General features: G+C 36.4%; 4 protein-coding genes and 1 long non-coding RNA gene across 5 annotated transcripts; 2 read left to right on the top strand and 3 right to left on the bottom strand.

Annotated features, from left to right (window-relative positions):
• The first annotated feature begins 7,637 nt into the window (after positions 1-7,637).
• On the top strand, positions 7,638-21,036 carry LOC123657678 (iodotyrosine deiodinase 1). The gene is made up of 4 exons (XM_045593202.1): positions 7,638-7,884; positions 19,119-19,340; positions 19,727-20,043; positions 20,782-21,036. Exons 1-4 carry the CDS (start codon positions 7,707-7,709, stop codon positions 20,962-20,964), a joined length of 900 nt encoding a protein of 299 aa, XP_045449158.1. The 5' UTR covers positions 7,638-7,706; the 3' UTR covers positions 20,965-21,036.
• Positions 21,037-28,669: 7,633 nt separating this feature from the next.
• Positions 28,670-94,172, top strand: LOC123657956. Its single transcript, XM_045593435.1, has 17 exons — positions 28,670-29,508; positions 36,275-36,488; positions 37,648-37,701; positions 38,400-38,622; positions 39,050-39,232; positions 85,008-85,133; positions 86,238-86,381; positions 86,620-86,727; positions 86,958-87,205; positions 88,046-88,265; positions 88,416-88,477; positions 88,557-89,042; positions 89,562-89,955; positions 91,793-91,895; positions 92,087-92,641; positions 92,894-93,021; positions 94,023-94,172. Exons 1-17 carry the CDS (start codon positions 28,670-28,672, stop codon positions 94,151-94,153), a joined length of 4,218 nt encoding a protein of 1,405 aa, XP_045449391.1. The 3' UTR covers positions 94,154-94,172.
• Positions 48,256-52,920, bottom strand: LOC123657538. Its single transcript, XM_045593064.1, has 2 exons — positions 52,727-52,920; positions 48,256-48,748 (listed from the first exon to the last, which is right to left on the bottom strand). Exon 2 carries the CDS (start codon positions 48,725-48,727, stop codon positions 48,302-48,304), a length of 426 nt encoding a protein of 141 aa, XP_045449020.1. The 5' UTR covers positions 48,728-48,748; positions 52,727-52,920; the 3' UTR covers positions 48,256-48,301.
• On the bottom strand, positions 81,113-82,441 carry LOC123657540. The gene is made up of 3 exons (XR_006743720.1): positions 82,341-82,441; positions 81,594-81,662; positions 81,113-81,314 (listed from the first exon to the last, which is right to left on the bottom strand). It is a non-coding gene; the product is annotated as an uncharacterized LOC123657540 (long non-coding RNA).
• A 6,584-nt stretch (positions 94,173-100,756) lies between the features above and the next one.
• Positions 100,757-131,615, bottom strand: LOC123657955 (protogenin A-like). Its single transcript, XM_045593434.1, has 21 exons — positions 131,473-131,615; positions 130,906-130,971; positions 127,286-127,469; positions 126,687-126,827; positions 124,099-124,263; positions 123,698-123,770; positions 120,994-121,206; positions 119,974-120,065; positions 118,210-118,291; positions 117,599-117,775; positions 117,129-117,249; positions 116,485-116,631; positions 115,636-115,769; positions 114,102-114,265; positions 112,887-113,002; positions 112,832-112,852; positions 111,614-111,776; positions 110,467-110,578; positions 107,804-107,885; positions 106,714-106,774; positions 100,757-101,056 (listed from the first exon to the last, which is right to left on the bottom strand). Exons 1-21 carry the CDS (start codon positions 131,613-131,615, stop codon positions 100,757-100,759), a joined length of 2,757 nt encoding a protein of 918 aa, XP_045449390.1.
• Positions 131,616-144,179: the final 12,564 nt, after the last annotated feature.

The following is a 144,179-nucleotide window of genomic DNA, read 5'->3' as shown; positions in this document are numbered from 1 at the left end:
GAAATATGGTGCGCGCGTTTTAAAACTTCCGTAGAGGAATCGTGTGAAGTCAAGATTCTTATTTCTGTGACACATTGCGATCGCGGGCCGTATCTTTAACATCCCTGCTATAGATGATATTATTATTTGTGCACTTTAGTATTATTACTTTAGAAATTTATAATATTTTTATAATGTGTATAAGTTGTTTCTATCGCGAGCTCAACTTAATTACTATTTTATGTCTATCTGTGTGAATTTGTAATTGGTTTCTGTAATTTCCTAATATGTATAAACTCTAATTGTATATTATTATAACTGTAAATTCACCTTAAATAAATAAATAAATAAAAATAAATAAATAAATAAACACAGCGCACTGTTAAACTGCTAATTGTTTTTGCTGCGCTGTTTATCACATAAATTGTTTCTATTTTTTTTCTAAATAAATAAATAAATATCACGATGGTAATCTTTTATTTGTTAGTTTGTTTAAACGCGCTAACCTCAATATCAGGTGCTATTGGTTTGAATTGAAAAAAAATAGTTTTGGGTAGTCCGTTTACTGAGAAAAGCTGATATTATACTTAGTACCATAATGTAATACTGTTTAACATTCAAAATAGCGCAAAATTAACGTGTAAAACGATATTAATTATTTATTAAACATTTATTCAATTATAATATATTGAAATAGATATAAAATGAAAATACAAAATAATTGCGAAACACGTCCATATAATTGGATTGAAAATAAATCAATATTAAAAGAAGTACGTCTATTTATAACTTTGACTAACTTAATTAATTAAAAATCTTAGGGTTTTAGGTTACAGAAGATCACATCTTAATCACACTGCTTTCAAACAATGTTATGTCCCTGTTGTAAGGTAGGGTCGGCAACGCGCTTGTGATGCTTCTGGTGTTGTAGGCTTACCATCAGATCATCCGTACGCTTGTTTGGCGGACCTAGTTGTATAAAACAGCGAATTTATTTCACTGATAGGAAATTATAATTTTTTCAAATTTCATTCAAATTAATTTAATTAATATTTCGATTGGTAAATTTATTATGTAGGTTTTATGTTAAAATATTAAGACAAATATTTTAATGGGTCTGTTTTTACAATAAATTATAATGTGTTACCACAGACATTTCATAACTCATCATCATCATCATTTCAGCCTAATACAATCCACTGCTGGACATAGGCTTCCACAAGTTCGCGCCCAAAATGGCGTGAATTCATGTGTTTTGCCCATACCCCCTGCCCGTCTTCGGCCTATGTATTTCAAAGCCAGCTATTGGATGGTTATCCTGCTATCAGTCGGCTTTTTAAGTTCCAAGGTGGTAATAGAACTGTGTTATCTCTTAGTCACCTCTTACGACATCCACGGGAAGAGAGGGGGTGGCTATATTCTTACTGCCGTAGCCACACAGCAATTTCATAACTCACGATTTATTAATTAATAATCAATTATTACAAAATAACTAGCTGACACGTTAGTAATTGTCGTTCAATGAAATTCAGAAGTTCCAGAACTGACAGAAACAACAAACAGAGCATCCCATACTTTTCACTAATGTTGCAATTTGCACATGTAAGCAAAATTGTCAGTATTCATATTGCTTCAATAAAATATCAGGCGCTCTTTATACTTCTGTGTGCGTGACGACAAAATTTATCATTAACATTAAAATAATGTTATAATCGGCTTATTTTGTTAATTCCGAACAATCTTATGTTAATTAGGGTCGAGTGTCGAACATTTGCAATGCTTTGAAACAGAAAATAAATCCTTAAATCTTTTTAACGCCTACTTGTGTGCTTCATATTTAATTACTATTTTTTCTATTGTGCTGTGTGGCTACGGCACCAAAGAATATAGCCACCCCCTCTCTTCCCGTGGGTGTCGTAAGAGGCGACTAAGGGATAACAAGGTTCCACTACCACCTTGGAACTTAAGAAGCCGACCGATGGCGGGATAACCATCTAACCGCTGGCTTTGAAATACATAGGCTGAAGACGGGCAGCAGCGTCTTAGGTGCGACAAAACCAGCCCTGCGGTCACCAATCCGCCTGCCCAGCGTGGTGACTATGGGCAACACACATGAGTTCACGCATTTTTGGCGCGAACTTGTGGAGGCCTATGTCCAGCAGTGGACTGCAATAGGCTGAAATGATAATGATGATGATGATTTTTTCTATGCTTTTTTTTATATATTATTGTAAACAAGAGCAGCAGACATTGGTCTGGTAAATTTTGATTATATAAACTTTTTCACGTACGTGATTATGTAAATACATAGGTTCATCCTATCGCAGTCTACTGCTGGACATAAGCCACCCCTAGCTCACGCCAAACATTCCGATTTTCAAAAATCCTCATTCAGTTTCTACCAGCGATTTTTCGTAGGTCGTCAGTCCAGCAAGCAGGAGGACATTCCACACTGATTTGCCCAACACGCTGTCTCATAACAACTCTCCAGCGGTCATCCATCCTGCGACACGGGTGACCCAGCCCACTTCCACATCGCACATGACTTTACTTAAATTATTTTCAATAGTAATGACGTGTTTCGAACTGATTTATGAATATTTATTTATTCCTAATTAAATAAATTATCAATTTATTTGTGACCTAAAGAGCTTCTAAGAATAATTAAGCGTATTAATGTTACACATTATTTCAACGGAATAAATTAACTTTGTTTGTATGTAAATACAACTCTCATTTATTGACCTTTTACAACTAAAACTAATCGACCTCTGCTTTTAATGAAAATAGCTATAGTTAAGAAATGATGGTTGGATATTTAAATAAGAATTAAGTATAATTTTTTTTTTCATTTAATGTACTGTTTTTGTTACATATTTACAATTCACAACTTAAGAACTAAATATTTACAGATAGTTTTGGTACAAATCATGTCCGCGTGGAATTGTGCCAAGTATGCTGGCAGCATTTCCACGTTGAATCGCTATGCCGATTCTCTGGGCAAAAAATGCACCAGCTCTCTTGTCACCAGTGGAGGCAATAAGGCGAGGAGTTATCTCAAGGTATAATTGCTTACTTGCAAATGAAAAAAGCGATTTTAATTTACGTGGATCGAGGTAGTCGAAAAAATAGTCACGTAAACAAGCATTATGAGGAGTAACTAAAAAGTGCTCGTGACATCTTGATCTAATTCTACCACAATTATTTTTATTCAGTAAATGGTTATGAGTTTATACACTTAAATAAAAAATACATTTAAATTTAGAACCTCCTTATTTGAAGTCGGTTAGAATAAGAATTGTCGAATTTTATGTACCTGGGTAACTTCTGAGCGACTGCATGTAATTGGATAATTAATTTTTTAATTAAAACTTCTTTACGAACGCTTGACTTGGGGAGTAAGCTGGTGAATGCGTGACGAAAGCGTTACGAAAAGTGTGATAGGGCGAGGCGAACGGAAATTTAAATGGAGACATAAGTTAGTGAGGATAGAAAGAGAGAGAGTTACGTTTCGTATATTACTGTAGGAGTAAAGAAGTTTTACTTCAGCCGATGTTCTGAAGTACACTTGTCTTTTTCTGGAGGCTTAACCGTAAGAAACGATAATAATATCGTTTCCGGCCTAAGTCCGTGGCACGAAAAAAATGTGGGAAGGAAATCGTGTGACAGTAACGCTGAATGTGACGTTTTACACTGCAACGTCTCTGGCGATAAAGATATTCTGACATTATTTCGTTCTTAAAGAGTGAACTCCAGTCACGTGTCAGAGTTCACACGCATACTTTTTTATTTGTGTCAATTATTGTCAGGACACAGTTTGAAGAAATAAATAAATAAATAAAACGATACACACCAGAAAAAAAAATGGCGGTACGAATCAGCTAACTAAATGATACTTCCGCAATCAACATTATGTCCTACATTACTTAATAATTTAATGAAATAGACCTATATATAGTTACCAGATGAGGTCATTTACGCTAGGTCAATCTTGTGTTGTCGCATTTAAGTCATATTGTAATATTTAATGTATTTTACTAAGTACAAAACAAAAAGTGGGGTGATATAAGCCGCCGCGCGCCGTACCGTATTTCTACGCCAGTTTCTGCGTGTAGGTATGTGTTTAGGCATCGTATCTCAGAAACGCATGGACGATTAACATGCGTTTTTTTACGAGTAAGCGTATCTTTTTTATTATTACCGACCGACCTGTACAAGTACATGTGCATGTCACACGTAGTACAATAAGACAAACAAATTTTAAGTGCCTTTTTCTATATAATAATAGTGAAGACACCGGGATTAGATAATAATAATATTTATTATTAACATAATTGTGTTTGCTCACAAACGTAAAAAAAACGACTTCAATCACATCGTAATACAACGTAAGTAGACGAAAAAACAGTCAAATAATTACGCGTTATCAAAGATTACTCAAAAAGTAGTCATCAAAACTCGATAAAATTTAAAGGCGACCATAAGATAAACATAAGCTTTCGATTAAAACAAGAACCATCAAAATCGGTATAACCAGTGAAATGTTCTGCGATATAATACAATGTAGGTCGACCAAAAAATAGTCAAGTAAATAGCTACGTATTATTGGATATATGTAACTCGAAAAGTACTTGTCAGATCTCAATTAATTTTAAATGGTTAAATGGGAACACATAACACTTACCATCTTTCTATTAAATTAAAACCCAACCCAGTCAAAAGTACTGAGGTAACATTCTCGTACCTACATAAAAAAAGAAGAACTCGGTTAAAAATGTCGATTACGATGTCATTTCAATTTTGTATCAATAGATAACTTAATCTATCTAACCCAGGTTTTTATTTTGACCTCCAGAATTACGAGGAAAACCACACACATGTTAGTTATCAACTGAGAACAGAGAGATAAACTCAGATAAACTTTGTACTAGATAAATATTACGCCTTTAACATATACACACGATTGTCTGATCTTAAGAAACTCAACTAAAAATAGCTAATTATAAATTATTTATGTATAGATTCGTGGCGGGAATCGATTCTACAACTCGGTGCAGAAAGTAGGATTACTAAAAAAACCAACTTCAATTACATCGACAAGTAATACAACGTAGGTAGACGAAAAAATAGTCAAGTAAATACGCGTTATCAAAGATTACTCAAAAAGTTGTAATCAGATCTCGATGAAATTTAAATGTGGCCACATGATAAACATCAGCTTTCGATTAACTTAAAAATTAACAAAATCGGTACCCCCCAGTATAAAAATAATGTGAATTTTCGAGAGTCTCCCTCGATTTCTCTGGGATCCCATCATCAGATCCTGGTTTCCTTATCATGGTACCACACCACGGATATCTCCTTTCCAACAAAAAAAGAATTATCAAAATCGGTTTATAAACGACGAAGTTATCCCCGAACATACATTAAAAAAAAAAAAAATATAGGTATACGGTCGAATTGAGTAACCTCCTTTTTTTGAAGTCGCTTAAAAAACTGCACCAACGGGCTAGTTGAATCTCTCCCGCCTCAATAGTAGATTCCTATCACTAATAAATTCCTTTATACATCACCAAACAAGAAATGTAATCACATCCCAAGCGTATTGTAACTAAGTAGGTGCCTATATGTACTTGGCTAGTCGCTTCAATAAAGTGTTAGCGGCTACGTATACTTCAAGCTCGGTCAAGGATCCCTTCGACCTTCAACGAAGCATTTGCAATTACAAATTGCATGTAAACCTTTCGCGCAGAATATCAAGACGCTATTGAGTTTTGCAAATTCTAGTCATGCGGTACTTAGTTCTTAAAGGGGAATTTAGTATTTTTATCTTTATTATAAAATAAACTGCAAAAAAAGGAGAGATCGGACGGGATTTCGATGATTTTTGTTTTAATCGAAAGGGAATGGGATTCCGGAGAAGTCGAGGGAAACTCTCGAAAATACGCATAACTTTTTACTGGGTGTACCGATTTTGATGATTTTTAATTTAATCGAAAGCCGATGTTTATCATGTGGTCCCATTTAAATTTAATCGAGTTCTGTTAACTACTTTTTGAGTAATCTTTGGTAACGCGTATCTACTTGACTATTTTTTCGTCTACGTTGTATTACAAGTCGATGTAATTGAAGTCGGTTCTTATTTTGTTTGTGAGCAAACACAATTATTATTATTTATATGCTCCGCTGCTTTTGGTCGTATTATAACAGCCTATAGCCCTACTCTATCTCTACTCTATCCCACACTAAGCAAATTTCTCAATTGGAGCCAATAATTTCTGAAATTAGCACGTCGAAGCCATCTCTTCAGCTTTATAATATCAATTTGCTAGTGAGTCGGTACTCATATTCGAGTTTGTGCGAGCCAAAATATTTTAATAATATTACTTGTATCATATCTAGGATTTTATCTTTGTTAGTATATAATCTATGGTAAAGAATGCATTTGACATTTCATTCAACGAATAAATAGCAATATACAACTATTAAAATAAAAATATTATAAATACACTAGTTGTGCCCGCAACTTCACCCGCGTGGAATTTAACAAAAAATTATTGTTCAATTCGCAAAGTTATAAAATAAATAAATTTCAAAATAAAAGTAGCCAATGTTACTACTCCTTACTACATCAGCTACCTGCCAGTGAAAGTCCCGTCAAAATCGGTCCAGCTTTTTCAGAACAAACAAACAGACACAGACAGACAGACATAAATTGTAATAATGTTATTTTGGTATATATACCTACTGTGTGTACATACATATGCATTTGTAAAAAGCGGCTATTTTAATATCACAAACAGACACTCCGATTTTATTTATTTTTTTACATGTATAGACGATACACAATGCTGTACATCTTCGTGTCGTGTTACATAATAAACAACAAAAAATATTCCTGATAAAACACATTAGTTGAAATGGCTAATGACCTACTATATTTAATAACTAGCTGGTACCCGCGACTTTGTCTGCGCATGATCAGTAAGTACTTCGAGTAGCTTATCTTCTCAATATCTTTCTTTATACCAAAATTCATCAAAATTGGTTCTGTGACATAAAATCAATTTGTTGCTACCAAATGTGCATTAGACAATATTCTCAACTTTTATTGTATTTATGAATCACTGTTTTTGCGTAAATATACACTAGGTAAACTACAGTTTTTGCAGCGTAGGTACGCCAGAATACCTCGCAGATGGCAGATTTTTTTCCGACTTACTTGACAATTATCGTTATATTTTGGACAATTCACACACTATCTTTAAAAATTATTTCCTATGTGTTATTCTAATAGCTATATTATTATAAGCTTACATTAAAATCCATTTGGTAGTTTTTGCGTGAAAGAGGAACAAACATCCATACAGACAAACTTTCGCGTTGATAATATTAGTAGGATAATTTATCTTTATTTTAATTAAAAGTTAAATACCAGAACAATTTTAGCGCACGCGCGATCATTACACAGTTCACATTTTTTCGTCTGGAATATTCAAGGTCGCATGCGTTTATAAAACAAATTTAAAAAAAAATGCTCACTTAAAGGAATATGATAAAATAAACTTTAATGCGTTCCAATGTGGTATTAAATAGCCAGCAGATAACACAGACTGCAAATAATTTTGTTATTACGAGCCGTAAATGAAAACGTTCAGTCGGCCGCGTGCGTGCGTGCGGAGTACTTGTGTCAATTAGAAAAAGTTATATTACGCGGTAAAACGACCATGAATATTATTTCGCTCGTAGTTTGGACGTTAGAAAGCAATTGTTTTATAGTGTACACAGTGTTAATTGTGTTTTTTATTGCCTTTACAATGTTTCATAATAATAGATTAGAAGAAAATCATAATAGAAATAGGACTGCCTCGAAAAAGAATTTAGCGAACATTAACATTGGTAGAGGTTAGTGACATTCATTACTATGTCACAATTTAGCCTGTAATAGCCCACTGCTGGGCATAGGTCTCTGTCTCCATGTAGGAGAACGGTTGGAGCCTAATCCACCACGATGTTCCACTGCGGATTGGCGGATATGTTCTCTACTATGAGTAACGATCACTACCAGGTATTTATGAAAACAGCCGATACCGACACCTCAACATGTTCTCCGAGCCACGGTGTGGAGACCAACAAGATCAGACACCCAAACCGAAAAGAAATATTTGTATAAATGCAAATATATATCCCGAGCGGGAATCGACACGCGAACCGTCCGTGCATCATCACTACACCAGATCGGATTCGCTTCAGCCTGTAATATCCCACTACTGGGCAAAGACCTCTTTCCCCATGTAGGAGAAGGATCAGAGCTTAATCCACTACGCTTCTCCAATGCGGGTTAGCGGATATATTCCCTACTACGAGTAACGATCGCTATCAGGTGTACATGATAACAACCGGGACCTACGGCTTAACGTACTCTCCGAGGCACGGTGGGGAGACCTACAAGGGCTGCAGTAACACCCAGACCATCAACCACCTGTATGGCTAATGCAAATCGGCTTACTATCTATATTTTATTTTATTAAAAATATATAATGATGTCCAAATATAACAATCGTACGCAAAAAATTACTCGAAAAATAAAATAAAATTGTAATTACCACTTGTAAGCATTTTAATAAGTATTACGTCACTAAGGTCATCAACCCGTCTACTTAGCCACATGGATTTTTATGACAAAAAACTGCACCTTTTTGGCAAAAACACCTAAACGAAACATTTCAAGGTTTATACAACAAAAAACTCACCTTTTTAAATCTAAAAATAGTATTTATTTTTAAAAATAAAATAAAATATCTATTCTCGTAAACATTAATTAAATTATTTTACGGTATTTAATGACAAAAATGCAAGCAATAATCGTATATAATTACAAAAATAAAACAGTTATTATTGAATTAAATTTAATCATAAAGAAGAAATGTGTAACAATAAAAATAAAATAATACATATTTTACACAAACGCCCAGACTGAAAATCCTATGGTCGAGGTAGGGCATAGCCAGAAATAGAAGTCTTACTTCAGTCGTGTGGTCTGAAACACATGGTTTTTTTTGTATTTCTGACTGTACGTTTAGTGCTTTAAGATATGTAGTACAAAAAGGATGAGTTGATCAAAATTGTGATCCTCGAAGTCCAATTTAAATTCCTGTGTAGGTTTCTTTATACAGTATGTAGAAGTTGAGTAGCTCTATAAACTATTGCAGTAAAATCATAATAAAGTACTTAGTTTATTTTCTAATAATATTTTGAAAATGAAAAAGGGAACTTAGAACCATAACAATATACATTAAAGGCTAAAGCGGCCTTATCGCTTATGGCGATCTCTTCGTGACAACCTTTATTGATAATAATTGTTTAGGAAAAAGTTCCGATAAGGGTGCAAAAAATAATCGCTTCAGCCTGTAATATCCCACTGCTGGGCCTCGTTCCCGATGTAGGAGAAGGATCAGAGCTTAATCTTTAAAAATAATATAGGTGCATAATTCAAAATTCGAGTGGAGTCGTGAGTAATAGTTAGTGATTCATAATTGATGTTATGTGCATTCATAATAAGCGAATGAAATTCCTTATTCGTTATGAATCTAAATAAAATTCTTATTAAATCATACTCATACAAGCTGCATAAATGCATAACATTAAGAATAATGTTTTTTCCGTTATTTGTAAACACAGGATATGGTTAATGATTGTGCTTGGTATGGTAACAATTGTTTAAAAAAAATAAATAATAATTAAACGTAACTGCTAGGGAGATATTCAAAGTCAACATTGTATGGTTTTTAATGAACTTCAGAAAAGATTCGGATGATTCGTTTTTGATTGAAAGTTGTGCGTTGGGCGGCTCGTTTTGAATTGTTTTATACCATATACCCTTTTCAACCGATCTTTTGTTAAAATACTCTTTCCAGTTGTCTAAACACTTAATTTTAATTTCACACATGAGTCACACTAACTACTTTGAATGGCAACCTGACGAGTTATAAATAGTTATATTATAATTCTAACTGCACAGGAGATACATTTAGGAATAAATAAATATAGAGACATTTATGAGAGCAATAGATGCCATAGCAACACGTTTAATATTGTTGATGTCTGTATGTATGTTTGTAACAACCTCACAAAAATTACAGCAGGAAATTGAATGCGCTGCTTTCATAATTGTAAGTTAATATCTAGTGCGAATTTATTCATGATATAACGTCTAGTTGTATATTAATTATCCTACAATAGTATTAAATGGTTACAAGTCGTATATATAAAATAGGACATAAGATAGCGTTAAATAAATACCACTACCTACAATATTTATAACCAAATTACTTTTTTTTGTTACTTTAGCAATTGAGTTCGACTAATCGAGTGTGTAGAAATTTTTATCCGTAAGTTGATAATATTTTATCACTAGTTCTATTTAAAATAAAAAGATAAAAATAGATAAACGCTTTGGATAGAAACAAAAAGTACAGATAATTGTATCAGTTCGTGTCGTATTTATAATATTGTCACAGTAGGAAATATCCTGCTCAAAATCTGGAGCAGCCCGACTGGGGAAGTACCTCGACCTTACAGAAGATCACAGCTAAATAATAATAATAATAATAATAATAATACTTTTTTATTTGCTAAAAAATAAAACTGCTTTCAAGCAGTGACGTGTTCCTGTGGTCAGTAAGGTAACCAGAGCTCCTTGGGGGGACTGGGGGTAGGGCCAGTGACGCGCTTGCGATGCTTCTGGTGTTGCAAGCGTCTATAGGCTATGGTTTTTCCATGCCATTTTCATCAGTTGAGCCGTACGCTTGTATGGCGACCTGGTTGTTTAAAAATACCTAAAAATATTTAGCTATATCAGTCGGCCGTTCATAATTCAAGCATTAGGTAAGTTGCTTACCTTAGGAACAGACGACCGAGTGTTAAATAAAATCATGGAGAGTTAAACGCCAATCCTTCTTCATTAGAAAGTTATGCCTAGCAGTGGGAAGCTTAAAGACGTTATACATCACAATGTAGTACCAATAGAAAACTCGTTTTACCCATGTTACACTTTTTAACTACCCCGATGTTGTATATAGGATTAGCTGGTTGGCAGGCATGGCGGGTTGTTTTGTTAAATCTATAATCTTACAACTAGGCAGTGGACATGAGACCATTGAAACCATAGACCATATCATCATTTCAGCCTGATACAGTCCACTCCTCGACATAGGTCTTCAAAATTTGGCGCCAAAAGTGCCGTGAACTCATGTGTTTTGTGCATTGTCACCACGCTGGGCAGGCGGGTTGATGTTCGCAGGGCTGGCTTTGTCGCACCGAAGATGCTGTTGCCCGTCTTCGGCCTTATTTCAAAGCCAGTAGCTGGATGGTTATCCCGCTATCGGTCGGCTTTTTAAGTTCCAAGGTAGTAGTGGAACTGTGTTATCCCTTAGTCGCTTCTTACAACACCCACGATAAGAGAGGGGGTGGCTATAATTATTCTTTACTGCCGTAACCACACAGCAATACCATATAAATATAGTAAATATATTTATTTCAGTCTAATATATAAAAGGTGTTTGTTATCGAACTATTTTTTGTGTATATTTAGTAGGTCTGAGAATAGGTTGTCATTTAATACTCCTAGGTGATATGTCCCTATTTATTTGACAGAACAACGTTTGACATATATATAAAAATTAGTCAACTTCTTACTCAAGTGGGTACCGTAGTAGAAGAAATCGTGTCAGACGTTTAAGTAAAGGAGGGTCGCTAATACCTAAAAAAAATACCTATTTTAAAAGTAGAAACATCTGTATTTACACTGAAATGTTACGTTCGTGACGTTGAATATGTCTGGAGACATAGTGACGCATTAGCTACACAATCTGTACTATTTTGGCACTATTTAAAGCTCCTTCGTGGTGGTGTGTATAGTCGTCTATAATACTGACGATTTACGGGTTCGATTCCCGCTCAGGGTGGATATATTTAAAAAAATAATACAACTAATTTGTCATTACAAATGATTTTAAAACAACATGATTTTAAATTGTAATACACTCGTATTCGTGCGAGTTGTTTTAATCTTATTAATAACTAAATATTTCCGCGACTTCGTCCGCGTGGAATTTAACAAAAAGTTATTGTTCGGTTCGCAGAGTTATAAAATCAATAAATTTCTAAAATAAAAGTAGCCTAAGTTACTCCTTATTACATCAGCTAACGGCCTGTGAAAGTCCCGTCAAAATAGGTTCATGTAAACACATGAAGAGATTAGCCGGAACAAACAGACAGACAGACAAAAATTGTAAAAAATGTTATTTTAGCATATGTACATATCCATGTCATATGTACCGTGTATAAATCCATATTCATTTATTAAAAAGCGGCTATTTTAATATTACAATCAGACGCTCCAAATTTATTTATTTTTATAGACTAGCTATGCCCGCGACTTCGTTCGCGTGGAATAGTGACATTGGACAGCATTTTTTGGATATAGCTCTTGGTTTATTTTGGATTATAAACACTATCGTTTTGGTATTTACATGTTCAACGTGATTCTTTAAATTGGCGTAACCTTTTATTTATGAACCGATTGACATGAAACAGACAACTAAACCGGATAAGTTGTTTCTGAGATTAGCGTGCACAAACGTAAAAACAAACAGACAAAAATTCTAACAATCATTGTTTTGGGTGCTATTTGCGTTGATAAAGGTCCCAATAATATTTTTTCTCATATTTTATGATAAAATATTGACAGAATAAAAGGTATTTTAAAATATGTTCTTGCTGACATATTTTATAAGCAATTTGTGATAATGACTTCCTTCATTGTGCACTTATGGAGCAATTCTATCGCCGTCTGTCAAAAATGTTACAATAATTTAAAAACGATTAAAATTATTATAATATAAATACTGAGATTAAATCTATATGTATGTGGTTTTTTTATTGTCATTTATGCTTTGATAAAATCGATAATTGCTGTTGCGGAAACCATGTTCCACCAACCAATTACGATAATTGTGTGTTCTAAAAAAAATTAACTTCAAATATTTGGTTTTTTGCGATAGTCCAAAATTACGAGTCGAATCTCCCTTAAATTCAAATTGGACCATATGACAAGCACCAGCAATTTACTATAAAAAGAATTATCAAAATCGGTGTAATTTCGAAGTACTCGTAATTCCCCAGTTGGGGATTATTACCTCAGTTTTTTTATACCTTGCATATTTTTTTTAATATGCAAGGTATAAAATGATGTTTATACTTTGCCCTATCAAACAGAAACTATTGAATGAATGTAAATTTAATTTGATACAATTTGAGCCCATATCAGAAGCTGTGATAAAGGACACTTTATCTCAAAATTCTGCATTATTCCCATGGGAGTAAGGACGAAAATCAAAATCGCGATAGTAAATTCAAAATGTAGTAATGTTGTAGTCCCAGAGACAGCTATCTAAATATTAAAATAATAAGTTTAATAATTTTGTATTCAGATACGAAAAAAATGTTATTTAATTTGTAATGTGAGTTTATTTTACTCGTTTTATTTACTAGTTACTACAGTTATCACTGCTGTTCCCGTTCTGAGTGATGGCGAAACTTTCATGACTCTGAAGCTCTGGGGTTCGTTATCGGTTGAGGCACGTTCTGATATTTGCACAGATATATATATTTTTGGTCAGTATTATCTTGTATAGCTTATTAGCTATTGTGTCGATATGTAAAGGGGAAATATGGCACAACTAATTGTGATTTGGAAAAAGTACATAAAAGAAAATACTTAGTAAAAACGAGCTTGCAAAACAATTTTGTACATAAAAGAAAATACTTAGTAAAAACGAGCTTGCAAAACAATTTTTATTGTATGAAAACCGGGATGTCTGGCGCGAACCTGGGGAGGCATGTGCCCAGCAGACTGCAATAGGCTGAACTGACTAACTGACTAACTGTATAAAAAAGGAACGTAAAGCTTAGAAGTAAAATACATATTATGTAACATCAACATAGGTTAATGACCAATGAAATTAATCATAATTATGTTCGAGAATCACACAAATAAGCAACCACAGACACAATAAGACAAAGAAAAAAGTATTTGGTTATTCCAATGCAAGACTATGAAATTATTTTCACACGATAAAGCGTAATTCGAATACTTGTAACATTCGAGAACTTTACGAAACAAGCGAAGAATACCTGCATTGCTTTTTATTATCAACAATATTTATATTAAGGTCCGACTTTTTTCCTACCTAAAGAAGACACCTATCCTCAGCAATATATATTATTGAACTTCTTATTATTTAATTTATTATTATTGAATGCTAGCTATGTTTCATTATTAATATTATCTTGACTTGACTTTACTTTTGAATCAAATGAATTTTATTTTTAACAAGTAGGATCTTTACTTTTAATTTTTATGTGAAATAGTTTTAATTATACTTGCTTCATGACATGACATGTGGAATGTTGTGTACCCCGGAATAGGATACATATTAGATAATAATGTAATAGTGAATCATATATAGTGTTTTATATGTGTTCTGTGGATGTACCTATAAAATAAAATAAATAAATAGATAAATAAATAATTATGTAGTGAAATTTAAGTAAATAATAAAAATAGATAAATTATAAATAGATAAATATAAATAATAACTATATATGAAAAAAAACCCTACTAACAGTAACATAGGTTAAGTGTACATTGTAAGTAGAACATAAGTGTACATATATGGTAACTAGGAAATAAGTGTAAATATAGACATAGATAAGAAAAATAATAATGTTCAGAAATCAGAAAGGAATTATGTGTACACTTCTCCATATAGTATTACTATTTATTTTATTTATTTATTTAACAATTTATGTACACTAGGATAGCAAAAGGAAATAGCTCTTATAAATAATACTGGTACAAAGGCACTACTTATCCCATGATGGAATCTCTTCCAGTAGTCCTGCTACAGGAAACTTATAAAACAGTCGCAAAATGAGCGTGTACAATCTTAACATATAGATAATAAAAATATAATATAAATACATAATTATACAATATATAAATGCACACATACATAATAATGTATACACACGTATTTAGTAAGGAAAAAAAACCGTCAGCGTCGGACCACGTCCTAGTTTTACTAGGCAGTCACAGGACTGTTGATCTGTAGTAATAAAGAAAAATCGCCTGTGGTATTATTATAGTGCATGCATGATCAACAAAAGGCACGGGCATTTTGAGCCCGTGGATTAAAATTTTTAAATTAAAAAAAAAACCGTAATGTTTATAGCAGATATAAGTACAATACACAAACCAGAACATCATCACATCATATCATCACATCAGCCTATCGCAGTTCACTACTGGACAGGCCTCCACAAGTTCGAGCCAAAAATGGCGTGATCTCATGTGTTTTGCCAGAAAAAATGATCTCACAAAGGCTTTTATAATACGTTTTCTATACAAATAAATAATAATTGGATTGTCTGTTTGTAATATTAAAATAACCGCTTTTTACTATATGCATGTGAATGTATACACGTTACATATACCAGAGTAACATTTTTTACAATTTTCTTCTGTCTCTCTGTCTATCTGTTTGTTTGTTCCAGCTAATCTTAATTAACTGAGGTAGGGCACAGCAGGAATTTCCTGCTCAAAATATGGAGCAGCCCGACTGGGGAAGTACCTCGACCTTACAGAAGACCACAGCTAAATAATACTGTTTTCAAGCAGTATTGTGTTCCTGTTGGTGAGTAAGGTGACCAGAGCTCCTGGGGGGATTGGGGATTGGGTCGGCAACGCGCTTGCGATGCTTCTGGTGTTGCAGGCGTCTATAAGCTACGGTAATCGCTTGCAATCAGGTGAGCCGTACGCTTGTTTGCCGACCTAGTGACATAAAAAAAAAAAAAATCTCTGAAACGGCTGGACCAATTTTGACGGGAATTTCACTGGCAAATATCTGATGTAGTAAGGAGTAACTTAGGCTACTTAAATATTTCTCATGTACACATTTATATCCAAACTACTTCTGTACATAGATATCTTTTAATACATATTCAAGAGATAGTCGTAGTTAGATAACTTTATTTGATAGATTTCAAAAAGACTTTCGAATAATCGTTTTACAAATTGAAATATGTATCGAATTGAAACAAAGAAAATAACCCTTGACATTCCGGCTTAGATAAATACGACTCACTTGATACAATAAAATTATTGCAAATCGAGGTTACTTATTTACATAAGTGCGCAATCGTATTAAATTCTCTTAAGTTCTGACATTAAATGACGTTATACACATGCTCATGTTAAACATTTTATCTTGCTCGCGGCTTCCTGCGCATAGAAATTTCCTTATAATCTCTGTTTCTGCTGTTCGTCTCTGGAATATGTTACCTGAGTCCATCCGTAAAGCTCCTTCACGTGACTCATTTAAGAGGCAAGTTAAAAGGTTCTTCTTAGCCAAAATTTAACCTAATTTGTTGAACACAATAACCACTATAATTGTGTTTTGATTATTAGTGTCGTCAGCTTATTAAGTATTTTGTATGTATGTATGTGTGTATGTATGTATGTGTGTATATATGTATGTATGTATTAATGTATGTATGTATGTATGAATGTATGTATGTGTGTATGTGTGTATGTGTGTGTGTGTGTGTGTGTGTGTGTGTGTGTGTGCGTGTGTGCGTACGTGCGTGCGTGCGTGCGTGCGTGCGTGCGTGCGTGCGTCTGTGCGTCTGTGTGTCTGTGTGTCTGTGTGTGTGTGTGTGTGTGTGTGTCTGTGTGTCTCTGTGTGTGTGTGTGTGTGTGTGTGTGTGTCTATGTGTGTGTGTGTGTGTATGTATGTATGTATGTATGTATGTATGTATTAGGTGTACAAATAAGTTTTAGGACACTTCGATTTTGTATCATAACAGCTATTCTAAGTTAATTCAAAGGTCCCGCTCACTTATCATAGATGGCGCTTGATATGTAGTATCGAAACGTAAAGGAGTCATAAACATAACCTATAAATTCTGTAAATTAAACACCAAGGAAAAAAGTGTTAGGAAAGCGTGTGAATCGATATGTTCTGTTCTTGGAGACAACATTGTATCTAAAAGTACATGTGAGTATTGGTATAAGCGATTCAAAGAAGGTGATTTCGACGTTAGTGACCGTGAACGCACCGGGTCTCCTGTAAAGGTGGACGATCAGGAACTGCAAGCGTTGCTGGATGAAAACTCTTGTCAGACGGAGAAACAACTTTCGAAACAGCTTGGAGTAACTCAACAAACTGTTTCTTATCGTTTAAAAGCAATGAGTAAGATTCGAAAAGGAACAAAGTGGGTACCACACTTTCTGACTCAAGAAAATAAAAACAGCCGTCTTAACATTTGTGTGAGTCTTTACAACAAGCAACATAGAAAGTCTTTCTTGTAGAAAATTGTGATCGGCGATGAAAAGTGGATTTATTTTGATAATCCGAAACGTAAATATCATTGGATTGACCCCGGCGAGCCGACAACATCCACGCCAAAGCGCAATGTTCATTGTAACAAAGTCATGCTGTGCATATGGTGGGATATGAAAAGCTTACTGTATAATGAACTTCTCAAACCTGGTCAAACAGTTACTGCCGATCGCTATTGTCATCAATTGATACGAGTGAATCAAGAAATTGAGAAGAAACGTCCATTTTCTGGTAAAGGAAAACGTCCAGTAAAACTGCTCCATGACAACGCGCGGCCTCATATGGGTAAACCGGTCAAAGATACGTTACTAGCGCTTGGATGGGAAGCTGTACCACACCTGGCCTATTCACCAGACTTAGCCCCATCCGATTATCATTTATTTCGGAAAATGCAGAACGATTTGTCTGACGTGCGATTCAAAACATTTGAAGAAGTAGAAAAATGGGTCGCTAAATTTCTCATCTCGCAAGACGAAAGTTTCTTTGCGAAAGGCATCCGCGAGTTACCTGAGAGATGGCTGAAGGTCATGCAAGCGCGATGGAGATTACTTCGATAAATAACTGTGTTTTACTTCTTTTTTAATAAATCTTGAATTTTTTGAAAACTGTTCTAAAACTTATTTGTACACCTAATATGTATGTATGTATGTACTCGTATGTATGTATGTACTCGTATGTATGTATGTACTCGTATGTATGTATGTACTCGTATGTATGTATGCACTCGTATGTATGTATGTACTCGTATGTATGTATGTACTCGTATGTATGTATGTACTCGTATGTATGTATGTACTCGTATGTATGTCTGTACTCGTATGTATGTATGTACTCGTATGTATGTATGTACTCGTATGTGTGTATGTACTCGTATGTATGTATGTATGTATGTATGTATGTATGTATGTATGTATGTATGTATGTATGTATGTGTGTGTGTGTGTGTGTGTGTGTGTGTGTGTGTGTGTGTGTGCAAGTTTGTGTCTGTTTATGTATATTTACAGCCGAACTGGCTCCACACGTATCGACTCGTCGTTCCTGTGGGCCTAGCCAGTGAGGTCGAGAGGGTGGCGCAGAGCTTATGCAACTCTGCGTTTTTCTGAAGAGTGTCCTAGGCGACACAGTGTCTGTCTGACACTGTCTAAATCGTCTACAACAGACGGACTAAGGAACCGAAGGACCAATTAATGAATGTTATATATGTACTCGTATATGTATTACGATTCAACCTGTAACATAAAACTGCTAGGCGTAGTCCTCTTTCTCCATATAGGAGAAGGGTCGGAGCTTAATCCACTGCATGCTTGTTATTTTGCAGGTTAGCGGATATATTTCCTATTGTGAGTAACGATTGCTCTTTGTTTATGATAACAACCGGGAGAATAGTTTAACGTACTCTCCGAGCCATAGAGGGTAGACCCACTAGAACAGACATCCAAACCGAAAAGAAATGTTTGTACGAAAAACCCGCAAAACTTTAGTGTTTAGATGCCTACACTGCACACGTACCACTACACTAGACGTCGATATATCTATAGAAAACACAAAATTTTAAGTACTGTGTTAATCAAATAAAATATTAGTTCAAAGAACATCATAGTAATAATAAAAAAGAAATATTGAAAAAGTAATGAAAAAGATACTAAATACTACTAAAGTCAATCACATTTGCAGAACGAGAACATCCAGATGATGATGACGATCCAGATTTCCTCCTACCAGCGATACCTGAAGACACTCCTCACATTCCCTACAAACCTCTCAAGAGGTCGATAGCTGATGTCCTACAAAGATCTCTCGACTATTACGAGCTAATGGCAAAGAGAAGAACTGTTAGAAAATTCAGTACTGAACCGATACCTCAGGAGGTTCTAGATAACATCGTAAAGACAGCAGGTAGATAAGTTTAAATTAACCGTAAATAAACCTGATATACCTCTAAAATCTCTTGTTGCAAAACTAAAAACCTTGTGTCTAAAGTACTGTTTCTATTTGACAGACTTTTTTTATATAGCTTAAAAAGTCTAAATCGCAAAATATCGTAAAACAGCCCACCACTTTTATAAATTCCTTTAATACCTTTTTGTTATCTTACGCAAAAATTAAATTTACATACAAAGAACTTTAATAAAGTTGGATAAATTATTAAACGACCAAGCTTAAACTTTTTTATTAATAACACTCTTTAATGACAGTAGTATTGCCAATTGTAAGCTTATTTGGGGACTCTTATGACCTTGTATTGTACTCTATAACAAAATATAATTGAAAATATGAGTTAGGTACGGCACCATCAGGAGCCCACACAGAACCTTGGACATTCGTAGTCGTCCAGGATCCAAGCACAAAGGAAGCGATCAGAGGCATCGTAGAAGAAGAGGAAGAACAAAATTACGCTCGAAGAATGTCTAGACAATGGGTGACAGACTTAAAACCCTTCGCTACCAACTACAAAAAGCCTTATCTGTCGGACGCACCAGCTCTTATCCTGGTCTTCAGACAGACGTACTCCTGGCGAGCTGATGGAAAAAAGAGGATGCATTATTACAATGAAATCAGCGTTGCTATAGCCGCTGGGTTCCTCTTAGCTGCTATTCAGGTAGATTTAATTGTTTCATTTTAGAATAATATTTTGTTAAAATTATTTGATTGTTCATCAAATTGAACATTGTATATTCCCACATGGTTAAGCAATAACGTCTTCGTCTTTGTTTACTGATTTGTCCTCTTGCCCAAACGTTATGATTTCAGAACTTGATCTTCCCATTAAAATTGACGATGTAACAAAACATTTTAAAAAACCATACCATAAATTTCAAAACTATCTTGTTTAAACAAACAGTTTGTTTTCTAAATCACAATAACATCAAGATTATCTTCCAATTTTGTATCAGTCTTGTGCGTTGTGGCGCCAAATCCCGCATCTTCGGATTTGTTTATTAGATTTTATTTGTTCATTAGTTACTAGCGACCCGCCCCAGCTTCGCATCCAAAACTATCACTGTTCCTCTCCTATATTATGCATGTACTATACATATAAACCTTCCTCTGGAATCAATCTATTTACTAAAGAAAACCGTATCAAAGTCCGTTGCATACTTTTAAAGATCTAAGTATACAGACAGGGGGAACCGACTTTGTTTTATTCATTTATAGAATGAATGAATTAGTTGTGTCAAATAATTAACTTAGGATAGATATATTAGATATATTATTATTTTTATAGATATATTCTTCTATTGGGAAAGCCCAATTGAAGAACTTCGTTAGAAAGCTAAATTTTGTTCTTGTACAATATCAAGCTAATTAATTTAATAAATTGCCTTTTAATTTCCAGTACTGTGGCCTCGTAGCCCTAACCTCTACGCCTCTGAATTGCAACTCTCGCTTGAGAGATCTCTTATCAAGACCAGCTAATGAACGTTTAGAACTACTGCTACCAGTCGGAAGACCCCATGAAGACACCACCGTGCCAGACATTAAGAGAAAGAGCTTAGAAGAAATTTTAATAAACGTCTAAATCGAATTTTTTGTCTAGGCAACTGAATTTTGCTCAATTTATAAATACGTCTAGATTTTTTTTTAATTTTTTTGTTCTCGTTTATGTTTAACCTTTTAATGATTTATGGCAACTTAGTTTTCCTTTCATGGCACGGTATTGGTACATGTTCAGAAACTTCGACCTTACTTGGGATATACGCGGTATTTTTGTAAAAATAAAACAAATGAACGTATTTAAAAAATTTAATAAAATAACCACAAAAACACAAAAAACGCAAACAAAATATATTTAAAAAAAAACAATTTTACAAGAATTTTTATTGTAACCAAATAACCGATCATAATTCACAAAATTTCATCCCGAACTATTACAATTAAACTATAATTTTGAATAGTCGCAAACGGAAAATTCCATAGTCGACTATAATAGAAATAGAGTTAACGACAGCGGCGACGTCTACGTCTTCGGCGACGACAACTCCGTCGACGACGACGTCGGCTGCAGCTGCGTCGGCGACGACGACCGCAGCTACGTCGGCGGCGGCGACGACGACGTCGGCTACGACGCTAAAACATTTAAATAATATAAATTAAATGAGGGTTTTTCTTTTTATTTAAAACGACGGCTACGGCGATGAAAATAATAAACAGTTTTATATTTAACTAGCGACCCATCCCGGCTTCGCACGGGTGCAATGCTGATACTAAATATACTACAGAATGTTTTTATAGTGTGAAGCTAGCTTATGACATGGTTATTAACATAATAACTACAACATATGCGTCGTTAGATTACACGTTGTTACAGAGTGCATTGAAGAAATAAAGGTTCACTGCTCGTTCCCCGTACGTGATAGCGTGATAATATGTAGCCTATATGTTGAGCCGACTTCTTAATAATATTCGTGCCAAATTTGAAGTAAACCCATGCAGTACTTTTTGAGTTTATCCCGGACATACAAACAGACAAATTGACAAAAATTCTAAAAACTATATTTTTAGCTTCGGTATTTATTGTAGATCACACCCCAAGTATTCTTTTTAAAAAATATTCAATGTACAGTTTTGACTTTCCTACCATGACTATTCTTTCGTCTACCTATATATTGTATTACATGTCGATGTAATCCAAGTCTACTTTTTTTTTCTTTTGCGAGCAAAAACAATTATCTTAAAATGAAAAGACCTTAGACTAAAAACTGTCACGCAGTTGGTTAAGAAATTGTTTTTTTTATATATTACTAGGTCGGCAAACAAGCGTACGGCTCACCTGATGGTAAGAGATTACCGTAGCTTATAGACAGCTGCAACACCAAAAGCATTGCAACCGTGTTGCCGACCCAATCCCCAAATCCCCCCAGGAGCTCTGGTCACCTTACTCACCAACAGGAACACTTGAAAGCAGTATTATTTAGCTGTGATCTTCTTAAAGTCGAGGTACTACCCCAGTCGGGCTGGTCCATAATTTGAGCAGGAAATTCCTGCTGTGCCCTACCCTCAGTAAAATTGTAAAGTTTTTTTTTTATTACAATGCTTGCGTTTGACCACTATTTCACCTGATGATTAGTGAAAATGCGGTCTAAGATGGGGCACGCTTACCTAGAAGTAACCTATTCACTCGCGACTTAAAGATCCCCGAATATAATTTTCTGGAAACACAGACGCCGGTAGAGAGTTGCATTCTTTGGTTGTACGGATCAAGAATGTACTAGCGAATCGCTTAGTGCGTATAAGAGGAATGTCAACCATATAAGGGTGGCGTAACGCAGAGCGTCTGGTTGTACGATGATGGAAGGGGGAGGGGGGAATCATTTATATTCATCAATATTTGGTTCAAATGAAGAATTTATTGTTTTATTGTTATTACTAGTTAGTGTTTTCTCTGTAATTATCGAAGCTATAAGCTATAAACGCAGACGAAACCTTAAAACTCACCCGGCAGGAGCGCTTGCGCCGTCGCCGCCGCCGGCGCCCGCACGCGTCCGCCGGCTCGCCCGAGCGCGAGCGGGACAGCGAGCGCGGCTTGTGGGCGACCTTCTCGCCGCGCCTGCTCAAATTGGGCATAGGCCATGTAGCATTACATGCATTACAGCCTATACAGTCCACTGCTGGACATAGACCTCCACAAGTTTACACCAAAAATAACGTCAACTCATGTGTTTTTCCCATAGTCACCACGCTGGGCAGGCGGGTTGGTGACCGCAGTACTGGCTTTGTCGCACCGAAGACGCTGCTGCCCGTCTTCGGCCTGTGTATTTCAAAGCCAGCAGTTGGATGGTTATCCCGCCACCGGTCGGCTTTTTAAGTTCCAAGGTTGTAGCGGAACTGTTTTATCCCTTAGTCTATGTAGGAGTCCATGTAGGCCATGTAGAAGGAACAACCGCTCTGGTGCAGTGGTGCGAGTATTCGCCTAAAACACCGACCGTTTTCGAGTTCGATTCCCACTCGGGATTGATATTTGTATTTGTACAAATATTTCTTTCGGATTTGGATTTCTGTCCTTGTAGGAGTTGTAGGTCTCTGCACCGTGCCTCGGAGAACACGTTAAGCCATCGGTCCCGGTTATCATAAATACCTGATAGCGATCGTTACTCATATATATATATAGAAGGGAACATATTCGCCGACACGCAATGGATAAGCTCCAACCCTTGTCCTACATGGAAAAAGAGGCCTATGCCCAGTAATATCCCACACATTACGGGCTGTATCGAATATAATATGAAAATTCCTAAAAATTTGTGTACTTCTTGTGCTCAGAGCGCCATAACTGCATAAGTATGACAGTCAATTTTTTTCATCAAACACACAAACTTCGAGACTTAGGTACGCATAAAATTGAAATGTTAACTTTTTTACACACTACATACTATTTTCTTACTTAAGTGCTATTTTTAACTGCAAACATAAATTAAATGGCCGAAAATGAAGTGAAACTTTTAATGAAACTTATTACATAAATAGATATTTTAATAGATAAATGTCAAATAAACAACCTCTTAAATCACCTAAAAAAATCGTTAAAAGAGAATTTACTTACCTTTTATTTACCCTATCGTCTGGATTAGCATGTTGCCTGAAATTATAATAATTAATAATTTAACTTATCACTTTAATAATAAATTCTCATTATTATACGTAACTATCAATGAGTAAGAATCATGTTGATGGAGATTTAGACAACGACTGGATATTTAATTCTTAAAAGAATTTTCACCTCCAGTTATATTCAAATGCATGTATGTATCTATTCTACTGCAGATTTTCGAGAGTTTCCCTCGATTTCTCTGGGATCCCATCATCAGATCCTGGTTTCCTTATGATGGTACCAAACTAGGGATATCTCCTTTCCAACAAAAAAAGAATTATCAAAATCGGTACATAAACGACGGAGCTGTCCCCGAACATACATACACCACAAATACACCATAAAAATCACCAAATTAAAAAGTCCAAGACGGCAATTATCAATTGTCAAATTACAAAGTACAAGAATGTAATCATCAAAAGCGGTCATCCAATTAAATTATTTCCCAGACGCTTCTATTGAGCTGTGAGACCAATTTAATATTTCATTCAAACCAAGTCAAATTTAATGTAAATTACTTCAACATAATTTCAAGTTTGTATATATTTCAAAAAATATAGTTATAGGTATAAAAGATTCTTTTCCCAACCGTTACCTTGACTGAAATTATGGAAAATGGTATTAGTTTTACAAAGATTATCCTCTAATACAATTATACAAGTGATTATAAATATCAGTTTACAAATACGGGCAAAAGAGGCAAAATGGACATATTATTTTCTACTTAGTATAAAATTTGAGCATATTTTTTTACAGTTTATTTAAAAAACTTCTTTAAACACGCTTAACATGGTGAGTAAGCGTGAATGAGCTGGTGAATGCGTGACAGGAGCGTTACGAAAAGTGTGATCTGGTGAGGTGAACGGAGTTGAAAGGGTGAAATAAAAAGAGAGAGTTACGTTTCGAATATTACTGTAGGAGCTAAAGAAATTTTACTTCAGTCGTGTGGTCTAAAGCACGCTTTTTTTCATTCTAAACGTGAATACATACAAGCTGTCCGCCGACTTGTCCTTCGGCTCCGGATTCTTCTTCCTCGTGGCCGAGCTGTTGTTATGCCGGTACTCCGTGTGGCGGCGAGCGGCTGCGGCCCGACGACGCCTGCCATTTTATTACACCAATGTTGCAAGAATTCATTTTGCGTTTAAAATTTTAATGTCTATTGCTGTTTTGATCCTTTCAAAACAGTATTTTGGAGCGTTTTCAGTTATAAAAATAAAATAAATAATTTCGATTAACCAGTCTTTGGGATTAGTGGCTTACAATAGTGCCAAAGTAGCAAAAATTATTTCGCCAATATCACGAAGAATGCGAAAAGACATGAAGAAGATTACTCGGCGCGGTCAAAATTACAAAACTGAATTGAATTTTAAAGATCGTAGAAATAGCAGGGATCTTACAGTTCACCTTTATTTCTATTATTTCATTATCCATTGTATAATATTAATCAGAATTTGTAAATAATAGCCGATAGGACTATTATATTGTTTGATTTTGTAATCTAGAATCAATCAAAATATTTATTTTCCGTTTAAAATCTTATTCATAATCTTAATATATATAAATCTCGTGTCACAATGTTTGTCCGCGATGAACTCTTAAACTACTTAACCGATTTTAATCAAATTTGCACACCGTGTGCAGTTTGATCCAATTTGAAAGATAGGGTATATTTTGTTTTGATATATGTAATTATTATATTTAAGAAAAAAAAATAAGGCGATACGAAGTTTTCCAGGTCAGCTAGTAAGGCTATAGGTAACGGACTAATACATTTAAATGTAAAACTGTGTGAATTGTAAATATTAAAAAAGGTACAAACTTCTGCTTAAAATCCACGTAAGTCTTGAGCCTAGCGGTGTAGCGCGGCGCGTCGGTCTCGCTCCGCTTGCGCATGAACACCACCAGGTCGTCGTTCAGCTTCTTCTTCTCCTCGTCCGACTCCATGCCGCTGCAGCCGTTCACCATTACCTTAAGATGAGCTTACGTTAAATATCTATAGATTATTTTGTGGGGGTAGCCCGATTGGGGAAGCACCTCAACCTTACGTAAGGCCTTAGCTCAATAAATAACACAACTTTCGTATAGTGTCATGTTCCTGTGGTGAGTGAGGTAGCCAGATCTCTTGGGGAGGTCAAGGTGTCACTGCGTCCGCTTAATTAATCGCGTTTTAATTTTTGTTTGTGATAAAAAAGGAACTGCTATGTGAAAGAAAAAAAATGTATATATCTAATCGATAAGATCGAAAAATACGGAAACAATTAGAACAAAAGTACGTAACTTAAGCTAAAAAGCATCACGCTCCGTATCACGTGAACGGATCAAAAGAAAGTCAAGAGCTTTTAAAATGTTAAGCTACTTATAATCTAAACTACAAATATTAAGTCGTAGCGAAGCCAATTTTGTGGACTAAATTATTACAAATTTTTAATAAAGCATTAACAATAATTGATGCGATTGAAGCATGTGTGTCTGCGCTTTTATCATTTTTTAGAACCTAGACATTGTCACAGGCTTAAAATATGGTGATAGATTATGAAAAACAAGGTAAGTTAGCGTTGGACTACGTCCTAGTTTTTGTAGTCAATCTTAGGGCTGCTGATCTGCAGTGCCATTGCAAAAAGCAAGCGGGTAGGTAAAATTGCACAATGAACAAAAAACCAAAAGGGCAACTAAGATCCGGATGCTTTGTGAATCAAAATAAAAAAAATACCAAAGAGTTCGCCCTGTAATCTCAAGGAGAAAAGTGTAGAATTAAAAATAGTGTTTCACATAGTCACTACTACTCAAAATCGCAAAGGTAATCGTAAACCTGAAAAACTTAGCGTTTGAGCTAGGGCAAGGCAGGAAATATCCTCCTGAAATCTGAAGCATCCCGAGTGGGGAAGTACCTTGACCTTACAGAAGACCACAGCTAAATAATACTACTTTCAAGCAGTGATGTGTTCCTGTGGTGATTAAGGTGCCCAGAGCACTTGGGTGTTAGGGGTAGGGTCGGCAACGCGCTTGCGATGCTTCTGATGTTGCAGGCGTCTGTAGGCTACGGTAATCGCCTACTATTAGGTGCACCGTAAGCTTATTTGTCTACCTAGTTGCATATTTTAAAAAATAGAGTTTAAAATCACATGAGGCTTATAGTTTAAGATAATATGATTAACAGGGCAAACTATAGTTATATTAAAAAACTAACAATACTGGAAATATACTAGTCTACATAAAACTGTGCAAACTATATTTAAAGTTTATATAAAAGTCACGCCTGTAAGTGCTGTTCAATATTTCTTCTAATCTGTTTTACACTAACGAAACAAAATATAAATGAAAATAATTTTATTACCTTCTAAAGCATCTTAGAATAGTCTTTTCACAAAGTAATTATCAATTAACGAATAACAGTGAATGTGAAGATAACCATTAATTTGGAATTAAGGTTCTGCCAAGAAGAACCGGATAAAATCATTATTTAGACTTTTAATTAAACTTTAATACGTAATAATAGAAAACATAAATAAACACTTACGATTTTTTATTATCAGGGCGCCAGTACATTGTTATATTTCTGTAAAAATTTTGAAAAATAAATTACAAAATCACAACCAAACACATGATATAATCGAAAATTCTTTGTTTCATTTTTTGAAGTGATATATTCTTTTTGTTCTTTATAATACTTTTTTTTTTCAGTATAAAATATTTATGACAGCCAGTATTTGTACGACTGAAATATAACAAAAAGGTTTTACAATAATTGTAATAATTATGTTCAAGTACGAGTTATATAAATATCATTATATTATTAAATAATAATTATATATTTAATACCTGCTTAAACAAAATCAAAATTTAAATTTGATATTGATGTGATTTTTTGAAAATAATTGAATCTGTGTGAACATTTTGATTAAGAAAAAAAATACAGTCTGAAATAATATAAGCCTTGACGGTAACTTAAGAAATTGTCTTTTAAACGCGTACAGAGTGGTAACATAAAACGTTCATTTATTACCATTAAAATATAGGTTAATGGGATCTCAGACCCAAGCATTAAGAAAGTAGGTATTAATAATACGATTCCATTTATACTAACCCGACCTTTTCATGGTATGAATAAGGATTAATATTCCATGTCAAGAAGTAGCGTAAGTTGAGTTAAAAATACGCCCTCGGAAACATTCGTGAGCTTCCGCACCAGTACGCGGCCGCCCGCCCTCCGAGATGCGTACGCGCTTGGGCGGAAAGAACCGGCATTCATTAAAACAACAATACTGTCTCAATATTAAACAATCTATTTGCAAGTATTAAGTATCATTTCATTAAAATAGTATAATTTTGTGCTGTCTATTTTGTTTCGATTAACACGATTTAGTTATTTGTGTAATGCAAGTGTCCGAGCGTGCCTAGGAATGTATTAGTGCCTATTATCGAGTGAACGTGCGAAAATTTCAAATAACAATTTCATGCCAAGCATACATTTGTAACAGAAGTGATACAAAAATAATAGGAATTAAGACGTTTCTGCGTCCACAAAACGAACAAAATATGCATTCCGTTATGAGCCCTTTCATCTCAGATACGACTGAGACACGTGTGTTTATTTTCATTTTAAAATAGAGACCAGTCACCATCCGCAATTCTTACGATGGCATCAGTGAAAGAAAGTAATGACCCCACTGATAAGCAAACAGAAGATGATCGAGCGAACAAAACCGATCGAAAAGAATCAAAGGATCTATCAGAACTTCCACCGATTGGTACATCTCTGCATAAGAGACGAAGAGGAGAACCTCCTGCTACTTTGTCAGTAAAAACAGGACAATCACCGTCCGACCCTGAGGGATCTTCCCCTTGCACTGCTGGACCTACACCAGAAGAAACTTGGGGCATCCCAGATGGATATACAGCGGATGCTGAAGCGCTGTGTGATAGTATGCTCCAAAGACTTAAAGACCGAGAGGATCCGCTTTCAAAACGAGGCAAGGATTTGGCGTCACGTACGAAGGATACATTAGAAAGTTTGGATCAACTCGACAAATTGCTAGAAATTCTGGACCAGTTCGTTACATTGAAAGAACATAACTCAAGACTTTTGCGGAGACTTCGAGACGTAAATCACCTTAAGCGTCTACACAACGCTCATAAAAAAATTGACCAGGAAAATGAGTTACTAAAAAATGAAACGAAAGAAATTGAACTAATCAATGAAGCATTAGATGCTGAGCTCGAATGTGAATATGGGCAGGTTATCTTCGATTCAATGATGGCTGGTGGTAGAAGTATGAAAAGAACTGGGTCCAGGTGGAAAGGTCATTCTAGATTCGGAGGGTCGTTATTAAGGAAACAGAGGTCAAGATCAGCAGGTGGGGAGGAAAGTGATGCGTCCCCGGGAACGCCTCTAAGAAGGAGATCTGATGGAATATTCGCAAAAGAAGTCGATAAGTCAAAAGTTTCAAACTGGACAAGAGTAAAAGCAGCTTTCAAGTAAGGTTCTTATTTAAAATATTTTAAGCATTAATTTGTTTCTAATGTAAATCAACGTGAGCTACTAATTTATAAAGATACCAACATTGTTTGTTTGGATTTAATGAAATTCTTGAACATCAACCCGTAGAAGAAGAATCTTAGCAGGATATTCAATTCAAATTAATGTATACATTAATTGAGTTCAGTTAATTTCATACGACCTTCACTTTTATGCCGTGCGGTGTCGGCCGAGTAGAATAGCACCACCCCCTTTCTTCCCGCGGGAGTCGTAAAAGGCGACCGAGGGATAAACCTGGCTCAAAATCATCAGGGTCCTGGAGAAGGAAAACTTCATTTGGAACCCGGGATGGGGTCTCCGTCAAGCATTCGTGGTATGGCTCTAAAATGCGAAAGACTCCTGCAGCCGAACTGGCTCCACACGTATCGACTCGTCGTTCCTGTGGGCCTAGCCAGTGAGGTCGAGAGGGTGGTGCAGAGCTTAGGCAACTCTGTGTTTTCCTGAAAAGTTTCATAGGCGACACAGTGTCTGTCTCACACTGTCTAAATCGTCTGCAATAGACGGACTAAGGCCAATGATGATGACTTTGCTGTAGGGTTTCCAATAACAAATTCTCTTTTTGAACATTTTTTAAACCTGATATTATCTTCTCATATGTATCATATTTTTTTTCTTTTAATATATGTATGTATTTTTTTTTTACTGATCTGGTGAAATAAAATTTCATTGTGAACTACTTAGAGTCACATTGTCAGAGGTGCTTGGTCAGTCTTCTTGTTGTCAGTAAACATAATTGCTCCAATTTTATTGTAACGTTTGAGGATTTGGTAATGGAATTTTACTTTAGTGAACCGTAATTTAAAATTTTAAAATACGATATATTTTATCTTAACATACATATTAGTAAGTTTATATAAGTTAAGTTGATAAGGAAAGAGATTATATTATCAATTTTGATTCAGAATTATTTCGGCAAAGATTGTGTATTGCGAGAATTGAAGAGAATAACACAGATAAAATATGAACGATGAAAATCAAAGGTTTATTGATATAAAGACTTTTTTTTTAATGTCACTAGTTCGGCAAACAAGCGTACGGCTCACCGGATGGTAAGCGATTACCGTAGCTTATAGACAGCTGCAACACCAGAAGCATCGCAAGCGCGTTGCCGACCCAATCCCCAATCCCCCCAGGAGCTAGCAGGACTAGTTTTGTCATTTCCAAGGTATAATTAAAATCTATGAAATAGATCGTGACTTATCGTTACATAGTATAGAACAGTCGCTTCCCGATGTCTGTAAGCCTAGATATTTAAAACTACGCAACGAATTTTAATGCTGTTTTCTTTAGTAAATAGAGTGATTCTAGAGAAAGGTTTATATGTATCATACATGCATAATATAGTAGAGGAACACTGATAGTTTTTGCAAGCTTGCGAAGCCGGGGTGGTTCACTAGTTTATTCATAAAAACACTTATTTCTTATTAAATCAATTGAGTTTCAATTTTATCGTAAAGTTTTACGTACCTACATAAAAAAAATGGTATTTTTTCACCTATTTTAATAACGATAGATAACATTACGATCGAATTGAAAGTAAATGCAACCTAATCCAAAGTATAACCTCAGTTATTTCGAATTAATGTATATTTTTAATTCCAAATATTGCAAAATGGCGAAAATTCGTAAAAAACTAATTAATATTCAAACATTCAACAATAAAATCAATAATCTAACAAAATAGTGAATAATTTTTCTACCATGAGTGAAGATCGTTATCAGGCGTCTATGATATAAAATGGTACTAACAGCTTGATGTGAAATGACAGCTCTGCGGATACTCTGGGGAAATCCACAAGAACATACACCCAGATCAGAGTCAAGACGGAAACGCACCCATGATCGCCGCTGTTATAACGACTCACCATTATACCAGAATAGTAGGGTCAAAAAAAACGAAAAATACTTTTTGAACTTTTTTTATTCTTTAGCAAATAGATATAATAATAATATTAATAATTATAATGTAGTCTTTTTCTACTTTGAAGGAGAACGGGTAAAACTTAATCCCGCCAAACTAGACACGACTTTTACTATGCCAAAAAACCATATGTTATCTGTTAAAAGCCTACGTTAAAAGTTTTCTAGAGCAAAATTCAAAATTGGTAAAATGTTTTGATTGTTATTACCCATGCTTATATATTTATTTGCATTGTACAGAATTGCTTTTGCTAATCTCTAATCTATACAAATAAATAAAATTGGAGTGTCAGTTTGTAATATTAAAATAATCGCTTTTAACAAAATGAATATATAATGGTTACATATACAAAATAACATTTTTTTACAATTTTTGTCTGTGTGTCTGTCTGTTTGTTCCGGCTAATTTCTATAACGGCTGGACCGATTTTGACGGGACTATCAATGGCAGATAGCTGATGTAATAAGGAGTAACTTAGGCTACTTTTATTTTAGAAATATATTTATTTAACTGCGAGCTGAACAATAACTTTATTGTTAAATTCCACGCAGACGAAGTCACGGGTACAGCTAGTCTATACAAATAATGTCAAATAAAGTACAACCAAAGCCACTGGCTGTAAATGTTAATAATAAATGTTATAAATGAAACATACGTATTCTTTACAATCCTTTTGGTAAGCTCATTTGATATGGATAAGCCAGGAAGATTTTCTCAGAGCTGCATCATATCATTCTCGTAAACGATTTAAAATTCTTGATGTACGTTAAGAGAGTTTATAAATTCGTTTTGTAATTCGCAAGCATAAAGTTAAATTAATACCCAAAGCAGCAGCTTATATCTATATATATTATAGCCTAATAACACCGGGAAACAAGAAAACTGTTATGCACCTTTTGCCAGACCCATTTAAGGCTATGTATTTTAATGAATCAAATACAAAATCATCGTATCGACATACGTAACTCTAGGTCAAAGGTACAGAGCGCTTTTTTTGTGGACCTGTGTAGTTAAAAAAGTAGTTAGGGGTCATTAAATTATTACGTAACACCGAAGGGGATTGGGGGATCTATGTTTTTCTTATTTTTGATGACAAGGGGATGTAGATGGTGGTTACGTCAGTAATATTTATTTATTATTTCTGAATACATTAAAAATATATACCAATGTTTATATGAGTATAGGGGGAGAGGGTAGGATTTTGCTGACATTCAACTGTTGACTTTCTGTTGTTGACTTTCTGACAAGAGGGGGGTTAAAAATTACTAAAATTCTGCTTACGTAATACTTGAATGACCCCTTATACCGTGAAGACGCTTCTCATCGATTGCTAATCTACAATATTTGTTGAAATAGTCATATAATAATTATTTAACCAACCATGCCAAATGACGCGCGTTGGCTCAACAGTCATAGCACTGGTTTGCGGCAGCTGCGCGGGCGTTTACATTAAAGAGGATTACGGGTTTAAGGGAAAACAAAAACAAACCTGTTGTGGCTGTTGCGCTGGCGGTTGCGGGTTCGATCCCCGCACATGACAAACATTTGTATTGGCCATACAGATTTTTGCCGTGGTCTGGGTATTAGTACAATCCTTGTGGGTCTTCCCACCGTCCCTTTGTCCCGGTTGTTATCATGTACACCTGATGACGATCGTTACTCATATATCCGCCAACCCGCATTGGAGCACATGGGGAAGAGGCCTATGCCCAGCAGTAGGATATAACAGGCTGAAACGACAGCTTCTACCCCTGGATAATTGTAAGATAAAAGTGAAGAAAAGGAAAAAGTAATAATAAATAGTAGTAATCTCTATATATATAAAAGCGAAAGGTCACTCACTCATCACGAAATCTCCGAAACTATAACACCTACAAACTTGAAATTTGGCAGGTAGGCTCCTTATAAGACGTAGGCATCCGCTAAGAACGGATTTTACGAAACTCGACCCCTAAGGGGGTAAAACGGGGGTTGGAAGTTTGTATGAAAGTCCTAAGTTTTTTGAAGTAAGAGACTTGAAATTTAAAATGTAAGCTCTATAGATGGTTAGAAGGTGTCAAAATAATGTTGCTTTAGAGATCAACTCCCTTTTGGGGTTAAAACGGGGTTAGGTAGGTTGACTCGCTCATCATGAAATCTCCGAAACTAAACTTGAAATTTGGCAGGTAGGTTCCTTATAGAGCGTAGACATTCGCTAACAACGGATTTTACGAAACTCGACCCCTAAAGGGATAAAACGGGGGTTGGAAGTTTGTATGAAAGTCCTATGTTTTTGAAGTAAGAGACTTGAAATTTAAAATGTAAGCTCTATAGATGGTTAGAAGGTGTCAAAATAATGTTGCTTTAGAGATCAACTCCCTTTTGGGGTTAAAACGGGGTTAGGTAGGTTGACTCGCTCATCATGAAATCTCCGAAACTAAACTTGAAATTTGGCAGGTAGGTTCCTTATAGAGCGTAGACATTCGCTAACAACGGATTTTACGAAACTCGACCCCTAAAGGGATAAAACGGGGGTTGGAAGTTTGTATGAAAGTCCTATGTTTTTGAAGTAAGAGACTTGAAATTTAAAATGTAAGCTCTATAGATGGTTAGAAGGTGTCAAAATAATGTTGCTTTAGAGATCAACTCCCTTTTGGGGTTAAAATGGGGTTAGGTAGGTTGACTCGCTCATCACGAAATCTCCGAAACTATAACACCTACAAACTTGAAATTTGGCAGGTAGGCTCCTTACAGGTCATAGACATCCATTAAGAACAGATTTTACGAAACTCGACCCCTAAGGGGATAAAACGGGGGTTGGAAGTTTGTATGAAAGTCCCATGTTTTTGAAGTAAGAAACTTTAAATTTAAAACGTATGCTCTTTAGATGGTGAGAAGGTGTCCAAATAATGTATCTTTAGAAATCCCTTTCTTTTTGGGGTTAAAATGGTAGGTTGACTTACTCATCACAAAATCTCCGAAATTATAACAGTTACAAACTTAAAATAGGCAAGTAGGTTCCTTATAGGACGTAGACATTCGCTAAGAACGAATTTTATGCAACTCGACCCCTAAGGGGATGAAACGGGGGTTGGAAGTTTCTATGAAAGTCCTATGTTTTTGAAGTAAGAAACTTGAAATTTAAAATGTGTGCTCTATAGATGGTGAGGAGGTGTCCAAATAATGCATCGTAATCTATAAATATAAAAGAGAAAGATCACTGACTCACTCATCACGAGAACTCAAAAACAGCTGGATGGTCCATTCATCCAGGATGGACAAAGATGAAATTTGGCAGGGAGGTAGATTATAATTAGTAGACGTCCACCAAGAACGGATTTTGCGATATTCCACCGCTTAGGGGTTTAATTGGGGTTGATAGTTTGTATGAAACATATACAGCGGGGTCGGTTTAAAGCAAAATAACCGCGTTGCAACCCTATGTGTCCAAGAAACATTTATGTATATTGATCACTTATAACTTTTAACTGAGGTAGGGCACAGCAGGAATTTCCTGCTCAAAATATGGAGCAGCCCAACTGGGGTAGTACCTCGACCTTACAGAAGATCACAGCATAATAATACTGTTTTCAAGCAGTATTGTGTTCCTGTTGGTGAGTAAGGTGACCAAAGCTCCTGGGGGGATTGGGGATTGGGTCGGCAACGCGCTTGCGATGCTTCTGGTGTTGCAGGTGTCTATAAGCTACGGTAATCGCTTATCATCAGGTGAGCCGTACGCAGTAGTACAAAAAAATATACTTTTTTACAATATCTAACCTTTACGTTACTAGAATACTTTTTATTTACCCCTGTCGTCACGGAGTCACGAAGGAGCGTGCGTTACGCTATTCTGTGGCATATAGTTACATAGAACCATATTAAAAACTAAATTACATGCAGTATATTTAAACATATTTACACTACAATACTATATTATTACTACATTATTTCGTACCACAATTCTGACGAATTCAACAAACCATTTTGTTAAACGCGACGCGCTTCACGCGCACGTAGTCGCGGGCAACAGTTAGTGTATTATAAAACAAAGTCCCCAAAAATGTATGTGATCGATTCCCTCAAAATCTACGGAACGGATTTTCATGCGGTTTCATCAATGGAGAGAGGGCTTCAAGAGGAAGGCTTATAGAACGGCTAAGCCGATTATGATGAGAGTTTCACTGGAAGTTTGCCGGGAAAAACAACGCGGGCGAAGCCGCGGGCACAGCTAGTCTATAATATAAAAATGAGTCGCTGAATGTGTTGCTAAGCGCAAAACTCGAGAACGGTTGGACCGATTTCGCTAATTCTTTTTTTAAAATGTTCCTTTACGAGGATGGTTGTTACGGAGAGAAAAATTCTAAAAAAAAAATTTAAATTTCCTGAAAAAGTCTAAAAACAACACTTTTCTATACTCCCATACAAAAGATTTGTGATAATACTTAAAAGTCAATTTGAACTTTATTACCATACGATAAAGTTTGTGTTAGGCGATACGAAGTTCGCCGGGTCAGCTAGTTATATATATAAGTAAATTAAGTTAGCATAACTTTAAATTTTGGTCGGTGGACTCACGTAGGATTAAAAATACTAAGCTTAGTTTAATTAGTCTCTAAGTTGCATATGTAGGTGCCAAGGTATCGAGAGTAACAAACAAATAATTGGAATAACAAGAGCATGCGCATTATAAGCCCGTGGATATATATTGTTATAAAAAAATAAAAAAAAAAAAAAAAAAAAAAAAAACAGGCTGAAACGTAATCTTCTATCCATCCAATAAGTATCTCAAAGATAATTTTTTTCAGGTGGGAAAAAGCACAATGGCCACCAACTACGATAGGCGGAGCAGCGGCTGTCGCAGCAGGTGCCATGGTGGGAGCCGTGGCCCTCGCCGGCTCCAGCCCGGGGACCCTCCCTAACCCGGAACCAAGGGACTCGGCTAGCTTGACTCCTGGCAGCGCGATATCACTGACACCGAACTCTTCGTGTGAAGAATTAAGGATGGAACCAGGTTTTTATGAGATTTCTTTTTTAGTTTTGCTATTAAATTATCAAATGTTTGTGCCCCCGAATGCTTCAGAACTTACTTAAACCCCAGTTGCTATGAAAGTCTTTAGACATCCGTTACTCATAGTAGGGAAGTTGTAAGCTAGCCTGGCGGCGAGGTAAGTGTATCAAGTTTCAGCCCTTTGCCGATATGAAGGAAAGACCTTTGAATAGCAGTGAAACGCTTACAAACTGAGTCAGCACTTAGTTTTCATAGTGAGCGTAAAAGCTAAAGTAAAATAATTGTGTTTGCTACAAACGTAAAAAAAAATCAATTACATAAGTAATACAACGTAGGCAGACGAAAAAATAGCCAAGTAAATACGCGTTATCAAAGATTACTCAAAAAGTTGTAATTAGATCTCGATGAAATTTAAATTTGACCACATTTAAAATCATCGAAATCGGTACACCCAGTAAAAAGTTATGCGGTATAAATACAACGTAGGTCGACGAAAAAATAGTCAAGTAAAAACGCATTATTAGATATAACTCGATAAGTGGTTGTTAGATCTCAAATAAATTTAAATGGGACCAAATGACACGCACCACCTTTCGATTATTATTATTTTGTTGAAATCGGAAAAAAAAATACATTCGAAATGAGAACCTCCTCCTTTTTTGGAAGTCGGTTAAAAAACCAGAAAATAAATATAAGGCACTAATGCCACTCAAAATCAAGTTAATAAATCATTCTTATCAATATGTCAATAAAGATAGTTTTATAGAGATACTCATAGCCAGAGTTAGTGCTTAAAAGATCAATGTAGACCGTATAATAAAGTATTCTATTTTTGTAACAAGAATGTGTATGCGTGTGCGCATGGTATCGTGTTCACGATGTTGCACATGTAAAATATGTGTCTCCCATATAAAAGTATTTTGGAAGACGCATCCAAGCAGCTTTGTTTCCATTTTCTTTTTTCTAATAAATCTTTTCATTTATACATATTATTGGGAAGAACCAACAATCACATGAATTATAGAAATATTGTGACCTTTTAAAGTTTTTAATAGGGAATTTGATACGCCTTAGTTTTTAGGAGATCATGCAAATTAGAACTATTACTAGATGAAGTATTTTATAAATAGACTGTAGAGTGAGGTGTTTACAGTTTCAGATATACGCCGAAGAAGCTGTATTCGGAATGAGGACCATGACAATTATTTACAAGCACCGACTCAGGTAAGAATTAGTTTCTAACTCTCGATGTTAATGCGTTGGTACACTGCTTGCAGAACTTCTATGATTGATTGGCTGTTTTGTTAATGGATTGCTATGTGGTTACGGCAATAAAGAATATAGTCACCCCCTCTCTTCGTGTGGGTGTCGTAAGAGGCGACTAAGGGATGACACAGTTCTACTACCACTTTGGAATTCAAAAAGCGGACCGATGGCGGGATAAGCATCCAACTGGTTTCCGTTGGCTTTAAAATACAAAGGCTGAAAACGGGCAGCAGCGTCTTTGGTGCGACAAAGTCAGCCCTGCGGTCACCAACCCGCCTGCCCAGCGTGGTGACTATGGGCAACACACGTGAGTTCACGCCAAATTTGACGTGAACTTGTGGAAGCCTATGTCCAGCAGTGAACTACGATAGGCTGAAGTGTGAGTGTGTGTCTGTGTGTGTGTGTGTGTGTGTTGTTAATGGTCCTGGCTTAGATCCACATTCAAGACAAACTGTTTGTATAGTAAGAGATTGTGGATCACCAACTCAGAATTTTAGACAAATTTGGTCTTGCTAGCATGTTAACTACTACGTCAACCCCCCCAGTCCAGTAAGCTCTAGCCAATAATCAACAGTTTTTTACATTAGCAAATAAAATAATATATAGCTAATTTGTAACAAGGTTACGGTTATTTTAAGTAAACTCCGTTAAATCAGGATGACAGTTCAACTTCTCCTTCGCCTAATAAACTACACAAAAGTCCATGGATCAAAATGCGTGATATCATCCAACCTCGTCGTGAATCGCTGAAGAAGAAGACCAGAGCACTAAAAGGTTCTCCAGATGTGGTTCCTTCTAGAAGAAGGTCTTTGAGCGACGGTGGTGACAGTGACGCTCCGCCTGCTCTTACCTTGACTATACCTTCATCTGAAGAACTAGGTAATATTTATATTGTATGTTAATATTTAAACTACCATATTTGCTTATTTTAGCGTTTTCCTGTATTTGTATAATTTCGCCATATGTAGGTATTTGTTCTTTTGTCTGATTACGATACCCGTTTTAAAGGAAATGGCATTAGGGTATTAGTTTTACAAATTAGCAACAAAGTCGGTGAACTTATGCTTGTTCTATATCTCTCTGAGAAAACACGTTGATTTTATCACTTGTAGCAAATAGTCTTTTATCGTATCGAAGAACATAATGACCTTCCAACGTTATTCTATCTCTAAGAAAAAAATGGCGCCACTAGTTAAGGATTCCATACAAAATGAAAATATGCATTAAATGAAAAATATGGCTAAAAATGACTTATTTAAAAAGCGTAATGGAGCTCAATTACAAATAAGAATATCTTTTAATTTAGAATCAGAAGGCTCCCACCCAGCACTTCGGAAGCAGCGATCATTGGAACTCGGGGCACGACCACCTCAACATCGACCGCCACGTGATTCTAAGTGGACCAGAGTTAAGAGAGCGTTCCTCACCTCCGCCTCAGCTTCGGTGCCATCAAGTCCTAACCGTCACTCGGCTTTCTTTACGGATGGGGGTAAGTAGAATGTCCTTTTTTTCAAAAAAATTTGGAAGAGTTTGTCATATTATATGAGTTAACCTGAGTTACTTTCATTAAAAAATAGTACAGGTTTTATAGAAATACGACGTCTAGAGGTCGTAGAGGTGTAGAGATAGTATAACCATATAAAAAATTATAACTACGTAATTTTTTTCTTACACGTAAAAACAACACAGACGAAACCATGCGATTTAGCTAGTTCTAATACAAGTAGTTGAAAACAAAGTACTACTTTGAATCCAATATTATTATACAAACAAATGTTAACTGTATTTCATATTACGGAGAGAACTATAATATTCATTGATTACTAATATCGGAGCCAAGGTCCTCGATGACGCGGAGTTTAGCAATCGTTTACTGATATTCGGAGGCACTTAAACCGCGTATGAGTAATGTTGCGAGAATACAAACTCACAAACAAACGGCAAGAGTATGTTATGATAATATTAAGAAATTGCATTGAAGACTAGAATTCGATAAATTCAAAATGGAATTCCGTAAATCATTCGGATTTAATTATGGATTTTCCTTCCTTCTCTGAATATTAAGCTACTGGTAAAGAGCAAATTCATCAAGCCTATAAGGTGTCCAAACCTTAGAGGAGTGTTAGATATGACACACTTTCCTCTTCAATGTTGGCGTAAAATACCCTACCAAAAGCAACGACACATTATGAGTTGGGAGAATCGCAAATATAAACACACAGACGTGTGACCAATGGAGAGTCACGACCACTGTCTATCTATTTAGACTATATTTGTTTTGATTTTGCTATTCTAAATCAACTTTTCACTATACAATGCCTATAAAATTTTATCAAATTATTTACCACATAATAAAAATATGTAGTTAAGTTTTTATTATTATTATTTATTATTTAAAACTTAAATTGGGTAAAGAGGACAGATGAAGCTTGTGAAAGCTTGTAATTGGGTTGTTTTCGTAAAACACGTAACAGTCGACTATATACGTCGGCGAACGTTACAATGCAAATAAAATGTTTGGCATGCGGCGTTTCCGTTTTTCAAGTATTATTCAGTGAAGCAATAAAATAACTGTTTACCTTACAGTACAATAATATGTCTTGAAATTCCAAGATCTATGGAGAAATAGTTTTTGGGAAAATTGAGCAATAAAAATAAGATAAGGAAAATAATAACACTCTATGGCTTATGCGGTATAACTGAGGTAGGGCACAGCAGGAATTTCCTGCTCAAAATCTGGAGCAGCCCGACTGGGGTCGACCTTACAGAACCTCGACCTTACAGAAGATCACAGCTAAATAATACTGTTTTCAAGCAGTATTGTGTTCCTCTTAGTGAGTAAGGTGACCAGAGCTCCTGGGAGGATTGGGGATTGGGTCGGCAACGCGCTTGCGATGCTTCTGGTGTTACAGCCGTCTATAAGCTACGGTAATCTCTTACCATCAGGTGAGCCGTACCCTTGTTTGCCGACCTAGTGATATAAAAAAATTATAATATTATTATTATTAGTACTTACTTTTATAATTGTTTTTGAAAATAGTTTTTATCCATTAAACAGATAAGTGAAGATCGTGTCTAGTTCGGATTTTAGAACAAACGTCATTGCGTTGCACTTTTGTGCTCCATACTTCTGACGCTGACTCTTTGATTCGAGCCATTAGAATAGTAGTTTAATTCAATTAAGATATGATATGGACGTTAAATTTGTGTGATTTACTTGAAACTTATCCTCACAGCGATGATATTAGAAACTTAAATATACATGGTGATACAAATATACACTTACCATTATATTTTAATTTAAGTATTACTTCTAATCTAAATTAAATAACAAGCACCTGGGTGACCGAGCTTAGCTCGGTATTTTTAGTAAATCGTAGTTTTTTAGAAATAATATTTAAATACGGATTACATATTTTTAAAATATGAATAATATTTTTTTATCGACAATAATAAAAAAATATAAACAAATATAAAAAATCAAAAATAAAAATAATTAAAAAAATAATAAAGATAAAATATGAAAAATATTTTTCGATTTTAGCCATATAATAACAAAAAATAAAAACTGGCTATTTAAATAAAAAATAGCGAGTGCAATTAGAAAAAAGAAGGAAAAAATAATAATCGATCTGAAAATTTGAAGATTTGAACCGTAGCCTTTACGGTCGGTCGCGATCGGGCGATTTCCCACCTGAGCTATTACAACTTTATTAACAAGTGCGAAATTTACCTTCGTATTCTAACGATATTGTAGCCATTTTTTTACTGTCTAAAAACTGGGACAAAACGACATTTTCTAAAAAATTAATTCTAGCTAGATTTATTTATCTCCCCCGAAATCCCCTGCATACTAAATTTCATGAAAATCGTTGGAGCCGTTTCCGAGATTCAGATTCTATATATATACAAGAATTGCTCGTTTAATATTATAAGATTTTGATTCTACAAAATGTAAAGTTACCTTTAAAAAATAAATTGTAACCAATTAAAATAGCCATTCCAATTAATAGTAATAATAATAACTATAAATTTTCAGTGGGCCGTGTTAAATATCTATATGTATGTCCGGAAAAGCTCTTGTGAGTTTTCGTGGCAGACTTATGTATGTGTTAAGTATGTGTTTTTTTTTTTTGTATTTTTGAACAAATAAAAAAATGTGAATAATTTTGAATATAATATTTAAATTTATTTATTTATTTAGAAAACTAACAGCTTATGCATACGATTGTTATCATAAAGCATACAACAAAAAATATAGCTAATAACAGGTTTCCCTAAAGTTAAGAAATTGGTATTATGGAGATATCGTTGACCAAATAGAAAAAGGAAACAACAGTCACAATCAGTACATTCCGATACACAAAAAATGATTATGAGAATTTTGATGTTGAGACACAGTTAACTAAACACTTAGCAATACACATACATAAATAACATAGTAAAAGAGGCATATATAAATAACTACACATCATACATATACAGATTCATAATATATACTTATATTTTAACCGACTTCCAAAAAAGGAGGAGGTTCTCAATTCGACTGTATTTTCTTTATGTATGTTACATCAGAACTTTTGACCGTGTGGACCGATTTCGACATTTTTTTTTTAATCGAAAGGTGGTGTGTGTCAATTGGTCCCATTTAAATTTATTTGAGATCTAACAACTACTTTTCGAGTTATATCGCTTTTTTCGTCGACCTACGTTGTATGGTTACGTTATTATGTGGTACGGTAAGGTGTGGGTGTGGTACGGTATTATGGGTACGTTAGTTATGTGGTATACCACATAACTTTTTACTGGATGTACCGATTTTGATAATTCTTTTTTTGTTGGAAAGGAGATATCACTAGCTTAATACCATAATAGAAAAATGACAGGAAACCAGGATTTGATGATGGGATCTCAGAGAAATCGAGAAAAACTCTCGAAAGTCCGCATAACTTTTTACTGGGTGTACCGATTTTGATAATTTTTAATTTAATCAAAAGCTGATGTTTATCATGTGGTCAAATTTAAATTTTATCGAGATCTGATAACTACTTTTTGAGTAATCTTTGATAACGCGTAGTTACTTGACTATTTTTTCGTCGATCTACGTTGTATTACTTGTCGATGTAATTGAAGTCGGTTTTTTTTCGTTTGCGAGCAAACACAATTATTAATATAATATAACAGTAAATATAAGTAATTTATTCTTCAAGATGTTATTCTAAACTCTTAAGTGTTGTGAGTAAAGTCACGATTAATCATAACATTCATTTCCTGTTATTAAACTGTTTCCGGTTCGATGGGGATGTGACGTTTGATTTGGCGGTTGTTTTACTTGTTTTAAAATAAAATGAACACGAGTTTCAGTGGCTATTTCCACACACTCACAAACTCTTGCCTGTATTCATTTACAAAGTTTCGTCGTTTACTTTTGGGTCACAAACTATTTCAATTAAAATCATCCTCTCAATATAATTTCATTTCATTACTCTACTTAATTACTCAGATTATTCCATCCAAAAAAAGCTTAAGCTTTAGATAGATTGTGTCCGTTTGGATATCTATCCAACGTCTGAACTTGACTAGCGCAATTTTCGTCCCAAAAAAAAATAGGAGAATGGCTGCAGTATCCACTGCAAGTTGGCGATTATTAAATGCCGGCTTTAGGTATTGTATGAAGTACGATCTAGGAACCCACAAGGACATACTCTTAGACCAGAAAGAAATATTTATACAAATAAAAATATCTGCTCAAACAGCAATCGAGTCACCGAAATTTATCGAAACCTCTCCAAAATACCAAAGACACCGAAACTCGACCACCGAAGAAGATTCACACCGTTACACTCAAACGACTGCTGTTATATTTGTATGTCACAGTATTATAATATTAGATCAAGTTATTACTGCCAAAGTTATTACTACTGGGAATGCAATATGCCTAGAAAGTAAACTCAAAAGGAATCTAAATATACATCTTTTAAAATAAATTTCTCTCTTTATTTTAGGAATTACTTTTTAAATTGCATGCTAAGTCCAATGCAATTTAGACGCATCCGCAATAAAGAAACTTCGTGTCACTTGTGAAAAATATGGACAAAAGACTTTATGTACGCAGCAACAAATATTTACAACCAAGTGAGAATTTTTTTCGACAAAAGAAATCAGATTTTTCGCCGCTAGGAATATTTTGTATTGAAAAATTAAATTATCGTTTTTATTATTTTCGGTACTTAATACTTGTTTCTCAACGTTTAAACCTTCTCAGAACTTCCACAAATATTTCACGATCAAAATAAGCCAAATCGGTCCAACTATTCTCGAGTTTTAGTGAGACAAACGAACAGCAATTGATTTATATAAATTAAGCTGTGCCCGCGTCGTCATCCACGCGGAATTTAAAAAAAATATTGTTCAGTTTACAGAGTTACAAAACAAATAAATTTCTAAAATAAAAGTAGCCTAAGTTACTCCTTATTACATCAGCTATCTGCCAGTGAAAGTACCGTCAAAATCGGTCTAGCACAAATTAGCCGGAACAAACAGACAGACATAAATCGTAAAAAAAGTATTTTGCTTTCTGTACTGTGTGTAAATCCATACGCATTGAGTAAAAAGCGGTTATTTTAATATTACAAACAGACACTCCAATTTTATTTATTTAAATAGTATATAGATTTAACGTAAACGTAATCCTACAAAACTTTACCAGACCAGATGATCGCAGTCCACCTTTTAAAATGTAGCAATATTTGAATCAAATGTACTTTTTCTATCTCTTTTTGCTTTAAAAAGAGAGAAATATTTTTTGTAATATAAGACCGTAATAATTTATAAAATTTACACGTAAAGAGAGTGTTTTGCTCAAGAGCCACGCTTTTGCTAGACCTAGCTGATGTACATGGTACTAAATTCACTCAGAACATGCAATTTTTGAATCTGCAACCATCAGATTCGATACTCGTATTCTATCAACAGTACGTCTCGGCTCTATGATTAATAGTCGTAACAAATTAATTACAAGTAAAAGATTAACAAACTGACAAATAACATTTTTAAATGTTATCCGGTGGGACATTAATGTAGCTATCAAATGAGACCAATTTTACAGTCTGTGATCATCAATTTTTTCATCCCAGACAGATCTAATTTACAGAACTAACAAAGGTGAACGTCCTGACGTATTGCAGCCTATATAATTTATCTCCAACACTTGGCAAACTTCCAACTCGATGGGCATTAACTGGCGGACATATTAGCGAGAACTTTTTGGGTTTTTGGGCTTCCACGAACACATCCGTTTAGGTAATATAAGATGTGTCATAAATTTTTAACGAATATCGTTGGGTTATATTTTATTTTCTTTTGAAGACATTTTAAGAAAACAATAAAGTACACGAAGTATGTGAGGTAATAACTTATTTGGGTTTATCATTTCAAACATTGCATTACATTGTGATGAACATAAGTTACTGGAGACCACTTTGTGCGTAATTTATTAAATATTGCACTGGGCGACTTTCATGCGTTTAATATGTTGACACCTAAAATTAATTCACCTCATTTTTCCTTCTTCGTTGAAAGCTATCTCTTACCTTATAATTGTATAAATATTTCTCTTATTAATGTTGACAGCTTCGAGGATCAGACTTGAATGTAATTTTGATAGATATCTAATTGAATTTATGTATAGGCAATCTGCTACTATCTACTACTAGCTTCAATTTCCACCGTATTTTCTTTCATTCAAACTGTTTTTCTGCATGTTTACGTGGTATTTAGCTGCAACTGCTTATATTCCGGATTCTTTGATTATAAAATCTAATATTAAGAATAGTTGGTGTCAGCAAAAAACTTTATAATGTCAGTAAACTAGCTTAAAACATTACTTTCTGTAGCACTATTGAAGATTCGACAAACAATAGAATATCTGTGCCATTTCTAATAAATTAAAAAGAAGAAATAAACAGTAACACTATCAAAGAGAAGTGCCCAATACTAAAACGTTAAATCAACACTTCGTACTTAAGGAAAATCAAAGAAATTAATCATAAGCCGTCATCCATTAACGGCTGCTGCGGAACGAACATAAGATTAACCAAACAGAAAGTGTAATGTAAACAAGACGGACGTTATCTTCTCTATCGTAAACACACGGACGTTTCGTAAGCTGACCTCTTTCTGAATTAAACTAGTTGTTGGCTTCAGCTTTGGCCGCATTCGTAACAACGCAACGGTAACAATATCAGAGCGCAACCCACATGTTCACTGATCCATCCCCACTAATGACATCTTCAATCAGATGAGAAGAGTAAGTATCATTCAACACATGCCAAACAATAAACTGGCATCCGAAATTGTTTTATCAAGTTGGATATTACTGTTCTTTGACAACCATTTTCAAAAATAGATGAACCATTCCGTGTCGATTGGAATCGTAGAGCTAGCTAGGACTGTGTTCCCTTAAGTTTAACTGATTCTAAATCCCCAAACAGATATCCCTTCAATAATTTTAAGGTATTTATGATAATGTTCACATGTTTGTTTTGCTTTTTCCGCGTACAGACACGACCCAGTTACATATAAGTTATATCTACGGCGAGAAAAATAAATTAGGTTATTTCAATAAAGCTAATATTAACACTGGTGTTGTTAATATTGTTGACTGACATCACTGGTTATAGATAGACAGCAAGGCCGACCAATAAAAACAAAATTCACTTAAATTCTCAACAAAAAAATTTTAGTCGTATTAACTAGCTAATCAAATCTATTAGAAACTACGAAAGCTCAAGTCACTCAAATCAACTACTCGAGATCTCAAATGCAGTAAAATCGAATTAGCTCGCAAACAAAATAGTTCGGTTGGAAAATCTTCAATATCTTCAAAGGTACCTTTTTTAACGTGGGGAAAATCCATCATGGATACCCCCCGGCGCGGGGGCGCTATAGGGTTATGTCAGACTCCGACTGACTAAAAAACCACCACGTGTGAGCAGTCGTCCGCCTGGGTGGAGCGAGATGGGGTCGCGCTAGCATTCGCCACCTCAATCTTCAAAAGTACCTGACCTAGCTCATGAAATGAAGACATACATATAACCTATTTATTTATTTTTGATAATTTTATAAAAAACTGGGCTAAGATCTAGATTAGGTAAAACCGAATTTCGGGACCGTGGGGGGATGGGGGGGGAGGGTGGGGAACACTACCCCTGGTACCACTATCACACCTCGGAACCCCATGGTTATGGAGATATCGATGGTTAAATTTTGAGGTTAGAAGAAGAATTTAAAGCTATTATAATACCTTTGAGCTGGTACTGTTTGCATTGTGTGACAAATCGACACTATTAAACAAAATAACGCGTCAGACATAATATTCTAATAAAATTAGTAACATTGCGTGCTAGAATATAGGTTTAGAAATTCGAAAAATACCCAAAACCGAATCGGAGCACCCCACTGTCCACGTGGTCTTGGTCTGTCCTACCCCTAGAGTGTGTTTTTTGTGCCGCGGAGGCGCGGAGGGAGGGCAGCCCTCGCCCGCCGTGCGAAAGCGCGCGAACGAATGCGTAGAGGAGCGGCTGCGGAACGGAGCATGAGTGAGCGTGCTTTCGCACGCAAGGGCGGAAGGGCTGCACTTCCCGCAGCGCCGGAGCCAAGCGTTCCTCTAACTTTCGAAATTCTTCTTCTAACCTCAAAACTTTAACCATGGATATCTCCATAACCATGGGGTTCCGAGGTGTGACAGTGGTACCAGGGGTAGCGTTCCCCACCCTCTCCCCCCCATCCCCCCACGGCCCCGAAATTCGGTTTTACCTAATCTAAAGCTTTACCAAAAACTGAAAATTTAAAATAACGTACCAAAAAAGTTTCGCGTTTGTTTTAGTTTTTCACTAAAAACGTTATAAATATGGTGTCTCGCCATCATAGATTTTATTATTCTGAAGTCATCATGCTGTTAGAATCCTGACAATGCTTCAAGATGGGCACAGTCAGCGAAATAGAGCGAGAACTATTGGCGTGACTCGAATCTGTCTGATTGAAACAAACGTAGAGCTATTGAGACGTGTAAGTGGCCCAAACCTAGAAAGACACCACAGAATCTCAAGGTTGAGCTATCGTAGATAACAGAAAAACTGGTCTCTGAATGACTAGTCAATAGTTATGTTTTGAGATGAATCTAGATACTATTTGTACAAACACGAAGGGAGGAAAAGAGTATACAGATGACCAGGAGAGAGCTATAACTGAGCCTGTAAAGAACAAAAAGTACCATACTTAAGCTCCGGACGAGCACTATAACGGAACCCGTAAAGAAGAAAAAGTACCATTCAGTGGAGGTTCTGTTCACTTAATTCTGAATGTTTGGATTCTAAAACGTTATAAACCTTTCGTGTTCTCTAAACCTTCGCGTGTACAAGCGCTACAAATATTATGATGAGAAATTATTTGCAAACAAAGTGTTGCTCGTAAAGTAAATTATAAAATTTCCTCCGCAAAATAAAACTCCAATAACTCTTATTTTTATATATTTTTATTACATCAAAGCGTTCAATGACTAATCAATATTTTTCATATCGTTAGCCACATCGATAATATTAGCATTCGCGTCAACAGCGTTCAAATCATTTTGCAGATTAAACAATTTTTTCTTAAATCGTTCATCTATGCCGTTATCGTTGTTTTCATTCAACATTTTCCTTATAACTTCTTGCATTTCTTTGACGCTAGTTTTATTTTTAGTATCCCTTTCACGAGCAGTATTAGTTATATCAAGAATAGTAGCGTTATTTTCAATTATGTAATTATCGAATTCCGTATTATTTTCAAAAGCACATTTCCTTACATTTTTAACTAAATCCATTGCTTCGTCTTCTATAGTTTTAATAACTTCTATGAGGCAAGCTTCGTGCATTGTTCCGTGAGCCATTAGTTTTGATAAATCCAGTATACCATCAATCAGTTTCCCTGTGATTCCCATCATCGCTGATTTTATTACTGGTGACTGCAACAAAATAACGTAATTATTATTTTTTAAATAACTAAGAACTTCATCGAAACAAATATTCTAAAGACAAGAGTCATCTGTTCCTTGCAAACCTACATTATTCCAGATGAATTTAAACAATTCTATTATTATAATAATTATGTATGTATGTATGTATGTGTACATGACTAATGAATACGACTAAGTATTATTTATTTATAAAGCTTTATGGAATTTTCAGGAAAGCAAACATTATGAATTTTCAATTAAAGCTACAATTAAGAGCTAATTCAGTAAGGTCAATAGCTGTTTACTCAAATGCAGCCATTTATGTGGTGGCAAATGCTTTAGTAAACACAATACGAATGAGTTTAGAATTGGGCTATCGATTGATTCTAACGTTTTCATCAACCATGAAATCAAATAAGTTAATTATTACAGTTTAATTTTCCAACTTAACTAAGATACTGAACAAAATTTAACCGGATTTAATATTTGCATGCTCTAGTCCTTATTTTTCAGACTTGGTGCCTTTTTAAACAACTGTTTGGTGACATTTCGCCTGCATTTATGCCATCTCTGGTTTAGTGTTTATGCAATTTTGACGTGACAACGTCTTATAAATTGGTTTGCCGGGTGACACTTCAAGAAACTGCGTTACGCTCCGCTCACGTTATGCGCTCACAATGAGAGCGAGTGAGAGGCACGCGTCCCTTCCACTCGGGCATGGTTAGCCCGCCTAAGAGCGAGAGAGACAGACATAAAAAGTGAATGAAATTCAGTGCGAGATTCTTTGTATAAATTAATGTTTTAAATATAATTCTTTGTATAAATAAATGTTTTAAATTGTTACTATTATTTCATCCTTCTTCCTACTATACGAATGAATACATTAAAATTATTTTACCACTCAAAGTCGTTGTCACGTAAAATTTTCGCCCGTATACCGACTTTACAGGCAACCAATTTTTTTTTATATAACTAGGTCAGCAAACAAGCGTACGGCATACTACAGCTTATAGACGCCTGCAACACCAGAAGCATCGCAAGCGCGTTGCCAACCCTATCCCCAATCCTCCCAGGAGCTCTGGTCACCTTACTCACCAACAATAACACAACTCTGCTTGACAGTAGTATTTTGAGCAGGAAATTACCTATTGTGGCCTACCTCAATAAGGAGTAGTAAGTTCATACAAACGAATAAACGTACTAAAGTTTTATTAGATACTAGCTGTGCCCGCGACTTCATCCACGTGGAATAGTTATTGCTCAGTTCGCAGAGTTATAAAATAAATAAATAAAATTAAAATAAAAGTAGCCTAAGTTACTCCTTATTACATCAGCTATCTGCCAGTGAAATTCCCGTCAAAATCGGTACAGCCGTTTCAGAGATTAGCCGGAACAAACAGACAGACAGACAGACATCCAAAAATTATAAAAATGTTATTTTGATATATGTACCGTGTATACATACATATGAATTTAGTAAAAAGCAGTTATTTAAATATTACACACAGACACTTCAATTTTATTTATTTTTATAGATAAAATACATATTCAGTTCAAAGTAATTACAACAGGAACTTATAATTTTGTTCGTAAAACTTCAAAACTGTCGACATTCTAACATTCGACATGTGGAAATTCCCACGTGCCACGTGATTCCTTGCGAATATTAAAATCGTTTGCTCTTCATATTTTGTTTTCAATATATATTTACGTGTAGCAAAAATAAAATCATATAAAATTTTCAAAGAACACGTAAAAATGACCACTAAAATGATTTAAATCAGTAACATTTAACAATGAATTGATGCTTCGATATAATTTAACGCGGATCTTTCGGAAGCGCGTGAGCGGTGTGGGTGTGTTGAGATTAGGATTATATTAATACTGAACATTGCTGGCATTCTTGTGAACCGCGACGACGATCTCGTGCGGCGCCTAGCAGGAAACCGATGTAGATAAAGCGAACAACATCAACATTCCTTAATAAAACGACAAATAAATAACTTAACAATTGTATTCTCTGTGTACCAGTGATCACTAGTGACCATTGTCGAATTTTTAATTTCCAGATACCTGTTACTACTGTTAATCCATGTACTGTACGATTACAGCCATGGATTGTACCTATTGCGTTGGCGGTTGCGGGTTCGTTCCCCGCACATGACAAAAATTTGTATTGGTCATACAGGTGTTTGCCGTGGTCTGGGTGTTTGTGCAGTCCTTGTGGGTTTCCCCACCGTGCCTCAGAGAGCACGTCAAGCCGTCGGCCCCGGTTGTTATCATGTACACCTCGATGCGATCGTTACTCGTAGTAGGGAATATATCCGCCAACCCGCATTGGAGCAGCGTGGTGGATTAAGCTCTGATCCTTCTCCTACACGGGGAAAGAGGTCTATGCCCAGTAGAAGCGATGTACCTTTTAAATCTAATATATTCCATTCGTAACAAAATGAATATGTTTTTTTTGTCACCTTTGAGTACGGAGTAAGTATAAGTATAACTACAACTGCATATGATAAATAAACTTCTGCATTAAAAACTAAAGTAATCTATTAAAACTTTAAATTATAATAATAAAATTTATTAACACGTTCTTCATTGCTATAAAATTATTAATAATGTGAGTGTTCTTAAAGAAAATATTCTTTCAATTTAAAATCATTAAATTTGATTTATAGTACACGCAAGCTGACGGATACGAGTAATTTATCATTGGATATTTCAAACAGTTTTGTTATACTCTGATACCAAAGTTTTTACAACGCTCTCTGGTTAACGTCGAAACGAAGTTATGCGAAGATGAAACAACTTTTTCCGATTTTATCGCGGTTTATTAAGTTTGTTAGATGCCCGACGTTTCGGATACTTTACAGCAACCGTGGTCACGGGAGGACTTTAAAAAACTTAATAAACCGAGTTAACATCCGAAAAAGTTGTTTCATTATAAGGAGTGAAATTCCCGTAAACATTGGAAAACATTATGCGAAGATTTTTAAGTCTTGCGGTTTGAAATCAAAAACTTCGACGGGATACATTCTAATGTACGTAATTTTGTAGAATTATAATTTGTGTGCTATTTGTGTATGTTAACTGTTTGAGCCGCATCCACCGCATCTAACCGCTGGCTTTGAAACACACAGGCCGAAGAAGGGCAGCAGCGTCTTAGGTGCGACAAAGCTAGCCCTGCGGTCACCAACCCGCCTGCCCAGCGTGGTGACTATAGGCAACACACATGAGTTCACGCATTTTTGGCGCGAACTTGTGGAGGCTTATGTCCAGCAGTGGACTGCAATAGGCTGGAATGACGATGATGATGATGAATGATGAACTGTTTGATCTAAGGGTCACAGCAACAGGTCGTTACACGAGTAGCAGTATCTCTGACAAATATTCATGTAGGCCGTAGAGATGTTTGTCATGTTCTGGACATTCGGGTTGTGTGTGTACTTCATATAATTAATATTCTTAATCTATATAAATAAATAAAATTAGAGTGTATGTTTGTATTAAAATAACCACTTTTAACTAAATTCATATGTATGTATACACGGTACATATACCAAAATAACATTTTTTATAATTTTTGTCTGTCTGTCTGTCTGTTTGTTCCGGCTAATCTCTGAAACGGCTGGACCGATTTTGATGGGACCCGTGAAAACTAGCAGATAGCTGGTGTAATAAGGAATAACTTATGCCACTTTTATTTTAGAAATCTATTTATATTATAACTCTGCGAACTGAAAAATAACTTTTTTGTTAAATTCTTCAAAAAGTAATCTTAATAAAAATAAAGTTATCAAATATAATAGTAATCTAAGTAGATCATAAATTAACAAAAAAAAAAGATTAAAAGACGAATTCACTCAACGATGTCATGTCAAACTCACAAGAAAAAAGTAACGGAAGAAAAACTAAAAATCTTAAATTATGATCTACAATTTCGTGTTCAATTCATTCCTAATCTCTTTTGATTTAGTTCCGTCTCACCTTCGATATGACGCATTTGACGACCTTCGTCAGAGAGTCGTGATCGTGCCCGCAGACTTTTAGTAGACCATAAATTTCTTTCTTTTGTTCGTGAAGCTGAAAATTTCGTTTTTATTAGCCACTTCGTCCAACCGTTAACTTTGAACATGCATATTAAAACGATATAAACATCTACAGCGTTGTGTTGATTGAGAGTTATTGGTCCACGTCTGAGGAGCATGTTTTAATTTGAGATTTAATTTTATTCATTATATCATTGTGTTTTTTTAGCTGTTTTATTGCCAATCCTAGGTATATGTATTCAGTGTTCAAATTACAACGACAACTTCAAGTATTAAATATTATAGTGACTGAATCCACCTTGAAAAAACTTTTGGTTGTTTTTTAACGGTTTATAATATTTATTACTGTTTTTTTATTTTATTTTATTTAGCTGAAAGTTACCGGTTTGAGTTCCTGGTTGATCATATTTTTCAAGAAAACGACCTTCCTCACAGCCTGCTCTGGATCTTGACCGATCAGCGCGTAGCCACACACCACCATCTGATGCAACGCTTTCTCTGCTAAAGCTGACGTCACGTTGTGTCTTTCTGCTAAACACTTTTCTACCTTCAAACATATTTCGAATGGATTAAACTATAAAATATAACTCCTTAACTAGAAGATGTTTTTTGTTTCAATTTTTGCATAAATATTTGACGCATTATAGCAATCACAACATGGTACTGGCTCAAGAAAAGTCATTAAAAATGATAGTGATGAAATCGATTACCAGCTTTCTTATTTAGTGATAGGTAATTCAAAGTAAATTTTTGATACTGTTTCTGGTCGGTTCTCTTTAAGCTATAGTGAAAATATAACGGATATTTTCCACAACAACAATTATTATTTTAGTTATTACAATATTCTCACCTCATTTCCCGCATGACTCTTCATAGTATCTAAAGTCGTTTGAATTTCAAGCAGTTTCTCCTGTATGTGTTGCGTGCCATTGTGCAACAACAATTTAATCTTGACTAGAACCATGTCCACAGACCTAAATGTGAAGATCAAAAATCTCTAATCCACTGTTTAAGTTTGGCAAAATTATATTAGGAATCTAAACACGTGAGCTAAATTCAACCATTGAATACCTGATAGGTACCTGAAAACACGAACTAATGTTGCTCTACTTTTAAGTGTTTTGGTCAAATTTTAATAATTCACTCTCTCTCTTTGTCTTTCATTGTGTATTTCTTTCATAAGAACAAATGAAACTGCCGAGTCAATGTCTGTAAACGACTGCAAATGTATTTCAACCTAAGCCAAAACCACTAGTCTTTAAAATTTAAATCGGTCTAGATTATCTGAAGTATGTATACCTATATATATTCTTTTCAACGTGTGTTACATTGTGGACTATTTACCTTTCAAGATCCACCTGAAACTTCCTCTCTATACTTTGTAGAAGATCTTCGCCGAGTTTCCGAGTTATTTCTTCTTCTATTACCTTATCGACGTCATTTTTATCAACATTCAGAGCGTTCGTCTTTGTTAACTAAATAACATTAATAATTAAAACTACATTTTTACAGTTATTAAAATTAGAATTACTAGTAATTTCGATGTGCTTGTTGAAACAGAGTTTGAAAAGGGGGCGATAAATGAAATAACCGAAAATAAAATACCTCTCTTCTCTTTGCTAGGCTTTCCTTCTTTTCAATATTTGGTATAAGCCAAAAGTACATTTAAAATAAATTATAATAATATACAAATCTCTGATGCTGCTAGTCGCGAATCATCAAGTGATTTACCTGTGTTTTTTTTAAATATTTCCACGAAAAGCTTATTTAAATATTAAATTTTGTAACTAGCAACTTATTTATAAAAATAAAGAAAAATACGAAAAAAATATTTATCAACTTTACAATTTCAACTGAGAAAAAATGTTATTTTATTTCACAATATAGAAATTATTCATTTATACAACAAAAATGTTTTTCTCAGTTAAAATATCGTAACACAGAAACAAAATTTACGCTAAAGTTCGAGTCACAGCTCGTTTTAAAAACTCCATATACGTTTCAAAATCAAAAATCAAAACAACTTGTTCAAAAATGCTTCAAAAGTACTTACGAACTGTTATTTTACAAATTAAAATTTTATTGTTATTTTTAAAAGTAAAGCTACCACCGATTCGGAATGTAGATTCTGCAGAGAAGAATCGGCAAGAAACTCCGCAGTTACGCTTTAAAAAAATATATAAAAACTGAGTTTTAGTAGAAAATTAGTAATATCTTGCATGAAATACAGCGTCAATAAGTCTACACATCTTTATCATCTTTGTAATGCTGCACCGAATAATACGCTTTATCAATTAATTGCTTTTTAGTAAACAATTTAAATTTAAGTTTTTGTTGTTTAAACATTTGTACCTCATCAAACGGTGATAACACCGCGAAAAAATACCTTAAATTCAAGTAAAACTTCGTAGGCGATTACACTACCATTACCTATGCGAGATCTTTAAAATCACTCTTTACAAAACACTAATTGAAACATTTTCCATAAAGTACAGTAACTAAATCTTGCAAAAAGTTAAAGACATACAAAAAGCCTTGACATTACAATCATTTCTTAAAATAAAACTAATAAATATAATATGAAAGAACTCGCCAATAACAGTGACAAGGTATGAAATAAATTCCAGTAGTGTCGGCCTCTCATGACGATCAAAGTCGCGCGAATTTCACAATATCACGATTAAAAATAGCCGTTCGAAAATACGACGAGCGATATCAGTATCGGCTAGGAGTGTTTACGATAGAGCCGGTGTAAAAATACATTTTATAGATATTGAACTTTAAATGTATAATTTGGAAACGTAAATAAAAGAAATAAGTAAATTTTTTTTTATCAAATTATTTTTATTACGAAATCTCGTCTTTTTTAATTAATATGACAAATATTAGTTATTAAGATAAGTTGGTAAATGGATAATAAAGTATAATTTATATTTGAATTTTATTTCTGCAGCATTTTCTTGAACATCTGCAACCGAGTCGATGTTCGCTAGGTTCTTTTTCTTCGCTTGGTTTTTCCTAACGACAAAAATATTTTTTTTAATTGAAGAGTTTTGACACGAGAACCGATTGGAATCTATACAATTACTAACTGACTCGGCAAACGTTGTCTTGGCGCTAAACGCTATTTCAAAATAGGGGTTGGTGGTAGAAGGATGAAAATTTACAGTTGTATGTATTTTTTAACGCCAAATCATAATAAAATACAAAATAAATAATTTATCTAAAAATTAAAAAAAAAATTGGGTTGGACTACCCTTGACATTTAGGGCGATGAAAAATAGATGTTGTTCGATTCTCAGACCTACCTAATATGCACAAAAAATTTATGAGAATCGGTCAAGCCGTTTCGGAAGAGTTTAACTACAAACACGAGAATTTTATATATTAGATAAGCATTCATCCTGGCTGATTAATGTAATATGCCTCGAATTTATAAACGTAAATTGATTACGTATGCATCTCAAGTGGTACAGTTGCAGTACCAGAGCGGATTTACACAGGTAAAAATATGAACGTTAGAAATTTCAACTTCGTTACGTCTCCAAATTCAAAATCCGCTAAATCAATTTTGGTAGATTATGCTCTAAGATTTTGAAATTCGGAGACCCCTATGTTAAGTTTCTGCCTATAATATAATAAGCAATGAATTACTCATCTGTGGTACAGTTTACAAGGCTATTTACAAGTCGACAGCAGGAAATTTCCTGCGCAAAATTTGGAGCAGCCTGACTGGGGTAGTACCTCGACTTTGCAGAAGATCACAGCTAAATAATACTGTTTTCAAGCAGTGTTATGTTAGTTGGCGAGGAAGGCGACTAGAGCTCCTGGGGGGGATTTTATTGTCTTTTTATGTCTATAAGCTGTGGTAATCGCTTACCATCAGGTGAACCGTACGCTTTTTTTTCAACTAAGTTATATAAAGAAAAAAATTAATAACTTTACCAAACTCTCCGAGCAGCAAACAGATTGGTACAAATCATTTCGATCCAACTTTTCTAACAGAGTGTAGAACTGAAACAAAAAAAAACGCCTAGCGACAAACAGCCCACATACGAAAAGTTACATATCACAAAGATAACTAAAACTACACGCACTTTACATAACGACCCTAAACCTTTACCCTCCCGAGAAGCTCTGGTTACATTTCTCATCACAGAAACACAACACTACTTGAAATTACTATTATTTAGCTGTAATCTTCTGTAAGTTTGAGGTACTTAATAAATATTTTTGGCGTCTTCTAACCTTTCGTCTTTTACAGAAAAAAAAATACGTAAAAAAATATTAAGAAAAAGATTTCTTAATATCTTACTAAACCAGTCTACCTTAAGTTTAACTTCGTAGAGCAGATCCATCGTTTTGCACAACAATAACTCCGTAACTTCCTTTGTTTTGTTGAACAATCTAAACAATCGATCCATCATTTAACACTAGACATGCATAAATAACAAATAAACATAAATCATGGAACTAGTCTTCGGATGTGGATGTGTGTGTTGTAAATAGATACAGTCTTTTAATGTGGATGTGTGTGTTGTAAATGCACACATACAAAAATACGTGAACAGTTAAACAAAATAAAAGATACCATTTTCTGCTTACTCGTACCTATATTAAAATTGAATAAGAAACGGAGCGCATAAACGCGTTTAACTTTACTTTGTGACACACACACGCAACCGCTCTCTATGCAGGCTTAACACTTCAATGAAGCGTAGACGAGGTTAGAAGAAATAATCTACAAAATTTTGTTTGTTTTTTTTTATATAAACGCTTAACACTCAACGGCCCCCAGTAGGATTATCTCCTGTGTCGGGGGTCCGGAAACACACACAATATACAAGCACAACGCCCAGACCACGACAAACATCTATATGGCCGATACAAATGTCTGTAGTGAGCAGGAATCGAACCCGCGACCGCCAGCGCCAGCCAGTGCTGTGACCGCTGCGCCAACGCGTCGTTTGTACACCTAATGGCACTACAGTACAGTGACGTAGCGAGCTTAAATCGCGCTCGGAACACTACCTTTTGACCCCCCCGAAAACCATATACTATGTCCAACAACTTCTGTTTGGCGCACCATTTGGCGCCCTTTTGTAAGTAGCGCCCGGGGCATGATACCCCCCTCCCCTTTAAGCCACTGCTACTTCACTTTGACTTCGTGTGAGGATATGAGAAAAATTTCAAAAAAATATTATAATTTGTACATTTCAAATAATTGGTACCTTCAATATAACTGCTTTCAATTAAAAATGTAAACCAACTTGAACAAAGTACTATACGTTTTGGTTCGAACTAATAAGGCGACTTACTTGACTCCCATCCTGTACATTTCACAAAGACCACACAGCGCTAAGTTCTGGTTTTGAGATCTGTTCGCATTATTACAAAGTTCGTTCGGGTCGCCCAGCGGGAAATACTGAAATATTTTATACTAAAAGATATATGAAATAACATTAAAAAACCTGTAGTTTTTGTAGTGTTTGTGTTTCTGTAGTTTTTTTGTTATATTTTACTTTTTAGTGTCTATAATAAGTTATTTTATAAACTACAGTAGGACTTCTCTGGATAAGATCAGGTAGACTACAGTAAGTATCGTAAAAATTACATTGTCGAAGTCAACAAAAATGGTCATAAAATGAAAACTACCAGATCAAACTAAATCTAACTTTATATATTATAATATGTCAAATAATTAATTTAATTCGATATGTTTTTGTAATGAAAAACTCTCATGTAAGCTGTATGTGCCTATAATTGAGGTATCACTCAATTGTTTGTACCCTGTGCTGATGATTATAGTGAATTTATTAGTGTTTACCTTGTTGGCGCATTATAATAAATAAATAAATAAATAAATAAATAAATAAAATAAGCAATTATTTCGCATCGAACAAAAAAGAATCACGCAAATCAGACCGAAAAATTTCCAAGTGCACATATAAACAAAATACCGCGAAAACGGCAACAAAAATGCTCATAGAATAATTAGTACTGGTTAATTCTATAAACTATATTAAAAAAAAATTTAAAAAAAACAAAATGCAGAATAGTCTTGTGTCAGTAGAATCGCGTCTACTTTTAGAAATTTTAAGACTAGTTATTAAGGTTTCTGGGATTCTAAAGTTGCAGCGAATTACCGATGCATGTTTAAACAAAAAAAAAAAATGGAATAACAAAGGCACGGGCACTATAAGCCTGTGGATATATCACTCAAATAAAAAAATATCTATAAATTAGCTGCGCCCGCGACTTCGTCCGCGTGAAATTTAACAAAAAAGTTATTGTTCAGTTCGCAGAGTTATAAAATAAATAAAGTTCTAAATTACAAGTAAGTTACTCCCTATTACATCAGCTATATGCCAGTGAATGTTTCAGAGATTAGCCGGAACAAACAGACAGACAGACAGACAAAAATTGTAAAAAATGTTATTTTAGTATATGTACCGTGTGTACGTGTACCGTGTATCTATATGCATTCTCCTACTTACTCCAATTTTGTTTATTTGTATAGATTTATAGATATAAATATTAAACTTACCACTTTTGATTCTACGGGACTTAACCGCGATTATCATTTCGAAACTCCCGATATCTCGGCGACGTGACCAAGGCGCCCGCAACGACGCCGAAATATCGGAAGTTTCAAAATACAATTCTTAACAAATAAATAAACTTACCAACACGAAAACAGCAACAAGCGCGACAGTGATCGCTTTCGCGACACATAATATTGGACACTCATTTTCTGAAAGTGATTGAATATAATGAATATGTTCGTAAACGCCTTTAAATTCCAAATAAAACAAGTTTAAACTTAAAACAGTATGTAGTCTACTAGACTTTGTAATTATAAATAATATTTAAGGAATTAAAATAAAAAAAAATTAATACATCTTGTTATCATGTTAATATGTAATAATTTTGAAATTGTTAGTTGATTTGCTACCATGACTCTTTGATTTTATTTAAAGTGTAGATTCCCTTACGTTAGTTAAAGGTGTATAATCAGCTTATGGCGTAATAAATATTTTAAATGCGTATAATTAAATTTTTTGAATATTGAAACACAGAGTGGTTACTGTAATCATAAATGGTTATAGATGACTAACTATTGCAATAGCGATCGCAGGCTCGATCCCCAATTAACTATTACTGAGGTAGGGCACAACAGGTATAACCTGCACAAAATATAGAATAGCCCGACTGGGGAAGTACCTCAACCTTACAGAAAATCACAGCTAAATAATATTGCTTTTATGCAGTGTTATGTTCCTATGGTGAGTAAGATGACTAGAACTCCTGAGGGGATTGGGTAGTAAGGTTGACATCGCGCTTGCAATGCTTCCAATATTGCAGACGTCTATAAGCTACGATAATCGGTTATCATCAGGAGATCCACACGCTTATTTGCCGACCTAGTTGTATAAACAAAAAATTGTATGAGCATTACAGGTGTGTTTTTCGTAGTCTGGACATTTGTAATTATTGCGGATATTTCCGGCCTTGCGACACTTTACCTACTGGATCCGTGAGTGATCTGGGCTAAAGCCTTTTTCTTTTGATATCGCAGGGTAACCCATTTACGGGTGATATCCAGGATGCCCGGGTAGGCATTCCTAGACCGTATGTCGGCTTAGCACTTGGGGGTGCACTACCGACCAAAACCCCTGCGGGAGCCTTCAGCCGCTTTAATTGGAGGGTCCCGGAACTGCAGGCAACAGGATCCCTCCAGCGACAGGCTGGCCTCGGCGAAAAGACCAGACTTCTCCTCCATGGGACTGTCCGGCTCACCTCTGAACAATCCCGACGACGCCATGTCTAGCAGGACTGGGTTCCCATCCCGGCCCGACATGGGCACAGGGGCGTTACTGGAAACGCATTAAGTAGCGCCTCCTACGCACCCCCGTTCGTCGCCTGCGGACGGAGGCCTCGTCGGCGGCCCCTTCTCTCATCCGCTCGTCGTTCTCCTTCTGGGACATTACTGTCTCGCAGAAGGAGACCATCGCCTTCCAGGACTCGTCGTCACCGAGCATTGCGGTGATAACGCAGCATCACTCGGCAGTGACAAGTCCCCTCCGAGGACTGTCGTCAGATCGCGACGTAGCGCCGCCCATCTTGGGCACACCTCGAGGGTGTGCTGGGCAGAGTCCACCGCCGCGCCACAATCGTGACATTCAGTCTTCGGCTCCCTTTGGGCCGTCCGACACAAGTATTCACCAAAGCAGCCGTGCCCCGTGAGAATCTGCATCAGACGGAAGGTGAGGGGTTTGCGCTTACGGCGCATCCACCGCTCAAGGACCGGGCGCAAGGCAGCCGTTACGCGTGTGCCATACGGCTGCTCCGCCAGGTCCCCCCCCCCACCTCCGCATTAATGCTTCTTGCCCCATCCGGCGCTCCGTAGGATCCCGTCCAACGTGAGGTTCTCACCGAGAGCCCTCCTACCCGAGACGTATGAGTAGGTCTCGGCAAGGACCTCCGCCACGAGCTCCCACGGGGGGTCGCCAGCTAGAACAGTAGCTGCAGCCCACGATACCGTACGATACCCCCGAATCACCCTCACCGCGATGATCTTCTGCGCCGACCGCAGTGCGTCTGGGCTAAAACCTAGCCGATAGATTAAGAACCGCATTTTGTAGTTAGATAGGTTGGGGCTATTTTTATTTGTAACGAAATTATATCGATAAACTGTCAAATTTTGGGCTTAGATAATTCGACGGTTCTTAATCCTTACCGTGATCTGTTAATTGTTATACATAAAATATATATCGATATGTATATTGTATGTCTGTATGTACACTAACCTCTACAAACACAATCGTCCATATCTTCCATGGTTATTACAAGACAACAGCTTACATTGTTATTATTACTTACTTTTAAATTTAACTTTATTACTCTTTCATCTACACTGTAATTTCACAGTAAGTCTGACATTTTATGACACAAATTGTCATAAAAAAGAATGAACGAATTTAATAGAAACCTCTTTGAGTTCTTTAATTTAATAAATTCAGTTCAGTTTAGCTTAGCTTAACCTGTTGCAGTCCACTGCATGACATAGGCCTCCCCAAGTTCGCGCCAGACATCCCGGTTTTCCGCAATCCTCATCCAGCCTACACTGGCAATGTTACGTTTTAGAAAGTTGGTCCAGCGGATCGGAGGACGCCCCACATTGCGTTTGCCAACACGTGGTCTAATTAATTGATAACAAATAAATAAATTTGCAGCATATCATTTTACTACCTTTGTCAATGACTACGATTTTTTGTGTCAATAAAAATTTTAAAAATTAATTTAGGAAAAAATTTTCGTGAGATAATCAGTAAATAATCGCCAGAGTCTGCCTTTTCTATCACCAGATTTCTCCAAATTATCATCACATTATCTTTATACAACCTCCTTGGTATACTCGTACTGAACAAATCTTAACAAACAAATTAACAAAAAACAAGAATAAAAAGCCGAGAAATCTCGAAGAAGTCGATGTACCTACAAGACAATTGTATTTGCTCGCAAACGAAAAAAAAATCGACTTCAATTACATCGATAAGTAATACAACGTAAGTAGACGAAAAAGTAGTCAAGTAAATACGCATTATCAAAGATTACTCCAAAAGTTGTAATCAGATCTCGATGAAATTTAAATATGACCACATGATAGACATCAGCTTTCGATTAAATTAAAAATCATCAAAATCGGTACACCCAGTAAAAAGTTATGCAGATTTTTCAATCGAAAGGTGGTGTGCGTCATTTGGTCCCACTTAAATTTATTTGAGATCTAACAACAACTTTTCGAGTTATATCTAATAATGCGTTTTTACTTGACAATTTTTTCGTCGACCTACGTTGTATTATACCGCATAACTTTTTTTTGACATCAAGAGATCATATTTCCTGCCATACCTTATCTCGTTTAGCTACTTACCTCAAACTTATGTTGAAAAAAAAAACGTGTTAGACACGTAGTTAAATGAAAAACAAAAATAAAGCTTTGGTAAAAATTTATTTACGATTTCTTTTGTCGTAGGGACAGGCTCCCATACAAGTCTTACCCTTTTCTATACATTTAGGGCAACTACCCTCCAAAGCCAGTGTTTCTCAGTCGATAGAGCCAGGGCCAGTAAAACTACCGTATACCCGGAAAACGCATAGCAATTTATTAAAAATATTCTTAAACTATATGTAATTCAGAAAACGAAACGTTAGCATGTTTAAACACAGGGCAGCGCCATCTAGTTTTACCTTATAGAACTATTCTAACAATTATAACTAAATAATATAATGATTTTCAAATTGTACATACCGCCCGCCAAGGACTAACTAGTCCTTCGTAACACACATTTATTATTACATTACATTTATACACCTCTATGAAGAATAAAAAAAACTTATAGTAAATGGTTTTCTATGAAACACTTGCCATTAATACTTATTGCTAAAATGTATTACAAATGTGGACTGTAGGTAAAATTAAAGAAAATAATACAATACCCCTCATAGGATAAAAACTAGTAAGATAAAAAAAAACACTGTTAAATAATTTCTAAATAATTAACATTCTTAACAACGAGTTTTACAAGTTTAAGATAAGAAATAAAAGTAAAATCCTTATTAATAACATTAACAAACTTAACACTTAAATTGAATACTGAACAATAACTCTTAAATTTACGTTAATATGACCACCAGTAATCTTAAACCTATTTTAAAATAACAATTTAGGTTTCATTCACATCAATAGGCAAGAGACATAGCTTAGAGGTTGGACGTTGAATCGTTGAATTTTTGTAACGAAGAGTAACTACACGAGTGATGTTATCGCTACCCGGATGAACATCTACAACTATACCGTAAAGCCACTTAGCTGGGGGTAAATTCTCATCCTTGACTAAAACCATGTCACCTTTTTTTAATTCAGGGGTTTTCGTTTTCCATTTATATCTTTGAAAAAACTGAGTTAAATACTCTTGCGACCATCGCTTCCAAAAAATCTGAACCATGCGCTGTGTTAGTTGCCAACGTCTTAAATTACTTACCAAGCTAGGTTCTAAATTATGATCAGGTGCTAATACTAAGGGTTCGCCCACTAAAAAGTGACCTGGCGTCAAAGGAACACAATCATCAGGGTCAGAACTACCATTTGACAGTGGCCTCGAATTGAGACACGCCTCAATTTGAGCCAGTACCGTTGACAGTTCTTCATATGTAAGAGTAGAGTCACCTATTACTCTACGCAGATGATACTTTACACTTTTTATTCCTGCCTCCCATAATCCACCAAAGTTTGGAGCATGCGGAGGAATAAAATGCCATTCGGTGTTATTAGTTGCCAGTGCCGATGCAATCTCAGAGGCCAGGGTAGATTTTTCATTTGCAAATAGTTTTTTCAGTTCTCGCGAAGCTCCTACAAAATTTGTTCCGTTGTCACTCCATAAATGGTTACATCGACCCCTGCGTGCTATAAAACGTTTAAACGCAGCTAAAAAGCCTTCCGTGGTTAGATCTGAAACAGCTTCGATATGAACTACTCGTGTGGCCATACAAATGAAAAGGCAAATATAGCCTTTGTAAGACCTTTGGCCTCTACCCTTGGAAACACGTATGTTTATAGGGCCTGCATAATCAACACCTGCATTTGAAAACGGTTTGCTAGGAGTGACTCGACATGAGGGCATTTGACCCATCAAAGGAGTCCGAAAAGTAGCTGCATGTCTAATGCATGGGACGCAATGGTGAATGTGACTTTTGACTATATTTTTTAATTTAGTCACCCAATAGCTACTTCTTATTTAATTACAAGTTAATTGTTGTCCACCATGCATCGTTTTATTATGGGCATCAGCTACTATAAGCCTTGCTAAATGAGATGCGCCATCTATTATAATGGGATGCTTACTTTTATATGATAAGTTCGACTTCTCCATGCGACCCCCGACTCTCATAATTCCAAAATTGTCCAGAAATGGATTGAGCATTGACAGTCTGCTCTTTTCACTTATATTTTTAGTTTTAGTAAGACTTGCCATTTCTACCGCGAATGCCTCGGATTGGTGATGTCGAATGCAACAGTCAAGTGCGTCCTGGATTTCTTTCGCTGTCAGGTAAGGCGAATTCTTTACACTCGTTTTGGGAGATTTGAGTTGAAGAAATCTTCGACAGAAAGCGATTACGCGTATATATTTTGTTAATGATGAGAATCGAGTAGACAAGTCCGTACCTGGGTCTGTCATCGCAGCTGCATGTACTTTAGTAGGTTAATTCTAGTTCAGTTTTAGTGTATATGGAAGCAGGTTTTTCATATTTAATAACATTATCAAACAACCAGCTTGGACCGCACTTCCACACTTGATTATCCAACAATGCAGCTGGTTTGATACCCCTCGACCCATAATCAGCGGGATTATCCTTAGTACTTACATAGGACCACTGTGACGAATCCAGATGCATAAGGATTTCTGAAGTCCGATTAGCAACGAAAGTTTTCCATCGACTGGGATGATCGCTTAGCCAAGCCAAAACAATTGTCGAATCTGTCCAAGCATGTAATCTAGCTTTATGGATGTTTAAGGCTTTTGCCACTTCAACCAGCAGCTTTGTGACTAAAACAGCTCCACACAACTCGAGCCTTGGTATCGAGATTTGTTTGATAGGAGCAACCTTAGTTTTTGCTGTGACGAGGTGGGATTCAACACTACCGTCTAACTTAATACATCTGATATACACTACTGCGGCATAAGCTACACTAGAGGCGTCGCTAAAGCCATGCAACTCTACAATAGCGTCATCATCCGACGTCTGAACCCATCTAGGTAAATGAAAATTTACCAACTTACTTAATTCTTGTCGATAGAGTTCCCATTCATTTACGAGTGCAACCGGTAATCGGTCGTCCCAATCAAATCCCGTTAACCACATTTTTTGAATAAATATCTTCGCGGTAACAATACATGGAGCAAGCCACCCAAGAGGATCATATAAACGACTGATTTCCGATATAATTTCTCGTTTAGTTTCAAGTGCAATTTCAGAAGATAACCTAACTGTGTATTCAAATTCATCTGTAAAACGATTCCAAGTAAGACCCAAAATTTTTATAGTATCGTCTTCTCTGATCTCCATATCCTTTCCGTTATCTTCTTGCCACAACTTTCTGTTACTAGACCATTTCTGTAAATTGAATCCTCCCTTCTTCATTAATTCATTCATTTCTTTGTATACTTTAATCGCTTCTATTTCAGTTTGACAACCTGTCATGAGATCATCCATGTAGAAGTCCGTTCTGACTCTATTAGCAGCTAAGGGAAAATTATGACCTTCATCAATGCTAAGTTGATGCATGGCCTTTACAGCTAAGTATGGTGCGCAAGATGTACCAAAGGTTACCCTCAACAATCTGTAATCCTTAATTTCTGAGTCAATCTCTTCACGCCAAACTATTCTCTGATAGTCAACATGTTTTCTAGCTATCTTTACCTGTCTGTACATTTTTATGATATCAGCAGTAAGACAGATAGGATGCATCCGCCATCGCATTATGATATGTCGCAATTCCGGCTGCAAAGTCGGGCCGACCATTAAAGTGTCATTTAAAGACACGCCATTGGCACTTCGATCTGAAGCGTTAAATACAACTCTAGTTTTGGTCGTACTTTTATCCGGTCTCAAAACTGCATGATGCGGTAACCATACTTTTTCCCCCGTTTCTTCTACCTTTTCTATTATTTCTTCCATATGACCAAGAGTAATGTATTCCTTTAATACTTCTGTATAATCCTTCTTTACTTCTAAATTTTTTGACAATCTCTTTTCCAGACTAAACAATCTCTTTACTGCAATTGTTCTTGTATCTCCATAAATATTTTCAACATTCGTCTTGGGTCGGAAAGGCAATTCGACTACATAGCGACCATTTTCGTCTCTACTTTTAGTAGCGGCAAAATGGTTTTCGCATTCTTGCTCCTCAGGAGTCAAGACTTTTCCGCGTTCCAAGTTAGGTTCTGATTCTATTTCCCAAAAACGTTTAAAGAGATCGTGATCGTCGAGTTGAATATGCATATTCACAATAACATTATGGCATTTGGGGTCACTAATGTTGCCTTCATTTACTAATCCTGACAATACCCATCCAAGGTAAGTATCCTGCGCAATCATAGAACCAGTAGGGTGTTTTAGGACCCCATTTTTCAGGATCTTACAATATACCTCGGCCCCTAATAAAATATCAATCCTATTAGGTGAATTGTATTGAGGATCTGCCAACCTAATTCGACCTATGTCTTCCCAATTAGGTAAGTGAAATTTTCTCTCTGGTGAGGTGTGAGGTACGGGGAGATACAGTAAAAGGCGCACAAGTGTTCCGGACAACGTTCTGATTTATTCTGCCTACATATAATGAAAATACATGTCTTATAAACTAAATGTTACTACACTACACCACCGGGGCAAAATAAAAAAATAAAAATTAATTACATAATTAAGTTTTTTTTTTTTTGTATAAGTATATAATGTAAATATGAAAAGTTTTAATAAGTAAAAGTAATAGTAATAAAACAATTAGTATGTATCTAAATATAGTATACAATAATTTGAAATGATTTAGAAATAAACATTAATTATTTATCTTTTACAAAAAGTTTTGTTCTATTTTTATGAATAATTTCAATTTTATTATTTCTCAAAATTTTTACATTCGGTTCCTGCTCTTCAATAACTAAATACGAAAATTTATTTTTAGCTAGTTTAATAGTAAAACCAAAAAATAACATAATACCTATTAGATTAATGAATACTAGTGACAAAGAAATTATTATTCCAATTTTTCAACCTCAGCTATTACCATTAAAAGAGTATAATGTTTGTTCTTTTGATAAGTGTACTTCGAACTCTACACGTGCAAAAACATTGTTGCAATCTTTGAAACTTGATCACTTAGGTACAAGTGAACGTAACAGTATAGAGAGTATTTGTTCAAAGTATGCTGACATATTTTATTTACCCGGTGATAAGCTTACGACTACTAACTTGTGTGAACAATCAATTAATTTGAAACGAAATGTAAATCCAGTTTATATAAAACCATATAGATTACCACATAGTTTAAAACCTGAAGTAGATAAACAAATTAAACAAATGTTAGCTGATGACATAATAGAACCATCACAAAGTGAATGGTCCAGTCCGATATTGTTAGTACCCAAAAAATCAGATGACAAAAATAATAAAAAGTGGAGATTAGTTATAGACTATCGAAAGTTAAATGAAGTAATACAGGATGATAAATTTCCATTACCAAACATAACAGAGATATTGGATTCGTTATCAGGCGCAATTTATTTCTCTCATTTAGACCTAAGTCAATCATATTATCAATGTTCATTAAAACCCGAATCTAGACCAATCACATCATTTACAACTAGTACAGGTCAGTTTCAAATGAAACGTCTACCTATGGGGCTAAAGATCAGTCCCAGCGCTTTCTCTAGAGTCATGTCAGTAGCTATGTCAGGTCTTAACTATATAAATTGTTTTATTTATTTAGACGATTGTGTTTGCTTCGGAAGAAATTTAGAATCACATAATAAAAACTTAATAGAAATTTTCGAACGCTTACGTAAAGTCAATCTCAAACTAAATCCGAGTAAATGTCAATTCTTAAAAACAGAACTATTATATTTAGGCCATACGATATCCTCTAAAGGAATTCAACCAGACCAAGACAAAATTAAGACTATTCAAAATTACCCAATACCGACGAACGTCGATGAGTTGAGACGTTTTGTGGCAATGTGTAATTACTATAGAAAGTTTATTAAAAATTTTGCTGAATTAACTAATTGTTTAAATAAACTTTGTAGGAGGAATGTCAAATATGAGTGGACTGAACAATGTGAGATATCATTTAATATTTTGAAAAATGCTTTAATAAATCCACCCATTCTACAATACCCTGATTTTTCAAAAGAATTTATATTACAAACTGATGCTTCAGGGACAGCAATAGGTGCAGTACTTTGTAATAATAACATGAGAGCTGTAGCATATGCTAGTAGACCTTTGAATAAAGCTGAATTAAATTACCCAACTATACAGAAAGAACTACTTGCCATAGTTTGGAGTGTAAAATATTTTCGACCATATTTATTTGGACGTACTTTTACTATTATGACGGATCATAAACCCCTTATATACCTATTTGGACTAAAAGACCCTTCAAGTAGACTTTTAAAATTTCGGTTAGCACTAGAAGAGTATGATTTTAAAGTAGTATACGTGAAAGGTAAAGAAAATGTAATAGCGGACGCTTTATCGCGAATAAGTATGACTTCCCAAGATTTGAAAGCTATGAATAAAAGTTTATTAGCAGTAACAACAAGAGCACAGGCTAAGAAAGTAAAAGAGGCAGAAAGAAAGAATGAAAGTGGAGATGATAGAATGATAAGCGATATTCCAAGTATTGACCCGAACAATTGGCCTGATCAACCAAGTGTTGTGGAAATACTTAGAATACCGAGTGGATCAGTTGAGTTAAGTTTAATACAAGGAAAAGAACTAAGAAAAATGAAAGAGAAAAAATATATGGATGTCGAATCTGAATGTTTCGCATTTAATAAAAATAAAAATATATTATATGTTAACCTTGATTTTAAAGCACATTATACGCGAGACGTTTTTGTGGAAAAATTGAGGAAAATATGTGAAAAGTTAGAAATTAGAGAAATATGCATTATAAAGAAAGAAGATAACGCGTTATTTATAAGGAGTCTTATAGAAGAAATAAAAAGTAAAAATAAATATAACGGTCCAAGGATTTGTATTTTGAAAGGTATAAAAAGAATAGATAGTGACGAGGAAAAACAATTTATTATGAACGACTATCATCTGCTACCCACAAGCGGACATGCTGGGATTCGCAGAATGGTAAATAACATAAAACGTAAATTCTACTGGCCAGGAATAGAAAATGATGTTAAGAGTTACGTTAGAAAGTGTGAAAAATGTCAAAAAAGTAAACATTCTAGGCATATTAAGGAACCCCTAGTTATTACAACCACAGCTAGTTCTGCTTTGGAAAAAGTTTTTCTAGACATAATAGGTCCATTAGATAGAGATTTAGAAGATAATAAATATATATTAACAATACAATGTGAATTAAGTAAATTTGTAGAGGCATATCCTCTTAGAAATAAGGAAACGGTAAGTATAGCTAAGAATTTTGTGAATAATTTCATTTTAAGGTTCGGAATCCCAAAGGTCATCACTACGGATCGTGGAACTGAATTTATATCGGATACAATGGAACAGGTTTGTAAGTTACTAAATATAGAAAAACTAAGTTCTACTGCATACCATCATCAAACTATTGGTTCTCTTGAAAATGCACATAAACATTTAGGTTCATTTTTGCGCATACAATGTGATAACCATCCAGAGACATGGAGCCAATGGCTACCATTTTGGTGTTTTACATATAATAATACAATTCACTCAAGTACAAGATATGCACCATACGAGTTAGTTTTTGGAAAATCATGTGAAATACCTAGTAGAATTTCTTCTGACATTGAACCTTTATACAATCCAGACAATTACAGTTTAGAATTAAAGTACAGGTTACAGACAGCTAATAGGGATGCGAGAGAAAATTTGTTAAAGTCTAAAGAGAAAAGAAAACAGAAATATGATAAAAAGGTAAATAAAATAAAATACAAACCAAATGATATGTTATTAGTAAAAAATGAAACAGGAGGAAAATTAGATACCTTGTATAATGGCCCGTATTTAGTTATTGAAGAGCAGGAACCGAATGTAAAAATTTTGAGAAATAATAAAATTGAAATTATTCATAAAAATAGAACAAAACTTTTTGTAAAAGATAAATAATTAATGTTTATTTCTAAATCATTTCAAATTATTGTATACTATATTTAGATACATACTAATTGTTTTATTACTATTACTTTTACTTATTAAAACTTTTCATATTTACATTATATACTTATACAAAAAAAAAAAAAACTTAATTATGTAATTAATTTTTATTTTTTTATTTTGCCCCGGTGGTGTAGTGTAGTAACATTTAGTTTATAAGACATGTATTTTCATTATATGTAGGCAGAATAAATCAGAACGTTGTCCGGAACACTTGTGCGCCTTTTACTGTATCTCCCCGTACCTCACACCTCAGGGACCTCGAGTCGGGGTCGAGTGGTTTTTGTTAGAATAATATCCTGAATTATTATAATTATTTTTAACATACATACCTGTACGAGGGGTATTATTGAGATTGTTGTTCCGTCCACGATGTGAGTAAAAATTAGTTTTATTGGTTCGTCCGCCTCTGCCTCTTTGGGAAGACCTATAGTAGGGGATTCGATTACCTCTTCTTTGCGCGTTGAATATATTGTTAGACGATGAAGGTTGTCCCAACTCCTCGTCTTCAGCAGCACGGACTGCATCCTTCAACTCGGAGTAGTCTCGAGCTGATATAATTGTGCTGAGTCGCCTATTACGTAATCCATCTGCAAATCTTTTAATCGCTAATTTTTCATTAATAGGTCTCAATATCTCACAAGCCTTCGGGTTTCCGTTGCTCTGTGCTATAGTGAGGCCTACAAATAACTCAGATAATTTATCTCCATACTCATGAATTGACATATTATTTTGAGATAAGTTATTTAATTGGCTAAGTATCGCATTTGCTGATTTTTTTGTTAATAAAGAATTTCTAATATCATGGATTAAGCTCTTTACATCACTATATTCGCTTTTTAATTTTAATTTAGCACATTTAGTTAACCTGGTTTTTAATACAAATGAAATTAATAATTTTTTCTGTGTGAAATCTACAAGATATTCATCATACATTTCAATTCCGTCAATAATTTTTTCAGTAGTTTCTTCCGTATTATCCATTACGGGAATTAAAGAAGTAGCAGTTTTTAAGTCGAACCTATCCATTTTTGTTATTTCCGATTTTTCCATTATACTATCCACACAATTAATTTTGTAACTTAAAATTTTATTATATACTAATTCAATACGTTCTAATATTCCATAAACATAATCTTTTAATTCAACTTTACATTTTTGTTCGTTAAAAATATTAATAATATCTTTATATTCACGAAATAGTTTTTCAGCTTTTACAATTTTTTTATTCACATTATCTGTATATTGTAATCTTCTAGTGGGACCTAATTTCCTTAAATCAATTTGAATTTCACTTAACTTATTTAAAATAATTTCTAATTCTTTTTCCATATAGTTTTAAACTTACAGTCAATATTACACATAGTTCTTACATATTTTACGTAAATATGGTATGAAATCTATACACAGAAATTAACAATAGAGGGGAGGGAAAGGTTTTCACTTCACATATTTTCACTTTTCATTTATATTATTATTACTTTTTAACTTTTACTTTCACTATTCACTTTTCACTATACCGTATCTCCTCCGTCAGCGTTTGTAGGGTTGAATCTGCCAGAAAACCTCTGCCGAATTCTCGTAAAAAATTCAGACTGCATTCTTTTTTCTATCCATTTCCTTTCTTTATTTCTCCAGCTTTTCCATGCCAAGTAAACCATAGTACAAATAAAAATTATTAGGGCCACGGTGATTAAAATATTACTCGTTTTTATGTTACTTTCGATTTCTGTAATTCCTCCAGTGTTACTCCCTGCAGCGGCATTCTGCGTTATTAATATTTCCTTATCTTCGTTTTTCGAGTAATTTTTCCCCATATTATTTATTAATTAGATATAGTTTTAATGAAAGTCTCACTTTATTCACTGCTCGTTATAAATTATAAATTCTTTAAAAGTTGCACCGAGGCACACTGGAATCCGCCGCGTTTGCGTTTTGCGTCGGTCACCCGACACTCGCAACCGCCACGGCATGGCAGGGTCGCCATGAGGTGTGAGGTACGGGGAGATACAGTAAAAGGCGCACAAGTGTTCCGGACAACGTTCTGATTTATTCTGCCTACATATAATGAAAATACATGTCTTATAAACTAAATGTTACTACACTACATCCCCGTCGAATTTACAATAGTAGCGGTAACCGTAGTAAGCAAAATATTTGTTCGGTACAACTTGAAGAAGAAAAAACTACTGAACCGAAACAGTTTTTTCGGGACTAAAAATTATATTTTAAATTACGAAAACAATGTAAAATACATATTCTTAAATATCTATAGTAAAAAATGTTCGTGGTTACTAGATACCGGTGCATCTTTATCGGCTATTCGTAGTAGTATATTATCGAAACATACACCGATACATAAAGACCCTATAGTCATTAACGGTATAGGTGGCAAGACATATTCAGAGGGTTATGTTTATTTAACTTTACAGGCGTTAGATGGAACTAATTATGAACACAAATTTTATTTGTTTGAGGAATTACCTTGTAAATCAGATGGAATAATTGGGTTAGATTTTCTAAACAATTTTTATTCGATTATCGATTTAGAGAAAAATATATTAATGTTAACAAATGAAAAACAAAGCCAGATACCATTATATACTTCACCTAAATTATGTACAGACTATATAACGATACCAGCACGATGCGAAACTATTCATTATATAAAGTTAAATTCAGATGTGAAAGAAGATAGTGTGATTGTACAGGAAGAATTACAAGAAAATTTATTTTTAGCTAGTTTAATAGTAAAACCAAAAAATAACATAATACCTATTAGATTAATGAATACTAGTGACAAAGAAATTATTATTCCAATTTTTCAACCTCAGCTATTACCATTAAAAGAGTATAATGTTTGTTCTTTTGATAAGTGTACTTCGAACTCTACACGTGCAAAAACATTGTTGCAATCTTTGAAACTTGATCACTTAGGTACAAGTGAACGTAACAGTATAGAGAGTATTTGTTCAAAGTATGCTGACATATTTTATTTACCCGGTGATAAGCTTACGACTACTAACTTGTGTGAACAATCAATTAATTTGAAACGAAATGTAAATCCAGTTTATATAAAACCATATAGATTACCACATAGTTTAAAACCTGAAGTAGATAAACAAATTAAACAAATGTTAGCTGATGACATAATAGAACCATCACAAAGTGAATGGTCCAGTCCGATATTGTTAGTACCCAAAAAATCAGATGACAAAAATAATAAAAAGTGGAGATTAGTTATAGACTATCGAAAGTTAAATGAAGTAATACAGGATGATAAATTTCCATTACCAAACATAACAGAGATATTGGATTCGTTATCAGGCGCAATTTATTTCTCTCATTTAGACCTAAGTCAATCATATTATCAATGTTCATTAAAACCCGAATCTAGACCAATCACATCATTTACAACTAGTACAGGTCAGTTTCAAATGAAACGTCTACCTATGGGGCTAAAGATCAGTCCCAGCGCTTTCTCTAGAGTCATGTCAGTAGCTATGTCAGGTCTTAACTATATAAATTGTTTTATTTATTTAGACGATTGTGTTTGCTTCGGAAGAAATTTAGAATCACATAATAAAAACTTAATAGAAATTTTCGAACGCTTACGTAAAGTCAATCTCAAACTAAATCCGAGTAAATGTCAATTCTTAAAAACAGAACTATTATATTTAGGCCATACGATATCCTCTAAAGGAATTCAACCAGACCAAGACAAAATTAAGACTATTCAAAATTACCCAATACCGACGAACGTCGATGAGTTGAGACGTTTTGTGGCAATGTGTAATTACTATAGAAAGTTTATTAAAAATTTTGCTGAATTAACTAATTGTTTAAATAAACTTTGTAGGAGGAATGTCAAATATGAGTGGACTGAACAATGTGAGATATCATTTAATATTTTGAAAAATGCTTTAATAAATCCACCCATTCTACAATACCCTGATTTTTCAAAAGAATTTATATTACAAACTGATGCTTCAGGGACAGCAATAGGTGCAGTACTTTGTAATAATAACATGAGAGCTGTAGCATATGCTAGTAGACCTTTGAATAAAGCTGAATTAAATTACCCAACTATACAGAAAGAACTACTTGCCATAGTTTGGAGTGTAAAATATTTTCGACCATATTTATTTGGACGTACTTTTACTATTATGACGGATCATAAACCCCTTATATACCTATTTGGACTAAAAGACCCTTCAAGTAGACTTTTAAAATTTCGGTTAGCACTAGAAGAGTATGATTTTAAAGTAGTATACGTGAAAGGTAAAGAAAATGTAATAGCGGACGCTTTATCGCGAATAAGTATGACTTCCCAAGATTTGAAAGCTATGAATAAAAGTTTATTAGCAGTAACAACAAGAGCACAGGCTAAGAAAGTAAAAGAGGCAGAAAGAAAGAATGAAAGTGGAGATGATAGAATGATAAGCGATATTCCAAGTATTGACCCGAACAATTGGCCTGATCAACCAAGTGTTGTGGAAATACTTAGAATACCGAGTGGATCAGTTGAGTTAAGTTTAATACAAGGAAAAGAACTAAGAAAAATGAAAGAGAAAAAATATATGGATGTCGAATCTGAATGTTTCGCATTTAATAAAAATAAAAATATATTATATGTTAACCTTGATTTTAAAGCACATTATACGCGAGACGTTTTTGTGGAAAAATTGAGGAAAATATGTGAAAAGTTAGAAATTAGAGAAATATGCATTATAAAGAAAGAAGATAACGCGTTATTTATAAGGAGTCTTATAGAAGAAATAAAAAGTAAAAATAAATATAACGGTCCAAGGATTTGTATTTTGAAAGGTATAAAAAGAATAGATAGTGACGAGGAAAAACAATTTATTATGAACGACTATCATCTGCTACCCACAAGCGGACATGCTGGGATTCGCAGAATGGTAAATAACATAAAACGTAAATTCTACTGGCCAGGAATAGAAAATGATGTTAAGAGTTACGTTAGAAAGTGTGAAAAATGTCAAAAAAGTAAACATTCTAGGCATATTAAGGAACCCCTAGTTATTACAACCACAGCTAGTTCTGCTTTGGAAAAAGTTTTTCTAGACATAATAGGTCCATTAGATAGAGATTTAGAAGATAATAAATATATATTAACAATACAATGTGAATTAAGTAAATTTGTAGAGGCATATCCTCTTAGAAATAAGGAAACGGTAAGTATAGCTAAGAATTTTGTGAATAATTTCATTTTAAGGTTCGGAATCCCAAAGGTCATCACTACGGATCGTGGAACTGAATTTATATCGGATACAATGGAACAGGTTTGTAAGTTACTAAATATAGAAAAACTAAGTTCTACTGCATACCATCATCAAACTATTGGTTCTCTTGAAAATGCACATAAACATTTAGGTTCATTTTTGCGCATACAATGTGATAACCATCCAGAGACATGGAGCCAATGGCTACCATTTTGGTGTTTTACATATAATAATACAATTCACTCAAGTACAAGATATGCACCATACGAGTTAGTTTTTGGAAAATCATGTGAAATACCTAGTAGAATTTCTTCTGACATTGAACCTTTATACAATCCAGACAATTACAGTTTAGAATTAAAGTACAGGTTACAGACAGCTAATAGGGATGCGAGAGAAAATTTGTTAAAGTCTAAAGAGAAAAGAAAACAGAAATATGATAAAAAGGTAAATAAAATAAAATACAAACCAAATGATATGTTATTAGTAAAAAATGAAACAGGAGGAAAATTAGATACCTTGTATAATGGCCCGTATTTAGTTATTGAAGAGCAGGAACCGAATGTAAAAATTTTGAGAAATAATAAAATTGAAATTATTCATAAAAATAGAACAAAACTTTTTGTAAAAGATAAATAATTAATGTTTATTTCTAAATCATTTCAAATTATTGTATACTATATTTAGATACATACTAATTGTTTTATTACTATTACTTTTACTTATTAAAACTTTTCATATTTACATTATATACTTATACAAAAAAAAAAAAAACTTAATTATGTAATTAATTTTTATTTTTTTATTTTGCCCCGGTGGTGTAGTGTAGTAACATTTAGTTTATAAGACATGTATTTTCATTATATGTAGGCAGAATAAATCAGAACGTTGTCCGGAACACTTGTGCGCCTTTTACTGTATCTCCCCGTACCTCACACCTCAGGGACCTCGAGTCGGGGTCGAGTGGTTTTTGTTAGAATAATATCCTGAATTATTATAATTATTTTTAACATACATACCTGTACGAGGGGTATTATTGAGATTGTTGTTCCGTCCACGATGTGAGTAAAAATTAGTTTTATTGGTTCGTCCGCCTCTGCCTCTTTGGGAAGACCTATAGTAGGGGATTCGATTACCTCTTCTTTGCGCGTTGAATATATTGTTAGACGATGAAGGTTGTCCCAACTCCTCGTCTTCAGCAGCACGGACTGCATCCTTCAACTCGGAGTAGTCTCGAGCTGATATAATTGTGCTGAGTCGCCTATTACGTAATCCATCTGCAAATCTTTTAATCGCTAATTTTTCATTAATAGGTCTCAATATCTCACAAGCCTTCGGGTTTCCGTTGCTCTGTGCTATAGTGAGGCCTACAAATAACTCAGATAATTTATCTCCATACTCATGAATTGACATATTATTTTGAGATAAGTTATTTAATTGGCTAAGTATCGCATTTGCTGATTTTTTTGTTAATAAAGAATTTCTAATATCATGGATTAAGCTCTTTACATCACTATATTCGCTTTTTAATTTTAATTTAGCACATTTAGTTAACCTGGTTTTTAATACAAATGAAATTAATAATTTTTTCTGTGTGAAATCTACAAGATATTCATCATACATTTCAATTCCGTCAATAATTTTTTCAGTAGTTTCTTCCGTATTATCCATTACGGGAATTAAAGAAGTAGCAGTTTTTAAGTCGAACCTATCCATTTTTGTTATTTCCGATTTTTCCATTATACTATCCACACAATTAATTTTGTAACTTAAAATTTTATTATATACTAATTCAATACGTTCTAATATTCCATAAACATAATCTTTTAATTCAACTTTACATTTTTGTTCGTTAAAAATATTAATAATATCTTTATATTCACGAAATAGTTTTTCAGCTTTTACAATTTTTTTATTCACATTATCTGTATATTGTAATCTTCTAGTGGGACCTAATTTCCTTAAATCAATTTGAATTTCACTTAACTTATTTAAAATAATTTCTAATTCTTTTTCCATATAGTTTTAAACTTACAGTCAATATTACACATAGTTCTTACATATTTTACGTAAATATGGTATGAAATCTATACACAGAAATTAACAATAGAGGGGAGGGAAAGGTTTTCACTTCACATATTTTCACTTTTCATTTATATTATTATTACTTTTTAACTTTTACTTTCACTATTCACTTTTCACTATACCGTATCTCCTCCGTCAGCGTTTGTAGGGTTGAATCTGCCAGAAAACCTCTGCCGAATTCTCGTAAAAAATTCAGACTGCATTCTTTTTTCTATCCATTTCCTTTCTTTATTTCTCCAGCTTTTCCATGCCAAGTAAACCATAGTACAAATAAAAATTATTAGGGCCACGGTGATTAAAATATTACTCGTTTTTATGTTACTTTCGATTTCTGTAATTCCTCCAGTGTTACTCCCTGCAGCGGCATTCTGCGTTATTAATATTTCCTTATCTTCGTTTTTCGAGTAATTTTTCCCCATATTATTTATTAATTAGATATAGTTTTAATGAAAGTCTCACTTTATTCACTGCTCGTTATAAATTATAAATTCTTTAAAAGTTGCACCGAGGCACACTGGAATCCGCCGCGTTTGCGTTTTGCGTCGGTCACCCGACACTCGCAACCGCCACGGCATGGCAGGGTCGCCATGAGGTGTGAGGTACGGGGAGATACAGTAAAAGGCGCACAAGTGTTCCGGACAACGTTCTGATTTATTCTGCCTACATATAATGAAAATACATGTCTTATAAACTAAATGTTACTACACTACACTGGCAACACTGAAGTTACCTTCCGTAATACATGAGCCTTTACCTGTAATGTAAACGTGGGGTCATGAAGGGACTGCATGTTTACCATAACCACATATTTTGAGGTTAAGTCACTCTGACCGCCACCTAAACCTGAAATGCAAATCTTTGATGCTGTTTTATTTAAACATAAGTATTGAACAGCTGCTTCCGAAATAAAAGACGCTTGCGATCCCTGGTCTAACAACGCTCTCAATATCTGAGACGAACCGTTGCTGGACTCAGCTTTTATCAAAGCTGTTGCTAATAAGGTTTGGCTCTGTATTCGATCTGTCACAAAATGACTAACAATATTATTATTGTTAGTGGCTTCATTCGTCTTTAAAGACGATTCCGGTTTTGGCTCTTCTGAGTCATCAGTCTTCGAACTGGCTCTACCGTGAAGAAGCGTGTGATGCTTCCTTCTACATATACGACACGTTATTGGTACACGACACATCTTACCTGTATGATTGGTTCCCAAACAATTATAACAAAGACCTAATGTCTTAACTATAGACTGACGGCTATCAAGATCCTGCTTGGCAAACTTACTACAGGAAAACAGTTTATGATTTTCAGCGCAATGAGGACAAATTGGTTTGGAAGCGACGTGCAAAGATTTAGGCTGATAAGTAGTTTGTTTTACTGGCTTAAATTTATTTTTTGAAGACTCTACAAATTCTAGCGCACGGAAACGTTCTTCTAAAAATTGTTTAAAATCATTAAATTTAGGTAACTCTACGGATAAGCTATTAACGTACAATTCCCACTGCTTCCTCGTTTCATCGTCCAATTTCATACTAACAATATAAATGATAATAACGTCCCAAGACTCTACCTGAATTCCTAAATTAGACAATTCATGTATACAATCTGTTGTGGTATCAAGTAAATCCTTGAGAACATTAGGCGATTCAAAAGACATAGTACGTTGAGCAAACAAACGCTTTAAAATACAATTTGACATAAACCGCTTATTACTATATCTATTTTTTAATAGTTCCCAACATTTCTGGTAATTGTCACGTGTAACTGGAATGTGCTTTATTAATTGTTCTGCTTCTCCTTTTACTTGAGTTTTTAAGTAATGTAACCTCTGAACATCATCTAAAGCAGCATTGTTATGTACTAACGACGTAAAGAGATCCTTAAATGAAGTCCATTCTGCATAGCTACCCCCAAACACTGGAATAGATATTTTCGGTAATCGAACAATAGAGTCTTTATTTCCGTGAGATGTAGAAGGTTCCCGGCTTATAGACGACGATTTCTCTATGGAGTTTAACACTGTCTTAAGCTCACTCTTGTAAGTTAAGTAAATTTCATAACCAGTATTAAATATATCATTTTTGACATAATAACTTTCGTCTAATTTCTCCTTTTTGTATGCACATATAATCTCTTCGTGCTTCTGATTGAACTTAAGCATTGTGCCTTCCAAGCTTTCCAATCTCGCACTGATATATGTTTCAGTTATTCTATCTTTAGGTGATTTTTTAAAATTGTTTCTTCCTCTTTCCATTTGGTTTATAAAATCGTCCATTAGTCTAAAGTCGGCTTCCATTTTCGTTTGAATTTATATATGTATTAAAAACTTTTACAAGTCCAACTTATTCAAAAAATTTCTAAGTCTAGTTTAAGCCGAATTATTCTAAGTGTTTTGGACTTAGCACGGTCAAAATAAAATCGGGCATAGATTCCTCGTCTTGTCGTTTTTTCGCGAATTATTCTAAGTCCTAACTAACACTTTAAAATTTTACAAGTCCACTTTTCATAATATATTTTCTAAGTTATTTTATCACTGTTAATAAGATTCAAATTATAGCGTACTCACAGTTTGTTGCACTTTACCACTTCACCAGATTGTAAATTTGCCTCCTCCAGTTAGTTCCAAATTTCTCCACCAGGTGACGCCACTGCTGCACCGACTTCTTAATTTGTAAACTTTGCACAATCACGGCGACCTTTTTAATTCGTCAACTAACACTGAACTATTTTTTTTTTTTACTCGATTAGAAGTAATATTTAGGTGTACCAATATACTTTTCAAAAAGCGTTCCGACTCGTATGGACCTTTGTTTCTCAGTCGATAGAGCCAGGGCCAGTAAAACTACCGTATACCCGGAAAACGCATAGCAATTTATTAAAAATATTCTTAAACTATATGTAATTCAGAAAACGAAACGTTAGCATGTTTAAACACAGGGCAGCGCCATCTAGTTTTACCTTATAGAACTATTCTAACAATTATAACTAAATAATATAATGATTTTCAAATTGTACAGCCAGTGAATCCTTCGAACCGGTCTTATTTATTACCGGTTCTGATATTTCTAGGTTTAGGGCTATGCTAGTATTTTTAGAGCTTGTCGCTTCGTACTTAAGCTCGTTTGTTTCAGATATTGTCCTAAACGTGATGGATCTAGAATTAAGACTTTTTGTGCCTTTTTCCTTATCTGTATCTTCTTTTTTTGTTGAAAAGTTTATATTCACTCCTGAATCAATCTGACCTATCCTGTATAACTGAAAATTAAAAAAAAATGATTATAATAAAGAAATATAATCTTGTATTTCAAATTAAAAAATAATAACCGTTCATTTCTATTATAATAGAATTAATGATTTTTTATTTCAACAAGAACAAAATATTTTAGTTTATTACTACTTATTTTCTGGAGCCAATAGCTGTTTTTTTTTTGTCCATGTCAAGATGGAGCCATTAAAGGAATTTTTAACCACGAAATTATATTATATCGAACGTTATATTATATGTTAAAAATACGTAAGACAAAACAGATATACTTGTGTTTCTCTCTGACCGGATGAACCGGATCGCATCGTTTGTTCCAAATAATGATACAAATCGATTACCTGAAAAATATTTAAACACATAAACATACGTATACATATTGTTTTCTAATGTGAATTTTACTCATTATAATGAAACAACTTTTTCGGATTTTATCGCGGTTTATTAAGTTTTTTAGAAACCTGGCATTTAAAAAACTTATCAATGTTATTATTAATAAATTAATTAAAGAGTGTTTTTGTACAACACAATGCAACTTCTCAAGTAAAGAACGCCGACACAGAATCGACAAAAGTGTAAATACATCCATTGCCTTTTACTACTTTAATTCAAATTGGTAAACATTTCCATCGTTAAAAGTACACAATGAAGTATGTGTAGTAAGTATTAATACTTTATACTATAATTATGTCTGCTCGCAAAAGAAAAAACCGACTTCAATTACGTCAACTAGTAACACAACGTAGGTAAACGAAAAAATAGTAAAAAATAGGCATTATTAGTCATAACTCAAAAAATATTCATCAAGTCTCAATAAAATTTAAATGTCAACATGTAACAAAAAACAGTTTTCGATTTAAAAAAAGGATCATGAAAATCAGTACACCCAGCAAAAAGTTTTTTTAAGGTTTTAACATACCTAAAAAAACAATAAAATTGAGAATCTCCTCCTATTTTTGAAGTAAGTTAAAAAGCTATTAACATGGGAAATAACTACTACTTAGCGTAGCAACACTTACTGTTTTGATTAAATCGTAATAGCAGTCTGAAATGAACTCAATCGATCGAGAGTAAATGTTAGTGGCAGGGCTGCATGTTCTGAAAGAAAATACATACAGGAGAAGATTTAAAATATACAATGATAAATAAAGCGTCAATGTGAAACTCTAAAACTAAGATGACGTAAGACTGAAAGGTCGCTGGTTGAAAATTTGGCTAATTTATTTTAAGCATTTCAATTGTAAATATTTATTTAACAAAATGATAAATCCGCTTGTCTCGCCAAAGATCCTAAGCTAATTTTCACTAATCTCGTTACCTAACAACAACAACGTAAATCAAAATTATACAATATCTACTAACCTGAGAACATTTTCCACGAGTTTGCAAGGACAGGACTCGCACACGCATCCTGAAATCAAGTTGTTCTGAGCGGCCAGACAGCCAGCCTGGGTCTGTTCCGGGGTCAATCCACTGAGTCCACTGTATTCGCTGTGAGCACTTTGACGGCACGAAAGCCTGCAAGTCCCCGACCATATCTGCTGGATAGCTGATGCGGTTGCTGTAAATTCTCTATTGTGGTTTGTCTGGAAAATGTTTGGGTATTAAAGAAATTCCCTCTAAATCAAATGAGAAGTAAAAGTTTTTATTTTACAAAATTTATTTTTAAATAAATTGTTCACTTTTCTCTCAGATTCTCGTCAGATTGGAAGGAACTTTTATTTAATGCGCTACTCCTGAGGTTCAAAGCATTAAAAGGCGAAAAATTTGTTCGTATACAATTATTTCTTCTTTCTAATATTAATACCAAAGAATATATCTAAGACTAGCTGATCCCGCAAACGTTGTTTTGCCATGTTATTAACCCCTTAATCCCCCCCCCTTATAACTTCGGGGTGTGAAAAATAGATGTTGCTCGATTTTCAGACCTACCCAATATGCACACAAAATTTCATGACAATCGGTCCAGCCGTTTCGGAGGAGTTTAACTACAAACACCATGACACGAGAATTTTATATATTAGAGATTGGATAAAATGCTGTTTAAAATTGAGTTCTGTTTTAACTTTATCGTTTCCCATAGATATGATAAAACAAACGTGTTTCTCAATAAATTTTAATGATACTCACGTATGCATAATAGAGCGATAGTAATATCAATACGATTATGATATTAGCAACCATTTCATTTCGGAAACTTTTAAGTTTTTACTGAACATTCTTTTTCTGAAATCAAAATCAAGTCTCAAAAAGGCTTCAAAATCACTTTAGAATCGTCACCTTATAATTACGCAATCTTAATATTTAATTTAACTTAGGTACGGAACAGCAGGAAATTTCCTGCTCAAAATATAGACCAGCCCGACTGGGGTAGACCTCGACCTTACAGAAGATCATAGCTAGATAATACTGCTTTCAATCAGTGTTTGTTCCTGTTGGTGAGTAAGGTGACCAGAGCTCCTGGGGGAGTTGGGGATAGGGTCGCAACGCGCTTGCGATGAGGATGGTGTTGCAGACTCTATAAGCTACGGTAATCGCTTACCATCAGGTGAGCCGTACGCTTGTTTACCGACCTAGTTATAAATTTGAAAAAAAAATTAACTATGCGAAGCTACCATAAATTCGGAATGTAGATTCTGCTTAACAGAATCGGCAAGACACTCCAGAGTTACAACTTAATGCGTATTTTTTAAAAATGAATTCAAAAGTTTTATTACAAAATAATTATCTTAAATCTATGTACTATACAACACTTATATACCTGTATCCTACGTTAACCAACTATTCTGGTTTGACTACAGTATGTAATGGAGTGAGTGGGCCTCAACATAGACTATCTTGGATTCAATTTCCACTCGGAACAGTTATGTTTTCGTACAAATATTTGATATTTGTTTCTGGTCTGGGTTTATCACAAGGGTTTGGATCCTCATACCGTAAATCGAAAAACAGGTAAAGCAGTCAATCCCAGTAATTATCATAAGCACGTAATATGAATTGCTACTCTTCCATAGCAAAATTTTCCACCGATTGTCAGTAGAACAGCCTTTTGGATTTGATTTGGAGCTTACCAAACAAAAAATCTCAGATAGAAAGAGAGGAGGCTTTTATTCTGAAGTGTTACATCACAGACTGATTTATATCAGAATAAAAGGTCATGAAAAAGTTTAGTGAATTGTCACAATGCTTAAAATTTTCTTACATTTAAGGCACATATCAATAAGTAAATATGAAAACATCCGTTTTCTATGAGACTTACAATTTATTTTATGCCATTTTAAAATACTGAAATTTTTAAAACTGATTTTTTATCGTTTATGTCGACGCTTTTACGTTTCTGTGTACATATAATGCAGTTCAGTTCAGTTCTTCGGCAAATTTTAAAATTATAAGATGATATGTCAAACGGGCCTTGCGTTTTTTCAGTCAAAATTTGACAATGTATTGATACTTTTAAGTCTTTGGAAAGTTTCGTTTTTTTTTAATACTTTATTATCTGTAGAATATTAAATTTACTTATTCATCAACAAGATTAATCACAATTGTCATTTATGGTCATATGTTGCATTTCTATAATTATGTCCAGTTTGTGAATTCAACAAATATCTTTGACCAATTCTTTGTAATATTCTGATCAAAGATTGTTATCATGATAAATAAAGGTGAACATAAGCCTATAAATCCAGATACAGAGGGCGTAAGTAGCGGTTGTGAGGCGAGCGGGGTGCGAGAGGAAATAGCGAGGGACTACGCGGCGCTCCAGTCGCGTCTGCGGAGAGAATTCTCAGACAGACAGGGGAAGTTGTATGCTAGTAAGTTTGTTTATGTTATTATGCTTTTAGCTTTAGTTTTTGAAGTGAAACCTCTTTAGAATCGTCGTGAATCGATGAAACGGAAATGCGCCACAAAAAAGAAAGAAATACATATTAGTATAATAGAGAAGATAGAATACATTACTGATCCAAATGCGTAAGCAGCGTGTTTTCCATGGCGCTTACAACCTTTTTTTCACGAGACCTTGATCATCGCCGACAAAACAAATCGCAACGGCTTACCTTCCTACGACTATTCAGAAATTTCACACGACAGACCATGGCAAACATCTGACCACGGCAAACATCTGTATGGCCAATACAAAAGTTTGTCATGTGCGGGGATCGAACCCGCAACAGCCACAATCCACTGCTGTAACCGTTGCGCCAACGCATCGTAAAAAATATTAACAACACAAAAATTATTGTACTTTACGAAGATAACATAGGCTCCTTTTTTAAGGTTCACCAACAATAGTTTATACAAACACAAAGGATATACGTTCATACAAATATAGTAAGAGTGTAACAACTGCTGAAAGGCAAACTCAAAATGCAAATAAAAAATAACAATGCTACAAATCATCATTCTCTGGATTAGTAGCAATGGTAAAACAGATTTACAATTCACCGCGGGATTCCCAAATATTAACTCAGTTTTAAAGGAGTAGGGCCAATTCTTATAACGTTATATATTAATATATACACATATATTTTTAAGTATTTTAGTAGTAAAACTTCTCTACACACGCAGGAATTTGGAAGTAAGCTGGTGAGTGCGTGCCGAGAGCGTAGCAAGCGAGAACGAAGCAAGAGAGAGGTGCTAGCACACATTTTCTTTCTCTCTTTCTCTCATTGCCGGTTACGTTTCGTATATCTAATATACAGTGCAGGCCTGTTGTGCAGGTCTATTGCTAAATAAGTTTTACTTCAATCGTGTGGTCTAAAGCACATTTTTTTTAAAGATTGTTCAAATCTTTGGTTGTAAAAGTGCCTTTATGAGAAGAAACTCCGTGAAGTAAAATAATTAAACACAAATCATCTGATTTATAATATGAATTCATCTGTTTTCATATTATATTAAAAAAAAACAATATGCTATAGCTTCAAGACCTGTAGCGACAGAGGAACAACTATCAGCAGACTTCAGGAAGAAGCTCACAGAATGGCAAAGACTGAAAGGTGTACGGCAGCCTCCACCCGTGCCAGCGCGACAAGATCTGAGCGACGACTTTCTTAAGAAATGGGGTAATTTTCTATCATTCCATTATTGCGTGGAATTTCATTATACATTTTGGTCTACCACTAAATATAGTAAGAAAATTTACTATATGACTATATATATTCATAGACATATACATATACCTCTTTAATTTCCATCCATGTTTGTCTTAAATTTGGCCATTATTGTTGCTTTGCCACTTTTGTTATCAATTTATTTTCGTAAAATAGGTACTTTATGACACCATTTAACACATTGATTCAGATGCATGGAAACGGATGAAAGAAACAAATTCAGTGCCTGCCTGGGAAGAAGAAGCGAAACCAGATGAAGTGCTAGTGCAAACATCCACTGGACTTTTTAAATTCCAAGGTAATTGACAAGTTTTCGCATAAGCTTTCTGGCAAGTATTAGCGTTTAAATTATTGTAATTTAATAATTCATAATACCTTTATAGTAAATATAAAAAGAATAGTTTTAAAAATATGTAACTCAAAGAGAGAAAGAAACAATAATTAATTAATCACTTTAAAAACTGCCACCAATCCCAAATTATCTTAATAACTACAAATGGTAATACTTTCTTAAAATTTCATTTGCAGGTATATCTCGCTCATTTACTCGTAAACTACACGAATGGGAGAAGTCTCGAGGCATTGCTCCTGAGGCTTCCACATCAGCGCTGCTTCGCGCTGCCAAGTCGAAGGTGAAGCTCCCAGCTACTCCGCTCACACGCACGCAGTCAGACGGCAGTGTGGCGCCCTCTGCCGGTTCGGGAAGAGTACACGCCTCTAGCCTTAGCGTCAATGATGTTGATGACATTGAATCGGAGTACGAGCGAGAACATTCTGTGAGTAACCTCTTACCACTAATAAAATCTTCTGAAGTAATTATATTTATTATGCTGTGTGGCTACGGCATTAAAGAAGATAACCACCCCCTCTTTTCCCGTGGGTGTCGTAAGAGGCGAGTGAGGGATAACGCAGTTTCACTAGCCGTCGGTACCGAGATAACCATCCGACTACTGGATTTTAAATACACAGGCCGAAGACGGGCAACAGCGTCTTCGGTGCGACAAAGCCAGCCCTACGGTCACCAGCCCGCCTACCCAGCGTAGTGACTATGGGTAAAACACATGAGTTCAAGCTATTTTAGCGTGAATTTGTGGAAACCTATGTCCAGCAGTGGACTGCAATAGGCTGAAATGATGACCGCTTCAGCCTGTAATATCTCTTTTCCTATGTAGGAGAAGGATCAGAGCTTAATCCACCACGCTTCTCCAATGCGGGTTGGCGGATATATTCCCTACTATGATATATGTAACGATCGCTATCAGGTGTACGTGATAACAACCGGGACCAAATGCTTAACGTGCTCTCTGAGGCACGATGGGGAGACCCACAAGGACTGCATAAACACCCAGACCACCTGTGGTGTGGAAATGATGATGATAATAATGAATTATATTTATAGCATATTCTTTAGTAAAATAACTTCTAACTAAGAAGTTGTAACAAGCTTAATTGGTCAAGCTTATTTCGTGATGGTGTTAGCCTATACATTCCGCAGCTGCACAAACGTGTTTTTCTTCATATGGAGAAAGGATTCGATCTATTGTGCTGAGATGATCCCACCGCGCTGTTCCTGTGTTATCAAATACCTAGTCCAACATTAATGACTCGTCTTCTAGTTGGACGGTGCAGATGAATGTGATGGAGGAAACGCTCGTGAAGCTGTCCTCGTTGAAGTAGAAGCAGAGGAGATTTGCACGGCAGCACCTCTTGTGGCCGTGTCACCTCGTCACACCCCTCAAAAACCAGTCTACACATACGGACAGGCCGAAGCGAGGCATTTGTGCGAGACCAGCTCCGCTGTTACTGGAACTGCTGTGGTTCAGCCTAATGGTGCTGGTGAGGATTTACTGCAATCGTATTACGATGCTGTTAATAATACAATAAATAGTAATAAAATAACACTTCAATTCGAAGAAAATTAATAAAACCTATACCTTATGTTGTTTTTTATTCTGAATGTGAAAATTCCCACAGTCGTTCTTTCAGATTCCCGCTGCGTGAAAACTAAAGAACAAACAACAATCAAAACAAAGATATCCCGCGAACAGGTAGCCCAGTGCGTCACTTTCTTTATTACTACAATTATTTATAATTATTTAAGATCATTGAACATGTACCATTTTTCAGTTAACAGTCCAAGAAAAGAGTTCTAGACCAAAGATGGTTAGACAACCAAGTATAGAAGAAGATGCAAAATTTATAAGAAAAACCATTGAAGAAATAGAAAGAGGTTCAAGTCGTTGCAAGGAAGAAAATGCTAAATCAAATGTTTACAAACCAGATACTTTATACGAAAGGTCAAGCCCGTCAACAAGCAAAACTTCTAGTGTAAAAAATCTAAAACAATTTGATAATCTTAAAGAAAAGAATGGTAAAGACAGCAATGAAGATAGTAAAGATGACTATAAACGCAAAGATATAGATAAGAATAATGCTAAAAAGAAATCAAAATCCCGAGCTAGGCTTGAGAGAGAACAGTCGAAGCCGTCGGAGAGTGACACAGAACCCGAAGTCGATACAGTCACCGTTGAGATACCACGAAGACGAAAACGACCACGTCGACCTTCTGAAAAACCTAGGACACCTCCTCTTCACTCTGATTCCGACGAAGAGGTAAAACCTAACAATATGTACTTACAATAAAAACAGAGTTCACATTCGCATTTTTTACGTCAATCATACTTTTTATCAAACAAATTGAACAAATCTTGAAAACTATTTATTCAATTAAATGAATGATTATTAAATCTGTAGTAATTTAAAAAAATTGACAAAATACAATAAACATAAGTCATCTCAACAGATTTACGTTCGAGGAGGTAACACAATAAAGGTTGAGTTAACAAAGTACTTTTAATAGCCTACGGTACAGTACTATAGCACTTTTAAAATAATACAGTCAGTGGCGTAGCGAAGGGGGCAAGTCCATCATGACCCAGGCGCTACTCACAAAGTGGCACCAAATGGTCCGCAAACCAAAAAATTGCTGGATATGGTTTTCGAATGGGTGGGGAGCGCTAAAACTTATTGTGCCCCGGGCGTGAGTTAAGCTCGCTACATCACTGAATACACTATATTTTGACTTTATTCAATTTCATATAGCAAAATCGCATCTAGCAATTCCTATTTCAGGTCTTTGTACTTAAACTGAAGGCGCCTGAGAATCGAGACGTTTCACCAGAAGTAATCGTAAAAACAACTAGGAAAATATTTTCACCAGTTGTAAGAAGCGGCGAATCCATTCCTAGAGCTGTTATTCCAGTAGATGTCGAAGATCTTGACGAAGTAAGACCTGTACCTTCTCCGAGCAGAAAATCTGAAGCCAAACCGCAAACAGAACAAAACAGAGGAAAACAAGAACATAAATTGAAAGGTTCCGGTGATAATTTAGACGAAGAACAAAAGTTTAGAAGTAGACCGCCCCTGCCTTTATCGCCTTCATCGCAACGGAAACCTGCACCCAAAGAAACGGCGCCATCCATTCGTATTATGATACAACGGTATAATAAAAAGATAAATGAAGAAGGTAAAATACACTCCTCCTTGCTTTAATCCTTCAAGGATATATAAAAACCATATGCCATATTCATTCATGCTCTTGGTTCATTTTTATATTCAATGCTGTATATCGATACCTCGGGGCTCAAAGGGCGTAACCGCCATTTTGGCGAAATTGACTTTTTAATGCAGTCCTACTTATTTTTTTCTCCTCTATCGATCTGTATATTTAAAGTCTTCCTATTTGCCAAAAAGTGACCTATTTTTTGTAGAAAATAAAACATATTTTTTCAGTTTTTGTGTCGTAACAGCAATCATTGTTAATAATCATAAACGTGATGGGAATAAACGACACCGTAGATGATACGAATATTCTTACGTGGTTCTTAAGCCCGAATATAACCATTTCTAAAGAATCAACTTACCAGATACACCCTTAAACATTTATGTACTCTAAAATAAAATGACACATACGTCTAACAATTATCCCTTAATTGGTCAACCATATCTATATATATTCATCCTATATATTATGTGATTGCGAGAGCTTTGCTTGTGATTTCTTGATTAAGGGTCATTAATGTTTAAGTTAAACGTTATAGTGTGATAATATTTTTAACCAAATTTAAGTTTTGGTCATTTTATTAAATGTATGTGTAATAGTAATGGTTCCACAGTCTATTATTGACTAAAATTGTTTAAATAATATGTAACGCAGGTGACGCAAAAATTATTGAATTTATCATTGTCCCTGAATCCTATTCAGAAATTTATTTTGTTTATGCACTTATTTTTCTCATTGTAAGATAGATTTTTAATAGTAGCAGTTGTTTTATTAGCCTCACAGATTATTTGTTTATAATAAATATGTTTGTCAAACATTCGTTATTCAAGGATGGTCAAATTTTAATGAGTCTGCTGTTTTAGTAGGTAGGAATACTTAAGATTACCTAATAACTTTTACCAAAAGACTCCATAAATAATATATAATTGATCTCAAGAGTTCCTTGTATTTTCTATACATTTTAAACAGAAGATTAGACATTAGCGCAAAATTTTGTAGCGATACCTAAGTACTTGCCATTTCAGTACAATTTAGTTTTAATCGTTCACTCTGCTTTACGATAATAAGATGTTTCGTTACAACTGAAATTATATAAAAATAAGAGTCTTTTTCTTACTTTGTTTAATAAACAATATTTTCAATAACAAGTGAATTTTATTTATCATTTTTTTTTATAATAAATGAGTTTTGGAATAGGTTTTAGATAGGTTAGGCTATTAAGTATAGATAAAATCAATAATTAGGTATTTGTATAATTAATTAGTTATCTGAGTCGATAAATGGTAATAAAATCTATAAAAAGGTTAATAAAGTACATAATTATATACAAAAGTTAATAAAGTTCATAAAAATTGCACTTAAATCGATTACCTAAATGAAGACAAAGCAGCTGTCTACAAACTGATAAAAATAGTGAGAAAATTGACCGTTACAACCATAGATTATACACTTATATACGGTTACAACCATCACTAATCAAATATCCATTGATTTTTCGGGTGTAAACGCCCCAATCATTCGATTTTCCGAGGCGTATAGACAAGCTATTTTTGTTACTTTTAAATTTATTTGAAATATAATTATACAAAGTTCTGCATCAAAAAAAAATAAAACTTTTGGTCCTAGAATGGTTTTTTTTTTAGTTTTTTGGCTCTCCTGTAAAATCGAGTTTTGGTGCTTATGCCCTTTGAGCCCCGAGGTATCGATATTTACTCCTTTACATCCAACTCATCATATCATAAATCATAATTAAATAAAATGGGAGTCGGATAAATGAATAAAAAATCAATTATTATTTCAGGAACCCCATCAGCAAACAGTAGTGGAGCTTCGTCCCCTGCGTGGCGATCACCTAAATCCGAGAGACGTAGACCTGCTGATATGCCTGTTGGTGTTAACATAAGGTTAAAAAATGTACATTTTTTTAAGGTTGCAATCATAAAACAGATTTAAAATATTACGAAAAGTACTGCATATTTAGCGTAGTTTTATATTTATTTTCGTACATACGAACGAAAGAGAAATTAAATTTACAAAGACTATATTACTTTTTCGCAAGCTTGAATTAAAACTAAAATCGTTATTTTTTTTTTAGAAATAACCCGTTCCTCGAGAGAGAAGTAAAAAAGTCAGCGAGCGCCTGCCAGCTATCCAGACGTGACCGGACATCAGCTGAAAAAACCCTCTTACCAACACAACAAACACAGGACGGGGTCTTGAAATCTCATAGCGCGAACGCACTGCATCCGGAACAGTCTAGGAGTTTTATATCACCATCGAAAATCGGAGACGGTCAAGAAACTCAAAATCCTACTGCAAGTACTGACACCATCGTCCCTATAAACAGGGACATCAAAAGAAAAAACGAAAAATCTGTCGAAACCCAATTTCCAGTGGCAAGACAACAGTCGGAATCCGTTATTCCCAGTTTGTCAAGATTTATGGCAGAGAATCCTAGTTATTTTGAGAGGTCGTTATCGGCCGTGGAAACCCCAGTACCGTCCAGACAAGCTGAGGAAATGGCTACGCATCTGTCAGAAAGAGCTGCTCGTATTAGAGCGGCGAGAGAAAGGTTTTTGTCTTCAACCACTCCAATGAGACGAGAAGGCACTAGCTCGGCCACTGATTTAACAATAAGGCCAGGTGACAGGTAAGCACATTTTAGATTCACTTTCAATTCTAATATAGACTAATAGTCACAAAATAGCCAAAAAGCCGTCCGTATAGATCTAACCTATCTTAAATAGGACCTCAATTAATTTATTTTGTCCTCCATAATTTTTACCAACGCTTTTAATATAAAATTTAATAATAAAATTGAATATTTAAAATATTAAATACCAATACAAATGCGAAGCGATAGAAACAAAAGAATTTACAAAGCATCTTTATTAATAATTAGGTCCAGTCGTATCAGCTGTGAAAGTGACGCGGGCGAGAACCAGGGTGTGCCAGAGTCGGCGCTAGGTCGCAGCGCGTCCACTGGCATGGTCAATGTGGACAGAGAGGCTTGGCAAAGAGTTACGGAAGGTTTGTACTGATTTTGTATGTATAGTCACATTGCTATGCTATTTTATCTTTTAATAAACTCTTTTGTAAATTCAACTATAACGATATTTATCTGTTTTTTTACCTTAGTCATGAAATTATGTGCTGACAATATTATAACAATCATGAAAATTTCTTTTCTAAATATGCGTAATCGTGAGACTTGATATTTATTATTAAGTTTGGGACATCTTTAATTGGAAATTACGCGATATAAATAATTTTCAAGGATTATATTTTTATAACATTAAGGAAAAGTACAAAAGATGTAATTGAATACAGATAAATATATGTACAATAAAGAATAAATCATATATACTAATTCACTAAGGTTGTTTGCCTCCCTTTTAAACCCACATCAAAAAAAGGCTACTCAACTCGACCGTATATAACTTTTTTTAATGTATGTTCGGGGATAACTTCGTCGTTTATGAACCGATTTTGATAATTCTTTTTTTGTCGGAAAGTAGATATCCTAAGTGTAAGGGTACTAAGAAAACCAGGATCCGATGATAGGATCCCAGAGAATTCGAGAGAAATCCTCTAAAGTCCGCATAACTTTTTACTGGGTGTAAAGCCGATGTTTATCAAGTTGTCACATTTAAATCGAGCGAGATCTGATTACAAATTTTGGAGTAAGCTTTGATAATGCGTATTTACTTGACAATTTTTTCATCTACCCACGTTGTATTACTTGTCGATGTAATTGAAGTCGGTTATTCCGTCGGAGTTTTTTCTTTTACCAGCAAACACAATTAAAAACCTCACAATTACTCCACATAAATTATATATTACATTTTATAGATAATTGCCTCAATCGGAAATAACAACTAAAAAATTTAATATTGCTTTTGTTTTTGGAATATAATAATTAAAATTATATATAAATAGATATAATTTGAGACAATACAGCAATGCTGCCATCTGACGGCTTTAATTTTGAAACAACGTAAACATTGTTGACGGTCGGTACTTTTTTCAAGGGACTCGTCGAGAAAAACCTCGCTCGCGCTTCAGCCTGGCGCGGCTTGCGGCTAAACTCAGGCGTAAAGAAGAAAGTGCCGTGTCACGTCTGTGTCGGCAGAGCCTCCTTGTACAGTTACGAAAACAATAAATACATTATTCTGCCACCATGTTGTGTCTAATTAGCCTACCTAATATATCACTTTCCATCGCTAATTTGAATGTAGTAACTATTTAAGTTCAATATTAAACATAGTAGCCATATGCGAGCCATCACTTACATTAGAAAAACTCATAATCTTTATTCATTTCGGGTCGCAAATGACATGAGAATGCAAGCGCTGTTATGCTGCGCGTCGTTATTCCATTGTGCATTGGTTTATAATTATATTTATATGTTAAAAATAACCTTTGCACTAGAACTTCATAACTAGTCTAGTTTTTTTACAACTAGATCAGGAAACAAACGTAAGGCTCATCTGATGATAAGCGATTACTGTAGCTTATAGAGCCTGCAACACCAGAAGCATTATATACAAGCCCGTTTACCAACCCTACCCCCAATTTAGCTGTGATCTTCTGTAAGGTCGAGATAAGTATTTCCCCAGTCGGGCTGCCCCAGATTTTTTGTAGGTCCTGTTGTGTCCTACCTCCGTTAAAACTGCTATATTACCTACTAGCGACCCGCCCCGGCTTCGCACGGGTGCAATGCTGATACTAAATATACCACAGAATGTCTTTATTTATAGTGTGAAGCTAGCTTATAGCATTGTTATTAACATAATAACACCATTCAAATACGCGTCGTTAGATTACACATTGTTACAGAATGCGTTGAAGAAATAAAGGTTCACTGCTCGTTCCCCGTAGGTGATAGCGTGATAATTTGTAGCCTATATGTTGACCCGACTTCTTAATAATATTCGTGCCAAATTTGAAATAAATCCATGCAGTACTTTTTGAGTTTATCCCGGATATGCATACAGACAAACAGGCAAACAAACAAAAATTCTAAAAACTATATTTTTAGCTTCGGTATCGATAGTAGATCACACCCCAAGTATTCTTTTAAAAAAATATTCAAGGTACAGTTTTGACTTTCCTACCATTTTATTATATGTATAGATTATTTATGACATAGATGAGGTAAGTCATAGACTGCTATCATTTAGTGATGTAAAACATCTTAAACTTTTTAAAGGAAGTGTTACCAGGTTAAAAAATAAAAGTCACGATAGCATTTATTTTCAAATTTAATATCGTTTTCAATCTTGACAATACCGCAGCAACTCACCGTCAACCACATTCAATATTGTTGGTAACAATAGTTACCATATCAAAATGTGAAGTTGGAACTAATAATAACTTTTTTATCAAAAACACTACACTTCAGTTATTCATTAGTTATAATTATAAGACTCAAGAGAACACTTATAAACGACGTTAGTGGGTAATTTGGTTGAGGTAGATTCAATTATAATTTACAACTAATTCGTTGAATTTTGGAAACATGAAACTTAAGAATATACGAGGATTTTAAAATAGTTTTTTTTTTTTATTTTTATAAATAGCAATTCTAAGTAAAAAGTGGGAATATTATAGTTTTCATTTTGTAGTTATTTTTTTTTTTTTTTTTTTTGAAATCATGAAATAGAAATGTACACATAATTTAAATAAATTACTTTATCTTGATGTTTCTTACTAGTTTTTAAAATATAAAATAAAGTATACAAATTATATAAAATTCTCTTTCCAATATTAAGATTCACCTATTCGTAATTCTTCCTAAATATCATGTTCCTAAAAATCAACGATGAAAATCTTACATCTTATCCTTAAAATTAACTGAAATACTCCGATTTATATTTCGTGATTTCTTTTTTTAAATAAAGATAAAAAATAAAAGTTCAATCTGTTTACAATGAAATTATTTACGGATTTGTAAAGAAACTACATTTCATTTAAAAAGTAACTTTCGTTTCACTTGAAAAGGAAATGGCAACAACTTTCAATCTGTCAAAAATGACATAAATGGTATCCCCAAAATTTAATCGAAATATTTCAGTACTTTAACTTAATTCGTACTCATTGTGAGCCGCAATATACAATTACATGTAAGTATGTTAAATACGCAACAACTTCTTAACCTAAACATCTAAATAAGCGCGACTTGTGATGAGTTTCATTTCAGTCTTGAGTCAAGCTTCTGAATGGTCATGTCATAAAAATATTTTAAATGTTTCATAAAATTTAGTTTTATGGAAAAAGCAAATTGTTACTTTAACAAGTTTGACCACTACTTTAAAGCAGTAGGGTTTGTTTTTTTTTTCTATCTTTTGACTTATCACAAGTCGCTCTTAACGCCGAACCGTTCTCGTACCAACATAAAGAAACAAATATAAAGAAAACGCAAGCTGTGATGCAAACACAAAACAAACAAAAAGTTGAGAAGAAACACCTTTCTAATAACATCGAAGAAGAAAAATATAAATTAAAAAATAATAATAATAAAATAAACACATAAATAAAGAGCTGATTGTAAAACCATTAACTGGACGCATTTGTCTAAGTACATTCAACACCGTCGCTGTAAATTAAATCTTATTGTAAAGTGAACAAAATCGATAATTGTATCATGTGCATTCGATTATTAAAAAGTATTAACAGTTATTTTGCTAGACTATTGCATTTTGTGATAATATAATTAAAATATAATATATATGAATAGCAACATCGCGACGACTGTAAAAATAAACACGGGATATTCGATGAACTAAAAAAAAAAAACTATAATTATGTATCTGTTTCGCCGCGATGTTGCCAGTTCATAGTAAAACAGTGTACAACTAAATCTGCGCGGGAATCTATTGCAGCCATATATTTATAAGTGGAATGTGTTGTATAAATTGCTATTGATATAAAATAATGGAATGAAAAAAACGATCTGTAACAAAATCTCTTTCACAGGGAACACCTAGATGGCGCTGTAACACTTTATCGGTTTTTTTTTTTACATTACTTCTGCTCACCCTTTTATTCGTATTTTAATCGTATTTATATCTATGTGTGTAATAATTAAACAAAAATTACTTAAGCTTTTAGCTTTTACAAAGATTCCTTAAATACAATTTAACTTCTTACGTAAATGTCTTATTTTACTGCAGCTATGTAGTCATTTTATTTAATTATTTACGTTAAGACTTTCATTTCTACACTATTTAAAATCAGCGCCATCCTGCTCCCACCGTACCGTAGATTATAAAACCCATGTCCTTTTGAGTCGTAACGATTAATAAAATGAGATTCGAAATAATTTTACCGAGGCACGTTCATCAGGCTTATGTTTTATTCACTCCAAGGACGGACAAGCCATTTAACTGAAAACTACATTATATTACTGGTTTTAAATTAATATCATGAAACACGTAACTGTTAATCTATAATAAATCCTTGTTTTCTTTAAATACTAGTGTTATAATTTAAATTTTTAGAGCTCGTTACTCCGGTTGAGGATAACCGTATGTGACGTAAGATGGTTTCCAACAATTTTTGATATATCATTTTTCATTGAATTCTACAATATTGTTGTAGTTTGTCAATTAATGAGAAACGGGTCCTAGTGGCCTATTCTATCTCCTGATGTTAACAGTCTGATTTAAGAGCGGATTAAACTTTTTTCCTAAATTATTTGCAGGGTAATCACAACCAGGGAAACCGGCCCTAAATATAAATTGCATTTTCAAACTGTACGCCCTTAATACGATAATAAATAAACGTTGTACGTTCAGGTATCGATTATTGCTTTAAACTAATAATTTAGTTCATGAGAAAACTGAAAACAGATCTTTATTTTACGTTGGTCAACATAACTATGGAAACAACTCTGAAAATGTTTAATAAAATTCATTTGAACTATTGTAAAATTTAAATAAAATATTTCATTGTTTACGACATGACGAACATAGAAGACTTAATTTACGTCTGTTATATATAAAAATATAAAAATTTAATACAACAGTCGAGTTGTATAACCACAATACAATATGGCTACTTTATAAAAAAATGATTTGAAATTAATTAAAAAAACACAACCTCGAGTGAACATGTGAACGTAGTACCGTAGTCATATATAACCTATACTTAATTTTAATCTATTTGTCTATTATTTATGTGTCATTGGTTCAGTGTCGCCAGTTAAAAGTTTACAAATTGTTTTCAAACACGTGAGGTATATTTTTTTTTATTAAGTGGCAACACAGATAACTTATACATTGCAATTGTTAGGTTGGTAATTGGTCCGAGATACAAATAAGATTTTTTCTCTATTATGAGGAGCATTTAACATATTGTACTAGATCTTTTTACACAGATATATTATTTAGTGTTTGACGGACATAATTCACACAACTTGTGTAGTTAAAATCACCAATTTTTTTAATTCTCATGCATCTAAAGAACTTGAAATTATTTGCAGCAGTTTGATTGTTCAAACTGAGATTTACTTTTAGTTTTCTTAGATGTATTAAGTCTGTATTTGGTAATTTTAACTTGACAAGTGACATTTCGGTGAAATAAATTAACAAATTCAAACATTGACACACATTTTAAATCTGTAACATATTTATGATGATTGCTGTTCAGTAAGCTTGATTTATCTCAGAATTCATGCAGAAGCAGCTTCAATAGTACATCGATATAATTTTATATAATATAACTCCATTGTAATTGTAGACAACAGCGAAATTCCAGCACACGCTAAAGCATTAAGAAAAAAACGTAAATATAATAATAAACCGACTTGTTTCAACGTGCCCTAATCTAATAATCGAAGCTTAAGACCCTGTGACAAAAACCTAGCGTCAAAGATAAAATTCTAGACTTTTAAGATCCTAACACTAGTCCTAAGTTAGCTCAGTGTAATTGAAGATTCAGGTACATTGTCGGCGATTCCTTTTCATTTAATTATATTTTAAACTGAGTTTACATTATATTTACAAACGCCGTTGGTGTTTAAAAAGACACAATATTATTTTTATTTTTTATTCTAAAAAAAATATTTTGGATTTTTTTATGTTTTTTTTGTAGTACTATTTTTTTGTAAAATGGAATTTTTGATGACCTTTTAAAACACGCAGCTTATTAATACCACTTACGATATATATTGTACCTAAGTGCTTCGCGTCATTTATAAATTTATAAACGTTACAAATTTGAAACAAAAGAAAAAAATTGCAATATTCCAAATATAATAACTATGTGTAGTTTCTGCTACGCCTAGTATGTCAAAAGTTATTTTGCAATTCCGTACTAAACGTGTAAAAAAGTTAATAATTTATTGACCAAATCTATTAATATTATCAAAAAAAAAATATTTTAAATAGAGGTGTAAATTTTTTTTCGGAATATTTAAAGTTATTTACGTATATAAAATCAAATAAAACTATTAGAAAGACGTACGCGTCATTGAAAAACTAATCGGTTTAACCGTGTGAGTCTTAAGGAAGATATCTTTATATTTTTAAAACTTGGAACAAACTGAAAACTGAAATATAACAGAGTACACAACTGGGTTTTTAAGAAACTTATACAGCTAGAATAAATAAAATAAACACTACCTAACCAGAATTATGCCGTGGGGACGTTGCGTCGTCGGGCATTAGAAAAAAACTTAAACGATTCAACATTAGTCGTAACATCTAAAAGAACCTTACAACGAATAAAATGAGGTAGATTCAAATTGTGATATGGAATAATGAACAACGAACTTGTTTTTTTTTTTTTACTTTTTTTTTCGAAAAAAAAAACCCGCCAAGTTCAATTGTCACCGGAGGTATATAATATAACTTTTTTTTGTAACATTTTAACGATAACGAGTTACGCATATAACTATTTCATGTACTTTACATAATATCATTAGTTCGTTGCAATATATTTTTATTTTATTATTTAATATTATATTTTAATATTTTTTTTTCGAATATTTTACACTTTATATTCTTTTATACTATCTACGTATTTTTATTTTCCGCGTCTATGTATTAAACATTGTTTGTCGTGATTAACTTGCTATAAAACTTTAACATGTATATAATATATGAAAAAAATGTGCGTTTCATAAAAAAAAAATTAGAATAACTTCACTGGTGCGATATATAATTATATATTTCGTGTGGAATGTAAATTATGAAGGTAGCCGATAGCTTCTAAGGCTTTGTCTAAGAACTGTCTATGACAAAAAAAAGAACAATAAATACGCTCGAATTATTTACACGTATCAGGTAATAGAGGGCTGTTTGGATATAATTTTGGTCTATATTTTGTACGCTCAAGTTGCACTAACGGTGATCTATTATATTAAATGAGGTGTTGTGTATACGAAGGCACTCGACCGGCACGTACGTGGCCGAGTGCGTGACGTCACGAGACAGTAATGACGTCATACTTATTGTCTCTGTGATCATAATCTCAGGCCGATGGACACGCGGAGAACACTAACGAACCTATGTACATACGATATTAACTTTAAACGGACTGCGGACTCGAGCGAGAATAACTAAACGCGGAAGCGATATCGCCTCCGAACTAAATAACCCGTAGTATTGTATTACATTTAAAATCAGCCTTCGTCTGTAAAATAAAGTCTACTAGGAACGAAACGTTATCCCCGCGACCGTATGAACTGTATAAAATCTCCCACTCAGCTGAACTAGTCGGGATCGGTGTCGCCTACACCCTTGTAGTTTCCTATAGCTCCTCAGCCGTTGGGCTGAAGCGTGGGCTGGACTTCGCCGCCGTCGACGCGGAAGGCGTTCATATTGTCATCCAGCTTTTGTCTCGGGCAGAGGTCGTCCCGAGGCCGAGAGGTGTCCAGCGCCGAGAGATCGCCGAGGTCGCCGAGGTCACCGAGGTCGCCGAGGTCGGAGAGCTCGAGGCGCTCGCTGGCGTCCAGCGCGGTCTCCACGGTCACGTCCAGCTCGGGCCGCGACATGTCGAACACGTCGTACGATTGTTCGGTCCGACGACAATTTTTCATTCTTCCGTTTGGTGTTTTTGACTGATGCATAAAAGTCTGTTAGTACTTTATTTCTCTCAGTGTGTCGTGTATTTACAGAGCTATTGGAGACCCATCAGGCATAAAATTTACCACCAATCGTTTACTGATTCTAAATCGGTAAGCTCAATCATTGTCTAACGCGTTCTTAATTAGGTATATTGATATTTTCGTACATAGAGTATGCCTACGTTTGAACATCGATCGAAAGACTTAAACTAAAATGTTGCTCCTAGAAGGTCTACGAATTCGCCTGATGGGCCACAGAGTCAAAATAACAGAACATTCGCGGTACTCACGGCGGGGTTGTCGGTGACGCGCACGTGCGCGGTACTCACGGCGGGGTTGTCGGTGACGCGCACGTGCGCGGTACTCACGGCGGGGGTGTCGGTGACGCGCACGTGCGCGGTACTCACGGCGGGGTTGTCGGTGACGCGCACGTGCGCGGTACTCACGGCGGGGTTGTCGGTGACGCGCACGTGCGCGGTACTCACGGCGGGGTTGTCGGTGACGCGCACGTGCGCGGTACTCACGGCGGGGTTGTCGGTGACGCGCACGTGCGCGGTACTCACGGCGGGGTTGTCGGTGACGCGCACGTGCGCGGTACTCACGGCGGGGTTGTCGGTGACGCGCACGTGCGCGGTACTCACGGCGGGGTTGTCGGTGACGCGCACGTGCGCGGTACTCACGGCGGGGTTGTCGGTGACGCGCACGTGCGCGGTACTCACGGCGGGGTTGTCGGTGACGCGCACGTGCGCGGTACTCACGGCGGGGTTGTCGGTGACGCGCACGTGCGCGGTACTCACGGCGGGGTTGTCGGTGACGCGCACGTGCGCGGTACTCACGGCGGGGTTGTCGGTGACGCGCACGTGCGCGGTACTCACGGCGGGGTTGTCGGTGACGCGCACGTGCGCGGTACTCACGGCGGGGTTGTCGGTGACGCGCACGTGCGCGGTACTCACGGCGGGGTTGTCGGTGACGCGCACGTGCGCGGTACTCACGGCGGGGTTGTCGGTGACGCGCACGTGCGCGGTACTCACGGCGGGGTTGTCGGTGACGCGCACGTGCGCGGTACTCACGGCGGGGTTGTCGGTGACGCGCACGTGCGCGGTACTCACGGCGGGGTTGTCGGTGACGCGCACGTGCGCGGTACTCACGGCGGGGTTGTCGGTGACGCGCACGTGCGCGGTACTCACGGCGGGGTTGTCGGTGACGCGCACGTGCGCGGTACTCACGGCGGGGTTGTCGGTGACGCGCACGTGCGCGGTACTCACGGCGGGGTTGTCGGTGACGCGCACGTGCGCGGTACTCACGGCGGGGTTGTCGGTGACGCGCACGTGCGCGGTACTCACGGCGGGGTTGTCGGTGACGCGCACGTGCGCGGTACTCACGGCGGGGTTGTCGGTGACGCGCACGTGCGCGGTACTCACGGCGGGGTTGTCGGTGACGCGCACGTGCGCGGTACTCACGGCGGGGTTGTCGGTGACGCGCACGTGCGCGGTACTCACGGCGGGGTTGTCGGTGACGCGCACGTGCGCGGTACTCACGGCGGGGTTGTCGGTGACGCGCACGTGCGCGGTACTCACGGCGGGGTTGTCGGTGACGCGCACGTGCGCGGTACTCACGGCGGGGTTGTCGGTGACGCGCACGTGCGCGGTACTCACGGCGGGGTTGTCGGTGACGCGCACGTGCGCGGTACTCACGGCGGGGTTGTCGGTGACGCGCACGTGCGCGGTACTCACGGCGGGGTTGTCGGTGACGCGCACGTGCGCGGTACTCACGGCGGGGTTGTCGGTGACGCGCACGTGCGCGGTACTCACGGCGGGGTTGTCGGTGACGCGCACGTGCGCGGTACTCACGGCGGGGTTGTCGGTGACGCGCACGTGCGCGGTACTCACGGCGGGGTTGTCGGTGACGCGCACGTGCGCGGTACTCACGGCGGGGTTGTCGGTGACGCGCACGTGCGCGGTACTCACGGCGGGGTTGTCGGTGACGCGCACGTGCGCGGTACTCACGGCGGGGTTGTCGGTGACGCGCACGTGCGCGGTACTCACGGCGGGGTTGTCGGTGACGCGCACGTGCGCGGTACTCACGGCGGGGTTGTCGGTGACGCGCACGTGCGCGGTACTCACGGCGGGGTTGTCGGTGACGCGCACGTGCGCGGTACTCACGGCGGGGTTGTCGGTGACGCGCACGTGCGCGGTACTCACGGCGGGGTTGTCGGTGACGCGCACGTGCGCGGTACTCACGGCGGGGTTGTCGGTGACGCGCACGTGCGCGGTACTCACGGCGGGGTTGTCGGTGACGCGCACGTGCGCGGTACTCACGGCGGGGTTGTCGGTGACGCGCACGTGCGCGGTACTCACGGCGGGGTTGTCGGTGACGCGCACGTGCGCGGTACTCACGGCGGGGTTGTCGGTGACGCGCACGTGCGCGGTACTCACGGCGGGGTTGTCGGTGACGCGCACGTGCGCGGTACTCACGGCGGGGTTGTCGGTGACGCGCACGTGCGCGGTACTCACGGCGGGGTTGTCGGTGACGCGCACGTGCGCGGTACTCACGGCGGGGTTGTCGGTGACGCGCACGTGCGCGGTACTCACGGCGGGGTTGTCGGTGACGCGCACGTGCGCGGTACTCACGGCGGGGTTGTCGGTGACGCGCACGTGCGCGGTACTCACGGCGGGGTTGTCGGTGACGCGCACGTGCGCGGTACTCACGGCGGGGTTGTCGGTGACGCGCACGTGCGCGGTACTCACGGCGGGGTTGTCGGTGACGCGCACGTGCGCGGTACTCACGGCGGGGTTGTCGGTGACGCGCACGTGCGCGGTACTCACGGCGGGGTTGTCGGTGACGCGCACGTGCGCGGTACTCACGGCGGGGTTGTCGGTGACGCGCACGTGCGCGGTACTCACGGCGGGGTTGTCGGTGACGCGCACGTGCGCGGTACTCACGGCGGGGTTGTCGGTGACGCGCACGTGCGCGGTACTCACGGCGGGGTTGTCGGTGACGCGCACGTGCGCGGTACTCACGGCGGGGTTGTCGGTGACGCGCACGTGCGCGGTACTCACGGCGGGGTTGTCGGTGACGCGCACGTGCGCGGTACTCACGGCGGGGTTGTCGGTGACGCGCACGTGCGCGGTACTCACGGCGGGGTTGTCGGTGACGCGCACGTGCGCGGTACTCACGGCGGGGTTGTCGGTGACGCGCACGTGCGCGGTACTCACGGCGGGGTTGTCGGTGACGCGCACGTGCGCGGTACTCACGGCGGGGTTGTCGGTGACGCGCACGTGCGCGGTACTCACGGCGGGGTTGTCGGTGACGCGCACGTGCGCGGTACTCACGGCGGGGTTGTCGGTGACGCGCACGTGCGCGGTACTCACGGCGGGGTTGTCGGTGACGCGCACGTGCGCGGTACTCACGGCGGGGTTGTCGGTGACGCGCACGTGCGCGGTACTCACGGCGGGGTTGTCGGTGACGCGCACGTGCGCGGTACTCACGGCGGGGTTGTCGGTGACGCGCACGTGCGCGGTACTCACGGCGGGGTTGTCGGTGACGCGCACGTGCGCGGTACTCACGGCGGGGTTGTCGGTGACGCGCACGTGCGCGGTACTCACGGCGGGGTTGTCGGTGACGCGCACGTGCGCGGTACTCACGGCGGGGTTGTCGGTGACGCGCACGTGCGCGGTACTCACGGCGGGGTTGTCGGTGACGCGCACGTGCGCGGTACTCACGGCGGGGTTGTCGGTGACGCGCACGTGCGCGGTACTCACGGCGGGGTTGTCGGTGACGCGCACGTGCGCGGTACTCACGGCGGGGTTGTCGGTGACGCGCACGTGCGCGGTACTCACGGCGGGGTTGTCGGTGACGCGCACGTGCGCGGTACTCACGGCGGGGTTGTCGGTGACGCGCACGTGCGCGGTACTCACGGCGGGGTTGTCGGTGACGCGCACGTGCGCGGTACTCACGGCGGGGTTGTCGGTGACGCGCACGTGCGCGGTACTCACGGCGGGGTTGTCGGTGACGCGCACGTGCGCGGTACTCACGGCGGGGTTGTCGGTGACGCGCACGTGCGCGGTACTCACGGCGGGGTTGTCGGTGACGCGCACGTGCGCGGTACTCACGGCGGGGTTGTCGGTGACGCGCACGTGCGCGGTACTCACGGCGGGGTTGTCGGTGACGCGCACGTGCGCGGTACTCACGGCGGGGTTGTCGGTGACGCGCACGTGCGCGGTACTCACGGCGGGGTTGTCGGTGACGCGCACGTGCGCGGTACTCACGGCGGGGTTGTCGGTGACGCGCACGTGCGCGGTACTCACGGCGGGGTTGTCGGTGACGCGCACGTGCGCGGTACTCACGGCGGGGTTGTCGGTGACGCGCACGTGCGCGGTACTCACGGCGGGGTTGTCGGTGACGCGCACGTGCGCGGTACTCACGGCGGGGTTGTCGGTGACGCGCACGTGCGCGGTACTCACGGCGGGGTTGTCGGTGACGCGCACGTGCGCGGTACTCACGGCGGGGTTGTCGGTGACGCGCACGTGCGCGGTACTCACGGCGGGGTTGTCGGTGACGCGCACGTGCGCGGTACTCACGGCGGGGTTGTCGGTGACGCGCACGTGCGCGGTACTCACGGCGGGGTTGTCGGTGACGCGCACGTGCGCGGTACTCACGGCGGGGTTGTCGGTGACGCGCACGTGCGCGGTACTCACGGCGGGGTTGTCGGTGACGCGCACGTGCGCGGTACTCACGGCGGGGTTGTCGGTGACGCGCACGTGCGCGGTACTCACGGCGGGGTTGTCGGTGACGCGCACGTGCGCGGTACTCACGGCGGGGTTGTCGGTGACGCGCACGTGCGCGGTACTCACGGCGGGGTTGTCGGTGACGCGCACGTGCGCGGTACTCACGGCGGGGTTGTCGGTGACGCGCACGTGCGCGGTACTCACGGCGGGGTTGTCGGTGACGCGCACGTGCGCGGTACTCACGGCGGGGTTGTCGGTGACGCGCACGTGCCCGTTGAGCAGCGGCTCGCCCGCGCCGCCGCCCGCGCGCACCTGTCACAACATCTGACACCTTAGTGGCAGTGAGGGGTGTGTATACATGTCTCAGTTCGTCGAATTCGAGGTTTGGGATTTGTTTCAACTCCATTTATAATATAAATTATAAAAAATTGTGATCATAAAAAAATTAATGTCATCAAATTTTTATAATAGCTTTTTTAGCTGCCTTCACCTAAGCACGGCATTACATGCAATCTGAACAGTGACATGAAACTGACACTACCAGGGCAAAACTATTAAGGAGCTAAAAAATCTGAGCTTCTGCGACCGACCTGGTAGACCGAGTGTCGATGGATTAAAGAGTATTTTGTCACTTGCGTACCTACATTACATTATATTACATTACATTGTGTTACAGAAACAGCAAAGTTTGTCGAAAAACTTTTCTAGAATACTTAATGGCTTATAAGAGAGCGATAACGAGTTCTACTATTACTATCTTCAAAGTTTTCACGAACTTTTAAATGTAACCTCTTTTTTTATAAACTAAGAATCAAAATCTTTAGTCAATAATAGTACCACAATAGACAGGATATTTGGTCAGCTAGCAAAAAAATATCGTAAATGACAACAATGACATCAATTCAATAATATTTTAAGACCTACCTTCATTTCAGAGCCCTCTTCTTCCTGTCCTTCAGCTGTCGCGACGGGCGTCCTCCTTGCTCTGGAATATTAATAAAAATCTTAAAACATACACACATATCTAAAATTTGATAGTGGGACTCCACAAAAGCATAATTATAATGATACTTAATCAGTCGCCAAAAAACAATTTTTCTAATATTTATAAAAATCAATTAAAATTTTAATTCTCCTATTTATATAAAGAGTAATCTAACAAGTAAATGGTTGCATCGTTCCTATATTATAAAATGAGAATATTTTTTTCCCGCCATTGCAATGCAACATTCAAATAATCATGCAATCTTTTTCAAATTTTATTTTGTTTTGGAAGAGAAGCTTCTGTTTTACCAAACTTCAAAAATGTCTGTTATACTGTCAACTGTTGCGTTTAATATCGTCGTCATATTGCATAGTTTCTATTGAGGCATCGGAAGAAATATGTTCAAAATCTGGAGCAGCCCGTCTGAGAAAGTACCTCGACTCTCGAGTTACAGAAGATCACAGCTAATTTAGCTAGATATTGCTCTAAAGCAGTGTTGTGTTCCTGTAGTAAGGTGACCAGAGCTCCTGGAAAGGGTCGGCGGAAGGGTCGGCAACGCGCTTGCCATACTTCTAGTGTTGCAGGCGTCTATAAGCTACGGTGACTGCTTGCCAACCGCTGCTAACAACGGCTCTGGTATAGTGGTGTGAGTGGTTGCCTAAAGCACCGACGGTTTTTGGGTTCGATTCCCGCTTGGGGTGGATATTTTATTTGTACAATAATTTCTTTTCGCTTTGGATGTATTTCCTTGTGGGTATCCCCACCGTGCCTCAAAGCAAGTTGTTATCATAAATATCTGATAGCGATCGTTACTCATAGTAGGGAACATATCCGCCAGATGGAGCTGCGCGGTGGATTTAGTTCCAGTTCCAATCCTTCCCTTATATGGAGAATATGCCAAACCTATGCCGAACAATGGGATATTACAGGTTAATTTCTTGCGGTCAGGGGAACCGTACACTTTGCCGAATTAGTTGGTTTGAAAAGTTAATCAAATCAAGAGAGTATAGGAGATATAGTAAATCATACCTGCGTGCTCGCTTGACCCACAGTTTCCTCAAAACGATCGCCAAAGCCCCCGCGGCCAGTAGTGCACACGCCACACCCAAACCTGATACACATAATGATATGACACAACACATAGCTATTGTTCCACTACCGTGACTTATAGTGTGAAGTTTTATAGCCTAAATTATCTAAGTTCCTCTAGGGTAATGCAGCAAGTCAGTTGTAAATATGTTGAAATTGGTTTAGTAATTTACGAGTTAATGGATGAAAAATAAATATTTCCGTTTTGTCCTTCGTGAAGTATATCCTTACTGTTTTGTATTTTAATTTATTTAACTAACGTTATTTGTATATATAGATCTATCACTTATTATGTCTGTAAATATTACATAGGTCGGCTGTTAAAAATAACTATGTAGTAGAGGCGGACAGCAAAAAATATAGGCTAGGCTTTAGATTAAGAACCGTCATTTGGAAGTTAGATAGGTTAGGATTATTTTTTTGTAACGAAATTATGTAGACAAACGGTCTAATTTGGACGTTAGATAAGTTAGGGTTATTTTTTTTTGTAACGAAATTATGTTGATAAACGGTCTAATTTGGAAGTTAGATAGGTTAGGGTTATTTTTTTTTGTAACGAAATTATGTTGATAAACGGTCTAATTTGGAAGTTAGATAAGTTAGGGTTATTTTTTTTTTTGTAACGAAATTATGTTGAGAAACGGTTAATTTGGAAGTTAGATAGGTAAAGGTTTTTTTTGTAACGAAATTATGTTAATAAACGGTCTAATTTGGAAGTTAGATAGGTTAGGGTTATTTTTATTTTGTAACGAAATTATGTTGATAAACGGTCTAATTTGGAAGTTAGATAAGTTAGGGTTATTTTTTTTTTGTAACGAAATTATGTTGAGAAACGGTTAATTTGGAAGTTAGATAGGTAAAGGTTTTTTTTGTAACGAAATTATGTTGATAAACGGTCTAATTTGGAAGTTAGATAAGTTAGGGTTATTTTTTTTTTTTTGTAACGAAATTATGTTGAGAAACGGTTAATTTGGAAGTTAGATAGGTAAAGGTTTTTTTTGTAACGAAATTATGTTGATAAACGGTCTAATTTGGAAGTTAGATAGGTTAGGGTTGTTTTTTTTTTTTTTGTAACTAAATTATGTTGATAAACGGTCTAATTTGGAAGTTAGATAGGTTAGGGTTGTTTTTTTTTTGTAACGAAATTATGTTGATAAACGGTCTAATTTGGAAGTTAGATAAGTTAGGGTTATTTTTTTTTTTTTGTAACGAAATTATGTTGAGAAACGGTTAATTTGGAAGTTAGATAGGTAAAGGTTTTTTTTGTAACGAAATTATGTTGATAAACGGTCTAATTTGGAAGTTAGATAGGTTAGGGTTGTTTTTTTTTTTGTAACTAAATTATGTTGATAAACGGTCTAATTTGGAAGTTACATAGGTTAGGGTTAATTTTTTTTGTAACGTAATTATGTTGATATACGGTCTAATTTGGAAGTTAGATAGGTTAGGGTTATTTTTTTTTTTTTTTTTTTTTTATGAAATTATGCCGATAAACAGTCAAATTTTAAGCTTAGATAATTCGATGGTTCTTAATCTGAAGCCTTACCAAAATATATTGAAAACTGAATTATTTTCAGTTCGAAAAAAAATGGTTGTCTGTAAAGTCGGTTAACGGACGATAGTCTTACGTGGTCATAAAGAAACATTGATGATCATTTGAAATGAATTATTATCACTGAATTGATTTGAACTGCTGGCTCTGACGTCACACGAAAAGAGAGAAATGTGTCACAAGCCAACTTTTGGGCCGATTGTGCCTCTCTATCTCTTGTTCCGCGCTCTCGCTTGCACCCTCAGGCTCAGGCGGAACGTGACACTTTTTCGTGGTGCGGCCGGTTTTCACCGATTTATGAGACATTATCACGTCAAAAAAAAATTAAAAATTAACACCTCACACTTAATGCCCCCCAGTAGGATTATTCTCTATTCCGGGGGTCCGGAAACACACAAATCTGTATGGCTAATACAAAAGTTTGCCACGTGCGGGGATCGAACCCGCAACCGCCAGCGCGGAAGTCTCAAACCAGTGCTGTGGCCGTTGCGCAAGATGTTTAATTATTTTTAATAAATGATACGTTAGATAAAATTTTATATGTATAGTAAAAAAAAAGTGCGTGCGTACAAAGTATACACATCAGAAGTGAAACCTCTTTGGCAAACTAATTTTTAAGTCTCGTTTATATTTTTACAAATTTAAAGCTTTAGATTTCCGTTCAAGCGCCATCGACAAAAACGTTGCCGTTTCATCAAACCGTTGCCGTTTCATCCATGAAGATGTTACCGTTGTGGCGACATCTATCACGCGAAATACGAACGACTACGAAACTACGTAATTAGAGAAAAACTAACGTATGCTACATCGCGCTATTAGAGTTTTCAAAGTAATTAAATATATATACAAGATCCCGACAACAACCGTTGGGCCAGTAGCCCGCCGGACACAACAACCGTCTGGTCGGAGGATCCTCCCTTTGCGATGGCGGACGAGGAACTCAACACCTTGTTCCTCTGCATCCCCAAACCGTCGTGCGCCTAAAGAAGTTTCAGTTCTAAAATGAATAGTGTGTGAATAGAACGTGTAAAGAAAGAGCAGGAGTAGGTACCGAGGTAGAGCTGGCGGTGGGCGGCGCGGGGCGGGCGGGGCGGGCGCGGCGCCAGCGTGCGCACGGCGCCCGCCAGCGACACGAACACCGGCCGGCGCGGGTCCGCCGCCAGCTGCGGGCACGGACACTGCACTGCCGCCCATCGGCCGCCCGACTTCACTACACCTTCGGCTCCTCGCTATCTTTGTACCGTCCCCGCCGACCTCGGTCGGTCGGTCGGTCCGGCCTATCGCGTTCCACTGCTGGACGTAAGCCTACCCGAGTTCGCGCTAGACATCGCGGTTTTCCACAATCCTCATTCAGCCACCACCGGTGATATTACGTAGATCGTCGGTCCAGCTAGGGGCATACCGGGGTTCGACCCCCACCGACCCGACCGTGAATCGGTTTCCTTCTTCCCGTTTCACTCATCATTACAGCCTATACAGTCCACTGCTGGACATAGTCCTCCACAAGTTTACGCTAAAAATAACGTGAACTCATGTGTTTTGCCCATAGTCACCACGCTGGGCAGGCGGGTTGGTGACCGCTTTGGCTTTGTGGCTTTGTCGCACCGAAGACGGTGCTGCCCGTCTTCGGCCTGTGTATTTCAAAGCCAGCAGTTGGATGATTATCCCGCCACCGGTCGGCTTTTTAAGTTCCAAGGTGGTAGCGGAACTGTGTTATCCCTTAGTCGCCTCTTACGACACCCACGGGAAGAGAGGGGGTGGCTATATTCTTTAGTACCGTAGCCACACAGTACACGCCGTCCCGTTTCACTCGTATTAGCGGTATATAAGAGACAATCGACAACCGCTCTGGTGTAATAGTACGTGTGCCGTGTCGGCGGCGCCTAAACTGCGATGGTCGCGAGTTCGATTCCCGTTCGGAGTGGATATTTGTGTTTATGCGAATATTTATTTCCGGTCTGATTGTCAGTCCTTGTGTGTCTCCCCACTATTTGTTTTTATAGAATTTCTTAACTTATTCTTTTTTTAACTAAAGAGTATAGATGATATTCTAATGAAAACTAACCTACATACATACATAGTCTACATACATTGATTTAAATGTCTAATACCTTTCAGCTATTTTACGAAGATACAAGAATGTAAGGATTTATAGACTAGAATATTTCCAATCATACGTAGCCTTTAGGCGTAATTACCTCAACGCGAGGCTCGGTGACGTTGACCACGGTCCAATCGTCCAGAGGCGTCGTGATGTTCTGCGCGTATCTCAGGGTGCGGGGGCCCGCTCCATCCCACCACACCAGCAGACCCGTGTCGGTGTACTCGTACTTCAGATCCTTTATATCTGCAGAAGATAACCTGTATACAGTTCTGTGGTAAAACTATTACTCACTTTATTACCCTATAATTGAGTTTGCTTGCAAACGAAAAAAAACCCGACTTCAATTACATCGGCAAGTAACACAACGTAGATCGACGAAAAAATAGTCAAGCAACTACGCGTTATCAAAGATTACTCAAAAAGTAGTTATCAGATCTCGATAAATTTATATGTGACCACATGATAAACATCAGCTTTCGATTAAATCAAAAATTATCAAAATCGGTACACCCAGTAAAAAGTTATTGCGGATTTTCGAAAGTTTCCCTCGATTTCTCTGGGATCCCATCATCAGATCCTGGTTTCCTTATCATGGTGCCAAACTAGGGATATCCCCTTTCCAACAAAAAAAGAATTATCAAAGTCGGTACATCCAGTAGAAAGTTATGCGGTATAATACAACGTAGGTCGACGAAAAAAGCGTCAAGTAAAAACGCATTATTAGATATAACTCGAAAAGTAGTTGTTAGATCTCAAATAAATTTAAATGGGACCAACTGACACACATTACCTTTCGATTAAAACAAAATTTGTCGAAATCGGTCAACCTGGTCAAAAGTTCTGATGTAACATACATAAAAAAAAAATACAGTCGAATTGAGAACCTCCTCCTTTTTTGGAAGTCGGTTAAAAAAACCGCCTTCAATTACATGGATAAGTAATAAAACGTATGAGTAGAGGAAAATTAGTCAATTAAATACGCGTTATCAAAGATTACTCAAAAAGTTGTCATCAGATCTCGATTAAATTAAAAGGAAACACATAACGAGCATCAGCTTTCGCTCGCTTCAGCCTGTAATATCCCACTACTGGGCATAGGCCTCTTTCCCCATGTAGGAGAAAGATCAGAGCTTAATCCACAACGCTGCTCCAATGCGGGTTGACGGATATATTCCCCACTACAAGTAACGATCGCTTTTAGGTGTACACGATAACATATCATCACATATTATGTGTTAATGTTGTAGTATCCTGGTTTTGACCAAAATATACCACATTTTACAAAACTTTGGTCAATTTAAAGTTTTTTTACCAAAGATTATATGCGATGAATCTGGTACGTTTAAAAAATTTAATCTTCTGTTTATTTGACTTTACCTATTTCCTTCGTGAGCGGTGGCACATTTAAAATGGGGCTGTAGACCGTCGGATCGTAAGCAGTCACCATCACATACGTATGCTCCGTCGGCTCGATACCGGTTATCTGAAAGGTATAAAGAATTTGAGTATTTAAAACTTGCGAATGTTTTGCTAAATTTCATTGCTAGAGCGCAAAACTTGCGGTTCAACTATTGATGCTATTTTTTTCTGTTTTCTAATACTTTGAAAGAGGTTCTTGTAGAGTAAAAAATTAAGAAAATGGCGCAGAACATTGGAAAATATCGTAAAACGTGACGGTCATTGGAACTGTATGTATTAGACGGTTACTCGCCACAGGAACACAATACTACTTGAAAGCTATGTTATTAAGCTGTGATCTTCTGTAAGGTTGAGGTACTTCTCAAATAAGACTGCTCCAGATTTGAGCAGGATATTTTCTGATATGCTCTATCTTGATAATTTCCTAGTGTTTTTAGGACGCAGTGCAATGCAGTATAGTGTAATGTGGATGTGATTTGGGTGAAGCCTGATGCGGTATGGGACACTCACCAGCTCCGAGGGTTCACGTGTCTCCTGCTACGCTCGGCGCTAACACGATGACGCACGATGTAGCGACTCACCGTATTCACACTGCACTGTGTCTATTAATGCGGTGTGGTACAGTGTGGTGCTGTGTGGTGTGGTGTGGTGTGGTGTGGTGTGGTGTGGTGTGGTGTGGTGTGGTGTGGTGTGGTGTGGTGTGGTGTGGTCTGGTGTGGTGTGGTGTGGTGTGGTGTGGTCTGGTGTGGTGTGGTCTGGTGTGGTCTGGTGTGGTTTGGTGTGGTTTAGTGTGGTGTGGTGTGCTGTGGTGTGGTGTGGTGTGGTGTGGTGTGGTGTGGTGTGGTGTGGTGTGGTGTGGTGTGGTGTGGTGTAGTATGGCGGTGTGGTGTGGTGTAGTATGGCGGTGTGGTGTGGTGTGGTGTGGTGTGGTGTGGTGTGGTGTGGTGTGGTGTGGTGTGGTCTGGTGTGGTGTGGTGTGGTGTGGTGTGGTGTAGTATGGCGGTGTGGTGTGGTGGTGTGGTGTGGTGTGGTGTGGTGTGGTGTGGTGTGGTGTGGTGTGGTGTGGTGTGGTGTGGTGTGGTGTGGTCTGGTGTGGTGTGGTGTGGTGTGGTGTAGTATGGCGGTGTGGTGTGGTGTGGTGTGGTGTGTGGGCGGCCACTCACCAGCGCCGAGGGCTCGCGCGTCTCCTGCGCCGCCCAGCGGTCGACGGGCAGGCGCAGCTGCGCGCTGTGGCTCACGGTGTAGCGCGCCGCCGCGCCGCGCCACCACACCAGCAGCGCGCTCGAGTTCACGAACTTGTACTGTAGCTCCTTCAAGCGCTGCGGACCTGCGGGCGGGCTGGGAGTGAGACCGGATCCGTGTGTCGAAAGCTCCGGAAATATCCAACCGATCTATGTGTCATCGACGAGCGACTTCCAATGGAGCATCGGAAACAGTCGTAATGTTGGACTTAAGCCACTTTGGAACGAGTGACTGAGACCCGGCCGCGACTGTTAGCAGTACGAGTATATCGTAGAGCTTGAAATAGGTTTTATTTGTGGCTCTACTAAAAAGATTTTCATTAGCAACGTCAGTCGATAGGGGTGATGAAAATTTCTTAGCCTCAGTACTTTGTAAGGAGATGAATAAGTACACTTGAAAACACTACTAAATATAAAGAGTTTTTTCTGCTACAGCATTTATTTTAATTCTGACAGCAGCTAAACGTGACACTATTATATACATGACACAAAATGCTTGGTAGAAGTCACAAAATAATATTAGTGTATTCTCTGACTTATCTAAGACGTTTGATTGTATAAACTACTGGATTCTTTTAAATAAACTTGAGTATTAGGGTGTTGATGATAAGTCTCTTAATCTCATTACTTCATATCTCACTAATAATAATCCAACATGTGTCAGTGAATGAAATAAATTCTAACAAACAAGTGCTAATAATAGGCGTGCAACAGGGATCGATTCTAGGACCTTTTCTTTTTCTAATACGCATAAATGATGTCATATTTTATATTAAGCGTATTTTTATGGTAAAGTGTTATTTACTGTTGATTAATGCATGACGAGAAGCTTGACATGCATATATAATTATATATGCTAGATTTTGCAGTTCACAAAGTCATCATAGTAGGTACAAGTACAAAAAAGGATGACAACAAATTAAAAGTTTATATTGAATAGCATGTCACATACAAACTGAACTGAACAGTACCATCAGCAGTTTATTTATTTATCAGCTTCGCTAGCGAGTTTACATAGAAAACATACATAATTCATCAACAGTCCTTAATACATGAAGACTGTGCAAAATGGTTTAAAAGCAAACACTAGATGTACGTTCGATGAAGCCTAATACTTTTGTATATATACAACCAATTAAAGTAAAATGAAGTTAAAACAATTACTAACATATAATGGAAAAAATAGTAATAATTGTACCTTCCAATATAATAACAATATGATATATATGTATACATTACTAGTACAGTAACTTAACATGCTGACGTATATTGTTCAGTTCAGAATTATTCAAAGAGTTAGATTTATCAGATCATTTCAAAAAGTAACTATGGAATTCCCGATTCCACTCCGCAGAATCTAAATTTCAAATCGGTGATTCACTTTAACGATAAATAATTCATTAAAATTGATACAATTTTAGCTTTTAAAATGAAGATTGTCGGAATAAATAAATACCTTCAGGCTGTGTGGTAACAGTGTACGGTTTCGTAAAAGCACTTCCACGGACACGCCCAGGGATTCGAACTTGAACCCGGACTTGATAGACAGTATTAGGTTGAAGGCCTTCAATAGTTGTTGTAGTTTTAGAGCTGGAACAATATGTATAGACATTATTCAATCATCAAATGTTTCTAGTCTTTTATACAATTAGGTGTCAATTCACCCAACAGTGTTGTAATGCCTGCACTGTAACCATTGAAAGTGATTTATTTCCAGTAATAATTGTCTCAGTTCTAGATAGCTTACGATATTATCCTGCAACTCCAAATAAGTTTCTTCTAGCGGTACCATTATTCGTACTGCTAAGTTAAGTCAACGACTGAATTCTTAAGCGCTCTTCTGATATAGACTGTACGCGACCTAAGTTGTCATTTATCTGTCTTTGTTTTGTTAGCAGGTTAGAGAAGAACTGCTGCAAATAATTTGATGAGATTATCAAAAGTCATCTCGAATGTAGTGTAGAAAATAGTGGTAAAGCTTTAAATTAGGAAAAACCGAAGTTCGGGATCATAGGGGAAGGGGGGGAGACATTACCCCTGGTACCACTGTCACACTTCGAAACCCCATGGTTATTATGGAGATATCCATGGTTAAAGTTTTGAGGTTAGAAGAAGAATTTCGCAGCTTTCACACGTTATTTTCACATTCCTCCTCTAATCTCAAAACTTTAACCATGGATATCTCCATAACCATGTGGTTTCGAAGTGTGGCAGTGTTAGCTTGTATAGCTTCCCCTACACCCTCCGCCCTCCACCCCCAAAAACTCCATAATTCGGTTTTAACTAGTCTAAAGCTTAGCCTTACCTCTCTTGACAATCATCGTAGCCTTCGATTCGTCGCACGCAAACCATGAAAATGTATCTCGAAGCGTCCTCACAGCGCCACTTCAGAGTGAACCAAGTCTCTCCAATCTCAGTCACTTCCAGATCTTGCGGTATCACTGTTACCTCGCTGTTGGGATGTAGCCATAAAGTTAGGTTACATTTTATTTATATTATTTAAATTTTATATTGGTTGATATCTTTTAATAATATTTTTTTTTCTTTTTGTACCTACTATTACACTTTCTTTAAAGTCAACCAACGAAACGACAGTTATAAAATTTAACTCAGATAGATCGATAGTAAATTTCTCTTCTTTATAAATATTTTTTTAAAAATTATTAGATTAAATATTGTGTAAAAAAATCTTAAACAAATCTTTAAGTATAATCAACATATTTGCTAACCATATTTGTTATATTCCTAGTCAATGGTGAAAAAAGTTTAATTTGATAAAATTTTTGCCCCCCGGGTTAACACAGAATCGTAATCTAAACTCGATAAATCGCTTTTCGTAAATCTTTTTAAAAAATGCAATATTTTCTCTAAATTTTTCTATTGAAGTGAATCAATCAAACAACTAAATGTAGACAAATAGAAACTTAGTCTTGGAGACCAGAACCTCACCCGTCGTCGTCTAAGCTCGCTGTAGTCGTAGATGACCAGGGCACCAGCGTAAGGTTTTGCTGTAACCACTCCTGGGTCCGGGAGCCTAAGAGCCTCACCAGAAGAGGTGATGAGTCAGGAGCTGAAGAAATTGTAACACTAGTTATTAAGAACTTACAAATTTTATTTTATTTTATTTACCTACTTATACTATTATATTATACGATACATAGACGAAGAGACGACTAAATTTTTTTACATAAAAAAAAAAAACAGTCGTAATCATCACATTTATAACTTTGGCAAGAGATGGATTAAATATTTTTAGTCACACTTACAAACTGTGCCATAGCTAAGGCATCTCCCATTGAGATAAAGCGTTGAAATAGTCCGTAAAACTATGCCATTGAGGATTAACAGAATTTACCGACTAACATACGTTGTACCAAATAAAAAAAAATAAAAACAAGTTGGTTAATTTAAAATATCACCTGTTAACGTATAGTTAGTGACTTTAGCAGCTAAAGTGATGTTGTGTTCTTCGTCATGGGTCCCGTTCTCATGTCGGTACTGTAGGATCCACTGCGCTACTCCTGGGGTTTGGTCTGAGAATTGCTTCCAAGATACCAGCACTTTGTCGTCTTGCAGCTTCGTCAGTTTTATTGGAACTGTGAAGATATTAACCGTATCATTATTTTATTCATAGATTTCTAGTTTAATTTTCTATTTCTAATTATTACATTTCAAAAAGAAATGAATTATTAACGTTTGGAACAAAAGGACAAAAATTGTAGTAACGGAATGTTACTGATAATCTGTCTTAATAATATGTCAATGACAGTTGACACTTGATTGAAACACTGTCTCTCTTGCACTCTCTTGGTAGCCACTGAGGTGAACGGTCGTGTCCCTATATTAATATTAAGTAATTAGTATTATAGTAAAACCCATTGTAATTAATAGATTTTAATAAATACCACCAAAGACCCAAATATTCTTTTCATTGTCACCAAGACAAACAATACATCTACCACATTGATTAGACAACTTGTGTTTGTATATACGTATCATTTTATCTTTACACTAAAATATTTTTTCTTACCCCCTTGTCCTTGACATATAACGCTCTCCGACATGTCGCTTGCTATGTACTTGCTCGTTGGCGACGAGATATATGCACGCACCTAAGAAAAAATAAATGTAAATAGCCATTCACGAGAAGTGGTTTAGGCAACTGTTCCTTTTTCACTTGTTTTTTTTTACGGCTCATCTGATGGTAATTACCGTAGCCTATAGACGCCTAGAACACCAGAGGGATCGCAAGCGTGTTGACGACCTTACCCCCAAACTCCCCCAGGTTCTAGCCACCTTACTCGCCACAAGAACACAACACTGCTTGAAAGCAGTATTATTTAGTTGTGATCTTCTGTAAGGTCGAGGTACTTCCCCAGTTAGGCTGCTCCAGATTTTGAGCAGTATAACCTAGTCCAGCCATAAGTTCTGTTACAAATGAAAATGCATTTTTTTAATGAAGTGATGTAATGTTATTAAAATTTATACCTACATATTTATTAACGTCTCAGCAAAAAATAAAAAAATATTCTATTCGAAATGGCCACCTTTAGCTTTTATACAGGCCTTTAATCTGTTTGGCCACAAATCTATGGATTTACGCACACAAGGGAAATTTCGCCACTGCTTGCTCCAAAGATTTTTTAAGAGACTCAATGACACCGTGTCGTTTAGGGCAGGCCATGTCTTCTAAAACTGACCATAATTTGAAGTCTAAAGGGTTAAGGTCTGGGCTAAAGGAGGGCCAGTCTTCAACTCTTATAAAGCCCGGAAAGTTGGTTTCAAGCCAGGCTTGGGTAGTTCGTGCCTTATGACCAGGTGCAGAGTCCTACTGGAAAGTCCACAGTATATTTTAAAAAAGTGTATTGCTGAAAGGTTTCACAGCATGATTCAAGACTGGATCTTGATACACTTTGGCTGAAGTTTTCACTCCTTTTTCACAAAAATGTAGTTTTGTGACTCCTTGATAAGACACTCCCCACCAAATCATCACTGACGCAGGATGATGACCACGTTGTACCTTTCCGACAACTTGAGCAGCTTCTTTAGAACTGTGAGCGTACACTTTATCATTTTGCTTCTTATAGTGTTCTTCAATCGTAAATTTTTTTTCATCGGTAAAGAGGATATTTCTGGCCCTTTCACCTGCGTATCGCGATAGGCGTTTTGATCGATCCACTCTCTTTAATTGTAAAGATTGATTTAGGGCATGCCCTGTATATCGGCGGTAACCATCGAGCTTCAGGTCTTGTTTTATAATACGCGACAGAGTCCTAGCGGGAATCTTCATTTGTCGCGATAAGATTTTTTTGCTTCCTAGTGGGGTTTCGACGAATTCTGGTTTAACATCATCAACCTTTGTAGTTCTAACAACACGCGGCCGCCCCGATCTTTTCTGGTCTTCGACAGACGAAGTATTGCTGTATCTGTTGATAGTACGATATACGAACATACGGCTGATACCAAGCTTTTGAAGTTTCTGGAAAATTATCGACGGCTCCATACCCACTTCGTGCTAGGCGATCACTGCAATCCTTTTTCCTTTAACATCCCATTCCATGTTGTAATTTGATAATGAACACGAAAAAATATGTGAAATGGCGCAAAATCGAAATAAGTTTTAAAAATAATATACTTGTTCCAATTTTAAAATAATTAAAAAGTTGAAAAAAAGACAAGTTTTATGTAACAGTATTTATGGCCAGGACTAGTTATTTCCAGCTGTACCCAACCTTAGTTAATGCCGAAGTTATAATCTCTAAGCAATATACAAAATACAATAAATAAAACTTACTTGAAATATGTATGGCTTCAATGGCTCTCTTACTTTGACGACCTCTTCGGTGTTACGGTGAGGTTGTCCAGTAACCGCTGTGCTGTGCTCGTCTAATGGAAAACGATGTTTTATTAACAATTTTTACTTGCTTAATCAGACTAAAATGTTTTACTCATCCAATGATTTTTGTTTACAGAATCATCGGTTCTTAAACCATTAATAAAAATGTGTTAATTTTCTTAATTTTATCCTTAATTATATATAATTATATGCTTTTAAAGTATCGGGTATGCAGACATTTTTTCCTTAATATCGGCAACGCGTCGGGCGACGACAGCTTAAATAGCTGATAACAAATACATTAGACGGTATTTGTTTGGTGACCGCTGTCATTTTGGCGACGCGTCAGCACAATAATGCACGCTATTCTGTGCTGTTGCGCTGGCTATTGCAGGTTCGATCCCTGCACATGGCAAACACTTAAATTGGCAATATCGTTGTTCGTCGTGGTCTGCTCGTTTATTCCTGTTCCTATTGTGTATGTTTCCGGACATTACAGTAAGTCCTAGAGGAACGTTGAATATGAGGCGATTATTAATATAACACGATATAACAAAATAAATCGCGTAATCGTGTAACTGGGGTCGCGTTCATCTCGAGGTATCATTTGTAATAAAAAACTAACACGATACTCCAATTCTGTTTCTACACTGAGAAAAAGGCTTATTTATAGATAGGCAGATGTCATTTGACACTACTCGTAGTTCATGAAGATCTTTCATTAAGCCTAAATTGAAATACATTCGATTTGATTTGGATAGGCATATTAGACTATTTCATATAGAAAATAGTGTTCGTTTTTTGAATCAGGCTAATCAGGCCGTTGCCCCCCCCCCCCCCCCCGCCCTTATCACAATAAACAAGTGGTGGCGCTAGGCGGCATCCCCCCCCCCTATCACAATAAACAACTGGTGGCGCTAGGCGGCATCCCCCCCCCCCATCACAATAAACAAGTGGTGGCGCTAGGCGCATAGTCACCGGTGAGCGTGGCGTCGACGGTGTAGGCGGCCACGGCGGCGGTGTCCAGGGGCACGGCGGGCGCCCAGCTCAGCGCCACGGCGGCGGCGCCGGCGGGGGCGCAGCGCACCGCGCCCGGCGCCTCCGCGCCCGCGCCGCGCACCGCCAGCCGCGCCCAGCGGGACGCGCACCGCCCGCCCCTGCCGCCAGGGCAGGCGAAGCACTGGTACACTCCTGGAGACAGCGCCACGAGGAGTGTTGTTGAATGTGTACACCTAGGTCACGAGTCCTAGGCACTGCTCTTACTCCCTCTGCCACACGATACACTCGACACCCACACGGTGAACCCACCGAATGCTTAGAAGTTTGTCTCCGCCCCGTAAACTAATAGGTATAGTCTACTAAAATTACCAATAATAGCTAGTCTACTAAAGTGCCAACATTGACCAATGAAACCCACAGTTGACCGAGTACTCTAAGAGGCTGAGCGAAAGAGATCTACCCTCATTACGACATATAAATGTTTATGTACATTCATGAGGACGACGAAGAGTTACATTATTTATGTACACGCACACATAGACACAGTGATATCTGATTTTTTTCTTCAGAGAATCTAGTGCTGTTAGCCCTATCGACATTGACAGCGTTACTAAATGTGTACTGAAACGCAGTCATGAAAGAAGAAAGGAAATCCTTTAGGAAGGCTCAGGATAGCTTAAGGGTGTTTCCTAGTAAGACCACACCTCGGCTTAGAACTAAATCGAAATAGAGGTAGGCGCTGTACGGAGCGCGACATCAAGAAACTGGCTTGCGAGCCATTATTATTAATTCTGAAGAACCAATGTTATTTATGTATCACTAGCCACTGCCCGAAGAAAACGAACCAAACATCTTAAAGGATGAAATAAGAGGGGAAATTAAACACCTGAAGAACGAAAAAGCCACGGGAAAGAATTCCATTCCCATAGAAACGATCAAAGCCTCGGGAGAGTATGGTGTCCAGATCTTCCATTCACTGTGTAACAAGGTATGGCAAACAGGTACATGGCCACAAGAATGGGCTCACAGTGTCTTCATACCACTACACAAAAAAGGCTCTACAAATACTTGCAATAACTATGGCCTCATTGCACTCATGCCACATGCAAGCAAAATTCTCGTACACATTATTAACGAGCGTCTCAAGTCCTACTTATCAAAAGAGATTGCACCTGAGCAAGCAGGCTTCGTCAAGGGCAAGGGTACCAGGGAGCAAATACTTATTGTGCACCAAATTATTGAGAAATCTTGCGAGTTCAACAAAGCGGTATATATCTGTTTCGTGGACTTCTCAAAGGCATTTGACTCGGTCAAATGGCCTGTACTTTGGAGGACTCTAATGGACAGGGGCACACCAAAACACCTTGTTCATTTGCTCCGGCATTTATACGATGGTAGTACTGAATCTGTAAGGACAGACGATAAGCTTTCGACCAACTTCCATCCATCATCGTGCATTATTACCCCGATCCTCTTCAACATCTACACTGAAATGATAATGAGATGAAGTCTTGAGAACTGGGCAGATGGAGCAGAAATCGGAGGATTGAAAATATCCAACTTACGTTATGCGGATGATACCACCCTATTTGTGACTAGTATCTGCCATATGGAAGAACTTCTCCAAAGGATGGAGTCCATAAGTCGATAATTCAGCCTTAAGATCAACCGCAGCAAGACTAGTCATAATTGTCGACCGAATTAACAACAATTCGCCAGAAGTGACACAAATAGCAAACTATGAGTTGGTGCAATCTTATGTTTATTAAGTAGCGTTAAAAACGGAGGCTATATAGATGAAATCAAACGCCGCATGGCGATATCCAGATTAGCTATAGATAAGCTGCAAAAAATTGGAGGAATCGTAACATCACCAAGACCACTATGACTCGGCTAGTTAGAGCGCTAGTATTCTCCACATTCCTCTTCGCTTCAAAGAACCTGCGAGAAAGTAAGAAGAAAATAGACGTTCTCGAGATGTGCTGCTGGAGAAAAATGTTGAGAGTGACCTGGAATCAATTCCGGACCAACAAGTTCATTCTAGAAGAACTCGGCATCAAGCAGGCTCTAACTTCGACAGGCTCGAATTCTCACCTTCATTGGTCACGGTATCAGACGTGACAATGTCTCCATCGTACGTCTAGTCGTGCAAAAAAAAGGAGAAGAAACCAGACCTCGCGGCAAATCGCCTATGAGATTAACGGACCAAGTAAAGGCTGCAGTGGACGTTCCATTGCATGTATGCTCCCGAAAAGCAGCTGTCAGGGAGGAATAGAGACGGATCGTCAAGCGCGTGACTGGGAAGTAACGACCACGACCGCTCTGACCAGAGTATAACGAAAGAGATGACCCACTGCCCGTGAATTAATGCGCGAGAAAAACTATCACGTAAAACTTGTAAATTTTTTCAGTACTAAAAGAATTCTTGACTTATTCAATCTGTGACATCACTATGCCGATATGCTAATGTGCCAACATCGTCGAGAATTCAATTATTGAAACTTTTGAATTTAAATTAGTAACAAAGTTATAAATATTTTTGTAAATTTTAATCTTATTACGTAAAATATCAATTGCTTCTCTATGGCTTTTAATTGAAATTTCTCTACGGTACATTGCAATTATAATAATATCGCAAGGATTTTAAAAAATTATAATCTTGTGTCAATAAACTGAAACTAACCTGCATCGTTGGAGGTGGCGCCACTTATCACTAACTCGATGCGCTTCTTATCAGCTGACGTTCGTAAGTTAATCTGTAATACAAAAAATATATCCCTGAAAATTAATCTCATACTTTAAGGGCCTGTTTCACAGGTTACCGTTACAGCTATCTGATATATGATCCAACAGATAAAAGTATATGGTAGTTATCTTTATCATCGAATTCAAATTTATTTATGATAATTTGTTTGTAAGTCTAACAGTTGTATTTTATTGATTGAGGTGAAACAGGTACTAATGACCTATCTTACATCCTACTGTTAGTATTTTCGTAACTTATCTGCATGATAAACTTTATTCAAAACCGATGAAACACAAAATACAAAGTAAAATATTACATGAGAAGTATTAGATCCTCACCCGTCCAGCGAACGTCAACCGCTGTCCGTCTTTGTACCACGTGACCTCAGGCTCCGGTCTCCCAACAGCGGTACAGTTGAATCGTACTGTACTCGCTCGCATGGCCTCTTTCGGCAAAGGTGGTAGAGTTATCCGCACTGGCTCCGTCAAAGTTACATTGAAGGTCTAAAAATTAATATATATATATATTGTAAATTATAATTGTTTTATATGCATATTATTATTAAATATATAAATCATATTTTGGAAATAACCTAATCTAAATTGAAAAAAAAACTGCATTTTTTTAAAGGATTAATAGCATTTTTAACCTTCAATACAAAATGCATTTGAAATATGTCTACTATATTTCAAAATAACTCGTTATTCTAACGATGTGATATCCAAAGTTATCATAGGCTATAAAACCTCACTATTAGTTATAATAGCAGAATCTTATCCAAAAACTTACTTGAAAAGAATGTTCATACATACATAGTTTTTATACAACTATAAACAATAATTTAGTAAATCATCCTCTTCATATATCTGAATGAAATTCTTTACAAATCCACTTATTTAAAACGTGATTATAAAATTCGTTTATTTTAGAGTTTAAAGAAGTAATTATATTATCGTAGACAGAGCGCGGTGGCAGCTCGTTCACCGGACAGAAAATGACGCCTTGGGCTAGACGTGGCCTAAGTTACACGAGAACGCTTTAAATATTTTATTTTTCCAAAGTATAGTTTTCTTCGTCGTTTTGAATAGTCTTTAAATTCAATTTTAACCAGCGCAATTATTTTGTCTCTTTAGTAATTCAATTGTAAACATACAACGTACATTATTAAGAAAAATACAAAATAGGAACATTATTAAGAAAAATTTAATAATGATTTTTTATTTCAATAACCAGTTCATATTTTTTATTATTATGTCGGTAAAATAGGAAAATATTATTCTTATTTCATCAATATGTAATTCGTATTTAAATATGATTTCCAAAAAACACGATTTACTAAAAATATCGAGCTAAACTCGGTCACCAAGGTACTATTAATAGTATATACAAGCTAATTTAATAATATATAATGACAGCTGCGGTTTACAAATTTTATTTTCTTTGGCTATCTGGACCCTTTTAAATAGAAGTTGTAGCTTAGAAATTAATATTAAAAATATGATTACGCTTCAGCCTGTAATATCCCTCTACTGGGCATAGGTCTCTTTCCCTATGTAGGAGAAGAATCAGAGCTTAATCCACCACGCTGCTCCAATGCGGGTTGGCGGATATATTCCCCACTATGACTAACGATCGCTATCAGGTGTACATGATAACAACCGGGACCGACGGCTTAACGTGCTCTCCGAGGCACATCTATAATATAAAAATGAGTCGCTGAATGTGTTGCTAAGCGCAAAACTCGAGAACGGTTGGACCGATTTCGCTAATTCTTTTTTTAAAATATTCCTTGAAGTACGAGGATGGTTCTTACGGAGAGAAAAATTCTAAAAAAAAATTTTTTAAATTTCCTGAAAAAGTCTAAAAACAACACTTTTCTATACTCCCATACAAAAGATTTGTGATAATACTTAAAAGTCAATTTGAACTTTAATACCATACGATAAAGTTTGTGTTAGGCGATACGAAGTTCGCCGGGTCAGCTAGTGATTAATATAAATGTGTAACTAAGCATATTAAAACAAAATTCTCTCACATTATGATTACTGTGTTTACGCGAATATATAAATAAAAATTGATATTAAAAATCTACAAAATAGAATATGTTGATACCAACAAAATGATAAAATATATAAATTCGCTATCGCTCATAACATCGGTCACAGTCAACACAATTACCGTAAATAAAATACTGAACTTCTGAATATACAGACATATTTGATTTTCATATTCAACGAAATATACTTTGTTAGTTTTTTAAAACTTTATTTGTCGCTTTGTGTTTTTCAATTTTATTTTACTTTACCATATTTAAAATAAATAAAAACCAATTACGTTCACAAATAACGTTTGTATTTACTAATTACCAAACTAAAACGAATTATTTTTTAACCGTCTCTAAAAAACTTTGCGGTTCTTGATTCGACTGTAATATTTTCAGTGTGTTGTGCATTTTAACTTTTTACTGGTTGTACCGATTTTTATGTTTCTGTTTTTAATCAGAAGTTGGTACTTTTCGTATAGTACCGTTTAAATCGAGATCAGGTAAGTATTTTTTGTTTAAATTCGATCAAAATCTGGTAAGTATTTTTTGAGTTGTGTTTAATAATATAATATTAATGAACAATATATCATGTTGAAATTTTATGTTTTATTTTCTTGTGAGTTTTCGCTACTGTTTGATCCAGTTCTCTTCTATTGTTACATTAACAAGATAACGTTGCATGTCGTGTTTGCTTTAATATGGTTGTACATTTAGAAATGTAGTATGTATATTACAATTAATATCGTCATAAAAAATGTAACAACTGCTAGCTAACCTTAATGAATAAATAAATAAATATATAATTATTAACATTTCGAGCTTCAATCATGGGTATCTAAATACCAGATTACCCAAGAGTATATATACTCGTATTAGTTTTACCTTAACTAAGTCGCTGTGTCCTTCGACCGAACACGTGTAAATCCCTTCCTGATCATATTCCAAGTCAGAAAGTTCCAAGACCTCCTCCGTTGACTCCAGCTCACTTCTTCTTCCGCCAGGCGGCGTTCGCTCCCATATCACCTAAAAATAAATAAGAATAAGAAGCTACATGAAAAACCTTCTAACAAATACTAATTATAATTAAATTGTTGAAAATCTGAGTTTACAAAATGAACTATATTTAGGTACAATTACTTTTTCTTAAGGAATTTTTTTCGGAAATATTTTAATAGGTTTTTTTGAGATATCTCCTAGTACTAATATGTAATAATTACATATGTATACAATGCAATATACAATATAATAATACAATATCTGTATGTTCATCATAATTTTTTTTTTTTTTTTTTGTAATTTAGTTGATATTAGTCTGAATTTTTGTAAAGCCAAAAAAAAAATTTTTTTATCATAATCAGAAAATGTTGGTCAAATTTACGAAAAACTCATACATAATTGCTTTCAGCTTCTGATACAAGCAATTACAGAGAAGATCACATTGCACGAAAGTTTTCCATATATCCTAGATCTTTCGATCTTACCTTTGGTCTAGGCCACCCCAACACTGGACAGAACAGGCGGACGCTACCCCCCCTGGGCACTGCGGTGTGGTTCTCGTGCTGTACGGTGAGGAACAAGGGTTCTGCCTCGATGGAGTCCTCGACTGTCACCCGACCTTCACGACTGGTGCGGGTCTTGTTCGCGTTGACGTTTGTTGCGATACATCTGTTTAACAAATAATAATATTTATAATAAACTTAAGTTAACTGAGGTAGGGCACAGCAGGAATTTCCTGCTCAAAATATGGAGCAGCCCGACTGGGGTAGTACCTCGACCTTACAGAAGATCACAGCTAAATAATACTGTTTTCAAGCAGTATTGTGTTCCTGTTGGTGAGTAAGGTGACCAGAGCTCCTGGGGGGGATTGGGGATTGGGTCGGCAACGCGCTTGCGATGCTTCTGGTGTTGCAGCCGTCTATAAGCTACGGTAATCGCTTACCATCAGGTGAGCCGTACGCTTGTTTGCCGAACTAGTGACATAAAAAAAAAACGCCTCACACTCAATGGCTTCTACTAGGATTTATTCCTGTTTCAGGGGTCAGGAAACACGCACAATACATAATCACAAACATCCAGATCACGGCAAACGTCTGTATGGCCAATACTGTCCATATCTGTGTACAATAGTCTGATTCCAGGGCCGGATTTAGAGATCTTGAGGCCTCGGGGCAACAAAGGGGTGAAAGACCCTTGGCCCCAAATCATTTTCCAAATTACAATGGATAATTTTTTTAAAACTACAACGCGAAAAAAGTATGGAAGAAAAATTTGTTTACTAGTGTTTTCTAGTCTGAATCTGAATTTTTGGCCCTCTTTTCTGGAGGTTGTAGCCCCGGTTGCTCTCCCCTAAATCCGATCCTGTCTGTATTATGCCATGTGTGTGGATAATACGCCTCACAGTTTATAATTCATAGTCAAATAAAATCCTATATCAAAGGTCCGTAAACACACGAGAAAATTCAAAGGCTTAAATAATGAGAAACGCTTATAAAATCCCTACAAATATTTGACATGAATGGGTCCCCTGCATGTCATCAGTTATACCACTGCGTTAACTCTTCGTTACTCTTGAAGTTTAAACATAGCATCAATATGATAAGAACCCTGCTAAAGAAATTTGGAGAGTTCGAAAACATTTTTAAAATTGAAAAGATTGTGAGCAAAAACGAACGGTTAACTTATCCTATATCAAATAGGAACCGAGTCTACAATATGCGTTAGATACGCCTGTTCGACGCAGGAGGCTTCCAAATAAAGCCCTGGCTACGATAATAATCGTGCTATTTTTAACTCGACCAATCACGTATCTATTGGAGATTCAATGTCACGCAGATTATTTGATTTTTGTATGTCAGTAAAATTGAAAAGGTAAGTAGGTAAAATAAGAAAAGGCACTTTTGAGACATTTGTTTAGTCATGATTTCTGAATACCGCCAGCCTATTATTTTCCTCAACAATTAGAAGCTACTGCTGATTTGGAATATAAGAGCGCGAAATTCGATTCATTGCTATTTTAAAATCTGCAAATACATTTTTGTAGCGTGTTTGTAATGTTAATGTGTGAGTGAGAGATGAGATGTGAGGGAAGATCCTGAGGTAAACCAAACCCAATGAAAGTCGATGTAACAATAAGTTTATTGAGATAATTGTAAATATATATAGGCAAAAGTACAAAAATCTTAGGTATATGCAAAATAGTAATTTCACAATAAGTGACCTAAGTTAAAGAAGGTTATTGAATCGCAAAAACAGTTACATTGCTGAGTGTGCGGTAACCCATATAACATTAATTAATAGTTTAACTAATTTCTGAGAAAAGGTACAGCAGGAAATTTTCTGCTCAAAATATGAAGCAGCCCGACTGAAGTACTAACCTTGACCTTACAGAATATCACAGCTAAATAATAGTGTTTTCAAGCAGTATTGTGTTCCTGTTTGTGAGTAAGGTGACCAGAGCTCCTGGAGGAAATAGGGAATAGGGTCGGCAACACACCTGCGATGCTTCTTATGTTGCTGATATCTATAATCTACGGTAATCGCTTATCATCATATGAGCCGTATGCTTCTTGTTTGCCGACCTAGTTGTATAAAAATTAAAAAATTAAAAAAATATATAAATTTTATCATATATCCATCATGAAGACCGGTGCTCTCTAATACCAAATTACAGCAATATTATAAATAAATAAAAAAATTAAAAAAAAAAAAACAAGAAGACAAGACCAATGAGTATTACGTGGAACATAGCGTACGAGGTAAACCTAATTGAACTCGCTTGTTCTGAACGAGATTTAGATTACTAATGTCTATTAATAGCATTTTTTAATCAATAAGGCTTCTGTTTACGAAATTTCCATTTAAAACTCATATTCATCACAGCTAGGCTTTTATTAGAATTTTACAGGTATGCCTGTAGGATGAAATTCATCCTGTGATTTTCCCTAATCGCTATAGCTTTAGGGCTTTTTGTGTAGGATTGTTGTTGTACAGACAACGTCTTTCATCTTTTCTTTATTAATCTACCTTCTTGTTAAAAGTGATTCTACAATTAATAGGTCAAAATAAAACAATGTGTTATTTTTTGTCTTGTCATCATTAAGACTAGCGACCTCTATCCATCCATATTTTTGTACATGACGTGTCCGACCCTACTCCCAATCGCCCCAAAAATTTTGGTCACTTTACTCACCACAGGAACACAACACTGCTCGAAAACAGTATTATTTAGCTGTGATCTTCAGTAATGCCTCTTTCATCGGTAGTTACCCTGTAGATAAGTTACTTATACAAGTTAACCGCAACAATTCAAATAGGTCATTAGGATATATTTAACCTTAATTATACGCTTCAGCCTGTAACATCCCACTACTGGGCATAGGCCTCTTTCCCCATGTAGGAGAAGGATCAGAGCTTAATCCACCAGCCTGCTCCAATGCGGCTTGGCGGATATATTCCCTACTATGAGTAACGATCGCTATCAGGTGTACATGATAACAACCGGGACCGACGGCTTAACGTGCTCTCCGAGGCACGGTGGGGAGACCCACAAGGACTGCACAAACACCCTGACCGCGGCAAACACCTGTATGGCCAATACAAATGTTTGTCATGTGCGGGGATCGAACCCGCAACCGCCAGCACAATAGGTAAAATCCATGGCTGTAACCGCAGCGCCAACGCGGCGTCCGTTAACCTTAATTAATAACATGTAACTTTTAGATACATAATAGCGAATATCAATATCTCCAAAATAAATTGTATTTCGATTATGAAAAAGAAAAATACATCACGAAAGCCGGGGAAATGTGTCCTTTATGAATTTAATTGAAATGAAACTAAGCCTCGTCTTCATACTACGAGCAATAGATAATTTTGTTCCGAAATTCAGAACGGCTCTCTTGAGAGAAAAGATGGAACTCAAAATACGTATTTACTTGTGATTCATTAATGAGTCGCGTTTTAATTATTCTACCTTTGTTAGAAAGTTGATATTTCAATTGTTTTTTAATTGTTTCCTATTTCAGTTGTTTAAAACTTAAAGATCCTAATCCAGAAATATCCGGTCAAAATAAATTAATACCTGGAATATTTTAATACCAACCTGTAAACCCCTGCGTCTTCTTTTTGAACATCTATGATGAGCAACTCGTTGTCTAGGAAATAATATCTGTAACAATTGAACAAACTTCAGTGTTATGTATATTTCGAAATTGTTGGAGCATTATTATACTTGTTGTTGTTTGAAAACATCAATCTCGGGATCGTCCGAACTTTGTAAAATTATTAAAGTAAGTCCAATGATATTTATGTGTTATTTAATTTTGAAAGACTTGTTACATACATTTATTAAATTGATTGAGTTAGGGGCACAGGACGAAATATCTTGCACAAGTTTGGAGCAACCCGACCAAAGTGCCCCAACTACAAAGATGAACACAAATAAATGATGCTAAATTTAAGATTACGTAAGATGGCCAGAGCTCCTGGAGAGATTCTGGATTAGGGTCGGCAACCAACTTGCAATGATCCAGGTATTGCATGCAAAGAATGCAAGCTAGAATATCCACTAACGATCAGATGGAACCGTGTACTTGTTTGCCATCTTTGAATCACAAAAACAGTTGTTTGAGAGCAAAATTTTCCTGGTTGCAATATATTACAAGCTTACCTATAATCTATTGGCACGGTGGCACCATTCTTGGTCCAGGTGATGTTGGCTGAAGGGCCGGAGCTGATGTGGCAAGGGATCGTCAGCGGTTGGCCGACCCTCGCTGTCACATTTTCCGGTTGAGCTGTAAACTGCTTATCCATATCTGAAAAGACATTTTTGGGTTATGGAAAGTTGTCTGGATTTTCTTCACACTGTTTTGTTAAATATATAACGCTACAAACTTCAGAAGATCTCATCTTAATTAAGGATCTTATTAATTAGATGAGACAAAAATACAATATTTAAACTTGATGATGATGACAACTGATATTGATATCTTCCTGACAACTAAATGAATAAAATACTTCTAATAAATCTTTAGGTTAAAATAACTATTGAAAGCCATTTTAACCTAAAGAAGACAAATTACGATACGATCCAACAAGTATTACAGACTATTCTTAATTTAAAAAAAAGTGTGTGTACTTATGTACGCGCGCAAGAAGTTAAACTTCATTGGTTAACTAACTTCACGTTGCTAACTACTTCTTCCTTGACTAGCCAACTTGAGGGTGTTAGATTTTGTGACGGTGTGCGCGCGCATCGTAAAAACGTACTCTCAATATTTTTCCCTAACAAACTCATGTGTTTTGCCCATAGTCACCACGTTGGGCAGGCGGGTTGGTGACCGCAGGGCTGGCTTTTTCGCACCGAAGACGCTGCTGCCCGTCTTCGGCCTGTGTATTTTAAAACCAGCAGTGGATGGTTAACCCGCCATCAGTCGGCTTTTTAAGCTCCAAGGTGGTAGTGAAACTGTGTTATCCCTTAGTCGCCTCTTACGACACCCACGAGAAGAGAGGGGCTATATTTTTAGATACCTTAACCACACAGCACACAAAACAAATCGATACCTCGGGGCTCAAAGGGCGTAACCGCCATTTTGGCGAAATTGACTTTTTAATGCAGTCCTACTTATTTTTTTCTCCTCTATCGATCTGTATATTTAAAGTCTTCCTATTTGCCAAAAAGTGACCTATTTTTTGTAGAAAATAAAACATATTTTTTCAGTTTTTGTGTCGTAACAGCAATCATTGTTAATAATCATAAACGTGATGGGAGTAAACGACACCGTAGATGATACGAATATTCTTACGTGGTGCTTAAGCCCGAACATAACCATTTCTAAAGAATCAACTTACCAGATACACCCTTAAACATTTATGTACTCTAAAATAAAATGACACATACGTCTAACAATTATCCCTTAATTGGTCAACCATATCTACCTATATATTATGTGATTGCGAGAGCTTTGCTTGTGATTGTGATTTCTTGATTAAGGGTCATTAATGTTTAAGTTAAACGTTATAGTGTGATAATATTTTTGACCAAATTTAATATTTCTAGTTTTGTAAGTGCAGGTACCTAAGTTTTGGTCATTTTATTAAATGTATGTGTAATTTTAATGGTTCCACAGTCTATTATTGACTAAAATTGTTTAAATAATATGTAACGCAGGTGACGCAAAAATTATTGAATTTATCATTGTCCCTGAATCCTATTCAGAAATTTATTTTGTTTATGCACTTATTTTTCTCATTGTAAGATAGATTTTTAATAGTAGCAGTTGTTTTATTAGCCTCACAGATTATTTGTTTATAATCAATATGTTTGTCAAACATTCGTTATTCAAGGATGGTCAAATTTTAATGAGTCTGCTGTTTTAGTAGGTAGGAATACTTAAGATTACCTAATAACTTTTACCAAAAGACTTCATAAATAATATATAATTGATCTCAAGAGTTCCTTGTATTTTCTATACATTTTAAACAGAAGATTAGACATTAGCGCAAAATTTTGTAGCGATACCTAAGTACTTGCCAATTCAGTACAATTTAGTTTTAGTCGTTCATTCTGCTTTACGTTAATAAGATGTTTCGTTACAACTGAAATTATATAAAAATAAGAGTCTTTTTCTTACTTTGTTTAATAAACAATATTTTCAATAACAAGTGAATTTTATTTATCATTTTTTTTATAATAAATGAGTTTTGGAATAGGTTTTAGATAGGTTAGGCTATTAAGTATAGATAAAATCAATAATTAGGTATTTGTATAATTAATTAGTTATCTGAGTCGATAAATGGTAATAAAATCTATAAAAAGGTTAATAAAGTACATAATTATATACAAAAGTTAATAAAGTTCATAAAAATTGCACTTAAATCGATTACCTAAATGAAGAAAACAAAGCAGCTGTCAACAAACTGATAGAAATAGTGAGAAAATTGACCGTTACAACCATAGATTATACACTTATATACGGTTACAACCATCACTAATCAAATATCCATTGATTTTTCGGGCGTAAACGCCCCAATCATTCGATTTTCCGGGGCGTATAGACAAGCTATTTTTGTTACTTTTAAATTTATTTGAAATATAATTATACAAAGTTCTGCATCAAAAAAAAATAAAACTTTTGGTCCTAGAATAGTTTATTTAGGACAATAATCGAGAAAGTTATGTCGAAAATATTTTTTTTTTTTTTAGTTTTTTGGCTCTCCTGTAAAATCGAGTTTTGGCGCTTACGCCCTTTGAGCCCCGAGGTATCGAAATGAGTTCACGCCATTTTTGGCACGAACTTGTGGTAGCCTATGTCCAGCAGTGGACTTCAAAAATAGTGACTCATCGCTGTCACTTAGTTTAGCCAATCCTTTACCAATTTAACCGTAGTAAATTAGAACGCCGTGTTCAAATAGACCAGTTAAGCAAGCTCATCAGACATTGGGTATGTAGCAATGATACTACTTTGAAAGGTTGCCATTAAAAGTTCTGTCAGACTAATGTTACGATTGAAACTGTCAAGCTCTGAATTTCCCCGTGATATTAAATTCATCGTACAGAATCGGAAAATATTTTTAAAAGTTAAAATTTAACAAGATACTATTTATAATAACAAAGTTAGTATTAAAATAAAGTCAAACCAATTACACCCAGTCGCTCATTTTGTTAAAAATATAAAAATTTAAAAACGTACTCTTAGCGGTCTTTTAAAACGGTTTAAAAATAACACGTAGATTTATTTTAAAAGGCCCTTTCACGTACCCCGAATCGAGTGAGCGAATAAAAAAAACACCCTCACAATTTACGCCCTTTATACAAAGAAAATATATACTTTAATTACTGAAATATCAACTTCTAAAACAAGATAGTTGAATCGTTAACGTTGTCGATGATAAACGTGATTTCGCCTGTGTAGAGATATTATTAAACAATAATTTTCATTATTTTTATAAGATACAAGTAACCTCAATATCAATCTATTCAAAACGAAAAATAAGTCAAACGAACAAACAAACACTAACATTCTCATAACTAAGTTTGATAATGAGAAGCATCTTCTATTAACCAATTATAAATCTGAAAGCTTGTGAGGATGTACATATGTATAATGTATATTTGTTTGTTACTCTTTCTAGCAAAACACCACTGGAGCGATTTTAATGAAACTCGGTACGTAGATAGCTGGAGGTCTAAGTAAGCTAAGTTTTATCCCGACATTCCCACGGGACCGGAAATTATGAGAGTGAAACCGCGCGGCGCCGCTATTAAGATATTATCGGGAATATACGTGTGAACTACACGTCTCGAAATTAGTCCCAAGACTATCAACTTACAGTACAGTCTTAAGCTGGCCGATCACGAGATGATTTAAGCTAATGTTGCACTGATAATTGATTCGAACCCGTGACCTTTCAGTTACAATCTTCTTTCTACATCCGCTGGACTACTTATGTGAAGTAGAAGATATTTTGTCACAAATAAAAATATACATTATTTAATCAAAATTTTTTCTTAGTCTGTTTTTAATAACAATTTAAAAAAAAAGATGCTTGTAATAAGAATTTTAGATTGCGTTCGAGATCTTATATTCACCTACAATCACTTTAAACCATAATACAACAGTATACAACAATTTACAAGCGCAGTCAGATTCGCAATAAAAGTGTCACAAAATTACGTATGCCTGTACGCCCACACAGTACAGGCAACTGTAATTCCGTCATAATGACAATAAAAAATACGCTTAGACTTGGATGAAACTGTTTTCAAACAGTTTGCGCGCTTAAACGATTGCGCAAACAGATTTACTCGAACAAACGCGAAGCGATCCTTCTGCGCGTAAGTCTAATCAATTTTTAAGTCTGTGAAAATCGAAGCGATTACCAGCGCTTGAGTATAGCTTAATTTACGTGGTCATATTTTGCATTCGCATTCGTCGCGAATGAAATATTTTGAAAAATCCAAAGAATAACCCAACTCATCTAGCTCTCTCTGAATTTGTAGCTAGACGCTTCAATTTCAATCACTAGATGAAAATAGACATACATCTTTATACTGACATAGAAAAAAACTTAGAATGTGTGCTTAAGACCGCACGGCAGAAGTGAAAACTTAATTGACGATCGTAATCAAGCAATAGCGCAATATGTCCCGAGTTCACCCAATCGAGCCTTTTATCGTTCAGCAGTGAAGAGCAGCTCTCTGTATCTTTCTTGCTCGGATACACTCGGCGGTTCCGAGTTCACCCAATCGAGCCTTTCAACTCAGAGCGTGACGGATCAGCCTAACTTACTACCTACGAAAATAAATGTGTGTGTGGTAAGCTAAAAGAAGTTTTCACTTTAAAAGTATTATTATGTTAATATAAAATATATTAATATTTTATTATATTATTATTGTTATATTATTATGTTAATACATGATCAAAACTTTTTGCTAAGCGCATTTTTTTGTTGTTGTTTTTACGTCACTCCGTGTAATGCAGTAGGAGAAGGCTACTTAATTAAAAATAAGTTTAAAACGTCATTCTTTTATCACAGCCCTTGATGTACATCTCTCAAATGCAAATTTAAAAAAAAATACTTATGTAATGTAAGATTTTCTGCTCACGCAAAAGAATATTCTCTCGTATATAAGTAACATAATTGATACCGCGCGCAATTGAGTAAACGGTAAAGATACGGGATTGTTAAATTACGAAGAGATTACGAGCGCGGGAGGTAAGTAAACAAATTTGAGTGTTTGTCTGGCTCGTATCTAACTCATTTGCGAAATTAGACTACTGTTTGTCTGTTCTAGGTTGATAAAGGCTGATCACGCGTTTTACGATTTACCTTTGCTACTTTAGTGGGTACTTTTTGTACGTGGTATTTAAGGGGTCTAAAAAACGATTGGCGGTACAAAATTTAAATATATATTAATATTAGTGGCAAACAACAATAAACTTCGAAAACATATCAGTTTTTTTTTTCTTTTTCAAATAAATAAAAAGAAATTCGAAACTTCACATACATTTTCTTATAGACCATTGCTTTTTAGCCTTTGAAAATGGTAAAATTGTTGGTTTCAAAAGCTAAAAGCACTGCTTTATTAATATAAGTTCAATAACATTTCATTCAAAGAAAAATAGTTTTAGCTCAACGAAGAGAGACATAGTTTTCATAACAGAAATTTATATAGTACTTGACGATGCGTCAGTGCAACGGTAACACCGTTCACTGGCTTATGGCTGTTGCGCTGGCGGTTGCGGCTTGAAGCCCGCACATGGTATATATTTCTATTCGCCATACAGATGTTTGCCTTGGTCTGAGCGTTTGTACTTCTGTAACGTGTGTGTTTCTAGACCCTCGATACAGGAGTAAATCCTAGTGAGGGTCATTGAGTGTGAGAAGCTTGTTAAAAAAAATTGAGGCTAAAAACCATAAGATTCAACTCAACTTAATTTGTTTATCAAAAAAATAATACAATAATTAAAAAAAAAAAAAAACAAAAAACCCGCCTGCGTGCAGAACAACTAATAGAAAATCAACTGAAAAAGCTGAAACAAGATAAAAATTCAATATGCACACAAAGTCAGCGAAATAAATAGAAACAATATCAAACATTTTGTGCTGTACGTTTAAAATATATTAATACGGTGGTCCTTCGAAACTTTATGCAACGTCGTACATAACATGCAGTCGGAGACATGCACAAAGAGAGAATGATTTGACTTATCCTTCAATTTCATGCCTTCTCAAGTCAAATCATTCTCTCTTTGTGCATGTCTCCGACTGCATATTATCTACGACGTTGCATAAAGTTTCGAAGGACTACCGTATTAATATATTTTAAATGTACAGCACAAAATGTTTGATATTGTTTCTATTTATTTCGCTGACTTTGTGTGCATATTGAATTTTTATCTTGTTCCAGCTTTTTCAGTTGATTTTCTATTAGTTGTTCTTCACGCAGGCGGGTTTTTTTTTTTTTTTTTAAATATTATTTTATTTATGTCTTTTTAGTCAGACAAATTACGTAATCGGTTCAATTCATTAAAACAGTTTACATCATGTGGTTGATTAAGTAATTTTTTAGGGTCAAGAGAACTGATAGCAAGCCCGGAGAAAGATCTCACTCTGCTCAAAGCAACGTAAGCCTGACCTTTAGCAAATAGGTGACTGCTTAAGTCAACAACTATTAGTTTTAATATAATGAAACTAGCTGACCTGGCGAACTTCGTATCACCTTATTTTTTTCTGAAATATAATAATAACATAATATATCAAAATAAAATATAGCCTATCTTTTAAGTTGGATCAAACTGCACACGGTGTGCAAATTTGACTAAAATCGGTTAAGTAGTTTAGGAGTCCATTGAGGACAAACATTGTGACACGAGATTTATATATATTAAGATTATTATTAAAATTGTTTGTATTTGGTATTATGTATTTGTTATTGATTTTATTAATGTAATTGTAAATTGGTGTGACATTTATTAATTTTTATTTGTAATTTTAATTGTATGTTTTTTTTAACCATTGTATTTTATTAGAAATGCTACACCCCGAAGTTGATCGTCGCCTACGAGACGAGTTTGGCATGGCATAGGCGTGGGAAAGAGCAAAGTCCACATTTTTTAAACTTTAATATTGTATTCCTTTATTAGTATTACGGTAATAATAATCATGATATACCTTTTTAAAATCCTTGTATTGTGCCATTCAATTTCATACCCATATTGTAGTATTCGAGAAAAAAAATTTTTTTTCATTAACTACAATGGCTTCGCGCAGCCGCCATGTTTGATTTTTTTTAATGTCACCTATCTAAGAACACTTGGGAAGCTAAGACGAACCTAACGATACCTCAATTCTGTAAATCCGTTCAGTGGTTCTGGAAATATGAGGTAGTAAAGAATATTACATACAAACATACAAACATACATACATACATACATACAAGATACGCGCGAAAAACATAACCCTTCCTTGGCAGTCGGGTAATAATAATCAATGCATTCGCTAAGAGCCTGTGACAATACACACAGACGTAATCAAACATTTCTCCGTTAGAGGATTTCAGTAGGATTTTTCACAAAATCAAACATACTTGTATAATATTCGTGTGTCGTTTGTCTATATGGAAATTTGGACATCCGAGTATAATTTAAAAATTTCATAAACCGCTCGCCGGAACGATCCTGAACAAATATTTCTCTTATCGAAACTAATTTTTGGGTATGTTCCGTTTGAGATGGATAGAAAATCTTTCTTATAATTGTGTTTGCAGGCAAACGAAGAAAATCCGACTTCAATTATATTGACAAGTAATACAACATAGGAAGATGAAAAATAGTCAAGTAAACACACATTATCAAAGACTACTCCCAAAGTTGTAACCAGATCTTGATGAAATTTAAATGACCACATGATAAACATCGGCTTTCGATTAAATTAAAATCATCAAAATCGGTACACCCAGTAGAAAGTTAGGTTTCCCTCTTTTCCTCGATTTCTCTGGGAGCCCAACATCAGATCCTAGTTTTCTTATCATGGTCCCACACCAAGGATATCTCCTTTCCAACAAAAAAAAAAAGAATTATTAAAATCGGTTCATAAACGACGAAGTTATACACGAACATACATAAAATATAAATTATATATACGGTCGAATTGAGTAACCTCCTCCTTTTTTAAGTCGGTTAATAAATAAAGTTTTTAACGCAATTTTTGAAGAACATTTCTTTACATTTTTGAATATCATATCAAAAATTGACCGCTCCAGCGGGGTTCGAACCCGCGTCTCCGACATACCGTGTCGGCGCTCTAGCCAATTAAGCTATGGAACGATACACCCGCTCGAGCGAAATTTTCGATATGATAATTTTAAATTACGGTTTAAGCGAACCGTGGCGCCGTCTATAGTGAGCTCTTTACAGAAACCCGTAACTATTCAAAGTTTCATATTACAATGAATATCTTTGACAGGAGACGACACCGTGCTATTTTTAATATCTAAGATTTTTATTTTTGTGTTACCCACATTAGGAATTCTAAACATTTTTGAATATCATATCAAAAATTGACCGCTCCAGCGGGGTTCGAACCCGCGTCTCCGACGTACCGTGTCGGCGCTCTAGCCAATTAAGCTATGGAACGATACACCCGCTCGAGCGAAATTTTTCGATATGATAATTTTAAATTACGGTTTAAGCGAACCGTGGCGCCGTCTATAGTGAGCTCTTTACAGAAACCCGTAACTATTCAAAGTTTCATATTACAATGAATATCTTTGACAGGAGACGACACCGTGCTATTTTTAATATCTAAGATTTTTATTTTTGTGTTACCCACATTAGGAATTCTAAACATTTTTGAATATCATATCAAAAATTGACCGCTCCGCTTGATTTCGCTTAAACCGTAATTTAAAATTATCATATCGAAAATTTCGCTCGAGCGGGTGTATCGTTCCATAGCTTAATTGGCTAGAGCGCCGACACGGTACGTCGGAGACGCGGGTTCGAACCCCGCTGGAGCGGTCAATTTTTGATATGATATTCAAAAATGTTTAGAATTCCTAATGTGGGTAACACAAAAATAAAAATCTTAGATATTAACATTTCTTTATCCCGATAAATATATTATTTTGGGGTAAACGGTATCATCCTGGAACAGCCAAGAGAAGCTGTAAGTCAGGAAATATTTGTTGCACCAATAGTACAAAAACTTTATAACTGGCTCAGGGGATGAAAGTAGTTGAGGTGGCGAATGCTAGCGCGATCCCATCTCGCCCCGCCCAGGCGGGCGACTGCTCACACGTGGTGGTTTTTTAGTCAGTAGGGGTCTGACATAACATGACATTATGACATCTGGCGCCCCCGCGCCGGAGGGTATCCATGATGGAAAAAGTGGAAAAAGTAGTTCGATTTAAGTTAGGAGCCCGGGCCACGTAACTATCACTACACTACTTTAAAAAAAAAGTATAATTTGAACGTTACCTTTTGCAAAGATAAGGTATGTTCCCCAGTCGGGTCGCTACACGTTTTGATCAAGATATTTCATGCTTCGCCCTACTTCGTTCGTCTACCTCATAACAGGTATTAAGCATTAAAAAAATTTCAATAATATAAGCTCGGAAGTATCCATTAGGAAAATAAACAATCGTAAAACGAAGAATAGAAGAAACTACAATGGTAGAGGAACAAAGCGGCCGCGTCCGCCGCACAAAGCCGGTCTTACCGTCTAGCTCGGAGGGAAATAGCAAAACTTAAAAAAACGATACGTTCTTTCTTTTAAACCAAGAATTAAAAAAATGTTTTTAAAATATTTCTGTTAAATCTCAATTTTAAAAGATGTTTTCTTTTATGCCTTTGCTAAACTTTAATAGAACAAAATTGTATAATTTAAACTTTATATATTATATACAATATTTTTAATTTTTATATTTATCATATCATGAATGTAGAGGAATATGTCCATGTTACCCACATGGGAGCAGCGTGGTGGATTAAGCTCTGATCCTTCTGCTACGTGGGGAAAGAGGCCTATGCCCAGCAGTGGGATATTACCTGACGAATGTAGAGGATTTGAAGGTAAGTATATTTTGAGTGCCATGTTCGAAGATTAGAAATTTAATTATTACAAAAATTAAGTAACTTTTGAACTGAGTATGTTTTATAATATTGGTTATCCTTAAAATTAATAAACCTCAAAATTAATACTTATAACTGTTATTTTTTTATTATTTTACATAGATAAAACTTGAAAAAAGTCATGTTCTAACCACTGTACTAGTACTAACATTAGCTTGCTAGTTTTATTACATACTACCTGCCCGGACAGACTTCGTTCTGTCAAAGGTTAATAGATTTTTATTAATATAGGTTGGTTTTTTTTTTTATTTTTTTTTTGTAGGTTTTAACCTTCCGTGGGCCTTAAAGATCATACAAAAAAAAATTGCCAAATTGGTCGTGCCATTCTCGAGTTATGCGCTTCATTTTTATTAATATATATTTGAATTTTATTGTATTTTTCTAATGTGGATAATACATACATATAAGCAAAACTGTAGGAAACAATTATTTTGTTTAATAAACACACACATCTGTGCCTCAGAGTACAGTAAGAAGCCACTAACTTCATTGTGACTTAAGCCGTATTTGATGAGTCCTGTTAAGCAACAATGGGATCAAACACGCCGGAGCCGGCCGCAGTAAGATCACGAGGAAATCCAGGCAATCCTTTTATGGGCTTTTGTTGAAGTTACTTTCACGTGACATTGACTTTTACCCGTGATTTCACTCGAAATCGAAATTCTTAATGCCCTTTACTAATAGGGAAACCATATAACTGCAGCCATCACTTTGCGATTGCCATTCTTTTTAGCGATTTCAAAGTATTCCTTCCCAATTTGGCTGTATTTTTAATGTGTGTTAGCTACATCATAACTTTTTACTGGGTAGACCGTTTTCGATGATTCTTCTTTTAATCTAACGGTGGTGCATGTCATGTGGTCCCATTTAAATTTAATCGACACCTCCCTAATACTTTTTGAGCTACCTCTAATAACGCGTATTTGCTCGACAATTATTAACTACCCAATAAAAGGCAATATGAAATACTTAAGTTAGCTTTAAATGATCATTACGTTCAATGATTTTTATAAATTCTGTTTTCAAGGTATTTAGTCTAATACGGGGATTCTATCTATAACTTTTGTTAAAGTTTGTCTCCTATGAAAGCGATGGGCTGAAGCCCACTCAGTAATGCCATTTCTCTCCCAGCTCCTTAATTTTTCTTTATCACTCAACAATAATAACAATGGTAGTACTGTTTCCTTCTGCATCTGCAACCGCTTGGTATTCAGGTAGGGCACAGCAGGAATTTCCTGCTCAAAATATGCAGCAGCCCGACTGGGGACCTCGACCTTACAGAAGATCACAGCAAAATAATACTGTTTTCAAGCAGTATTGTGTTCCTGTTGGTGAGTAAGGTGACCAGAGCTCCCGGGGGGATTGGGGATTGGGTCGGCAACGCGCTTGCGATGCTTCTGGTGTTGCAGGCGTCTATAAGCTACGGTAATCGCTTACCATCAGGTGAGCCGTACGCTTGTTTGCCGACCTAGTGACATAAAAAAAATTGGGTTCTGGATTCACGTGTCCACAAAAAAAAAAAACGGGATAACAAGAAACCAATAAAGGTGGCATTGTTGGTCTAAGCTTTATCAGTAAGAAATTTCGGTAAAAGCGAATTTCAAGTAAGTTATTCATTCGTAAAAGACACCCGCTGATCGTTTCGGTCGCAATGTCCTTTGACGTTAAATACGATGAAAATTGTGTATAAATGACGAAAGGTACCGAATATCCCTCACATTACTTGTCCTTTCAAACCAGTCGAATGGAAAATGTTTCATGCATCAAGTAATTTATCTAATTGTGTAATTTATGTGATATATTCCTTCTTAGTAGACGTCGATTCTGTAAATAGAACTTCTGCTGGATTAAGAAATCATAATTGGACTTAATATATTTTTGCTTTTTTGTGTTATGAAAAGCAGAGACAACTTTTTACAGCAACCATTGTCACGGGAGGACTAGTCCTCCAGTTGCTGTAAAGTATGCGAAACGTCGGGGATTCCAAAGACTGAATAAGTCGCGATAAAATCAGAAAAAGTTGTTTTATTATAATGAGAAAAATTCGCGTAAACATTAGAAAACAAAAGCAGAGACAGCTAAAAGTACGCTTGTGACAAATGTGTGTTCAAATGTAATTTGAACCTAAATTTATCGCTAAGAAAGTGGTGTTGACTTTTACAAGACTTTTATTTATTTCCAGATTTAAATTGAAAAAGTAATAGCCAATTTCTCAGGTTACTGATAACTTCAGATCGTTATCACATACAGCAGGGTCCTATAAAGGAGTCTGATACACTATTTTATCATCAAACTTTTCTTTATTTATCAGATATTTCTGTTAGCAATCTGTGGAATCTAAGACTGTAGCTTATTAGTTGCTTATCGCACAATTCAGCAACTTTCCACAGTCAGTCAACATGTCCAACATAAACTATAAACAGAGCTGGTAAATTTGGCCCTACATCCATCCCCACAAAATTTCCTATTCACAGCATCAAAACAACTACAATAGTACACAGTACAGATAGCTAGAAGTAAGACGTTCATATTTACGCACCGAGATTGCTTCCGAGTAGCCGTGGACGATCAAAGGGAATGATTGAACGAGATATTCGGCCGTCGAGTGTCTAATTAACCTTAATTAGGCAGACGGCTAATAACCGGTAATTTATTCTCGTTCGGCGCATGCGCATCGGTTGCAACCGAGTACAGTTGCGTAATATTCGTTTGTGATATTTATTTGTTTAAATCGTCACAT

This window comes from Melitaea cinxia, chromosome 11 (genome assembly GCF_905220565.1).
Source record: "Melitaea cinxia chromosome 11, ilMelCinx1.1, whole genome shotgun sequence".
Classification (NCBI taxonomy): domain Eukaryota; kingdom Metazoa; phylum Arthropoda; class Insecta; order Lepidoptera; family Nymphalidae; genus Melitaea; species Melitaea cinxia.
Note: the sequence above shows the minus strand (reverse complement) of the source record. Positions and strands in the feature narration are given on the sequence as shown.

Bases quoted from the DNA above. Each gene is read 5' to 3' on its own strand.
- LOC123657678 (XM_045593202.1), top strand. From the start codon at position 7,707: ATGAATATTATTTCGCTCGTAGTTTGGACGTTAGAAAGCAATTGTTTT. The intron at 7,885-19,118 runs GTTAGTGACATT...TCACATTTGCAG, and splicing joins GAACATTAACATTGGTAGAG to AACGAGAACATCCAGATGAT. The intron at 20,044-20,781 runs GTAGATTTAATT...TTTAATTTCCAG, and splicing joins TCCTCTTAGCTGCTATTCAG to TACTGTGGCCTCGTAGCCCT.
- LOC123657956 (XM_045593435.1), top strand. From the start codon at position 28,670: ATGGCATCAGTGAAAGAAAGTAATGACCCCACTGATAAGCAAACAGAA. The intron at 37,702-38,399 runs GTAAGAATTAGT...CCGTTAAATCAG, and splicing joins ATTTACAAGCACCGACTCAG to GATGACAGTTCAACTTCTCC. The intron at 87,206-88,045 runs GTGAGTAACCTC...CTCGTCTTCTAG, and splicing joins AGTACGAGCGAGAACATTCT to TTGGACGGTGCAGATGAATG.
- LOC123657955 (XM_045593434.1), bottom strand. From the start codon at position 131,615: ATGGATAAGCAGTTTACAGCTCAACCGGAAAATGTGACAGCGAGGGTC. The intron at 111,777-112,831 runs GTAAAAAAACTT...AACTGTATACAG, and splicing joins TTCATCGCATATAATCTTTG to GTTATCTTCTGCAGATATAA. The intron at 101,057-106,713 runs GTAGGTCTTAAA...TTTATGCATCAG, and splicing joins AAGAGGGCTCTGAAATGAAG to TCAAAAACACCAAACGGAAG.
- LOC123657538 (XM_045593064.1), bottom strand. From the start codon at position 48,727: ATGATGGGAATCACAGGGAAACTGATTGATGGTATACTGGATTTATCA.